Below are 138,147 nucleotides of genomic sequence, written 5' to 3' on the forward strand. Positions count from 1 at the left end.
TATAATACAGTACCTTTCATTATGTACCATGAAATTCTGATTAAGACAGATAGGACGTTAGAACTACACCTGCTACCTACCACTTCATGATCGTAAATGATGATTAAATTTGGATCTCTTTCCGTTTCTGACTTTCCCTTCTAATGCCGCCCTTGACACTGTCTCACTTTTGTTCGACCCATGTGAAGAAGGCTTTGGGTTCTGTATATGTATCTTAGATTGAAGCCTCAGTCTAAAAAATGTTTTTGTTTTTTGGTGTTTTTTTTTGCACTGAATCCTTACAATACTAATAAACAATGTTATGGTTCAAAAGTCATTACTTCAGTAAAGTATCATAGGGTATACAAGGCGCAGCCATGGTAGATAATATTCTTGTAATTTTTACGTACTATGGTTGTTATTTTTTTTTAATTGATTCGACATTAATCTAGAGATATAACATAAAACTCACAGTGTTCAACTAAATAAAATGCAAATCGGTGTATTGTGAGATTAAATTATGGTTTTGTGTTAATGCACTTGAACATGTTAAAAAGTATTTTATCCTAATGCTGCAATCTGAAGCTGTTTAGGTTAGGATGAAATTGTTAGGTCTTTTCATAAGGCAATAGGAGATTACCAAATAAATGGCGACGCCGTTTTTTACGGGTTATGAATAAAGGTGCTCCGACAAAGCATAAATGATATTCATCATTTGAACAATAATTGGTTCACTTTAATCGTGTATAAACATGTCTAATTAACACAAAAATATAATATAAAATAATTTGATAAAATAATTTGTTTTGCCTTTGGTGCATGTGCAATCAGTACTTCATTCAATGTAGGATATAGTGCCACGGATTTGTTTTGGGATGCAATTAAATATTTTTCATATTGTTAATTTGAAGTAGAATTAGAATATTAAATTTTTCAGTGGTGGTAATGGTGTAATTAACTAACTTTCGTAACTGCAAAAAAATACTAAATCGTCTGCTCCTGTTTCTCATAGTAAAAGTTACCATTTGTCAGCGGTGGAGCATCTTTAAAGGCGATTGAATTATTAGGTAAGAAAAATTACACTAAACTATAGGGAAATGAATCCTCTTGAATCATGGGAACAATCGCCAACACTTGTACTGGAAATGCTTGCATTCCTGAAATAACATCGCTGTTTACCTTATGTTTTAAAATGTAGAAAATAAAAATTATTAACATATTGTATCATATTTTTCTATGATCTGACTAACATACATCCAAGTTCTCTTCAACTGGCCATTTCTAAATAAAGTTTTTATTCTTAAAAATACCGAGAAGATGAGTGCCAACCTTATTGCACTCCCGACATTTATTACTTTCCATAAATAGTAACGTCACACTATTAGACAAGGAAAGCACTTTACATAATATATAAAACCATGTCGTAATCCACTTTCCATATGTGATTCTGAAAAAGAAATGCAATGCACGAAAGGTCATAAGGCGATCTATAATTGTTAATGATGAATATAAACATACACATTTATTTACATAAACCGTGTCCTCTAATAATGATACAATATACTATTATTATGTCACGGGCGACTATAAGGGGAGGAAATTGTACCATAGATATCAACCGAAACTTCCGTAATCAACGCGTGTCAATCCCCTTAGGGTTACGAAACATATCGTCACGAAAAGAAGTCGACAACCGAAGAATAAAGAATGAAAATGTGCTTATCTTTTTTTTGTGTTTAGTAAAATCAACTTTGATCCATTCTGCGCAACGATCAAATGGCGAAATCTTCTATACGAAAAGATCCAATGATTATAATATTTTTGCGATTTGCGCTTACGCAAATTGTATTCACTTTGGCTTCTCCTACGAAACTTTATCGCACAATCGCACATGAAAATATGGTGTGTTCTTGTTTCTCCCACTTTTTTATAATAACATAGGGGCAGTTATGTTGTGACAGCAGTTATAGTCTGCTTCACATATCCCTTACCTGAATTTTACCTTTGTTCTCCCACATTACATGTACCTGGATTTTACCTGTGTTTTCCCACATTACCTGGATTTTACACAATGTTTAAAGTTATCTATTTTCATCATTATTTAAACAATATTTACATATCATACACCATTTTCATCAGCTAAGTCTATAGAAGACAGTTATACTATATATAAGGAGATGTCTTATAGTTTTGAATTTCAAATCAGAGAATTTAAAGAGATGTTTTAATTAGTTTTGAATTAATACATATCAGAGAATTAAATTATAGGACATTATTTTTATTATGATGGCATTATATTTTATTTATCTATTTAATTGTGTGCATAATACAATAATGTACGATTGATTTAATTATTTGATTACTCTGACTTAATTTGGCTTGTTCTCACTGCTACTTATGTTAATTAACACCTGATGGTTTGGGTCCATCGACTGACTACTTAATTGATGAGTGAAGAATCAGTAATCAAATAATTAGCATACATGTAGGTCTTTGCTGACCTAAGCTGATTTTTTTAATTATCAAGGCATATAATGGATTTTTTTGATGGAAAGTGAATACATCTAAGATTTTGATAAATAATAAGATTAAAAGTGTTCTGATCAGCATCCAAGCTATATGTTATAAGTATATAAGGACATCAGAGAGGTTTGACTATCGCAGTTCTCTATCAACCACTAACATGGCAAACGCACAGATTCAGGTGAAATTTCTTAGAAATAAATTTGGAAGACAGAACATTGCTTATAATGGTTACATCTACTGTGTGAAGAACAACAGAGGAGAACGCACCTACTGGAGATGCACCATACTGAACTGAACCTCCAACTCAACCCGACAACTGTTTTCCTGGACTTCGAGACCGCTGCTCAGAATGCCATTCGCTCCGTATTCCCAGCAGCCACACTCAAGGGATGTTTTTTTTCCATTTCACGCAGTGTATTTGGAGGAAAACCCAGCAAACCGGACTTCAACAACTCTACGCCGACAAAGACGACATCAGACGACTGGTACGACGAGCCGCAGCCCTACCCCTAGTCCCTTTAAACCATAAAGAAGATGTCTGGTTCCACGCACTCAACGATCTTGAAGATGCTGATGTACCACACGACACCACCGCATTCACCGACTACGTACGTCATTACACAGTGGATAGAGCGCGACCAATTTCCATCCGCTCTGGAACCACTTTGAGACCGAGGGCCCTCGAATAACGAACCATGTAGAAGGATGGTAAAACAAACTCAAGAAGAAGGTTGAACACTCCCACCCAAATATCTACAGCATTATCCGTGTGTTTCAGGAAATCCAGGCCAACAACGAGATTACGCGAATCCAACACGCAGCCGGAGGACAAACCAGACCCAGAGCTAAACTAATTATCTCTTAACAATTAATGTTTTATTACATTTAACATTTTAAGATGGTGTGATAAAATATGAAAACATTTGAAATGGGAATAAAATGCCGAATAGGTATATTAACAGTTAAATAGAATTGTGACCATTTGTAAAATTACAGGTAAAAAATCTACCTGTAAGTCAGTACTTTATCAGAACAGACTATAATTGGTGTGCCATTGTTCTCCAGTGTTTGTGTAATTCCTTTCATCTCGATAAAGTGGGAGAAAGAGGAACAAACCGAAAATAAATAAATTCTACAGCAATATTAAGGCAAGCGTGAAACTGATAAATTTTGTCATGATAATTCAAAGTATTGGCAGACCATAGTCTTCTTAACTGCATTATAATAATATATGCTAGTGTTGAATTAAAAGCCAACCTTTTCTAAAATTGACCACACGTTGTAACTTATCGGCTATTATTGCTGCCGTATAGTTGGCTTACCTAATCTTAACATATAATTTATATTTTTCACTTGGATTCCTTCATATCATCCTTCCAACCCAAAACCACAGAGACCAGTTGCGGTTTTTTTTCTTTTCCTTTTAACATTTTAAAATTTTAAATTCATACCTATATGATTAGTGTGTGCTTTTTATAAATAGTATTCTTACCCCCGCCCTCTTCTGCATTGTATGGAGATCCTTCCACAATAGCATTTTTACCAACTGAACTTTAATTAGACGACATCGACTGGCAATTACACATATGAACTGCTTTTCCGGGTTTTTGCTATATATTTTTTCATAATAGTTATCAATTCATACTGGTGACATCGTCGTCCTTGTTTTTGAAGATAAATATACGGACCTTTAACATAAGATTGATTCTGAGGATTTGTGTAGTTGAAACGGTCTTAAAGAATTTTCTTGTGAAAACAGTCAAAAATAATTTATTGACATTTATGTAGAAAGTCAAGTAACAATTTCGACTGTTTTCATAAATACAAACACTCTGAAACTATTGAACTTTGCTAGGTAGTCACTCTTCGACAGTAACGCATCCTCCACATGGACGCGTTATGGATGTAATGTCATATATTTATATGAAAAGTCCTAATAGATGTGTCCTTCAACAGAACACAAGTTCAGCAGATGACACGTGCACAATCTTGATCTGGATGAAGTGAAAGTGCATGGTTAATATCCCCTAGATGCAATATGCTTTCCTATAAATGTTTTAAAGTTAAGGTAGTTTATGAAACTGGGGTGAGACACAATGTAAAACAAATGGTGACGTAACGTACTGAACCTATATTGCCATCCGCCGTTGGCATGTACGGAATGGAGTGAGCTGTGGGAGTGTGGTGATGGTGTAAATGTATTCAATGTTACTGGAACTGGCAAACAGAATTAAAAGTTCAGGCTAACGTGACGCTACCCAAACTAGAACGCTACCCAAAATGAAACACTTTTAAAACATATGATATAGAATTTTCAGTTTACAACCTAAACTTACAAAACTGTCCTGAACAAAAATGAAGGTGTTGAATAATAACTTTGTCAATTTTTAGATGTGATTTTCTTTCCATTTGCTTATTATCTGTATTTTAAAAAGAAAATAATGAAATTGTGTGAAAATCTCCGGGAAACGATGTCGTGCGACAACTCTTTAACATATATTTTAAAACAAGAATAACAATTGCTGAATGGAATCGTTTTGGCAGATATGTGACATGAATAAACTAAAAAAATTAACATTCTTTAAATGAATTCAAATACTTTTTATCATGTCTGGGCATTTGATAATCACACTACAGTTGGGAGCAAACTAAACTTGGTATCTAGTGCACTTTGTAGTGCACACGTAGTGAACAACGTAGTGCACTAGACTAAACATTGTAGTGCACTAGAGTGCACTACGATGTTAACTCCAGTTCACTACAGTGTTAACTCTAGTGCACTACAATGTTAACTCTAGTGCACTACAATGTTAACTCTAGTGCACTACAATGTTAACTCTAGTGCACTACGTAGCGCACTTCAGTTTTACAGTGCCTGTACGTGATACACACGTGTTCCAGTATAACCTTACAAATAAATGAATGAATTTTCCGGACACCATATGGATCCTTACAATTACTAACAATTGTAATATTGGGGATGAAAGTTATCCCAACAGTGTGCATGGACAATTAAAATTGTCAATTAGATAACTTGTATTTTTAGATACAGTGTTCATGAAGCTACATTTATTCCAGCTAGATTATAGGTTTTACCAGAAATTTATACAGTATATTATCTTAATATTTGATTTTACGTACGTTCATTCACGTAATCACATCTTTTTCTTGGACTAGTATGTATGATGGTCGTATGTATACCTGAGCCAGCATTTTAGTTAAATTTCAGGTAAAATAATTCATGTCAAGAGGGCAGAATAAGTGTCAGAGTGGTGAAATACACATACAATATAGCTAGGTAGGTTTGGGGTGGGGCTGGGGTATAAAGAAGCCCAAGGGGTATTGTCTCGAAGCATGTTTGGAATACACATGTATAGTGTATAGTTGTACATGTACAAGTCCATGTACAGATGTACTATACATTTAACTATACATAATTAATAAACCCCTCTTCATCTCCTCAAAAAATATAAATTAAATAAAACAAGATACAAAACACTGTGAATACATTATCTTCATTTTGAGGGGGGGAAATATTGTAACAATTATTGTCAATTGAAAGAATACGCGTATTTTGATAAAAAGTAGCTATAAGTTTATTATTATTATTATTATATGAAACAAAACCACATGGGGTCAAGTAGGCAGTTAGACTTTAGTAAACTAATCAGGTACAGAGGCTGTCACAGCATGCTATATATCTGTTGAATTGAATGCTATAATGGACCCCCTGGGGTTAAAGAAAATATGTATACCTTACCTGCGACGCCTGACTGATCATCTCGGGTAAGGGGTCACCTCAGGTGGTGGGATGCATGGGGAAATAGGGAGAATAGGGCCCTAGGCCTAGTAACCATAACGACAGACCTGTGTGCCTAGAGTTTACAGTATACAAGTCATTTATGCGGGTACAGTGTATACCTGTGTCCCCATGTACAATGTACAGTACATGTACATTTTGTATATCAGTGTATGTGACAGACTTTTGTACCAATTAAACATCAATTAAATATGATAACAATTAAATAATTAATATTTACACGAAAGTAGTTAAGTTAGAAATCCTTGATATATATATGATAAAAATATTGTAAACACTAAAACACAAAATGAATTATATGTGACACATACTCCACATTATTTTAATGTACATGCAGGTCGATGATGATCACTTTTAATAAATGTAAACAATTTTTGCTGCTTAATTTTAATATAGATTTCATATGTTTATACATAGATAATTATATAGAAATTAATCAAAATTTAATACATCAATCAAAATGTATTTCAAATATTATGATGTAATATTACATGTTTAGAAATATATGCTTAAACAGAAATAAGGATTTGATTTAAATAATTAGACTCATCAACGTGGTCCGTTTATAATATGGAATGATTTCGCGAATTTGATTGACTGATTGTCCCAATCGCACAGCTATTAAATAACCATATAAATTTCTTGCTAGAATTGATTAACAGAGTCAGAGACATATAAAATCTATATTTGTATGTCTCTGACAGAGTTATTTGGGTACAAAGGTACCTAATAATAAGAACGTTTTAATGAATTTCAACCTATTTTATTTCAGTTGAATTGTTGACTTTTGACAAAATACAAAGTTCTGTAACTTTTCAAAAATCAATACTCATAGGACACCTGTTCAAAGGATCGAATCACAATTTTTGTGTTAATTGAACTGGCTTCATAGGTAATTACAGGATTAGGGGAGGGGCAGTCATGCATAACAAGACAGGTGACCCCTAGCTTGGTTCTTGCCCTGGAGCCTGGCCAGTACAGGTAAAATTCACCAAGCGACTTATGAGGGTATAATAAAAGTGTAATAGCCAAAACTGCTAAATGTACAAAATCTGACATTCTAAATGTGAAATACAATTATATATAGCTGTTAATTTCTAGAATGGCAAAAACAAAGATATATGATTCAAATAAATAAATAATAAAATCAAATAAAAAATTAATTAAATACATGAAATAAATTAAAATAAATATAGCTATTTATATCTAGAATACCTAATATTTGATCTGAGTAATAAATGTAGCTATTAGTAAATGTATTATAACAAGTATAAAATATTTGATCCTAATAATAAATAAATTTATTTATTTTCTGAAAAAAAAATCTAAAGAAAAGATGCATGTGGTCAAGCCATATTGCAGCTTACGGTATATTCTTTACTTTAATACTAAAACTCATATTAGGCTAAATTACTCAGATGAAACCCATATATGTACACCAATAAAAGTAACCATTTTATTTAATAAATTAATTATTTACATACTAATTGACTTAGTTATGCTAATTTTTAAACACAGAGTACATTTGGTAATTCATCTGAAATAATTGAAAGATATTTAAAATCATTCAATGAAATATATACATGAACAGATTGTACATGTACAATTTGTGCAATAAGTAGGAGTATCAGGCTCATTTATCTTGTGCACTACGATGTGAACTCTAGTGCACTACGTTGTGAACTCTAGTGCACTACGATGTTAACTCTAGTGCACTACGATATTAACTCTAGTGCACTAGCTAGTGAACCGGAGTTACTTTCCTTGTGCACTCCAGTGCACTTCACTACCAAGTTTAGCTTGCTCCCAACTGTATATGTATGTTCCATTTTGGGTACTAAAACCATCTAAAAACATTCCACAAATAGATGCCTTCAGTTTAAATTTCATGATCTGTTTACTACCAACAATGCATATATACCCGGTCCGGCCCTTGTCAAGAGAAAGAGCTGGAGTCAAGCACACGCTAGATTTTTTTTTACAAATATCTTAAAAAAGTGTTCCAATTTGGGTAGCGTCACGTTACATAAAAAACCCACTGATGATATTAGAGTTTAGACTACGAGAACCACTTCCAACAGACATCGCCTATCTCATCGTCTAACAGACAGGCAAGCAATGGTACAACTACGTAACAGGAAGATCAACGTCCTTGAACCATTTTGGCACATCGGCGGTCATGTCGTTAATAGAAAGTGGCACTGCATGTGCGCCTTTATTTGTCAATACGATTCACGTGAACTTGTTTCACATACTACAGAACTCTTTCTAAATTGACCCCATCACTCCAAGGGTTAATCGAGGTCTCCTGATTTCTGTAATCGGCCCACGGAAATTTCAAGATTCATGAAAATCGTATTTCGGAACCATTATATGAGGTCTATCATATGTATTTTAATATAATGAGACGAATGAGTGAGCGCAATGAACACTGGAGGGATTTTGATTGATTATTTGATGGGGCTTAATGTCCTTGTTCCGGTTATAACCGGGCCTAGGACACGCCTTGGCCCCAGGATCATGAAACAGTCTAAGACTGAAGTTCATGCCAATCAATTTTTTTTGTAACGTCTTCTTTGATTGGCTAAGTCTAAACTGAACTCTATTTTAGACTTAGGATTGTTTCATGATCTTGCAGCCTGGAGAGATTGAAAATGACCCCGAAATTTTACTTTCTGTGGATCGTAACGTCATTTATTCCTGCCAAAACGTGACGTCACATTCACCAGAACGACGTCCATCGCACTTCCATTACATCTAAACCTGATTGTAAAGTTGACCCCATTCCTTTCATGCTTGCTGAAATATAAATACAAGTTTTGCAGCAGAGGAGAAGTGCAAAAATCTATTATGGAATGATTTAAGTTACCAGTAATCACCTTTTGAACAATCAGGACAGCTGGTGTATAGGTATTATCACAATTTATAAAAATTAGTGTCTTGTTTTATTTAATTACTGTATCTTATAACGTTGTTAAGCAATTTTAGGAATACTATATCTGTTTTGTGAATTTTGTCCCATCATTCCCATATGTCGGGGATTATCTGTATATTATGTCCCATATATGTGACCAGCTGACTCTAAACGGAAAATGAAATATTTATCTTAATCAGCATATCATGCATTGAGGTTATATAATACATGTACTTATATTTTATATGACAATATTTATATTGCACTCACAGTTTCAGCGATGCTAACAACATTAATTTCTGTTTTATCCTGTCCTTCATACTGTAGACATAATATGTTACCTGCTGCATGTACAGTGCATTTGAAACTATTATCATCCATACCGGTAGTCAAATCAGATGTGTCAACACTAAAACCCAGAGAAAAGAACTCGGATGATGTGATATCGGTACGGACACTAATCATGAAATGAGATGCATGCATACGCTTAAAATAATTGCGAACCTACAACAAAGTACATGTATAGAAAACTGCCCGAGTGATTTTCTAAGGCAGTGCTCCATTACAATATATAGGGACCATTTCGTAGACGTACCCGGCCGGGAACGTATATTCGTTCTACCTGTACAGATGCATACAATGAAGTACTATTATATACATGTAAGTACATATGACGTCGTCCTTTGGCATGTATGGGGGAGAGGGGTGTAGTTGGTCTTTGTTGCATTATAATTAACAGCAACATGTAGTATAAGGCCTAGAGTATGTATTAAAATTATAGCTAAACGCTGATTACACAAGTTTAGACGACGATATCTGCTTCCCATAGATGTCACTGATATATATATATATATATATATATATATAATGCCCATAAAAAAGTTTTTCATCGTCGAACAAAAAGACAAAGTTGGATTCAGTCTGCAGTACAGACAGCAACAATATTAACAGTACATAGTACTGTCATAGGAGTCGACAGGGACACACATGTGTATTATTATTGATCTTTATCAGTTCCGTAAGGAGCAACAATTTAAAAGGACTAACCATAGACTAGCCTAATAAGCGTACAATTAGTAATATTACGTGTCTAGCTAATACCATACATAATCAATGCACAGGAGTTTGAAGTTCTGTCAATAATATATAGTAAAATTATATAAGAAATACCCCTTTGTAGTATATAGTTGTATTTTTTTTTTCATATAATTTTACTATATATTATTGACAGAACGTCAAACTCCTGTGATCAATATGTGTGCCCTGTGTTTATAACGTTACACTACTGGCAGGCGACCAGTTCTCGCCATCGCATCTGTATCTCTATGAAGCCTTCTTCTGACAAAAGACACTTTCAAGCTGATTTCCATAAAATATTGTCCCAAAATTCGTTTGTGATTATATTAATTATGCGATGGCGAGAATTGGTACTTCAGCGAGAACTGGTCAACAGTAGGCAGGTAACGTTAGGCCCTACGTAAACTTTAGATCTGCTTTGATATTATACTGTGTCATGCCTTGAAAAAATCCCCCTCATCTCCTCTGATATTCACGATCCATCTACTTCTTCTTATTTCGTTTTTCGGAAAAAGATGAAACGATACCGGCTGACATTTCCTTGAATCGTTACTGCACAGTGGTACACAACAGTGCTTGGCGGCCATGTTTGCACTGGTAGGTGGCGCTGGTGGTGCGCCCACAGCCTCGTTTCCAGTTCGGTGGCCATGACGCGCGAGAAAGGAGTATGTTGTTATTATCTTACTAAACCCATTATTGTATATATCTATGTACTACCACTATAACAAAAACACATGAAGGCATATTTCTTTCCCTATATTTTTGGAAAATGATTTAAAATATTATATGTAAGTTTTTCGTGTGATTTAGAATAAAATTTCTCCACATTTCTATACACCCTTCTGTACAGGTCCTGGTGATGCATCCTGTGACACATTTCACAGTACACGGATTGTAACACACCACTTATAGTTTCAATAGAATAATGCTTCCTCCATTCAAAATACTTCAAATACTCATCAAAATTATTTGATATATATTTAAGGCGTTTTGCGAGTGACTCTACGCTTTTGAAGTCTTTTGTGTCTAAATAAGAATGTGGTGGATGATATAGTGATCGATTTGCACCATCCCTGATCAACGGCACGATCTGTCGACGTAACACTAAATGTAAAGACTTTTCTGTGACGTAATCGTCAAATAAAGAATTTTCTAAAGATAGATAAAATTTATACTTATGGTCTAAAACATCAAAGCAGTGATCTTCATGACCACCCGTCACATTCCAAACTCCCTTCCATTTGCTTTCAAACTGTCCTCCACATTTAAGATTGCCACATTTGCCGATGATATCGATGTCCACGCCGTATTTCCGAAGCATGCGAACAAAGTCGTCCCTTTTTGAGGGGGCTTTACAGTGACTTATGAAGCCGACAGCTGTTTTTGTTTTACCCCTTAATAACTGGTAGTTATCTCTCAATTTATAGCCAGTGTGATGTGGAACGAACTTTCCGTGAACCAATGAAAAGTCTGAATCCCGTCTGTAAGTAAATGTCCAATTCACAACATCATTCCGCCAACAGTTTTTGTTGCTATAACTTGCGTAATAATCTGGGGATTCGAATTCAAATAAAATCCAAACTTGCCCCTTTTTATGTCTCTTCCTTAATTTACATGTCGTTAGCCAATTGTATATCACTGCATCTGCCTTGTTGATCAAGGATTTGTCTTTGGTAAGGATACAATCTTTAGACGATGGACACGACTGAAATACATCAGATGTTCCCCATCGCTGCCCTACCCACTCTTTAATCCACCTGCTATGACTGAAGGAGAGGATAATCTTGCTCGGGGATGTCTCTTCGTTATTCCCTGATCGGAAGTCTTCGACGACTGGTGGTTTTATTGTTGTAGACTCAACAATAATGGATGTTTTGTAGAGTTGTGTATACAGGGTCCCGAGTGTTAACAAAGATAGAAAACATATGGTCCCGAATATGGAGCGTGACGTTAAATATTGTCCAAACGTCATTTTTGGTAATCTGAAAGTATAAAAATAACAGCAATGTAAACATTTAAGAGAATAAAACTGTAATAATATTATGACAAAATCAAATATCAGTGCAAATTCTAACAGTTTTTAAAACAGTTAAGGATTAACTTTTGATATATTTTCATGGGGATATGAGTGTACTCTAAGTAAACTGCGAAGCAGTTCCTGAGGAGAGCACACGTGTTATATTTCCATAACATAAAAAAATATATTCAAATTACATCTGTATATTAATCCTTATAATTCCATTTACTAAACATAATATATTCAAAATTCCGAATTCATTTTGGGACTCTTTTTCTATGAATTCATTACGCCGTTATATCAGCCAACCAGAAGCGACGTTACAAAAGGCGACGCCATTTTTTTCCTTTATGGATTGATAAGTAATTTTTAAGGCAATGAAAATACTTGTTACATCAAAATTGAATTATATACAAATAAGACGAATGCTTTGACGCATGCATAATTAAATGAGTGTTTTTTGTTATTCTCTGAACATAATATAATTTAAGGCAAAGCCTTTCTGAGAGCGCAGCAGTTAATCCATTCGTTTGTTTGTTGGTTTCTTAAAACTGTTACTAAATAGAAATATGCCAGGTAAAAATAAAGGATTTCTAACGGCGAAAGAGTTATCTCCACTGACCGATCAGTCTTATCGATATTGACATGTGTTTTGTTCTAATTGCAAATTGTGTGCGCTGAATAACTGTACTGATAGAAACCATTTATATAATTATCAATTATTAAAAATCATAGCTTTGCTGAAATACTGGCATTGAGTTTATAACAAGAAAAACAATATTGAACATAGAATACTTCTACTTTCACTTTCAGCAAAAATACTAATTAGATCTCAACGTCATTCTCCTTGCCAGGCGGAAAATTCCGAAGCAACTGCTCACGTAAAACGGCTTTTAAGTTAAGGACAAAATGCAATTGTTAGATTCAGGTAAGAATGAATTGGAAGGTTTATCTTTCACTAATGTTTTCATTTAAAATTTTTCCAAGCGTTACTTGTTTGTAATCTCGCGAGAGTGTGATATTGTAATCACTTTGGATACTGTCTTGCGCGATGCTGGATCTTGTGTTGACTTCCTATTTTTCCGGTTTTTGAGAAAGTTGATTTACATAGAATAACGTTACCGAGACACCTCTATCACTAAAGTTCGCTCTCTAATATTTTAGTATTCAAAGAGTAAAAAAGTAGTAAATAATATTTCAACTATTTAAGGACATGTAAATTCATTAAATTATCCAGCTTAAATGAAATAGAATACCTTTGCAGACGACACATCTCTTTATTTTTGTTCATTTTCATTCAGATATCTATATATCACGTTTCAGTGTTGTCATGACCTGAAGATAAAAACCAATATCCTTGTCTGATCATTGTGATCAGGGAATATTGCGTGTATGCTTACAAGTGACATCAAAATGACACACATGAGACACGCAATTGCTTTCGTAGGGAACAAAACATTTCATAAATATATATGTTCTCACAAAACGTAAGGTATATTCAGCAAATTATGGCTATCTTAGACACTGTCACAATAATATGTAATTACTGAAAACAGAACAGTCCGAAATATTGCATTTTAAAAGTTAATAAGGTAAGACTGTCCCACGTTATGTTACAATATTTAAAAGAACTACAATAAGTTACTTCTCCTCCTCCACATTACATTAAGTTTATTTGATAGTAGATTTGGAGGAGATTTATCTATCAGAAATTTGAATTGGATAAATAGAATCTTACAAGTGTCTGTCATATGGACAGTGAAATCTCAACCTGGGTGAACGATTTTGACGGTCAAAATGTCCTCGTAAATCAGCATAGATATCATATTATATTTACAGTTTGCACTGACATGGACTCAATAACCATGGTTTTCTAGTATTATCATTATCAGTGTAAACTGATAGTACAACACGTGCGGCGATTCTATTGTTACGGGAATAGTCGCTGGCGTAGCAACGTGGGGTCGTGACATATGAATGACTCGATTCCAATCAGCTGTTCAATCGAATTCGTTGACGATGACGGCAGAGAAAATATTTTGGGTACTTTAATAAAAAATATGCAACTGTCGCGAGACAAAATAATATTCAATTACGTGAAAAACTGTAAATATAAGGAATATATTTTTATTTTGTTGAGGTTATGAGGGTATAATGATAATGGAGCACGTGTAAATTATGGAACCCCGGCTTTACAGTGCTCCATTATCATTATACCCTAGCTCATAACCTCAACAAAATAACAATAATCTATTCCTTAAATATTGAAAGTTATGTGTGCCGTATTTTTTCATATTAACGAATCAAGATAAGCTTTTAATGTGTTATTCATCACCAAAAGTTAATAACATTTAAAAAATTAAAGTACTTTCAATGCATTGGTTTTAATTTTACAAATACAAATAAGAGCGGTCAGACCATGAAGCAAAATTGTTGTACAATGTCTACAATTTCATTTTTGAAGTGTTATTATAATTGTAAAGTGATTTCTGCAGGAAAGATTCCATCTTAACATACATCATACATAAAAACAATAATTTTACAGTACATAATTTGTATATTGTAACTAAACTTTATAAGTCATCTGAAGCAATTCTAATGATTTTCATCGCTTAATTGATCAAACCTTATGGTTTTCAATAGATTAATCAAGAATAACATGCCAAAATTTTCGCCCAGTTATTGCACACATACTTTTAAGTTGACCTCGTCCTAACCTCATTTGATAAACACAATTTACAATTCGTATTTTCTATTGGCACTTTCGGTCTGGTATACCGACCCATTTTGATCATATAAGCGATACCACCCACTATGTGTTGATCTGATGAGTGGGGTCGCATGGGTATGTTGTGCGGACGGACATATCGTGGTGTGCGTACATGCTGGATACACGTTTTGTTAAGACTAGTCAATACCGCATCGCTTTAGGTTTATTTTGTCAGAAAACAAGATGGCTGCCTGTCGGACATCATGGATTCGGATTGGTCCTAAAATCAAAGTTGCATAACTAGGCACCAAGGGGAGCATTCCTATGAATTTTGAGAAAGATGCTAAATTTGTCTTCAATACTTAGTTAGATAATTATGATTACAAAATTCAATAGTAAAACAATTTGGGCCATTTTGTTTTCAGATCAGTTCCAAAATGCATATCTAAACAGTAAGAAATACCTACATTGGAACTTTGAGACTGATCCCTTCAGTACTGTCTCAGATATTTAAATTCAAGATGGCCTCCTGTCGGCCATATTAGTTTTAGGTCACTCCCAAATTCCAATATTCATACATGTACGTAGATGTACATGTGCAGTATACATACATATATATGTATGTACCCAATGTCATTGGTACAGAAGTCTGTCACATACACTTATGTACGTGGGGATACAGATATACCCTCTACCCGCATACACGTAATTATAGGCACACAGGGCTACGGCTGTAGTTTCGGTCACTTGGCCTAGGACCCTTTTCTCTCTCTCTCCCCACCACCTAAAAATTGACACCTCACCTGAGATGATGATCAGTCAGGCGTCACAGGCAAGGTATACCTATTTTCTTTAACCCCTGGGGGTCCATCATATCATTCAATTCAATTGATAGCATGCTGTGACCACCTCTGTACCTGTATAACCTGATTAGTTTTGTAAAGTCTACTTGACCCCATGTGTGGTTTTATTTCAAATAATAATGATAACAAGAGGCCCATGGGCCTTAACGGTCATCTGACTATTAGTACAATACAACATAGTCGTTTAAAGATTTTAGCCTATTTGACCTCTGTGACCTTGATTGAAGGTCAAGGTAATTCATTTGAACAAACTTGGTAGCCCTTCATCCAAGCATGCTACATGCCCAATATCAGTAGCCTTGGCCTTCTAGTTCTTGAAAAGAAGTCATTTAAAGATTTTAGCCTATTTGACCCCTGTGACCTTAAATGAAGGTCAAGGTCATTTATTTGAACAAACTTGGTATCCCTTCATCCCAGCATGCTGCATGCCCAATATCAGTACCCTGGGCCTTCTGGTTCTTAAGAAGAAGTCATTTAAAGATTTTAGCCTATTTGACCCCTGTGACCTTGAATGAAGATCAAGGTCATTCATTTGAACAAACTTGGTAGCCCTTCATCCAAGCATGTCACAGGCCCAATATCAGTACCCTGGGCCTTCTGGTTCTTGAGAAGAAGTCATTTAAAGATTTTAGCCTATTTGACCCTCGTGACCTTGAATGAAGGTCAAGGTCATTTATTTGAACAAACTTGGTAGCCCTTCATCCCAGCATGCCACAGGCCTAATATCAGGTCTCTAGGCCTCTTAGTCATTCACAAGAAGTTGTTTAAAGGATTTTAGCCTATTTGACCCCTGTGACCTTGAATGAAGGTCAAGGTCATTTATTTGAACAAACTTGGTAACCCTTCATCCCAGCATCCTACAGGCCAAATATCAGTACCCTGGGCCTTCTGGTTCTTGAGAAGAAGTTGTTTAAAGATTTAAGCCTTTTTGACCCTCGTGACCTTGAATGAAGGTCAGGGTCATTTATTTGAACAAACTTGGTAGCCCTTCATCCCAGCATGCCACAGGCCTAATATCAGGTCTCTAGGCCTCTTAGTTATTCACAAAAAGTTGTTTAAAGGATTTTAGCCTATTTGACCCCTGTGACCTTGAATGAAGGTCAAGGTCATTTATTTGAACAAACTTGGTAGCCCTTCATACCAGCATCCTACAGGCCAAATATCAGTACCCTGGGCCTTCTGGTTTTTGAGAAGAAGTTGTTTAAAGATTTTAGCCTTGTTGACCCCTGTGACCTTGAATGAAGGTCAAGGTCATTCATTTGAACAAACTTGGTAGCCCTCCATCCCAGCAACCTACAGGCCAAATATGAGTACCCTGGGCCTTCCGGTTTATTGAGAAGAAGTTGTTTGAATAAAAAGTTTACGCACGGCGCACGGCGGACGGCGGACGGCGGACGGCGGACGGCGCACGACGACGGACGGTGCATGATGACAATAGGTCATCCTGACCCTTCGGGTCAGATGACCTAATAAAGTGATGGCTACTTTTTTCAAATTGCGCTTATTCTTTTAATTGAGAATAATTGGTATAATATTGGTTTTTTTTTTCTCAAAATGAATATAATTACACAGTTTTTTGTTACTTGTTTGTATCTTATTTGTATAATGAGATACAGAAAAAAACTCAGTCTGATAATAGATTCATCATATATATACATGTTATTATACCCAAGCTGTCAAGACCTTCTATGTGCAATCTCATATTTTATAATACCACGTAGCTCGAGAAACTGCATAGCAATCAGAAAACTCGTTGGTTTTAAACTAAATTGCATATTATTGATATGTGCTCGTATTGAACCTAGATGAACATCAGCATAAAATATATTTTATCTAAGTTTTGATAAAATATCCACAAGGAAACCAGATTGATTTGAATTTGTTCGAATAAGATAGATTAACACAACCAATTAAAGATACGAATAATGTAAATGTTTACAAAAATAAAAGAATTAATTGATTGATTGTATAAAATATTTCATAGCATCTACCTCATATCTCAACAATTGTGGAAGTATACGGTGGGTAACTTGAATCACTTGAAAGGATTCGCCATCCAATGAAACTACAGGTGTGACCAAACACTCACATTGAAGTACTACATTATTAATTGTGAATAGATCAATTGAACCCGATCGATATGTACATCACAAAATTGTATTCATATTTAAAATCATGAGACATTAAACTTATAACACAATGTCTCCTAATCTGGAGCTGTTGTTATCAGTACAAAGACGGGTCAAAACCTGCATTATTAGAATATTTGAACAAATTGAAATGTTGAAATGTCATGTTAAAGTCTGTGTATTTGATTGTATAGTAATACTATCTTCAAACATTTTGTATTTAAATCTGTATTGAAATGTTAATTTTATTAATATCCGTATCTTTATATGGTGGACAGATTCTTTTTTTATAAACGTAAGTATGCTTTAATTTTCTACGCTTTGTGTTAATGCGATTTTTATATAAACTGTAGATGTTCCGACGTTGTCCCAAATGATGGACCGTAGCCGAGCCACATAGCCGCTACAAATTAGTCCGTAGCGCACGGTTGATTGACCCGCTGTGTATACACAGCGCCATCGACCTGTATCGGCAGATAACGATAAGTGGCACTAAAGATGGGAAAATCTATAAACAATTAAAATCTTAATGACATGAACAGATGATTATGAATACTGATGTGTGGACAAATGGAGACTTACCTATGTGAATGAGCTCGGGTAAACAGTTAACACACTGGACAAGCGCTAGTCCCAACAATAAGTAGGTGGCGAGGCGCTTCCTGTGGCGAAAGCTCATTCTGTAGGTGGGGAAAATGGCCCTATCCAGTCCTTCCTAGGACACTTTTCCAGACAGTCCACGGACACATCAAGGATAGAGGTCAGATCACGGACATATTATATCCAACAAAAAACGGCTTATCCTATCGGAACAGTGAATTTATATATCTGACAGGCAATCTATACCTCCGGCAACGAGTAAATCCAGCGTTCCTCAACTATATCCCAATATGCACAAATTACAGGTATCGCTGTCTATTAAAATCACATTTTTCACAAGGTATTTGCAATTTGTATAAATAAAATGTATTTACTTACACATTTTATATTCGATTTTATAAGAATAATTCCAGTACGAATGTCAACTGTGATGTACGAATCATTGCTCACAAATTACGATAAAATCCACAAAAGGAATATCAACAGCTTCCAAGCAGTTAAATATAACAATTTTCACAGGGAAAACACAACATCTTATAAATATCTATATAACGAACGTTGATGATATAATTTATAACACAGACAATATGTTGACCGTAGTGATGGCTTTTTCTCCGTTTGTGGAAAACGAAGTGCAGCATACCAATTCATGTATAAATATAGAGATAAATCTCAACCTCAATATATAACAGAACATCGTAGTACTGTTCTACTTCTGACAATCAATCCCCATATCCCTAAGATGTATAGCAGAGTTTGCAACAGAGAGAGCACTGTGATGCCAGGCCGATCCATTCCCTTCCCAGAGAATACTGTAGAATCGCAGGTACTCGCTTTTCGCTACAATTCTCTCTTGGTGTTCGGCAAGTATTGGTTTTTCCTATACTGACAGTAGTACCGTTTTCTTCTCTCTTAGTAACACACCGCGCCATGCTTGTATAAAAGATGATCGCCGACACTCGAATCGACACATAAATAGTATGTGTCCCCAGGGATATGAACGCAAGATATGGTTTCGACTAACGAATGCGTTACGATGCAATAATCTACAATTAAATTAGCAAAAAATATGCAAACAAACTGTTGCCACTTTGGGATATCGGCTTATATATACGACGACATTTCAACTAGTGTTTAAAGAGTAAATTTCGACACTTCATATCGTAACGTGTGTGTGTGAACAGAATGCATTTGACATAATGATATCCGATATTTCTCCACAATTTTTATATTCCATCTGATCCAATGAAGCTATCCATGGTTGGTTAACTCTATCAACAAACCCGAAGGGGCATCTCGTCTCGTATTTGCTGGCTACGGTTCCAAAAGGTCAAGTCACGAGTGTATTGTGCAGTCTTCATAAACCAACAGCGAGAAAAGGACTGAGAGAGAAAGAAACATTAACTGGTATTATATCATTGGAAACGCTCCTCGTCCATTTGTGTGTTTTACGACGCGATTATTTTGTTTGATGGCGGACATGTAGTGTTGGAGTCCTTTTTGAAATGCAAATAGAACCCATAATGGTGTTTGTGTATACGAATTTCTCCATAACACACATGGTGTCAGTACACAGGTTTTGTATGATATATATTATTGTTGAGTAAAGTATAAATCAATCTGGTTTGTAGTTCTAACAGCTGTTGATTTATTTGATGATATACTATGTATTCATCAAATGGGTGTTAGCAAATTTAATGACATATGTTTTATTCATCAACATATAAAAAATTTGAATTAATAGATACATTCCCAGTTAAGAGTTTAAATAATTACCTCAATGTATAATATTTATTTGATAGCCAATACATTACCTATATATTTCTTAATTAAATTGTAGCTATAATAATGACTCTAAAAGTTCAAAAGGAAATCAATATGATGCAATTTTAGCAATCGGTATGAAATATTCTATTTGATTATTAGACTTTTCATTAATGTAAATAAAAGGAAAGCAAACGATTGTATGAAGCAAAATACCCACTGTATTTTTATCATTACTGTCATCATTTTACCAACCGATGCATTAAAAAATACTTATTTTATTACTGATGATATGCAATATTTAAATTTAATTAAATAGTTTAAAATGTTCATATATATATATATAATGGTATCTCAGTGCTTCCTAAAACATTTCCAAAGCGATGATGGCTTGGTGACGGTAGGACATTTATCTGTCTGGACTGTCCAGCGAGCACGATTTTAATCTCCCCGATTGGATCTCCCGTTTCATGTTGACCTTGTAAATATTTAAGATGTTAGACAGACGAGGATGTCAAATACAGATTTAACGACTCGTTGAGAACAATAATAGGGAAGAAGATTCGATAAAGGAGGCGACATTTTAAATTTCAATCTCTTCAGACAGTACAAGAGATCACAAACAAAACTCTCTAGGGGATTGATTAATATGTTTGTGTGTGATAAAGACATTTTACAGTAAATAAGAAAAATAAATTTTGACACACATAAGCGACAGTCTACTTTGAAAAGAATTAAGCATATCTGATTCAATAATTGATGTAGGTTAAGCACTGCTATGGCTGATAACAATTGTACAAACTGTCAGCATGCATAACATATTCGATAGATTTTATATTTTATTTTTTTGTTTACTACGACAAATATCTAATTTAGGAACACGTGGATTGGTTTTGGTCATTTCGAAGTACTAATGATAGTAAGTTGTATAATGATATTAAAATATTTAACGAATTGAACGGATTTGAAGTGTCTTGTGTAACAATTCAGGGAAAATATAAGTAATCAGAAACTTTCAATTACTGTTACGATTCAGATGATCAGCATGTACTATTTCAAATATGTTCAAGTACAGACCAAACATTTCCTTCCACGTTTTGATAGCTTAATACTGAATAAATCATCCGACAAAAATACTTAATGTAATAACTTGATGTAATAACACAATATTGAAATGTAACATCAGCATATTTATATCCTGAAACAATATAATAAAATGTAATAATACTAAGTACTTCATTTCTCATAACACAGCATCTGGCACAATGATTCAAACATACCAAGATCTTAGTATTGAATTTACCTCAGTTCCTTTACTAAGCTCAGCGCCAAGTGCATCTCTGTATCTCATCGTCATTTTGTATCCAAACTTTCAAACTAGTATGCTTCTCTGCATAATTATGTGACTTGCTGGTGTAGTACAAATACATCTATATGACATTGATGGGATGGCTCATTTTATCATTTAAGTGCGTAAAGGTCATATTTTGCCCGACCAAGTTAAATTTGTCTGACAACTGTGGTCCCGTATGCACTCACCTGTTGATGCAGACTCCAAATGGTTTAAGATCGTCGATAATACTTGGTTCAGATTATTTTTTTAAAGAAGGAAATGCATGCCTGTATGCATAGCTTTCATTGATTTTCAGTATAAGCCTACATTTTCACGATCGGCCCATATCCGTGTTAAGTAATCATTATTCAGTTTCGATACATATTATTATATTTTAATTTAAATTCCAAATAATTTGAATGATCATAGCATGCAGATGATTAATTGTATTAGGTACAAGTAGTTCAAGAATAGTTGTTGCGACGTAGCCATATTTTGTGTGCTACGTCACATTTTTATGTGCATATATTTCTGTTTATCGCATATTAAGGCAAAGTATGCGCAATTATTGACCAAGTGAAGACATGTATGGCATTATGTAAAGGAAAGTAAAATATTACTTTTGTTCAATTAACTTTTCCCAAAGCAATATCTATTTTGTTTGTAAATGGCATGGTTTCATTTAAATCAATTAGCATGCGACGCATAATGCCTTTATCAATTCAGATTTTGCCTTATATATGTAAGACAGTGAATAAATTGTATTTATATTAAGGCTAAAGGATGAATGATAAGCTGATTTTGAAATGATCAATGTGAACAGTAAAACAGACAGATGTCGGTTTTAGAAACAGGAGATGGTCAATAAGTATGAACTTTAATATTTCAGTAGTTGACGATTTTTGTACATATTTAATGAACACCCGGATTACAAAGAGACGAAGTAATTCTCTATATTTATATCATTATGGTCGCATTTTCAACATTGCAAAAATATACATGTATGTTTGCGTAATAAGTGTTGTGGTTTATTTTCCATTTTAGATTTGTCATTTATTGATATTAACATCCCCTGTTCTTTGATACTACACTTAGTTCTCTATATTATGTTACTGTAGCGATCTACCATAAACTATAGTATTATTTCATCAGCAAGACAGCCATGTGCAAATTTTCTAGCATGTTGAATTAAACCTCAATAAAAAGCTCCATTTCTCTAAATTTCCAGAGACTATCCTTTATTGAAAGATTAAATTATCTGGTAGCGATCAAAGACACATTGTAGGGATTTTGAATTCGTTGACTAGCGTGACTTAAAGTGTGACCTAATTTAAACCCGCTACCAGGAGGACGCAAATCTTGTATAAGAATGTCACGGGAGACACTGGGTCCTCTGACAAGCGCATTTTTTCTTCTTAAAAGTCACAGTGTCAACCTTTTAATGAATTTAGAATCATTACTAAGCGATAAAAGATCATTTTACTGACAAGGCGCAAATGTCACTCACTCTGTCTCTAGCTGCATTATAGTAAAGCTCAAAGCACACAGCAATATAATTTAATGTGCACTAACCTCTTTCACTTTGGCTTCTTCCCTGAGAGACGGTGTAACGTTGAAAATGGACCCCCGTTGAAAACTGACCTCGGGTCATTTTTCAACGTTGAAAAATGACCCCGAAAACCGTTGAAAACTGAACTTAAAACGCACTTTTTACACCGACCCGTTGAAAATAGACCCCGTTGAAAAGTGACCCCATAAGAACTCGTTTTTACACAACAACACAACACGACACCACAACACCATGAAACCACACAGCATCACACAGCACATCAACACACCAACAACACAACAACACTACACAACACAACACCACACAATAACACATCACACACCACACAACAAAACATAACAAAATAACACAACACAACACAACATCACGCAACAATGCATCACACAACAACACATCACACTAAACACAATATAACACTAAACACAACCACACAACACAAGACAACATTACACAACAACACGACACAACATCACAACTGAACATCACGCAACACAACAACACACAACACAACCACACTACACCACACAACCACGCAACAACAATGCAACAACATCCAACAACAACACTACACAACACAACATCACACAACACAACAGCACATCACACAACATAACACAACAACACATCACACAAACACGCAACAACAACACAACACCATCTAACAACAACACCACAACAACACAACACGCCTCACAACACAACACAACATAGCAACAAAACATCACACAACAACACATAACACAACACACCACACAACCACGCAACAACAAAACAACAACACCCAAAAACAACACAACACAATAATACACACGATAAAACACACGACAACATCGCCCAACACAAAATCACACAACAAAACATCACACAACAACACATCACACAACACAACCACACAACAATACAACACCACCTAACAACAACAACACAATACCTAACAACAACACAACATAACGCAACAACACATCACAAAAACAACACACAACAACACATTACACAAACACGGAACAACAACACAACACAACACTTAACACAGCCGCACAGCATACAACAACACACAATACAACAACACATCAATAACACAATAACATTAAACAACCACAAATTAAAACACAACACAAAACAACACAACAACACACAACATAACATCACACAACAACACCACACAACATACAACACACAACACAAAAACACAAAACAACACAACACAACACAATCATACGCAGAACACAACATAACTGATTCATACGCAGATCTATATATAATACATTTATTCTTGTATTGCAGGGAATAAATATATATTAATAATTATTGAATACCTGACAAACGTAAGATCGTCGAAAATATTATCATAAAAAATCATTAAGAAACAAATTAATAATATCCCATAATTATAGTTTTGTAACATTATCCGCTGGTACTAGGAAGTGAACACCACATAGTACAAACTTTGCATGCAGTTGATAACAACAATTCCTTTTTATTTACTACGTTACCTCAGTGTTATATAGCAATTCCTCAGTCTGAGAACAATTAGATTAACATTATCTACACGGACGGACAAAATGACTATAGAAAAAATGAAAGTTTTGTAGTGCCGTATTCTCCATAATAAACATACAAGCACCTAAAATATTTAAATGAGGTATTTGTTACGATGATAACAATACCAAATTTCAATACAAATCGCGGTAATTACGTAATCTAAATACCAGCACAGAAGGGTCCCTTATATTACGAATGGCGATAACAAAATTCGAGAATCATGTTTGTGCAACAGCTATATATGTGAATATACTAGGGCCAATTTTTAAAAAGGCCATGCGTTGATAGTTTGTCAAGGTCATTTTTCAACGGTCATTTTTCAACAGACCTGCCGTTGAGAATAGACCCTAGACACTGTCAATTTTCAACGGCATGTTCAATTTTCAACGGCATTCGGGGTCCGTTTTCAACGTTGAAAACTGACCCGAGGTCAATTTTCAACGGAGGTCCATTTTTCAACGTTACAACGGCACTGCCATCAACTGTGTTACCCAAAGTTAAAGCGATTTGGCCTGAACACCAGAGGAGGTAAACTCTGGTTTCAGATCTGTAGAGTATCAGAGCGTAATCGAAGATATGATTTTAATCAGATTGCAGATCTTGCAAATTTCATTTTCCGTATGTTATATATTGAAGAATATATCAATATGGTGGTTATTAATGAAAAATGTCATCTTTATAAGATGGCGTTTTCAATTCATACTTGGCTTCGAGTTTTAGGTAGAGCAAGTATAAGCAACATCATATCGTAATATGGATTTAGAACTTGGGTTTACGGCATAGTACATAACGGTATTTCAAGTTTTGGATTAATACTTTTTCATGTTTTACGGTACATTTAGCTTATATAGTATTGGTCATTTAATTGATAATCAAAATTAATAAATCATCGGATCATCGGACTGGTATGGGATGTTACCGATATAAGTATGACGATACCGATTCAGGAATGCCTATGTCTAGATTTTGTGTTCTAGAACTATTTTGGAATTATTAAACTATTATGTATTATACCAATAACCGAATTCGTAGACACAAAGAGATCGCTTTCATCAAGTAACCCATACATACTATGATTTCATAGTTTGTCTGATCAGATATATGAAATGAAACAACATGATGTACATGTGGTGTTTTATGGTTGTTGTGGAAATTGATGAGCTCATTACAGCATAACAACATTGAAATGTCAATCACTATCAGCAACTAAATATACTGTAGGCTTTACTACGAGTATGTTCGTACTTAACCTCCTTTTATGTATTAATGATAACATCATTATAAGAAACCATACCAAAATACCTCAAAGCAAATTTTGTAGTTCTATTCACCAGATCATGATCCGTGCACCAGGAAGTGGTACATATCTACATCTCATGTTGACAGGTAGATATAAGGATTCGCCATGGCTACAAAAGCGCATTTCATCAGTATACAGTTACAGAATTTGCGTGGGCACAATAACATGCCGTATTATGCTTATATCTCTATGTTATACTTTAAAATATATATTTCTCAATGATGTAGTCTAGGCCACTAACCATAAAATCGCATATTAGTGTATGCTGCAGCAGATATCGTGACGACGTTGTTGCTCCGTTGTCACTAGACCAGGTTTAGAGAATTCTTATCACCCCTCTGAAACATATGTTTTTCAGCGAACATCTACGTACAGGAATGGATGTCTTGTTGAAATATATTTCTTTGTTTGAGCGGTTTGAGTTGACATGATTTAAGTAATCGAAAAATTTTCATTCATCTCTGTGTAGTTTGTGTTTCGATAATATGGCTTATATTCTGAATGTTTTAGTCAAACATTGATCAATTTTTAGACGTACCCCTAGGTTATTATACCCTCAGGTTAACTTATATATCTACTGTTAACCACTTTATTTTGGCTATAAACAAAATTCCACGTCATCCCGTGACATAATTTGTATACAACGTAGAATTGAATGGACGGTTCGGTAAGAGTCCTTGACCGTGAAGTTATGTACTCATGAAAATGTCGAAAATAACAAAGATACGAAATATTGTGTCTGCTAAAATAAAATAGTTTACAGTAATCAATTTTAATTTATGAAAATGATTTGCTTTACAAAATGGCAAAAACCTTAGAGTTTAAATCGAACAATAAGACCATCAGTTGGTGAAATACCACAATCAGTTGGTGTAATAACACCATCAGTTGATGTAATAATACTATCAGTTGATTTAATAACACCAGAAGTTGGTGTAATAACACAATAAATTGACGTAATAACACCATCAGTTGGTGAAGTAACACAATCAGTTAATGTAATAACACCATAAATTGATGTAATAACACCATAAGTTGATGTAATAACACCATAAGTTGATGTAATAACATCATCAGTTAATGTAATAACACCATAAATTGATGTAATAACACAATAAATTGATGTAATAACACCATAAGTTGATGTAATAACACCATCAGTTGATGTAACAACACCATAAATTGATGTAATAACACCATAAATTGATGTAATAACACCATCAGTTGGTGAAGTAACACAATCAGTTAATGTAATAACACCATAAATTCATGTAATAACACCATCAATTGTTGTAATAACACCATCAGTTGGTGTAATATCACCATCAGTTGGTGTAATAACACCATCAGTTGGTGTAAGAACATTATCAGTTGATGTAATAACACCATAACTGGTGTAAAGAACATTATCAGTTGATGTAATAACACTTAGTTGATGTGATAACTCCATCAGTTGATGTAATAACACCATCAGTTGATGTAATAACACCATCAGTTGATGTAATAACACCATCAGTTGGTGTAATCATTCCATCAGTTGGTGTAATAACACTATCAGTTGATGAAATAACATCATCAGTTGATGTAATCATACCATCAGTTGATGTAATAACTCCATCAGTTGATGTAATAATACCATAAGTTGATGTAATAACACCATCAGTTGGTGTAATCATACCATCAGTTGGTGTAATAACACCATCAGTTGATGTACTAACACTATAAGTTGATGTAATTACACCATCAGTTGATGTAATAACACAATAAGCTGACGTAATAACACCATCAGTTGGTGTAAGAACACAATCAGTTGATGTAATAACACCTTCAGTCGATGAAATAACACTATCTGTTGATGTAATAACACCATCAGTTGATGTAATAACACAATAAGATGACGTAATAACACCATCAGTAGACATAATAATACTATCAGTTGATGTAATAACACCATCAGTTGGTGTAATAACACCATCAGTTGATGTAATAACACTATCAGTTGATGTAATAACACTATCAGTTGATGTAATAACACAATAAATTGACGTAATAACACCATCAGTTGGTGAAATAACACAATCAGTTGATGTAATAACACCATAAGTTGATGTAATAACACCATAAGTTGATGTAATAACACCATCAGTTGATGTAATAACACAATCAGTTGATGTAATAACACCATAAGTTGATGTAATAACACCATAAGTTGATGTAATAACACCATCAGTTGGTGTAATAACACCATAAGTTGGTGTAAGAACATTATCAGTTGATGTAATAACACTATTAGTTAATGTAATAACTCCATCAGTTGATGTAATAACACTATCAGTTGATGTAATAACTTCATCAGTTGGTGTAATCATACCATCAGTTGGTGTAACAACACCATAAATTGGTGTAATAACACCATAAGTTGATGTAATAACACCATCAGTTGATGTAATATCACCATCAGTTGGTGTAATAACACCATCAGTTGGTGTAAGAACATTATCAGTTGATGTAATAACACTATTAATTGATGTAATAACTCCATCAGTTGATGTAATAACACCATAAGTTGATGTAATAACACCATAAGTTGATGTAATACCTCCATCAGTTGATGTAATAACACCATCAATTGGTGAAGTAACACAATCAGTTAATGTAATAACACCATAAGTTGATGTAATATCACCATCTGTTGATGTAATAACACCATAAGTTGATGTAATAACACCATCAGTTGGTGTAATAACACCATCAGTTGGTGTAATAACACCATAAGTTGGTGTAAGAACATTATCAGTTGATGTAATAACACTATTAGTTGATGTGATAACTCCATCAGTTGATGTAATAACACCATCAGTTGGTGTAATAACACCATAAGTTGGTGTAAGAACATTATCAGTTGATGTAATAACACTATTAGTTGATGTGATAACTCCATCAGTTGATGTAATAACACCATCAGTTGATGTAATAACACCATCAGTTGGTGTAATCATTCCATCAGTTGGTGTAATAACACTATCAGTTGATGAAATAACACCATCAGTTGATGTAATAACTCCATCAGATGATGTAATAATACCATAAGTTGATGTAATAACAACATCAGTTGGTGTAATCATACTATCAGTTGGTGTAATAACACCATCAGTTGATGTACTAACACTATAAGTTGATGTAATAACACCATCAGTTGATGTAATAACACAATAAGCTGACGTAATAACACCATCAGTTGGTGTAAGAACACAATCAGTTGATGTAATAACACCTTCAGTCGATGAAATAACACTATCTGTTGATGTAATAACACCATCAGTTGATGTAATAACACAATAAGCTGACGTAATAACACCATCAGTTGGTGTAAGAACACAATCAGTTTATGTAATAACACCTTCAGTCTATGAAATAACACTATCTGTTGATGTAATAACACCATCAGTTGATGTAATAACACAATAAGATGATGTAATAACACCGTCAGTAGACATAATAATACTATCAGTTGATGTAATAACACCAGAAGTTGGTGTAATAACACAATAAATTGACGTAATAACACCATCAGTTGGTGTAATAACACCATCAGTTGATGTAATAACACCATCAGTTGATGTAATAACACAATCAGTTGATGTAATAACACCATAAGTTGATGTAATAACACCATCAGTTGGTGTTATAACACCATAAGTTGGTGTTATAACACCATAAGTTGGTGTAAAAACATTATCAGTTGATGTAATAACACTATTAGTTAATGTAATAACTCCATCAGTTGATGTAATAACACTATCAGTTGATGTAATAACACTATCAGTTGATGTAATAACACCATCAGTTGGTGTAATCATACCATCAGTTGATGTAATAACACCATAAGTTGATGTAATAACACCATCAGTTGGTGTTATAACACCATAAGTTGGTGTAAAAACATTATGAGTTGATGTAATAACACTATTAGTTAATGTAATAACTCCATCAGTTGATGTAATAACACTATCAGTTGATGTAATAACACTATCAGTTGATGTAATAACTTCATCAGTTGGTGTAATCATACCATCAGTTGGTGTAACAACACCATAAGTTGGTGTAATAACACCATCAGTTGATGTAATAACACCATAGGTTGATGTAATAATACTATCAGTTGGTGTAATATCACCATCAGTTGGTGTAATAACACCATAATTTGGTGTAAGAACATTATCAGTTGATGTAATAACACTATTAGTTGATGTAATAACTCCATCAGTTGGTGTAATAACACCATCAGTTGGTGTAATAACACCATCAGTTGGTGTAATAACACCACCAGTTGATGTTATTACACCATCAGTTGGTGTAATAACACCATCAGTTGATGTACAAACACTATCAGTTGATGTAATAACACCATCAGTCGATGTAATAACACTATCTGTTGATGAAATAACATCATCAGTTGATGTAATAACACAATAAGATGACTAATAACACCATCAGTTGATGTAATAACACCATCAGATAATGTAATAGCACCATCAGTTGATGTAATAACACCATCAGTTGATTTAATAACACCATCAGTTGATGTAATAACACTATCAGTTGATGTAATAACACCATCAGTTGACGTAATAACACCATCAGTTGGTGTAAGAACATTATCAGTTGATGTAATAACACCATCAGTTGATGTAATAACACCATCAGTTGATTTAATAACACCATCAGTTGATGTAATAACACTATCAGTTGATGTAATAACACCATCAGTTGACGTAATAACACCATCAGTTGGTGTAAGAACATTATCAGTTGATGTAATAACACTATCTGTTGATGTTATAACACCATCAGGTGATGTAATAACACTATCTGTTGATGTAATAACACCATCAGTTGATGTAATATCACAATAAGTTGACGTAATAATACCACCAGTTGGTGTAAGAAAACACTCAGTTGATGTAATAACACCATCAGTTGATGTAATAACACCATCAGTTGGTGTAAGAACACTATCTGTTGATGTTATAACAACATCAGTTGGCGTAATAACACTTACAGTTATTGTCACAACTTATCCTCATAACGCCACATCATGCATCTACATTGCTATTTGTAGTTTTGAAATATTTCCTTATCTTATGAGAAATATAAACATGATCAATTAGACAATAGTTGCCAAAACTAACGATTATGCTTCTTTATTTCAATACCGTATCATTAATACATATTTTACTTATTTTCATAAATTTTTAACTTTATGTTATCAATGTCCTAAGTCTGAATTGTCGTAATAGAATGCATAAATAAGCCAGAAAATATATTTTTTATCAGCAAAGGTCTTTTATTAATGCATTAGAATCATTAACATGTATATGAAAAACCTTTCTGCAGACAAATCAAAAAAATAAATATTCATTGATTTTCAGCATACCAATCATTTAATATAATGTTCATTGTTCGGTTTTTTTTTTCAGATGGAATATTACAGACGAATCGCTTGCCCTAAATTCAGATTTCTTTTTTTTTCAAAAAAATATGATATTTTATCCAGTAATATATGTTAATGACAATACATCTAGGACACTCATTCAATTTCCATATTTGTTATCTTTTAGATCAAATTTACCTCACTCTTCTCTCTTACCTAATTACAGATGTATTAAGAATTTGCGCTTATATACATTTCAATGATTGGTCGCATCACTCAAAAAATTATATACAATGAAGTTATTTAAATTAATTTCAACAACAGTTTATAAATATAACAAGGGAGACAACTATTACATAAAATAATCAGAAGGGAGACTCTCATTCCCTTTCATTCTAATATTCGAGAAGAAAACACATTTTCTCATAAGAAACACCATATTCACCTAACTTGCACCACTCTTTGCCTCTTTTATACAGATATATTCAATATTCACACATAATAAATACTTATTGTTACAGTAATACTGCATAGTAATTTGGATTGTTTGTGTAATTAAATAATAATAATGATGATAAATATAGAAGGACACATAAAATCATTATTTAAAGGATATTTTATAATAATAATGATAATAAATATAGGAGGACACATAAAATCATTCTTTGAAGGACATTTTGGAAAATATATATTCCAAATGTAAAAGACACACTGAGTATAGAAAGGGAAAAACCTTTCATAAATTAGAAATTATAATCCTATTTTGAAAAGAAAAAAAAATGTGCAAAATTCACAGTATGATATATTGAATAAGAATTTGGTGCATTGGCAACTATCCGAAGAAAAAAGAAGGCTTATCAAAAAAAAATCTGCCAGAAAATATTTTGATTTACTAACACATATCGATATTTCCAACTTCTTTCAGGGGCTTTGGCTTCTTTGCCCTTTATAAGATGGTGAATTAAATCGGTGTGCATATTTACCAAAATGACCCAAAGGTTCGATGTATTATTATGTAGTTAGGATTGCTAAGTCCACGAAATCATTTTGTGCGACGTGTAATCCCAAGGCGATGGGCATTCCATTCATTCTAGATCTAATTTGCGGACCAGACTGATACTGAATATAGACTTCTATGCCATTTTAAAATCGTGAGATATCCCTTTTACTTTAAATAATAGAAAAGGTAGCCGTACAAAATTAATCTTTTCACTCCTGGCAAGTGCGATGAATTCAAATAAGGTCACAGATCATTATGTATATAACAGGCTGTATACGAACATCTACAGACATCGCCATGTGCTACATCAAACTACGAGTCAAGATGTCATTCGCATCCCTTATTGTGAAGACGGTTAATGCAGGGATGCATCATGTGCGATGAAAATTGAATTCTGTTTTGAAGTTTATTTAATTGTCAATGTTTCCAACAGACATGTAAGACAAAGAAATGACATCGTTGGGATCACCTTCAGCAAATCAAATGAAGAGAAATGAAATTTCATAACAGAAATATAATTCTTGATGTTGGCGAACCAACGAACTTCACTTTTACCAGCATTCACTTAATACCTTTTGCGCATTGTAATCTATACCATATGTTTAACTTAAGATAAACAAGTCTTGATTAGTAGAGTTTGTGGAGCTGGTAATTTTGGCTTATTCTCTTTCTATATTAATGCAGCAGACCACGGCGAAATAGTTTCAATTTGAGCAGTATTAGATCCATATGATATGGGTTTTTGTTGTTGCTGAATATATGTTATGCTTACATTATATAATCGACAATCAGATGACGATCAACAAAATATATTAAGATCATACCACCCTCAAATCAACAAATCATGATCACAGATCTCATCATATTACAAGGTGGATTGAAAAAAAAACACTTTAAAGATGACAAAGAGGGCAATCAAGGCAGTATAACACCATATGGACTGAATCAAAGGTCGATTTTTCTAATTTGCATATATATTTATTACAAGAGGAACAACATTCGGGGAATGATGCTAATGAGCGGTTGTGACGTCACAAAAAAAATAGTGATTCGGCATTTCGCAAATAGAAACCTATGCCATGTATCGAACCGTACGTGACCATGTATTGGCCAATACGAATAATGAGACATAATAGCATATCAAATATCATCAAATAATCAAAACTGTTTCTATACGTGACAGTCAGTGATAGTCATGAACTCACAATATATCCAGGATATCGTTATTATTCACAATGGATACATACATATACATAATACATATGATAAAATAACTATGCATGCATCACTTTAATCATATGCATTTAACACACTAGTGTGAAATACAGATAAAGTGTATGAGAGGCGTACGTTGTAGAGTAGGAGTCCTCAATATGCATAACAATAATGTTTACCATGGAATATGTAATTGCTTACATACAAGAAGTGCCTGTCAGCATCATCCTAGACAAGCATTTGCTCCAATATTACGAGAGAGATTTCTATAATTTTTTAGAAAAGTTGGCAGAGACTTTCATGTGAAGAAGCTCCGAAATACTTATCAAGTTGACGAGTGAATTTTCAACAAATGCTTTGTAGCAGGACATTCAGTGTATTAGATGAGGTTATGGGCACTATTCGGCTGCTTTTTTACAACACATCTGTGTGCTGTGTATCTTTGACGTGATGGCCTCTGACACAGACACTTATACATATTGAGGCTATGATATAATTAAAAGTTATCTGCAGTTTAAGTGGAAAAAAGAATGCAAATAAATTGACGGCTTTCCTCTGCCAAGCTACTTAAGTAGCGACGTGAATACCCTAGAAACAGAACAACACTCTGATCTGACATGTAACTTTCAACATCCACTCCATCAGAAAACAAAACTGCAATATTGCCTGGAAACTTGATATATTCTTGTAAGAATTTCAATCCTAGTGTCTATAAATCCTACCAGCAGAACATTTATAAGTAATACTGGAATTGACAGACAATTCGTAAAAGTAACAGAACCGTTTTTATCTAATTACATAGCAAAACAGTGACTGTCTTGTGGGGAGTTTTTATTAATCTAAATTACATGTACACTTATCGCAGCCTCATCACTGTTTGTTTTAGTCAGAATACGATGACATAACATGGTACGAAATCAATTTATATATAAACTTATAAATCATTATGATGTAAGAAAATGTTATGGTTGACAATACCAGACTAGTAAATTTGGCTAAACCAACAACTTCCCGGAATTGTGACAGATAAATAAAAAAAAAATAACAGAGAACGATAGCTTGATGGCAGTAGATAAAATTCAAGGACACGTAGATATAGATGATATATAAGTGAATGTTGAGATTCCAAGGGTTCCTGGAGTTGTACACTGACCGATACCAGACATATGCCCTGCAGGCTCTGGCTTAGCGTGATAGCTAATTAAGATAAGGATACATTGGTCCCATACCGCTAATGGACGATCCAAGGTCTCCGTATAAACGTTCCTATAGCTAGCGTCTATACGGGTATGCGGGCTCGCTAACGATGCAACTAACCCAAATTACTGACCATATATAAAACAAACCCTTGTACATCGATGACCATCGACATCGTTCGTCCTTTTTTCATGTAATGACAGAATTGTGTATGTATATGACATACCGCTAATCATTAGAATAGGCTAACGCAAGAACTTATATATATATATGAATAATAGTGTCTTCAATAGGTATTCATATGATATGAAACTTTTATCTTTGGCACAAACTGAAACTTCGAGATTAGTTTTTGTAAATTAGAAATCCTATTTAAATAACACAAATGTTACAATTGTCTTGCCATCCATATTTGAAAAAAATACCGACCTTGACAATAACTAATGTTGCATGCCATCCAAAAAAGGAAGTTATTTTTTCATGTCATTTTCAAGCCCAAACGTCACGTGGTTGTTTCCTTACCAGGGGCGTAGGAAGCGAGGGGGGGGGGGGGGGCAGGGGGGGCATTTGCCCCCCCCCCCCCCCCGTTCCCCAAGGGGGGGGGGGGCAAACATGTCTCTTTGCCCCCCCCCCCATTTTCGCCCAGTGAAATGTTCTAAAAATGCACATTTGAATGAAAAAAGGGTCCTCCTGTTCATTTTTGTACTTCATTTTAGAAAATTTTCTGCTGCGCGGCGCGTTTCCTTAAACGTTCAAGCACGTAATATTCAAATCTTTGATAATGAAAAATTAATACACACGAACTAGACTAAAAATGTCCATCAAGGGATTATACTATTTCAAAAATTGCTTCTTAAAAGATGAATTTGTATACATGTCTTAGCAAGACAATCAATTCATTATTATTTTGAGTTACACAACAATTTGCCGATGGTGTGAATCCGGTATGTTCAGTTGCATAATGGTATGAGAACACTCACAATTATCATTTCTAAATGCAGGTAACTTTAAATAAAAAAAATACCATGTTAAGAACGCTTTAAAATCATCAAAATACATTATAAACTAATCTCGGCCATTCAAAATCGTAATATTTTTCTCAGGGGAGATCCACGGACCACCATACAACAAAAAATTGCGCCTTAAACGCTCGCAAATTCATCAAAATACATCGTAAAATTCTAAATCGTAATTTTTTTCCGGGGGAGACCCCCCCCCCCCCCCCCCCCCCCCCCCAAACACCAAAATCACGTGCCTGCGGCGCTCGCAAATTCAACAAAATGCATTGTAAAACTCATCTCTCCCATTCAAAATCGAACATTTTTTTCCCGGGGGTAGACCCCCGCATCCCTCCCCTCCAAACAGCAAAATCTCGCTCCTTCGGCGCTTGCAAAATCATCAAAATTCTAAATCGTAATATTTTTCCAGGGGATACCGCGGACCCCCCAAAATCCCATGCTAATTTGCGTATTCATTAATTTCCTGTTAGCGATGCCACTTTCTATATATAACTGATGTGTACAAGGATTATATGAAATGATATATGAAAAAATCAAGTATCTCCTGTGGCGCGCGGGGGGGGGGGGGGTATTACGAAATATTCGGAACCTTTGCCCCCCCGTTACGTTTCATCTTCCTACGCCACTGCTTACGTCAAGTCCTTGTTTGAATCGTCACGATGAAGTTTCTGCCCGACACAGTTGAGAAACTACAGTGTAATGACAAATGCATATAATATAACATGGGCGAAGTGATATTAAATATATTACAATGTATATCATTACAAATATAGCAATGTCATTATAAATGAGGTAGGAATGATTTGATGAAAGTCAATTAAAAAAAATACACTTTGAAAGATTTTTCTTCTTTTCTTGTGGTTCAAAGATATACTAACCCGAACAAGAGATAGCTTTATCCCATAACTATGCATGTTTCACAATAGAAAACCCATGTGATAAATTTCATAGTTGTAAGTTATAATTAATGTTTACACACTCCGGTGTGTAAACTACTATGGCGCCTGTGATTGGTCAACTCCAAGATCTCTTGATTCCGATTAGCTCTCATCTTCGAGCTACTTTTCATAGCGCATTTACTTTTAAATAACATTGTATTTACTGTGTAACGGGTAGTTGCATATAATATTCAAAGTATTAAAAAATATAATATTGGCTCTATATTTAGGTTCTACATTTTATGGCGGAAAGATATCACTACACATTGTATGGTGGTAAGTTTCCCTGAATGAAGACGAGAAAATGGTCACCACGGTATAAATATAGAGTTGAAGTTATGGGATAAATAAGTTCCCCAACGCGTGACTGTTGTTTATCATGTTTATTTAAACTCTCGTTAGTTAATTTTAATTTTTTGAAAAGACACTCGCTAAAGCTCGTGTCCTTTCAAAATTTGAAAATTAACTAAGTCGAGTTTGATAAACATGATAAACAACAGTCACGCGTTGGGGAACCTCTGTTTCAACGACTTTTGCTCCTTTGAAATGGTCATAGGACAAATTTCCGACTGATTCGAAATAAGTTTGAAAAATAAATGTACTTTCATCAGCTCATTAAAATGGTTCCTTTGAGTATTTTTTTTTTCTTCCTTAAACACGTATATTGACATCACAGCTATATCTTCCATTAATAACTAAATGAGATATTGCATTTGCAACTTCACTCTATCATTAACAATAAAAAAATTACTTGTCAAGCATAATTTTGATTGCAAATTATATGATAACAAGGGGGGAATTGACCGTATTGCTATATATAATCATGATCATATGACTGTATCTACTAAGTGTTTCCGCCAACGAACTTCCAGATGAACATGACCCTGTGTTACAGAAGACCCTGCGTCTTTTGTAACTATATAACCATAAGCACGCTGATCGTGTGAAATACTTGTCAGTAGATTGGCATGCTGATGCTGCAAATTCTGCATTATTGTACATAGTCAATAAAAACAACCAGCTTCGGATGGGAAGAATCATATTGCAGTCTTTGCGGTGGATAATTGTCCCTGTAAAATTGATGTTAAGCATCAATCATTCGTTTACATGATTTAAGCGACTGTGGTGAGGAAACATCAATTGCGTTCTGCAGCTTTATGAAATATTGGGTAAGGGTACAGTGACAGATATCAAGGAAACACTAGCAATGCTATGGGAAATTCTGAATAATTTATTTCATCGCTTGATCACACGAAAAGCAAAATCATCTACAGCATGAGATAATGCACGACAGACATGGCGTTCACGGATATATCAAGCCGTGTCCAGGCTAAAATAGGCTAACCTCATATTATCATTCCTGATTATACAGTCAAAGAATATATTTCAAATCAATTGGTAGTGGCACTATAACATAAATGAAAAAAACAATCACCTTAGTATATTGTATGCTGAAATCTGATGATCTTCCATTTTACACCTTGTATTGAGAAAGTATGATATCCTATATTAATAAAACGCCAGTGTTTTCCTACTATACAATATAGTCAGTTATAGGGTACATAAAGGTATGACCTCACCATAGCTAATATCGCGGGCAGTCGTTGTATTGATAGTCTAATGTAGAAGGCGGTAACAGTTTGAACACATAAGATTTTTCAACATTATATTATCTTTATAATAACGCCCCATACAGTTTGCTGGTCACTTTCAGTTCACGTTAATCTTGTTGTAGTTAGCATTATACCCCATGGAAGGTCAGAATCATTTAAGTACAAGTCAAGGTTTAGGAGTGAGGAACGAACTCCGGTAGTATCATTAGAAAAACACGCGACCTACGCCCAATAACTAAATATCGCCATGTTCGTTCCGGAATAGCGACTCAGAGATTTATGGTTCGGCTGTGACAGATCAAGTGGATCATTAGTTTAGAGAAACACCCTCTCCTCTATTCATGAGATTTTTTATTATTTTGATAAAATGGTGGACAACCTTATCGATTATGCCACTACGATCTCTTCGTCATTAGGTAATATAAATATATAGATATTAACTGCGAGATTATTGTGGTGTCACTACATGTACAAACGTTATTGAACAAGCGGCATAGCGTTAGATAATCTTTAACTTTAAAAACGTGAACTGTTTTCTATTTGTAACATCACATAATTATGGTGGCTGATTACGGCCATCTCGTGTTGTTGTGTTGTCGCCTTGTCGTGTTGTCGCCTTGTCGAGTTGTCGCGGTCTCAAACTGCGACAACCCGAGATTTAACAGTTAAAATGTCGACTTGTCGCGTTTTTGAACCGCGACAAGTCGACAACACGACAAGTCGACATTTCAAACACGCTAATTAGCGCGTACAGAATATCGTGTTGTCGCGGTAAAATGTCGACTTGTCGTGTTGTCGAGTTGTCGTGTTGTCGCCTTGTCGTGTTGTCGACTTGTCGTGTTGTCGAGTTGTCGACTTCCTGTTACACATGCGCAAACAATGGATAATACTCGCCATATTGGATTACTAAGTAAAATAATTGTGTGCATGTGTTTGTAGCTATGAAGATATTTGATTGCAATTTCTTTAAAGAGAGTTGTCAAAGTATTTTTCTCTGAACTATGAAGTTCAATAATTTGTCATATTTATATAGTTGTTTTACTTCATGTTAATTGATAGTTTGACATGTTTTCAAGAAATTGTAAAAAGTTATATAACTGCAAACTTCAATGGACGGCAAGTTGTGATTTCTTCAATGAGCATTGCATGATAAAAATACATCAAAATTATAAATAAAAAAAAATCATAAAAAGAAAGAAAATATCTTACATTTTATAAGATGTCACATATCATAAATGCACATTTTATGAATTATCTTACAAACATATGCCTAATGTAAAGCTTATGTCCCCTGTAATTTGATTGCATAAGGGATAACATGGCCGCATGAATGGATGATATATATCACCAATTCTAACCTGCATACATGTATGAAATATGTATTTCACGACTTATTTTTGTGTTTCCTTCTTCCTTTTAATTGTTTATTCTCCCCTTTTTCAATTTTCTTGGAAACTAATAACCAGGATTGCAGTGTACATATACACTATTTCATATCGGATACGTTTACGTACATGTATTGCAAGATTGTACTTTTTTCACAATTTTTAAAATTAGTCACATTTCGCATTTTTGTCGGTGACCCTACGCTACATTTGTGATAAATGTAACGTAGTGTAGTGCAATCATCCGTGGGTCACTGAAGATGGTGTCAATTAATCTAGAGTTACACATATCTTAGTAAGTTTACTACTGAGTCTTGTAATTAAAGTCTTATAATCTTAGAAGATCTTCTCACAGAAATTTCTAAAATAAGAATCTCTGCACACAGTCTTAATGTAGAAAAGGGTCGATACCAGAATATACCACAACATTTAAGAATATGTACTGTGTGTAATTTAAATGATGTTAAAGATGAATTTCATTTTGTTTTGAAATGTCCATGTTACTCTGATATCCGTCAAAAATTCATGAAAAACTATTATTTTAAAAAACCAAGTATGTATAAACTAATACAACTTTTTAATGTAACAGATGTGAAAGATTTACAGAAAATAGCAAAATACCTTAAAGCTGCAAACGCAAAACGATCTTTATTAATAATTAGTTATACTCTTCCGAATGTAGTATTGTCTACCTGTATCTTTGTACAATATGTATAATGAGATCCATTTGAATGCCATGTATTAATGCTGTATATATATACAACTGATGAGTCAGCGAACTCAAAGTAAATAAAACTTGAAACTGGAAAAAATAAAAAAATAAAGATAAAAATATCGATTATCGGACTATCAGACTTTCGGACTAATGGGTCTTAGGACTAATAATGGTCGTTCGGACTAACGGACGTTCAGATTAACGGGCCTTCGGATTATTAAGCCTTAAGGACAAGGTGGTCACCCAGGCAGGTGACCTATCGATATCACTTTTATTTTGTTTTATTAAGTACCCGATTTTATGTATTGATTGGTTAAGTTATATGTGCCGTAACTGGGCATGCAATTTTTTCTTCGGGAAACTATTGAAAACCATCAGGTTGTTTTAAGGTGTGATAATCATTTGTTTGTTTGTTTCTTTGCTATGGTCATGTAAGGACGGCCTCCCATGTATGTGGTGTGTTGCGTGTATGTTGTACGAGGTACGTGTTTCGGGAGACTGCGGTATATTCATGTTGTGTCTTCTTGTATAGTGGAACTTTTGCCCTTTTTATAGTGCTATATCACTGAAGCATGCCGCCGAAGACACCAAGCAACACACCCCACCCGGTCACATTATACTGACAACGGGCGAACCAGTCGTCCCACTCCCTTTTTGCTGAGCGCTAAGCAGGAGCAGAAACTACCACTTTTACAGACTTTGGTGTGTCTCGGCCAGGGGACAGAACCCAGAGCCTTCCTCACATGGGCGAACGCTCAACTCAAGGCCAAAAGTGAGGCGGTGCCAAGGGAGGCATTAGGAAGAATAAAGTCAGTTAGGAAGAATAGAAAAGATAATATCCTAAATTTAGTCGCCTTTTACGATCATGCAATAGGGGCAGCAGGTACAATTCTAACGCCCTACCTGCAGGGCCATGTGATAATCATTCAAATGGCCAGAAAACCATGTACGATGCCTTGTAAACATTATTTACAAGTCAGAATTTATGCCTTGTGTATGTTAAGATAAATGCATACCTGCAGTAATCACTTTATAATTTCTTATTACTTTATAAAAATGTTAAATGAAATTGCAGAGCACATCTTGGCTTCATAGCCTGACTGTATATGTACTGTCAAAATCATTTTCAGTTCATATTCATACTTGTAAATGTAATTTTTCAAAAGGTTGATGGTGAATAAAAATATCCAAAAGCTCTTGATTCGTGAGTATGAAAATTACGGCACATTTATAAAGCTTTAAAGACCAATGTATCTTTCCGAAACGAAGAATTCAATTAGCGTTTGCTTCTTAATTGTTTTTCATTTTCACAATATGAATTAACAAAATAGAAGCACATCTAAAATTAAAAACAAAATCAATTTTTTTTCTTTTATTGGTGATCCAATGTAGACACAGGATTAATTGTCTACATGTAGATGGCGATCCAATAATTTGGACCCACCAGAGTGTCATGCTATAGACCATTTTAGTTTAAATACCAAAATCAGTAAAATCGTAATCTACATGGTGATATATATTGAGGAGGATGGATAGATCCCGAGACAACAAAAATTAGTCCACCTACATGAAGTTTTAGCGGTTAAAAAATATATTTATAGTAAGCCTTCACAAAAACGGTTACTACCGTTGAAAAGAGCAATAATTTTCTTTTCAAAATCCTACACAACTATATATACAAAGTGCTGTCACTAAGACGAAAGCAGCCGAAAAATTATGCAATATATTATAAGCCGGCTTTGATCTTCATTATATAAATGTTTGCACATTATATAAAGAAGGTTGCACATCATATAAAGAAGTGTGTACAGAATTTAAAGAAATTTGTACCGAATATAAAGTTTAATTTAAGCTACATGATATAAAGGAAAAAGCATCGAATATCTCGATATAACGACGGAGAATAATGGTAAATGTATCTAAAATAACACAGGAATTACCGAATATAAAGATAAAAGCACTGCAGATATACATGCAAAAGGATGTATATACATTTATGTTGTTGTCCCGCCCTGGTAGAATAAATAATAACCCAGACCGTAGCCCGAGGTCATTATTTTAAATTATACCAGGGCGGTATAACACCATATGAACCGAAACTGAGGTCCTTATTTTTTATACTAGATATTTTGTATTATTTTCTTTGGCAAGTATCAAACCATTCTCTAATGTGCATGTTACTTACAAGAAAAAGCATTCGACCATAGGACACCACACTGAAGAACTCAATGTTTGAGTAATGTAACTTGAGTTGCTTTTATTGACTTTGCACTCGGATAATATTAACACAGGTCAATTACACTTGGATGTATCATAATTAGCCAAGCCTCTCTTAACCACAAATTGATCGCTTTGAGAAAGATTATTATATAATTATGATATTCATTTCGTAAAATGAACACATGTTTTATGTATTAGGAATTTCTAGACCCAGAAATACTAATTGTGTACTTTTCTTTTGCAAGAGTTCCATTATATTAAATGTCTACTGGAAGTATCTATGCTACAGCATTTGATTACTATTGTATGACTTACTGTAGTCAAAGTACACAATCAAACTTTCGAGGGTTAAATCTTGCTGTATTACAATAAACAAATTTTATAAATAAGAATATTAACATTATATACGTTGTGATGCATGCAGATGATCAAAATAGATGAACTAATTACCAGAAAGATGGGACACAACACCTTATCTGTTCTATAACGCTTTGGACTAAATGAAAGTTTTAATGATTTTTTCTTATCGTTTTAAATCAAATTCTTTATTAGATCTTAAATTAAGGTTATTGTTTGATGTACTGCACACAGAACCTATTACAGTAATTAGTAATAATAGATAATATTTCGTCTTATCATCCGTGTTCTCTTCAATTCTTCAAATTGAATAATAAGTTTTAACCGAGTAATAACACAATATTTTGTAAAGGAGATTTTACAATATTAAGTTAATATACATGTACATTTGTCCTCTCTGTTACTGTTCATTGTACAAACATTTTTGTTCTGTGTTCTGACAATATCCTTTGTTTTGTTAATATTCAATTAATTTAATATTATGATTTCCGTTAAGTATAATACATTTCAAAAGAGTTAACAATGGGGAAAAATATAATTTTTTAACAATTTTGAACATCGAATATCTTACAAACACACCAAATATCCACAAGCACTGACTTCAGTTTTCTATATTCAAAGATAGTGGTTATTTCATATGATTTGCGCATGTGTAACAGGAAGGCGACAAGTCGACAACTCGACAACACGACAAGTCGACAACACGACAAGGCGACAACACGACAAGTCGACAACTCGACAACACGACAAGTCGACATTTTACCGCGACAACACGAGATTCTGTACGCGCTAATTAGCGTGTTTGAAATGTCGACTTGTCGTGTTGTCGACTTGTCGTCTTGTCGTGTTGTCGACTTGTCGCGGTTCGAAAACGCGACAAGTCGACATTTTAACTGTTAAATCTCGGGTTGTCGCAGTTTGAGACCGCGACAACTCGACAAGGCGACAACACGACAAGGCGACAACACAACAACACGAGATGGCCGTAATCAGCCACCATACAAATGAGTGCTTATTCAATCCTTCAAAACGTCAGCTTGCCAGGTCGAATCACCCGGGCTCATATACAGGACTAAAAAGTGACGTCATTGGAATGTTCGGGATCAAATCGTCAAATTTAGAAATGGTAATCAGAATAAAGAAATTAATCACTTATTTACTCACATCGCAATGTTTTCATATCGCAACTGTTACAGGAAATTCTTTTTACCTGGTATCGAGTTCTATGCCTGATTAATCTCGATATTTAGTGCTGAAAATATCTGGTTTATTGATATTATTCCGCTACTTTTGTTGAGTTTGAATTCGCAAATTCGAAGGGCGTCAGAACGCTTGTTTTCAACCTGAATCAACACCGTAGTGATAAAGACCTTCCAAGTGAATTTTTGCATCGACATAAAAAGTTGATTTTCTCAAAAAGTAAGAAAAATAAAATACATTAATTTTGCTGGAACACTAAAAAAATCATTCTGATTTCGGAACAGTTGGAATCATGAAGATACCTCTAACAGTATTTTTATTATTATTAGTATATATTATGTAAGTAATTATTTCTTACCAGGTTTGGTTCCATGTTGTGTTAACCGCAAAGGGAGATAATCGGGATAAATGTTGTAATAAATTCCGACAAACCAGTGATGGATAGTCATGGATGATTTTTTTTTACATAAATCATCTTCTTCTAATTACTAAATTATGTATTAAGTTTTAAAAAGAAAATTTAAAATGTGATTTTTTTGTCAAAAATAACTCCGATTTTACCATTGGTTGACCTTGACATCTTCAGCAGTGATTATCTCCCTTAGTTTGACCTAAACCAAAAATTGAGTGGCTAGAATTCACAAGCGTAATCTATTGTTTTAAAACATCAATAACAAATTATATTAAAATGACATAATTAGAGTGTGACTGCCTTAACAGCGTGCTAAACAGTAAACACCTGTAATTTACGTAAAGGATAATATGACTGAAGGAAAGGCCTTAAAGGGTGCAGCTAATTAGGTTAATTATGCAATGTTAAAAAGTTCAATTTATGGAAATAACGGAGCCGAATTTTCTGGTTATTTTTTATTCATACATTCTCACTCTATCCTTGTCCCAAAACCCCCATTTGAGAAAGAAAATCCACATAAGAGAAAGGAGAAATTTTTATTTCCGTAACAGATACATGTATTTCGTTTTGGGTCAGTTAATTATATTGGAGGTGGTCTATCACTTGAACGCTTACAAATAAAGAGCAATTGCACTGATCATGAGCTTCTGCCGGATGAAGAATACGTTCGTCGGATCATAAAAGCGTTTAAACCGCTTGATTATATATTGATCATGAGCTGACTTCAAAGCATCGCATTCACGCTGATTGGATTTTTTACAGTGGGTTATTTTTCTTATATTTTCATGTATGCTTTACCTTAGAAGTGCTTCGCACTTCGTGCCCTCGGGCACGAAGAGCTGCGCCCTTATAAACCGAAGAGGATGCATGCAGCGGTATATCAATCTGGGCACGTGCAGGTTGTGAATCCTGAGCTGCGAAGCTAGGTTGGTATACCGATGCATACCGACTATCTGACTTACCGCAGAGTCGATGCGACGAAATATTGGAAGAACCAGAACGGCAGATCGAGTTCGAATCCTTGAATAATGATTTTTCTTTTTAGTAAAAATGTAAATTCCCAACATGGAATTTGATTGGTTAACTCAATCGGAACCCTTCCCGCGATACACATTGTGTATATATACATGTATGATACGACTAGCGACTGCAGGAGACCACTTCCAGTCAACATTTAAATAAGATATTTCATTTTGTAGAAAAACTGAACAACGAATAATACAGACTACGAATATGGAGTTCGATGTCTATATGGTCGAACGCAATATTTTAATACAAAATTACCGTCGCTTTTTGACTTGTGACATCGAAAGCAACGCCCAGGGTTTAAACACAGCTGTAGTGGGTGAGGAACGAACGACTGTTTTCACACTGGATATGGGGCTTTATCAACCTGCAATGAAGCTTATCCTAACCCATGCTGACAGTGTTGGCTATGTGTCGCGTTATTGGTATTTACATCGAAAGTAGTGGCATTGACGCTGCGTCGATTGAGAGTGGCATGTACGGACTTATAACATGCAAGCATGTATTAGATGCAAACCACATCCGAAGGTCATTGAATGCGCATATAACCACCCTGCTGGTTTTATTTGACCTGTACTTTTCACAGTTTGTGGACAGAAATGGATCCGAGCTTGAAATGCCCCAAGACATTCAAAAGCTATCAGTGAATTGCGAGAATCGCGAGGAGGTTCAACAAGCCCATGAAGCGTTCAAACTTTCAATAGAACAACAGAATGTAAGCGGGAAACTGAAAGACTTCGATCGCGAAATGTGTGCAGAAAGATCGATGTTCAAGATTACAAAACACTATTCGGAAATGGTGCTTCTCCTGCTACAATTTATCCGTGCATACCACACAGGTAATTGGCAGCTTCACCTATCATCACTTGACGCATTCACGATGGACAAACTGGTTTATGCTAGACATATTCCCTTGTATCTTGCGGAATGAAAAATAGTGAAGGAACACGAAAATAATACATGGAGGGAATTTGAAATTGGGAACTGGGTTATGAACAAGAACCAAGGTAGCAAACCAGAGAAGAACAGCCTGGCCACGGTCTATATATTTATTAAGTGGGGAGCCCCTGTTTTGAGCCATGCATAAAAATCAAATATATTCTGAAATTGGTACATCCAATATGGAGGGTTTGATATAAGTTTCATTTTTTTCAAAAATAAACATAACAAAAATGGGTTAGAGATTACAATTCTGGGCTCCTCCGGAAGTGCGTCTTGACCGGAAATGCTAGCTTTACTTGAAGGAAAATCCATGGCGCGGGTTTAGGCAAAAATATTGAAAAATCCACCTAATCGACCTATGAAATAAATTAGCTTATTTTGCCATTGTGAGAGAAGTGCTCAATTTAAGGTAGGTCTTAAGAAAAAAATTGAGTACAATTTTCTGCAATTTTGGGCTAAAAATCATGATATTTTGCAATTTTTCAGGTATTTTTTTGTTGTTACCATGGCATTCGCATGCATGAATAAGCGCAGAATATGGCCAAATCTGTATCAAAATATCAAATTGTAATTGCAAAAGTTGTGCTGATTAATTATATATATACTTTTGTACAGGTATTTTTTACAGTTAAATGACTATATCTATATTTCTAAGGCATGCGCCTTAATTTCATAGATTGTCCAAATCTACTGTTTTTTGCTACCCAAGTACCGTTCTATGGAATAGGACCGGATCATGCTCTGGAGCATATCAATAAAATCATGAAAGTGTCATGCGGTCTCATCGGCATAACCAGAACCTGCCTAGAATGCAAAGACAGGAAAGAGATGTGCAGGCACTGAAAGAACTTATTCAGCCACACAGTGATCCGTTCATAACAGAGGAGAAGGCAGCTGTGAACATCATGATCAGGGCTGTCATGCCCAGTGATGTCACCAATGATCTTGCCAATGTCAACGATATCGGCCAAAAGGCATATTTGGAATTTGTGGAGGGAAGGATTAACACCGAGAATGGCATCAATATATGGAATCCTATTAAAAAGCAACTTGGAAGCAAAGTGCAAAGAAAGCTTCGATCGTAAGCGACGAGAGAGTGGTGGAACTGCGCGAGAACAGAAACGTGTGTGCAAGGATGCTAATTGTAGCAAATTCCCGCCCGGAAATATCACTGCAAGAAACACTTGGCACCTGCGAACTTCAGTTGTACCACGCACATTATCTTTGATCGATATGCTATAGACTCATCTCTTAAACAAGCTACTCGACTCCGACGACTTGGTAAGGGCCCCGAGATATCATACCACATATCGGACAATACACAGATAGGAAATATTACGATAACAACTGCTTTTGGCGAATGACACTAATTAATGAACGGCGTTTAATTCGTCCATTTTACATTGATCTCAGGTGCCGACTAAGTAAACAATGTTATTACATCAAACCACTGTAAACATTTGCGGTTTGTAACCATCTTGGCGATCTACTGTTTTGAACTTATTTGCGGGGCTTTATTTTTTCGAATTATCTGAGTAGTCATTGAAAACATAAACTAAAATTTATTATATGTATGTAAAATCATGTTTGATAAATTTCGCGAGGTATTAAATTAGTGCATATTAAAAAGCAATACATGTTCATTCATTTCATGTGTATTTATTTTACTTCAGTTTTCGTAGTGACATATAAGGTTTTATGGTGAACTCTTTTCTCTCGCTTTTGACCAATGTGTATTAGCCTTCCTTTTGACCAATATGTATTGGACTTCCTTTTGACCAATGTGTATTAGCCTTCCTTTTGACCAATGTGTATTAGCCTTCCTTTTGACCAATATGTATTGGACTTCCTTTCAAAGTTAGAGTCGCGCATCAAGTCCAGTGACAGCTGCTAACGTAACCGGATAGTTTCACTGTAGAATTAACGAATGAGTGTAGTGATGCCTATATATGTGATTGCTTTAAGTCAATTAGAGCTATCGCCAATGTATATGTATAACGCTGTTTTGGAACAGTATTGAGTTAGTTAATCAAAGACGAGGATTGAATTCGGCTGAGTTTGAGCTGAATCCGGTCAGATACAGAGTGTGATTTTCTAAACTTTTGTATTATGTTTACATATACGTTTGTCGTTTTTGTCGTGTGATTTAGTTAAAAAGTCGTGTGTATTTCTATAGAGACGTTTATAACGGTCCTGGTGATGCATCCTGTGACACATTTCACAGTACACGGATTGTAACACATCACTTATAGTTTTAATAGAATAATTTTTCCTCCATTCAAAATACTTCAAGTACTCATCAAAATTATTTGATAGATATTTAAGGCGTTTTGCAAGTGACTCTACGCTTTTGAAGTCTTTTGTGTCTAAATACGAATGTGGTGGATGATATAGTGATCGATTTGCACCATCCCTGATCAACGGCACGATCTGTCGGCGTAATACGAGATGTAGTGACTTTTCTGTGACGTAATCGTCACATAATGCGTTTTCCAAAGATAGATAAAATTTATACTTATGGTCTAAAACATCAAAGCAGTGATCTTCATGACCACCCGTCACATTCCAAACTCCCTTCCATTTCGTTTTCGGGTTACCACATGTGAGATTGCCACATTTGCCGATGATATCGATGTCCACGTCGTATTTCCGAAGTTTGCGAACAAAGTCGTCCCTTTCTGAAGGTGCTTTACAATGACTTATAACGCCTACAGCTGGTTTTGTTTTCCCCCGCAATAATTGGTAATAATCACTCACGTTATAGCCAGTATGACCCGGAACAAACTTGCCATGAACTAATGTAAAGTCTGCATCTCTTCTGTATGTAAACGTCCAATTCACAACGTCATTTCGCCAACAGGATTTTCTTGAATACCTTCCAAAGTAATCTGGCGATTCGAAGTCAAATAAAATCCAAACTCGACCTTGTTTTTCGCTCAAGTCTGCATTACATATGTCTGTCCAATAATATATCACAGCATCTGACTGATTGACCAAGGATTTGTCATTGGCAAGGATACAATCTTTAGACGATGGACACGACTGAAACACATTGGATGTTCCCCATCTTTGCCCTACCCACTCTTGAATCCACCTGCTGTGGCCGAACGAAAGTATAATCTTGGACATGGAGGCGTTTACAGATTCGAAATTTCTTGTCACTGACACCATAGAGATCAAACGTTGTACAGCTTTAACCTTGAATTTCCTGGAGTTAATGTCAGGTTTTGAATATAGTGTTATCACCATCAATATACAGAGAGAACAAACGATCGCGAGTATAAACCATGATCTTAACTTCATTCCTGGCATTCTGAAAAGATATGAAGGTATGATTTTAGAGAAAAGTAGTTTCCTAAATCGGGCATAAAAGGTAAACTCTATATTTGATACAACGCTCATTAAATGTATTGGTGGCTAAAATAAACATTTTCGCAATTATAATCTACAATGATGGTACTTACATCAGAAACATGTGTACATATAAATCTACTTATGCTTATATATTATTTCAACTTATTTGTACTAACCTAAAATTTGTCTTACTATTCACACCATTTCATATTTCTACACTAATACACATAATCATATCAGTATTCACACATTTCTATAAGGATGTCCTGATTGTGGTATAAACACTAATAGACAAATACTTAAAGATATTCATATATTCATAGGAAAGTCTGAACCTTTTAATCTTTAGAAGCTATAATAAGACTTTATATTGACCTTTGGACTTATTCATAGACTTTTGTAAAATCCTTGAAATAGTTGGAAACTAGTTGGGCAGTATTGCTGTGTTTCTGGGTTAATACACTGATTTACATTTATTTAGTTTGTGATTCCTTCCAACAGTTAATAAGTTATCATATTATTATATTTCTAAATTAAGATAATTAATTATGTGTAATTCAAACAATAACAGTTTGGATGGTTATGACCTGTGCAATAATGCACATGGACTTTTGGTCAATCCACCTAACTGTATATTATCCCATAAAAATGTTATATCTCATATATACATATTTAATATGATATATATATTGATATTATGATAACTATATCCTCATGTTTAGATTATAATTGTGTGTAAGGTGTGCGTTATGGTGTGTCTGTCTGTGTTAAACCTGAGTTACCTCCCCTTGAATTTTGTTGTAATTATTTGGAGGTTAGGCCTCTATTTTTCGTATTTTTACTGGACTATATAGAATTTTAAAATCCACGTACAATTTAATTGCATTAGAAAGTAACAATTCTGTGAAATTATGTTCAAATATATAATAACAGATATTCAGTAAAAATAAAGATCTAGCTAGAATGTCAACACCTATTACAGTGTACATATTTTTCTTAATACTTTAACATTTTAGATTAATCTTAGAGCCTATAGCTTGTTTGTTTTTAATTTTAAAGCACATGCCTTTTGTCATCAAACTCCTCTGGCGTCGTTTATCGTATTTTGGAGCGCAGAATCAAACCAAAAGCATTTCCCTGAATTTCCGTTTTGGGCAGGATTTCCTTTGTTTTGAACCTGTTGGATGGATGGTTTTTAGGTTGTATCAGTTCCACTATTGTAATGCGTGAGTTGGGAAATACAGGATGATATAAAGAAATTTTATATATCTTTCAAGTCTGTTTTTCAGAGGGAGATAATCAATAGTGCAAATCTACTAAATCGTTTAGTATACGTTTAGTGGATATTTTCGATGTTATCCCCAACCTAAAAGTTTAGCAAAATGATTGTCCTTCAAAGAAATATTCACTATTGTGTGAGGAAAAACCTTATTAAAATTAGTGATAGAACACCAGGCTTGAAAACTTCATTTAACCGAACAGTGGGAAAATTAACATTGATGTCTATGGGGAATTAATTTGGTTCTGCGGTCTCTACATTGGCCACAACACCCTAAACATTTATCACATAATCCGCCTGATATCCAGTGATTTCGCCCGTGTTATACTTTTGCGTATGTCACTAGAATACTATGACCTGGAGCGATTTTCATTGGCTAGAAAATTCATTGTGACGCCAAGGCTCGCAAAAATAAAAACTTCTTAGACTCGTTTCATGAAACCTTATATGAAATCAACACTCATATAAGATCGTATATATAAGAAGGCATGTCAATTATCTCAAAAATGTCTATTATATACTTTTATGAACACTGAATATGAAACGAAGGTTATTTTTAAGAAAAAATATTTAACTACTGTACTTGGGGCAAAATGCATTTAAACTTTTAAATTAAAGATTTTTCTTTAAAGGTAAAGATTAATAAGATTCAATAAGAATGTTACATACATGTTATATTTGTATGCTATTATCTACAACCGCTATTTTCCTGACACGGTCAAAAAGGACTCCATGTTCATGGGTTTGTAAAGTCGAATCCGGTCAAACCAGTGCTCCTACTACATGCTGTAAACACTAGTAAACATAATGGCATGGTTATTTGATGAAAGAAATATATACTGCACCCTGTGGACTTACAGAAATGAAATGTACAATTATTTGCATATTTTGCCAAAATTTACAAATACAAGGCATAAAAACCTACGAGTCAACAGCATTGTCTTAGGTTAGGACAGATGCATAGACACTTTACATCAACTAAGTTATGTTCAAGTACAAATAAGAAGTGATATATAGCACAGGGACCTGGCACGAAAAAAAATAACCAATAGTATACATATCACAGCATATCACAGGTGTCTGGGGTTAGGAATTAATTATTATGCAATAGTATTATATAATGGGCCGAATTACACACAGAGGTGTCTGGGGTTAGGAATTAATTATTATGCAATAGTATTATATAATGGGCCGAAATACACACAGATATCAGTATATCTAATTTCTAACCCCAGACACCTGTGATACATATATGTATTATAGTATCAAGGGTATGAACTCGGCGGTCGAGAAAAACGGACCTATTTTCTTGAAACCGTGATTATTTTAACAAATGGGTTCTATACAACATTGACAGATATCTTACCTTAAAGAGAAATAATTTATCTTTCCATGGAGTGCTTGATGAACAAAATTGGCCAAGTATTGACGAAGTTATGACTTGATGGTATAGAACCCATTTATTAAAATAATCACGGTTTCAAGAAAATAGGTCCGTTTTTCTCGACCGCCGAGTTCATACCCTTGATACTATAATACATATATGTAATACTATTGGTTAATTTTTTTCGTGCCAGGTCCCTGTGATATATAGGCATACAAAAACCCCTGTTTTAAACGGGGTATTAAATCCTAAACCGTGGTCACAAAATCTTATCGCAGTATTGTAACCAGGGCTCGAATTTCAGGTTGTTTTAATTGGTTTTTTTTGCAAGTAGATATACCAGAGTAGCGAGTGAACAAAAATATGCACTTGCTTATTTATGCAAGTGGTTTTTATCAGGGACAACTGTAAAAATGGCATAATGATTGTGAAAAATTCTTGTAATGGAAAATATGGGGACCCAGTTCTTACAGTAATGTTGTTGATATTTATTATGTTCTTATACACCTCACATCATCATGCAAAAATAAAGGATTTTATATATAACATAACTGTAATTTGAATACGGATATTAATTATAAGTAAAAAATATATTTTAGCAAGTAAAAATTTATGGCACTTGCTATTTTTGGCAAGTGGCAAAAAATGTAAAATTCGAGCCCTGGTGACGTGACTTTGATCAGGATGATGTGATGGATAAATCAGAATTGTCTCTATATCTATAGACCAGCAATAAAGAGCTATTACAAACTGTGTAACTTATCCCATTTCATCCTTCGGTCCCGACATCCGATCATCGACCAAACACACAATACGGTCCCTGCGAGATGGTATTAATGACATCATGAATATTCATGAATAGTTCATGAACTTTAAAGAATATATCAGCAGACTGTGGTTCATGAAAGAAGTTCATGAATATTCATCAAGTGACTCTCATGAACTCTTCATGAAGTTTTATGAATCCATGAAACATTCATGATTGTTCATGATCAATTTGTCAAGAATTATCCATGAAGTTTTAAATTATGTATGTAATATTCATTAAAATTCTTCAAAATGAATGAAAATGTTTCATTCATTCTTAAAGATGCTCCAACGCAGACAGAGCATAAATGATATTCATCATTCGAACAAAAATTTGTGTTTAATCGTGTATATATATGCCTAATTAACACAAAAAATAATGTAAAATAATTTTTTCGCCTTTGGTGCATGTTCAATCGGTACTTCATTTCATATAGGATATAGTGGTACGGATTTTTTTCGGGATGCAATCAATTATTTTTCATATTTTTAACTTGAAGTAAAATTATAAGCTCAAACTTTTCAATGGTGGTAATGGTGTAGAGCAAGTAACTTTTGTAACAGAAGAAAAATACTAAATCGTCTGCTCCTGTTTTTGATAGTGAAAAAATACCATTTGTCAGCGGTGGAGCATCTTTAAGAATTTTAATGAATATCAGTTATGCATAAAACTTCATAAATGATTCTTGACATGCTATTTCATTCATTTTGATGTATTTTAGTGAATATTCATTGAAGTCACATGACTTGTCATATGACAACATGAGTTACATGACTTATATATATGTTTCCCGCCAAAGCAGTCACAATCCAAAATGGCTGCTTTATCTGCTGGCACGTGGAAGGAGAAATATTCATCTTTAAATGGAATTTTTGGCACATTAGTGAACGGATTATTCCATTCTTGGATTTCTTTAAGCACAGATGAATACTTTCAGTAAGTTTTGATTTATCTGCAGTTATTTTTCAACATGAAATTGTTGCACACTGATTATGCATAAATATTGGTTTGTGAAATTTTATCAAATGCTATTGGATTAAATTGCCCATATAAACTATTATGCTTTACAACTATAGGTTTATTTTGGACATATACTAATTTACTTGGAATGTATAATGAAATTGATTGCTACGTATCACTGAAACAGATTTTGTTAGCACTTATCTGTGGCAGTATGAAAATATAACGAACACAGTAAACTGTTGGTGATTTCATGTTAGACCCTTCTGATGTTATATATTAATATATGGAAATTCAGATGCCGCTGATCCCAATTCTCATTCAATAAACTTCATGAACATGACTCAAGTTAAGGAATATTCATGAATTGTTCCAGTTCATGAATATTCATGAATTGTTTTGAATACTGCTGCGAGTTGTAGCTCATGAATAACTCATTAATTATCACGTATAAACATTCATGAATATTCTTGATGGTTTTAAGTTCATGAATATTCTTGAAATATTCAATGGATTGATTGTTCATAAATGTTCATGATTTCACGAATAAAAGCGATTCATGAACGTTCAATTTATGAATGAAAGGATTCATGAATGTTCATGAATTTCCCCCTAAAATATTCATGAAGTTTTAAGTTCATGAATCGCATGAAATTATTCATGAATAATTGAAGAATATTCATGAATTTTATTATTCATAAATAATTCATGAATGTTCATCAACGTCTCGCAGGTGGTTTGGGGGGGGGGGGGGGGGGGGGGGGGTTCGAGATCCCAAAACGACGTGGGTAAACTACAATAGCATTTCTCAATGATATAAGCGGCAAATTTGTAATGACGTAAGGAACACCTGACAAAATCGCGTGCCTGACAGCTGTTGTCAAAATGGCGAAGCACTGTCGTTTGGACAACTTACGAAGCGACAATCGCTTGAAGAATTTGGATTTTATGTAAAGCGTGATATTACATATTTTCCTTAGTGTAAAATATATGAAGATTGATGCAGATTATGCATGGATATTCTTATACGGGCGAAAAAAACTAGTGTTGGCAATGTAAACAATCGCACGTTCAACAGGTCAATGTACAGCTGATACGTCTGCAGCATGCATGTTGTCTGATGGTTCATCGAATAACTACACTAAGCCTTTGTCAGCAACATGTTCAGCTTTTAGGACTTGAAAGGAATTGAGTAAGACCACATCCGAAGAATGCTATACAGAACCAGTGACGAAGAAACGTAATATAATGTACATGTAAGTTACTGTACTGTATACATTTACATGTATTTAGTGCTAACATGGCGGAGGCGTCAAGCATAGACGTTTATAACCAGATATAGGAAAAAGTTTGCTGTTTCACAAATGACTTGAAATATGATAAATGAAGTAAATTATGCATGTAGGCAAGCCTATACTGTCAAATTTGTATTTATTAAATCATTAACTATTTCTTAGAAATCATCTGATTATCATTTAGGTTCAAACAATTATCATGTAATTGTGACAGAAATATTTTATATTGTTACAGATGAAACATAAAAGCACCTGCAAGAGTATAAGACAAGTTAAAGCTTTTAAAGTTTAATATTTTGTGTAGATTGTCAAGTCCAGTTTTTTATCAATAACAATATTATATTTACATGTATACTACAGAACTAAAGATCATTTGTATTAAATGACAAATGATCTTCTGTCAATAAATGACATATTACCTTAGTCAAAGTGTAACAATTAATCACATGCTTATTTTTAATTACAGGGAGCTAATCATGGAAAACTTTGATGTGATAGCAGTTCTTAAATCAAAAGGACATACATGCATATGAGGAAAGGACTGGATTAAAAGAATGGACATCATAACTTATGGAAAGAGAGAAATTTTATACAAATGCATTGTAGATACACTACAAATGTAATCCAGTATTTTTATTAAAATGTGTTTAAAGTGAAAAATACAAGTTATGACAGCACTTTGTTGTTTTATTTGTATTCCAAACTTTATGAGCTACATGTAGCCTGTATTCCCTTCATTTGAGTCAGTCGAAATGTCCCGGATTCCAGCTCCTTGTCCCTTTCCTACCCAAGAAATGGAAACAGTGTCCATTGACACTGATAGTGATAGTGATAATTGTCTTTATGTAGTTCCCTTGCATCAGATGTGTATACAGTAATAACTGAACAGTCTTTAAACAGAAATGCAATGTTCAGGGTTTCTTTCAAAAGAATAATATGGACAGTCTATACAAATGTATATGAATCTTTTAAAGGTATTATTGAAAGTTACACTCTGCCACCCTCGATACTCCAGGGTTTAAGACACGGACATCCTATCCACCCCTGAACTATCCCATTATAAACAGGAGGCAGTTCATGAGAATAAAACTGGCCAATCACAGGTCTGCAGAGAAATCCTTTTAGATTTCAGAGAGTGAGCGATGTCCAACTTCAAAGCCACAGTCAACCACAGTGTACCATTATTAGATTATTTTGATGTACAAGATCATCAAAGGATCAAATTACCTGTGTCTTCTGTTGCCTTCATTTTTGCTATGCCATAGCCTAAGGGTTGATATAATGTCAGTAGGTAGTAACCCCTGAGTATTGAGGATACACCTCTGCAGGATCATTTAATTTTGTAAACTTAGATTAAAATATGGTGTTACAAAATATGTTTCATATTAAGATAATTTAAGATAACTAATAACAGATTTCTATGAAGTGGCACACATGCTTTCGAGAACAATATTGAACATGCAACCATTGATAGTGGGGTTTTTATTCAGTTTTTATAATGGTAAAATTACTGCCATTACCTTTATTCTCTTCTTGAGAATTAATTATCAATAAATAGATTTAACACACATAAGAAATTCTAATAATTTTATTTGCTCAAAGTTTTCAATTTTGCACAGTGCAGCACTGCAGTACAAAAAGCACTCACAGTCTGACCTGCAAACACAAGAGTTTCTTCAATATTCTCTAGATGCAAAAATATAATTTGAGATTAATGAAATATCATTTAAATTTCTTTTCATAATTTTCCATTCAGCTTTAAGTGTTCAACAGTTTCTAGTGGATATAATGACAGTGAAAATAACCTCTGGAGTATCAAGGATGCAGTCTCCCATGTTATGAATATGGCATTGTTCTGTAGTAGAAGGGGAAATATACATGGCTAGTAAGAGGCTGAACTTAATACATCTACCACCTCAGTTAAGGTTCACTGATCTGGACCTGGACCATCCAAAAACATACAATCATTTTATTACAATAAAAAGAATAGTGATGATGCATTTGTGTTTCTTCGGATGGGAACAGGTAACAAGACATTCAAACCTTATACAGGTGAAGATCTGATTTAATGTAAAGTATATACATGTAACATGTGTATATACAAAAAAAGTCTGGAGTTATTCTTGTTTTATTGCACTGTTTAAATATTAGAGTTAAATTCTATCTTTTTTACCTCATTTAATAAATACAGTATGCTATTCACAAATAAATTTTGTTATATGTTGACTGCTTTGCAATCTTAAGATTTAGTGGTAACTATTTTATCAAACAGCTGCAATGATATCAAAAGTCAAGTTCTGACATCTTATTGTTAATCTCTGTTAAATCTGAAAATCTTTGAAAAGAGAGTATGAAATTGCACAAAATATTAAATAAATGAAAAGCCTGAATGTCACTAGAATGACTGTTTGTTTCAATGTTAGCATATTAAAGCTTTGATCATACTCTATTGCTTTCTTATCAAAATCCAAAAAGGAAGGGATTGATCATTACATGTATTTTGCCTAATGTTTGTTTACAGATTTACATGGAGAAAACTGAATATACAGTATATTATTTGGTTTGTTAATGAAATTGAATATTTAGTCTCAAATAAATCCATCAGTATTTCAAATTCAATAAATATTATTGACTCATAGATATTAGACATTGGCCTATGGCTGTCAAGAAAAAGCTTTATCCTCTCCAATTTGTATAATTGTGGTTTTCTTTTTCATTGCTGCTCACAAGAAACATTTGAATGGATCATCAAATAGACAACCAGAAGACTGATTTCACTTCTTAAAAACATTTGAAGTGTCATCATAATTGTCCCAAGTAAACCAAATAAGATTCATGTATATTTACATGTACATACATTCTATATACAGGGTACATGTATAAATATTTACCGGTAATGTTTCATAAAATGAAAGGAAGAAAAGTAGATTTCTTTAAATATCTGCTTAAGTAATACTCCCTCTCATTCTACAGAGTATTCCCTTAATGTGAAACTCATGTGTAACTCACCAGAGCAAACTTAGTACACTTTACTTATACTGACTAAAGTAGACCTAGTGCATTAGCAATCCGTTTCTATTTGCAAAGAAATGTTCATCATACAATGTATTTAAATTGACTGTGTTGTCAAAACATGTACTTAATGTTTCTGGTATTAAATAGGTATTAAATATACCGGACATGTATATTATGTATAATTTTAATGTGCATATGTATACATGTACATTGCCTCCCGTAATGTAGGGGGGCCTACAAGTGTACGTGTTGTACATGTACTTTTGACCAATGGATTTATTATTTTTATTTCAATGGCGGTAACTACAGACGCAGAGATTGGTCCACAATTATTTCTCAATAATCTTTCATATATAAACTGTCAGTATAATCAGGTTTCATAATTCATATGGAAAATTGAGGATTTTTAACATTTTTCAATCTGGGTTCCGTACAAACAGCTGACAAATGGATGATCAGAGTGTGTAAATATAACATTGCATTGAAGCGACGAGTTACCCTTATATTTCATCTGTGACTGTTTCAGAAATAAAAAAATAGTATAAAAATACCTTATTCAAGCACTTATTAGGCCTATCTTATCATGAGTTGTCACGCCGATATTTACACCAAAAACAACGCGTTTCGTCGTGTTGACATCGGTAACAAATGTGTCAGGAAGTGCCGTTTTTGTCAGGTGTTCCTTACGTCATTACAAAATATGCCGCTTACATCACTGAGAAATGCAAATGGTCTAAACTGATGATTATGACGTCATCAAACTCACCCCAAATGATGACGTCATAATCACCGGATGGTGGGATTAATCGACGGTAAATTGTACTTTACTCAAGTCGTTTGGAATCTTGAAACCCTCGTATTATAGTATTATAACCACGTACATTTTTGCTTGTATTTAGACATAACTATAAATGTACACTGTTCAATATTTATTGTTTAATTTATAAACTGTTAAAGTGAATAGTCGGGCAAAGGAAACCAGTCTAAATGCGTTCTTTGGCCTTCCAAAAGTCATTGTATACCATAATGATGGTCAAGTTCTGCTTACGGTGTCCAGTTTTGACCATTGAAATTTTGGGGAAGCCCCGTGTAAATTTAGCACAGTTCTAAATATAAATTCGCCAAACTCTTTGAAAACGAGGCTGCGTGGAAATGTCAACATGGACATGAGTTTCTCAGTCGTGTCGGTTTCGTTTCGTGTGATAAACCACTAATGCGGTATGCAAATTGTTGTTTTGAGATGATACATTTGATGCAAATGAAGTATTCTTACATTAATGACAATGCTTTGTAATCATTTTTCGATAAAAGCATCTTGTACATGGAAATCGACACAAATATTCGGCCGATGCAGAGATGGGGCCCCGGCAAGGGGCAATTATTGCAGCATCGCATTCGTCGTATTTTACATGAACCGAATCATGAAGGTTAAATACAAATAATCGTAACATAATTTCCCATTTAAAACCACACGAAAAACGTTCCATAGAACGTCCATGCATGTAGCTGTCAAAGATGTGAAAATAAATTAGCTCATACATAGATATTTTACAAGTACAATATATGTGTTCAATTATTCGTGTAGTTTTTTGCAGAGATTTAATTAAATTATCTATGTCTCTGGTTGTTTTTTTTTTTTTTTTTTGTAAACAATATTTGAGTTCTGGAGAGAGATGACATGAATGTCCAGCTGGAAGGAAAGAAACTTTTATGATGTATATGTATCGTACAATGTATATATGTAAACGTACATTCCATGTAGCTGCTATAGAATTACAACTAGGAAATTCTCTCAAACATTGATAATATTTAATTCTTCACATTCATGTAGGCCTATGCTGTGAGAATTAACACATCATATATATTTCCAGAAAACATATAGGCCTACATGTATGTTACTTTCCTTTTCTGTTGTTTCCTGTTCTTTTTTGTGCTCTGGAGAAAAAGATGATTGAGTTGAAGAAAAGTAATTAATTAAGAGAAATGTGTACCACAGTACTTTGCCTGTAGCCGAGGGGTTCTATACTGTTTTAATAGTCCAGTAATTAATAATTAAATTGAAAATTTCAAAATTAAGATGAAATTGTAAATTCCATTTTTGAATGAAGTGGTTCCCCTCCTTTGAGAGTACACAGTGTGTATACCCTTTTTGGTTTTTAGGAATAATACCTGAATAGGAACCTGAAATAACATGACAATCAATCAGGTATGTGTGTGTTGGGGGGTGGGGGTGGGGGGGGGCTAAAAGACAGAAGAATCATGAGGATGGGAAGTTGTAACTTGAGTGGGGGGTTGAAATATAGAAGAAATAGCTACAGATAACTGGAAGTGGAAGGGTGCTTTATCATTGATCTGGTCATTGCATATTTGGGGTTTACACGGCTTTTTTTGGTTATTTTAGTCTCATTGATTTTGGAGCAACTTTGAATCCATATGGTACTGTAGATCTTTCTTTTTTCCATGTGTAGCTATTTCTTCTGTATTTCACCCTCCGCCCAAGTCACAACTTCCCAATAGGTACCACTTTTTTTGTTTAGAACTCAAATCAAAGACAGATGTACATAGTACTACATACTACATTTTAGTCTATGTGTTTGTAATCACTGTTACTACAGTATTAATACATAAATGGTCTATGTACAAGTTACACATAGACAATAAATGTGAAATTTGGTTCAGACAAAAAGATTTTTAACATTTCAGATAACTTGCTAGTTTTATGGTTTTATTTATATGTTGAGTCTACTCTCTTGTAAAGTAGAATTTAGAAATCCTAAGACAATGGTATCTATATTGCTATATGTAAAAAAAAATCCTTATATTTTAAAAGTAATTGAAAAGCTATCTCACAAGCCCTGACAAACAAATGGGCCGGCATATGGATGCAAGAATTATAATCACTGGATCTAGAGGACTAATATAAACAAATATTTCTACAAAGTTAAACAATGAAAAAGTATTGCATCATAATTTTATTTAATGATTACAGTTGAAAGGAACATTTAATAAATGAATACTGTTTAAATGTTCTGTTCATGATCTTCTAGGTCCATATTGGAAAAGTTTACTTTCAGTCTTCATATGATGCTAATTGTATGTATATGTATAATTATATATACATACACTTGTATACAGGTCCAAGGGATGAACTTTCTATATTCATGTCACTATGCATGCATGGTGCCTGGAAAAAAGAACCAACAATTTTTTATATCTGTTGAATATGACAAAAATTGAAATGATCAATTTCAAATATATATAAATGAATAAATGTAGATTCATTCTACAGTTTTTTTTTTATTTTAGAGAAAACATTTTATAAGTTGTGAATGTGTCACTGATGCATTTGATAGAATCAAATATTGTTTCAAAAAAGATACAAAATTCATTATCTATAGTTCCAACAAAAATTCAGAATAATTATAAATGATACATGGCTGCAGTACATTTCAACTCTGTAAAGTTTGTCATATACACATGAACCAGGTACAGTTGTAATAAATATACAAACACTATTTATTATTATGACCAGAAATAATACTGTATGTGTCCTCCAAATATATCTAAAGAACAAGCTAAAACCTACATGTACATATGTATATGTGTATATCAGAACATATACAATACAATTTTACCAATTAACCTACAATGTAAATCCTATATACAATGTATGTGTATAACACTACCAGAACATGTACAGAACAAAAATTTACAAATTAAAAATCTATAAATATATACATCAGAACTGTATGAATTGACCGGTAGCATAATATTATAGATTAATTGAAACAAATCTTAGCTTGATAATGCACTAGCGGTTACATTCTAACTGTACATGCATTACAACGGTACATTTTATAAATATACAGGGCATTCATTACCCCTAAAGAGGCCCCACGAAAGAACCGCTATTTACCCCAGGGTTACGTTTTACGCGATTGGGGAACAGGTATGAAACATGTGACCATATGTGACCACTCATTTATGAAAAAAATACTGCTAGGGACTATTTACATAATGATCAAAATACGAAGACTCACTCACTATCAGCTGAGCAGGGAGTATCGGGTAGTAGGCCTAGGTACGTACATGTACAGTAGCGGTCCGGAGCCGCGTGCTCGTTTGAACTGTTCTCTTCACTATAACAAGTTGTATTAACACTCTCCATGCGTCGTAATGTTTCCCGAGTCATTTGCTGGGATTGTCGCTGCTCCGTTGCCTTGCCTTTCGCATTTTAGGTGAGTCAGTTGGTTGTTTTGGCGGAAACCTTTTGGTTCAAAACTACGGTAGCCATGTTTTGTTTACTACGGAGAGTGGTGGATGTTGCGCATGCGTTAAGGTTGAACTGCACTCATAGCCGGTCGGGAGGACTTTTAGGATTCCCATAGATATTATTATTTTCTTCGCATGTACAGCGATTTTGACGGAAAGTTTTATTTTTCTAACTCATAAGAAATTATACCGGATATATTAATACCATTTTTACCGATTTTACAGTCACTTGCCCGACTATTCGCTTTAATTTATGTTCACCAGAGAAGAATTTTTGCAGTAATCATCTTACATAGTTATGCTATTCCGTTCCATTTGATATTTTAGTCGTTGAACATCTATTACTATGTATGCTACATGATTTGTCAAAACATAATAAAACAAATGAAGCATTTTTGTTTCGGTTAATATATGATTATATTGACCTAAGAAAATTTATCGACGAACTTCTTCCTCGGTCAATTTTTTCCCTTAATCAATCTCATAAAATTCTTTATTATATGCATTGGTATCTCAAAATTGATTAATATCGATGTATATAAATAACAAATTTCAACTGGACTTGGTATGGTACAGTATTCAAGAAGAAAAATAATGATAAATGGTTTTAATAAACGAGTTTGATCAGTTTATACGAATACATATATACACATATACATATACAAGTGTATTGAATTTTCAGATGAGACTTACCTGTAATCAGTACTTACATGCCTCTTCGAGAGATTCCTAAGTGTGAAATCCGCGTCGGTTTCCGTCCTTCTTATCGGGTGAAATGTAAAATGGCTAATAACGCAAATTACACGTGACCAATAGAGATATATTCGATCGTCGGTCTTTTGTGTTTCTATGTACGTAAGAGAAACGTATTGGATTGTCCCGATTATAGTTGATATAGCCAAACGACCGCATTCCAGCGAGCTCGATTGGACAGGTCTGACGCTCACATACCCACGTTGCCTCATTTGTTTGCCTTACACTACAGATAATTAACCACACGCGTTTTTTTAAACCCAATTTTCTATTCACTACCCATACAATACAAAAATATTAAACCTTAGTCGTGACGGATTACCTTTCACGTCGAATATTCAGCTCGCAAAGTAATTAGCTTTATCCAAGGATAAAATGAAAATTGTTGCATAATGAAAATATATTCAGTAATATTTGCAGTAACAATAGGACAAAATTGGATCTCAAATTCGCTCAGTAATTTTACTTTGAAAGGAAAATTTACTTTGAAAAAATCTTTAAAAACACGGAATCAAATAGAAGACCAGGGAAGGAAAGCTTTATTTTCATTATTCTTATTTTTAAGAAATCATTGATTGAATAGAAAAACGTTTTTCTTTGTAGTTGATTCCCATGTTAACAGTATACTTAGTTATGCGTCTGAAATGTAGAAAGTGTCCGTAAGGTAAAGAAAACTACACGTTATTATTTGATATACTCTGAGTTAGGACCCTCTGATTTGATGTAGAAAATTCAAAGTTTTCAGAAATTGGCTGAAATTAAGGCAGACGGACATTTGAATCTTCATTATCTTTTCACGTTGCGTATAAGATATTAGAACAGAGAATTATTCATACTTCAATCTAAGACATATTATCAAAAGTTACTGAGTCCCCTTTTTATACCAACACCCGATAGAAAGTCATTGACCAATGTGTGCAATTTTATTTGTGTAAACCGATTGAAAATGAAAAGAAACAAATGTAACTAGTTTATTAAGTTAATTTGTTTTATTGATTAAATAAAGGAATAAGGAGATATCACCCTGTCATCAGAAGAGAGATAAAATTGTAAACATGAGAGATATAGTAGATGAGTTTCCTTTTATTTTGTTTCGTCCATTTTACATTGATCTCGGGTGCCGATTAAGTAAACAATGTTATTACATCAAACCGCTGTTATATATACATTTGCGGATGTAACATTTTGGCTATCTACTGTTTTGAACTTATTTGCGGGGCTTTCATGTGTATTAGCCTTCCTTTTGACCAATGTGTATTAGCCTTCCTTTTGACCAATGTGTATTAGCCTTCCTTTTGACCAATGTGTATTAGCCTTCCTTTTGACCAATGTGTATTAGCCTTCCTTTTGACCAATGTGTATTAGCCTTCCTTTTGACCAATGTGCATTAGCCTTCCTTTTGACCAATGTGTACGAGCCTTCCTTTTGACCAATGTGTATTAGCCTTCCTTTTGACCAATGTGTATTAATTAGCCTTCCTTTTGACCAATGTGTATTAGCCTTCCTTTTGAACAATGTGTATTAGCCTTCCTTTTGACCCTTCCTTTTGACCAATGTGCATTAGCCTTCCTTTTGACCAATGTGTATTAGCCTTCCTTTTGACCAATGTGTATTAGCCTTCCTTTTGACCAATGTGTATTAGCCTTCCTTTTGACCAATGTGTATTAGCCTTCCTTTTGACCAATGTGTATTAGCCTTCCTTTTGACCAATGTGTATTAGCCTTCCTTTTGACCAATGTGTACGAGCCTTCCTTTTGACCAATGTGCATTAGCCTTCCTTTTGACCAATGTGTATTAGCCTTCCTTTTGACCAATGTGTATTAGCCTTCCTTTTGACCAATGTGTATTAGCCTTCCTTTTGACCAATGTGTATTAGCCTTCCTTTTAAAGTTAGAGTCGCGCATCAAGTCCAGTGACAGCTGCTAACGTAACCGGATAGTTACACTGTGGAATAAACGAAAGTGATGTGTATGTGCTTGCTGTAAGTCAATTAGAGTTATCGCCCATGTATATGTATAACCGTATTGAGTTAGTTAATCAAAGACGAGGATTGAATTCGGTTGAGTTTGAGCTGAATCCGCTCAGTACTTATGTCCCAGGGGCGTAGGAAGCGGGGGGGGGTCTTTTGCCCCCCCCCCCATTCTCGGTTCTAAAATTGTATATTTGAAAGAAATCCTCAAAAAGGGTCCTCAATCATGCACATTTTTCGAACTTCATTCTAAAAAAATTTCCGCTGCGCGGCGCATTTCCTAAAACGTTCAAGCACATAATGTTCAAACCTTTAATAGTAGAAATTCAATACACATGAACTACACTAAAAATGTCCATTAAGCGATTCTACGTACTACATTTGTATTTAAAAAAAAATCTCTTAAAAGATTACTTTGTTTATATGTCTTTAAGACAATTAATTCATTATTATTTTGAGTTACAATACAATGTGCCGATGGTGTGAAGCCGGTATGTTTAGATCGAGCAAGGTTGCACAATGATATGACGATACAATTATCACAATTATCATTTCTAAATGCAGGTTACTTTTAATCGAAAAATTACCGTGGTAAGAACGCTTTAAAATCATTAAAATACATCTCAGCCATTCTAAATCGTATTTTTTCCGGGGAGATCCTCCGGACCCCCCCCCCAAACACCAAAATCTCGCGCCTTCGGGCGCTTGCAAATTCATCAAAAAGCATCGTAAAACTCATCTTAGCCATTCTAAATCGTAATATTTTTTCCCGGGGGAGACCCCCGAACCCCCCAAACACCAAAATCTTGTGCTTTCGGCCGCTCGCAATATCTTCAAAATACATTGTAAAACTCATCTCAGCGTTCTGCTTTAAAATCATTAAAATACATCTCAGCCATTCTAAATCGTATTTTTTCCGGGGAGACCCCCGGACCCCCCAAACACCAAAATCTCGCGCCTTCGGGCGCTTGCAAATTCATCAAAAAGCATCGTAAAACTCATCTTAGCCATTCTAAATCGTAATATTTTTTCCCGGGGGAGACCCCCGAACCCCCCAAACACCAAAATCTTGTGCTTTCGGCCGCTCGCAATATCTTCAAAATACATTGTAAAACTCATCTCAGCCATTCTAAATCGTAATATTTTCCCGGGGTCGACCCCCAGACCCCAAAATATCGCGCCTTCTGAGATCACACCCTAATTTGGCCAATGTGCGTATTCGTTAATTTCTTTTTAGCGATCCCAGTGTCTATAAATGTGTACAAGGATTATATTTAATGATATATGAAAAAGTATATAAAGTATATATTGTTGTGTGTTGAATTAATCTCCTCCTGTAGGTGCGGCGGGGGGAGGTTTACAAACTTTTTAGGACCTTTGCCCCCTCCCCCCCCCCCCATTACGTTTCATCTTCCTACGCCACTGTGTCCGATACAGCAGTGTGATTTTCTAAACTTTTGTTTTTGTCGTGTTTTCTATAGAGACGTTTATAACGGTCCTGGTGATGCATCCTGTGACACATTTCACAGTACACGGATTGTAACACATCACTTATAGTTTCAATTGAATAATTTTTCCTCCATTCAAAATAATTCAAGTACTCATCAAAATTATTTGATAGATATTTAAGTCGTTTTGCGAGTGACTCTACGCTTTTGAAGTCTTTTGTGTCTAAATAAGAATATGGTGGATGATATAGTGATCGACTTGCACCATCCCTGATCAACCACAGGGATCTGAGAATTAGTAACATATTATATAATCATGGACCCACTAGAGTGCCCTAAGAGAATTTTTAGACGTTTTAGATATATAGATAAAATAACGATAAAAAACATACTCTACATGGTACTATATACGAGAAGGGTGGCAAGACTTAGGCTCGAAATGTCTAACCCGCCTACCTTTAACGGCTATAAAAACATATTTCTAGTATATCGTCATAAAAACGGTTACTACCGTTGGACTATGAGTATGAGATAGTCCAGGAGTTTAGAGATTATATGTGATTGGAACCCATTGAGTGTCGAGGATAATTTGAACCCTGTGACCTCGAATGAATGTCAAGGTCATTCATTGGACAAAATTAGTAGCCCAAAACAGAAACAAACATGTTAGCGGCTGTAGAAAATGTGTGTAGGCCTACGTGTATACACAGAGACCTGGCACAAATTTCTAACCGACAGTATAAAATACTTGGATTAAATTTCTCTACCGTAGAGTTCATACCCTTGACACTATAATACATGTTAGAATTTAAAAAAAAAAAAAAAAAAACAAAAAAACAAGAGGCCCACGGGCCTTAACGGTCATCTGACTATTGGCATAATACAAAATCTCAAAGAATTCAGTAGTGGCAAACAATTAAGGCAATACAAGAGGACTCTTGTATTAGAAGAATTTCAGGTTCTGATATATTTGATGAATTAGACCAAGAATGAAGGTCCCTTGACCCCAACCATTCTATACAAATCCAATATCCAGTCTCTAGGCCTCTTACTTATTTACAAGAAGTTGTTTAAAGATTTTAGCCTATTTCATCCCAGTGATCTTGAATGAAGGTCAAGGTCATTCATTTGAACAAACTTGGAAGCCCTTCAACCCAGCATGCTACAGGCCCAATATCAGGTTTCTAGACCTCTTAAGTATTCACAAAAAGTTATTTAAAGATTTTAGCCTATTTGACCCCTGTGACATTGACTGAAGGACAAGGTCATTCATTTGAACAAACTTGGTAGCCCTTCATCCCAGCATGCTACAGCTAGGCCAAATATCAGTGTTTTTGTGTTATACAAAAATTTAATAATTCATTCATTTGGATTATTTTTTAAACTTAAATGTTATCTGAAAGATGTTACACCGCCGACAAATGATAATTTTTATTTATTAAAAAATAAATAAGTAATTTTCTTCCGTAACAATAGCTACTTACTTTACACTATAATCATCATTTGAAAGTTTGAACTTCTTATTTCACTTGAATATAAAAATATTTAAAATAATTCATTGCATCTCAAAATAAATCCATAACAGTATGCCCTATATGGAATGAGTAACTGACTGAAGACAACAAAAGCAAAATATATTATTTTGCATGTATTTGTGTGTGTTTTAAAATCAGACATTTCACATACCAACTTCGCTAGCCAAGGGTATTAGTCCGATTCTCTTGTAATAGAAAGAGAATCGGACTAATACCCTTGGCTAGCGAAGTTGTTCACATACATGCATATACAAAAATGTTTACATGATTAAATATTAATTATTGTTCAAATGATAAATATTATTTAGCTCTGTCAGCAGTAGAACATCTTTAAATATTTCATGGATTGTTTCATAAGTTCTTATAGCCATGGTTTGTTCAAATGAGCTCATATTTTTTCAATTCAAATATTTTACATGAAAGCATCCGTTGCGTTCGATATGTAAAACCTTGCTTTTTGAAAAAAATTGTGAGATACAAAACCCTATAGCCAATATTAACAATTATTTACAGTATTAGATGAGGAAATGAGAATTATACAGTCCTACTTCATGGTTTTGTCATTTAGATATGAGAAATCATGAAAAAAAAATTAATTGAATATCTTTATTCTGCTCCAGTGACTATTAGTAATGACATTCTTGTTAGTTCAGTGGATATCATTGTCTTCTTGATAGTTCAGTGGATATCATTGTCTTCTTGATAGTTCAGTGGATATCATTGTCTTCTTGATAGTTCAGTGGATATCAGTCTTCTTGATAGTTCAGTGGATATCATTGTCTTCTTGATAGTTCAGTGGATATCATTGTCTTCTTGATAGTTCAGTGGATATCATTGTCTTCTTGATAGTTCAGTGAATATCGTCTTCATTTCTATAAGCCCATGTATTGCATATCTTACTATAAACTACTGTAAATCTACTTTCTTTCGCATGCGATTTACTTTCACAATTTTCACTATGAAATTAAATTCACAAAAAGTTTATCACAGCGAATTAGTATTTTCTTTGATAATAAGGTACAATATTTCAATTTAGTTTTTTAATCTGTGAAATTCAATCTTGGTGAACTTGAATTGAAACTGAACTCGTGAAAGTAAGTGGCCATGGGGGAAAGCCAGTTACAGTTTGTAATACATTAGAACTTATAATTACTGGGATATCACTATCTCAATAAGGCAGCTAGTGTACAGGTGTAGATGTACTACTTCTCACTTGGCTCCATAAAAATTAATCTCTTTCTTTTCTTCAACTCAACTAGTGATGGATGATGAAGATTTTTCAGTATGTCTCTAGTATAAACTGTAAAACAGGCATTTCCAACTTCACCAGCTTTTAACTGTGCTTCGTAAATACTTAATTTTGCTTCTGCCTGATAAAAAAAATCTGCCTTCATTGTTTTCATCTCTTCCATGACACCATCACACAGGTACTTATAATTGACAACCAGCCATGACACTAAAACTGCAACCAAGTTAATATTGTTATTTGGAGAGGCAATCATACCATGTAGCGGTATAATTGTACTTTCAAGGAGAACATCATAGATGGAATCATACAAATACACAACAATATCTTTACTTGTAACTCCTATACATGGACAGAGAAAGTTATCATTTTCTGGATGCCTGTGTTTTTGTAGAAAAGAAAATACAATGTTTTGGGCGATGATTTGAGGATTTCCTATCAAAGAGCTGCTCTTGAGTTTAATATTGACAGGAGATTTCTCGGTGGAACTGCTTTTGGCTTCGACATCCGGAGAAGCTACAACAACTTCATTGTTCACCATGACATCAACGTTACCATGCCAAACCTTCCAGTTTCCTGTAAAACACCAATTTTTATCTTTATCAACTTATTTTCTCTATAACAGTAAATACCAAGTTATTACAACAGGTGATATATAAGTTTTAGTACATGCATGGTTTGAAACAATTTTTTTTTCAAAATCATTTGATATACGTACTATTGATATAAGAATTACTATTTATTTCATTGAAGTTTACTTAAGTTGTTCTCTTCACATTATCAAACAGCGTAAATATCGTTACAAATCACAAGCTATGTTGTTCAAATATGGAGTCTGATCAACCTGGCTGAACTGTGCTCAAGTTTTCATAATACTAAACGGTTGCCAGATTGATGATCAGATGATACAATCTACTATCAACGCCCCACCCCCACCTATTTCCTTAGGCCACACCAATTTGAAACCTAGTTCTTCGGGATTTCCCGCTTCTAAAATGGAAAAGTTAGAAAAAAAAAAAAAAAAAAAAAAAATACCACCCGTATTTCAGATGCTCGGAAATCCGAAGAACGAAAGTCCAATTTTTTCCTTTCCCGTTTCTGGTTTGTGCTTTAGACACGCTGAAATCCTTATCATTTGAGCGCTTAAACCGGTAAGAAAACAAATGTAAAAAGGGGACCAGATTAAGAAAAAATGAATGAAAAAATGGCGGGTGTTTATGTTGCAACTGTGAGAACTTTTGGCAGAGATGTTGTTGTTCTCTGTACCGTAAGACGTTTAAACATTTGTTCGATTCTATAAACGCTTATGACGAAAATGTGATCGATGTGGTAGACATAAAATTACATGCTTCATAGATAACCCTTAATGCTTAAAATTACGAACCTATAATATTTTTTTCTGAATATTGGCATCAAATTCATTTTTTTTTTTTTTTTTTTTTAACTTTTACTTCATATCATGCCAACAACAGCAAAACTTCATATCATGACAACAACAGCAAAACATGGAATAAATCTCCTTCCAACTTTAGAATGTTTTTGTATTGGTTTGTTATCAAAGATGAAAGCAGGTTCACAGAAACTAATATACTGGGTAAGAATTAATGCAAAATTGAAATTTATATGTCAGGTGATATTGAATGCTATAGTTTTGCATGACTAGTCAAGATTATATCTATACTGTGATTTTAAATATCTAATATATTTACATTTGACTTTGTGTGACTCTAAAACAATCCAATTATTACATTTACATACTTGAAAATTCTTTTTTTAAATGTAAATTTACATGAAAAAAAAAGCATTTTCATATATGCAAATGCTAACCTTTTGTTCTATTATGTGTTGCCAAATTTTATAGGTTCTTTATGTTGTAGATCAACAATATTTATGATTCTCCTATAGTGTTTTTAGTAAAGTTCCACCTGGACGAGAAATAAAAACACTGTTGATTTATAGTATAAAATTATTTGAATTTGATAATTAATGAAAAAAAATTCAATGCCAAAGCATAGCAGTCAGGTATTATTGTTGTTAATAAATGTTGAATTTATCATTATATTGGTTTTTACCTTATTCTCTTTAAATCTTTGCACATGAACATTGTTCAGACAATAATTAGTCTTTCAGACAAGTCAATAACACAGAGGCCAAAGATGTTATTTATATCTTTTCTTTTGACTCTCAAAACATAAAATGCTACAACCTGCATGTAAATAAAACACAAATATAATGGATTTAGCCTTGTGCTAATATGTGTGTACATCTTATTCTCATTTTTTAATACCGCTCGCCCCATTTTTTGGGGAAAAAGAAAATTAAAAAAAAAAAAAAAAAAAAAACACCCTCTTGCTCCACTTCCCCCCCCCCCAAATCCCGAAGAACTATTTTTCAAATTGGTGTGGCCTTAGGTTATTCAAAGATTTTTTATTTTATCTGTTGCAAACTAAGTATCTCACTCGCACAGATTGCTATCCCCAGTTATGTACCTGATTTACCTGATCTTTTGTCTATAGATAAGCCATTGATTTCCAGACCATGTTTATTTTAGACTTCTATCGCACATAGATTGCAAAGCTAGTATGTTATACATGTACATGAGTATTGTTAGGGCTTTTCATGTCTGGGTGCCTGTCGTACATATCGTTGACAGATTGGTCCCAAAATGTAATATGTAGCACTTAAGCCCATGGGGATCCTTCAAAAACATATGAAACTTGAGATAAGCAAATCCCTTCAGTACTTTTTGAAAAATAGCAGTAACAAACTTTAACTATCAAAAATCCAAGATGGCTGCCTGTCAGCCATCTTGTTGTTCAATCAGTCCCAAAATGTAATTTATATAACAAGGGTCACTCATAGGGGAACATATGTCTTAAATTTGAGACAAATCCTTTCAGTGCTTTTTGAGAAATAGCAGTTATAAGAATTGTTAACAGAGGAATGAACCAGGGACAAGATTGTGATTGGAACAGCTAGCCTATCATCTGATGATAGTAGGTTTTCCCTTTTATAACCCTATCCCTATGTGATTGTCCCTTGGAATTGGATACGCCTCATTCAAATGCCTGTCCTCCCCCATTAATAATTTCACACCATTTACAGGATTTTATGCCAATTGAAAAAAAAAATCATTTCTAACAATAAATAATAGCAATTAATAATTCACCTCCTCTTCTTGATGTCAGAACCTGAGAGACCATGAAAATAAAATTCACGATATTTGTAAAAGTCCTTAATACTGCATGTCCTTCTATCTGAGAATAAAAATAGGAAAAAAGAAAGATCATGATTTTTGTTTTGATATTTTGACCTTGCCCAATTTCAGGTCCCTTGTCTAATAAGGGGGACTGGCCATGTAATTCACAATTTGATTGACCTTTGGCCATGGAATTTCCGCACAATTTCAATAAAATTTTGTTCTTTTGGAGAAAAAGTTCAAAAAGTAAACTGGTTATGTACTGACAATGGATGAAGCACAACAACAAACAAAATTGTAAAGTGTCAGTAGGATGGTCAAAACATATACCTATACTTGTATCTCCAAAATCTCCAGACAATTCACAATCAGTTTTTTCACAAGGGCAGACAGGTTTGTTGGTCTTTATGTTTCTTTCTCCTCTGCTATTTCCTTTGCAATGCTTATCAATGGTAAACAATGTTGATGTAGACAACTTGCCAAACAGATGATTTGTAATCACTGCGGTCAGTTCTGTTTCCATGTATGTTTCCATGTTTTTCATGGCTTCAGCATCTGAAAATGATGAAAAAAAATGAATGAATATTACCTTGAAATGTTTCATAAAATTATGAAAAATAAGAACGAATATAACCGAGAAATGTTTCATACTAGGTAAAATGCTTTGATAAACCTCAATTACAATGAATTACTTCAATAAATGTTAAATTGATTTGACAGCAGCTCTTTGAAATTAATTATCATAATTTAATACAAAAAAACCCTCATCGTCAGATTTTAGGGATCACATGTGAGGTAGCTGTCTGCACTTCATTGCTTGTAGAGTTGTGGGTTTAAATCCAAGTTTCCAACTACAGTTTTAATAATTTTACACCAACTTTTGTCCTAGCTGTTACACATTAACATTGCTATTCTTACAATATACCAAAATCTGAAACAGTAATTTTGATAAAGATACCATTATGTAGCAGAATCAAAAGTATGTGTGTATGAGTCCTGGCCAAGATAGATGTGTAATCCCAAAGTAAATGTATATTTCAAGGGTAGACAGTGTGCCCAATATAACGAAAATAGCACAGGTATACCTCACCCCATAAGTCAGTCTTTTTTGTCTGGGCAAGTGATTGGCTTTTAGGAACACTGTATTGCACGTGTACATGTAGGCTATAAAAAGATTGTTCATACTTACGCACGTGGCAAATCAAAGCGACAAGTTTTGAGTGCGGTGTTTGTTATTACATTACAGGGTCTGTTGGGTGACTGAGTGAACAGTCAATAATTGCAAAGGTGTCTTTAATAAATGACTAATAGAATCTTACATGGGTCTGTGAAATGGACAGGGATATCTCAACCCGAGTGAAAGATTTTGGCTGGTCAACCCGAGGCTTGCCAAGGGTTGACGGCCAAAATCTTTCACGAGGGTCCACTTCACAGACCCATGTTCGATTCTTTTTCTCCCATACTCAGTAGGAAAAATGATGAAATTTCACTTGGTTTCCAGCTTTTTTTATCGCGCCATTATCGCAGGAATGTTGTTATGCGTCAAAATTGATGACGTCATCTACAATGCGCGGCACAGTTACGCCGCATGTATAATGACGTCACGTTGTTGTCTAGCGCATGTAAGCTGTGTTACACCCCTCTGTGTAAGATAGAGTTATCTTTTCCCTAGCAACCACGGGATATCCCTGTGAAGTATGGGAGAAATATCAGTCTGTCAATATGTGTCGTTATTCTAGCTTAATTATGAATACAGAGAGACAGAACCTTAGGGACAGGCAGAGTCTGGGTTACACAATGTCAACATTTACATATAGTATTAAACCACATATCGAACGGATATCATTCCTACTATAATTATATAATTAGGTGACCTTCTGCCTTTCGGTTCTGGAGAAGAAGTTGTTTGAATGAAACTTTAACACATTGCATGGCAGACGTACTATGGAACGAGCATATAATGCCTATACATTTTTTCAGATGACCTAAAAAGAAGGCATAAACCAAAGAAAACAAGAGGCCCAGACCTGTATAAACCAAAGGAAAATAAAAAGCAAAAAATTTATACAAGTGAACGTAGCCATCCATGCAGAACTCACGGTATATTTACCAATTTAAAAACCCAAGTTCTACAGAATGCCAAATTTGGGTTAAAAAGAATCTAAGACAATGGTAGGTACCTCTATTTCCCCATGGATTTCCCCGGGGGGTCACACACCAGGACAAAGTTAACCAACCATGAACTCTAGGACAAGGCTATAGGATTTACCTAATTCTTATCCTAACTAGGTCCGGGGGGTCACGAGCAAAAGATAAACAAGGATCCCCTTTCAAGGAGATAGGACCAAGTGAGCGAATTAAAGGATTTACCTAAATTACCCTTAAAGCGGCCCCGCCCCTCCTGTCCCCGGGGGGTCCAGAGGCCTACAAAGTTCTGTTCCCCTTCCCACCAAGGATGTTTCTTGGCCAAAAAAACTGGGGGGTTCAGAGCCTAATTTATACAATGTTCGTATTCCCCTACCCTCCAACGGCCAAATATAGTTTCAACAGAAAACGATTTATATATCCATGTAGTAGCTGATTTATAGGTATATACCTACAATTTCCCCTCGTGTTTCAATACTCCCCTATCATCCCCCCCCCTAATAGCAATTCTGAGAAATGCAAGAACCCTCTAGGACAAGTAGCGTATTGTTCCATGCAGAACACTAGGACAAAGGTAGCGATTTATAGGATGTACCTCTATTATTCCCTAATGGGGTGCCCCGCCCCTGCCTGTCCCCGGCGGGGGTCACTATTTCCCCTATGGGCCACCTCCCCAACTTTCCCCAGGGGGTCCCGAGCCAATTTTTTTATACAAGTTCTGTTCCCCTCCCCCCAGGGGGTGGGATGTTTCAGGCCAAATTTAGCACTCTTAGGAAAACGTACAAGTAGCTATATAAGAATCAGAGCAAAAATTTATACAAGTTCTGTTCCCCTCCCCCAAGGATGTTTCTGGCCAAATTTAGTTTCAATCCATGCAGAACTCTAGGACAAGTAGCGATTTATAGGATTTACCTCAATTTCCCCTATTGGGCCCCGCCCCCTCCTGTCCCCGGGGGGTCAGAGCAAAAATTTATACAAGTTCTGTTCCCCTCCCCCCAAGGATGTTTCTGGCCAAATTTGGTTAAAATCCATGCAGAACTCTATGACTAGTAGCGATTTAAAGGAAAATGTTGACGGACAGACGGACGACGGACGGACGGACGGACGACGGACGACGGACGACGGACGCACAATAGCCGCGCCATGACATAAGCTCACCGGCCCTTCGGGCCAGGTGAGCTAATAAAAAGATTTTTATAATGTTTGTATGTATGGAAGTTATAACCCGCTAATTCTGAACTTACTGGTCTGTTGATCTACCTACTAATATAAAGGGAAATTCTCCTTAGTGCGAAGCTAGAAGGTGAACATACACGGTGTACAATTAAAACCATACAGAATGAAAAAAATTATACATGTGTACCATGGATGTACACACCAGACAAAGCATGATGCTATAGGTAATTCTTATCCTCTGGCTCAGATGACTTAAAAACACACAACGATATAATTGTATCGTGATACTTTCTGTCGCAAAAGATAATGAAGGTACCTGTATCCATTTGCCGATAAGAAACGAGAAATCTCTCCTGCTTGTTTTCCGGTGTTGTCCGATGAAGTATGAACTCGATCAACATTGACAACCCTTTTCTGAAAATGGATCCAAACGAATACTGAGTAGTATACCTTTCTGTACAACAGTAAGCTTTAGAAAATGGAAAACCTTCATGGCCATCGGCAGCGTTTGAATTGATAATCTTTAAGGGAACTAACGCTATATAACCCATCCAGTTTTTCTCGTCCATAAGACTGTCTAACGCGATGTTGAGTGCGTTGACAAGTGAATTTGGAAACTCCAAAAAGATTCTATCATTATCGTTGTCACAACTGGCAACTCTGGTTTTGACATTTGAAGGTCCATCCATACGTGTTTTCTTGTAAACATTGATATTGTTGGAGTCCTCACACCTTCGTTTGGATGACATGATCTACGCGCCCTTACCCCTAGCTATTGCACTGTAAATAAGAAACACGTTATAAGAACCTTGATTTTATTGGTGGAAATCACGTACAACTTTTGCTTCGCTTACGCTCATTGGTCAGATAAAAATAGAAATCGAAACTACAATATATTATTGTGAAAGTTGTGATATTTGTATGTTGACTGTGTCCATGGTGGAGATAAATGTATCTTTATGCTAGTGATATTATGTTAAATACTTTGAATGCATATGAATGCTTATTTACATGTATTGTGTGGATATTCACCGGAAAGAACATCTAACGTTATCTATGTTTATTCTACTTTCACTTTCAAGTTATATCCTGTGTTTCTATTGGCTGTTTCTAAACTGTACTGTCGTTGGGCGGGAAATTATAAAGAAGCCTTTCTGCATGTAGCCTTGTAGATGCCAGATGGATTTTGCTGTGATGCGCTTCATTACACCATTTGTACATACAGTGTATGGTTATATAATAACGGACAGCTAAAAACGTTATACGGGTGTACAAATGCAGGTATCATTTTTCGCGCAATTAGAAAAATAGTCGGTATTTTTAATGCAAAAAAAGGAGAGTCAAACTAATCACTATACACATATTATCCAGTGAACTCTCCTTATCCTACAGTCATACCTAGCTGACAACGAAAACGATACTTCAAAGATACAATGCATATACATGTACATGCTTTTCTTTCATACCTACGTGTGCAGGGGCGGATTCAGGTTTTGAGGTTAGAGGGGGCGTGTGACCAAGCAAATCAGGCGTGTGACCAAGCAAATCAGGCGAGGGGTCTGGGGGCCGCCTAGGCCCCCAGAAGCTCTAGAATAAATGGTGCAAAATCCTGCATTCTGAGGATTTCATGAACACATTTTCCAGAAAATAATTGAAGCCATTTAATGATGTTTATTTATGGTTTTCGTGTCAAGTGTCATATTTTTTATTTGAAGTTTTGATTTAATTTTTTACTTACAGAATTGCAATATCAAAATCTTAATATTTATATGGACATAAAGCGAAGAAGGGTGGGGGTCTGGGGGCCGCCTAGGCCCCCAGAAGCCCTCGAATAAATGCTAATAAATCCTGCTTTCTGAGGACTTCATGTACACTTTTTCCAAAAAATAATTGAAGCCATGTAAAAATGTTCGTTTATTATTTTTGACGTCTAATGTCATATTTTGAATATAAAGTTACAGAATTGCACTGCCTAAAATCTAAATATTTATAGAGGCACGAAGCAAAGAAAAGGATGGGGGTCTGGGGGCCGCCTAGAACGAATATACGTACCCGGCCTACTATGCATTTACATATTATTTTTGTCCAAAACAAACATAAATACCATGCTTACTATCTAACGTACCGCTCACAAAACGTCAAAATCACATTTTGTGAACTTGCCGTATAAATTCCCTTCTGAAAGACCTTCATATGTATAATGTAAACAAATAATGCCTCGATGAGAATTTGATATTTTATGTGGTTCGTTTTTATTGCCTAGTAGGTAAGCTATATCAAACAAGTACGATAAAATGTAAAACAAACGTTTTATAATGGTTTACATAATCATCACTTTGCTCCATTTGCAGTAATAAGGAACAATTGTAGCTCTAAAGAAGACACCATTTTCAGTCTAAAATACTTTTGAGCTACAATATTGCAGCTAGGGGTCGCCTATTGAAGGTTTATATAGGACAAATAAAAATGTATGTGAACTTTTTTAACACGATATAAGCTTTTACTTTTATACATTATCTGTCAGATTAGATAATTTATTTTCACTAACATACACAATCTTCATAATTCGTGTATTGGACAATGACAGAAAAGAAGGCTAGCTGTCTGTCTATGGCCAGACGCTGCCTGGAATTATTACTATCATCCTGTTTTCTAATAGCCTAATAGGGAGCCTTTTGTCATATGCATTAATTTTTTAACATCGTTTGTCCCATCTTATAACATTATCGGTAAGATATGTTTTTGTTGAAACAAAAAAGGAAGGCATCTGGCCATGGTGTGCACCCAGACCCCTAGAAGCTCTCATTTTCTGTCGCATTTGGTTCTCCATTTGGTTTGATTTTCCACTTTTTTCTTTACACACATTTTCTTAGGACAAATAAAAAGCTTCTAGAAGCATTCGACGTCAGTAGTAATCTTGTAACTGGCGTTTTGAAAGTACGCACACATTTGTGAATTGATAGTCGGATTTAATACAGGACTTTAATGCTGAATCAAAAATGTGTAATATGTCATTTACAACCTGGAGAACGAAGGGCATGGCATATAGTCAACCAGCGAAGACTCATGGCCAGCTACAATTCCTTATACCCACCCCCTCCCCCTTTTCTTTTATTTGCTAAGGATATCGAGATATAACCTGTCAATATTGAATATTAATGACAATAAATTATCTAATATATTGGGATTTTATCGTTTTTTTTAGGAAAAAGTAAATACTTGAAGGGATTTACATTGTACCTTTTAAGCGATGGAGATAAAATCTTATGTTCATGCATGTATGTACCACAAAGTCGAATACATTTAGATTTTAAAATGATAACATCAAACGGTAAAGGTAGGAAATGGAGCTTTCTGTCTAATTCTCACTCTTTATCTAATTCCTTATTTTTTCCCCTTTTCCTTTCTCCCTCTATTTTTTCTTTCTTCCTTCTTTTCCTTCCCTCCCCTCTTTCTTTTTCCCTTCTTTTTCCCTTTTCTCTTTTTTTCTCTCTCCTATTTTAGGGGGGCGTACGCCGGGTCCGCCCCCCTTGGATCCGCGCCTGGTGTGTGATGCTGGCTGGTCTAGGACATTACATTGTACACTGTACACTCATGCCGCCTGAGGCTGTATTACATGGCTACCCATGCAATAAAGCCTTGTGACATCACGGCGTCAACAAAATTTCTAAAATTTTTGTAGAAAATATCAGGCAATTTTTTATGTATGAAAAATTGACTTTCAGCCGTGGATTTCTCGAATTTATTTCAAAATGGCGGGATATTACAGTCGTAAAATTGCAATAAAACGTCGAGGTATGAAAGAAAAACGCTCTTTCATAAGTGGGTATGAAGGATAGGGATATTCAACCCTCGGGATCACAAAATGTTGCAAAACCTTCGGCAAGCCTCGGGTTTTACTACATTTTGTGACCCTCGGGCAGAATATCCCTATCCTTCATATCCACATATGGAAGAGTCTTATAATATAGACATACCTTATGGCATACCTTATGGTTGCCGACGACATCATTTTAGCGCACCTCACACAACATGACACAACATTTCTACGGTAATTTACATAAAGATATTATTTTATTCATTCGGTATTATTTATAGAAATAGATTACTTCTGATCCAAATAAGATAGGGAAAATAGCCGGTGATACGAGACTTGTATTAATAACAAATTTTTATTTTATCGTTTTTCGACAATTTTTAATAAAATGACAAACAGCTTAAAAAATAGTATGATATGTTTTTATTTTGAATGCCACATGATATCTATACTAATCTTGTAGAAAGTGTTGGCTGAATGGTTGCCGCAGTAACAGAATGCTAACAATTAAAATAAAGAGTAATAAAGTTGCAGGCGTATCAAGCCTTGCATGTCTGAAAATAAGACAAATTGACCAAGATGCGTAGTAAAGTTATATGTGCCATTTTAAAAAACTGCCATTTTTCTCCATTTATGTATTGAAAAGTTTTGATGAACTATTTTGTGAAAATCATTCAAAAGCACAGACAAAAATACATGATGCCTTTCTCCTTTCATTTATTTAGTTGACAGACGATGCCATTCATTGAATATGACATAATTTATTACCATTTCCCAGCGCATATGGGCCTAGGATGTAATCATTTAAATCACGTAATATTAAGATCCGAATGCTGTGCTTAACATCAATCTCAATCTTTCAAATTATTGTAAAACGAAAGTTCTCTGCAAAATTAATTTTAATTTCAACAAATTTTATTGCAAAAAAGGCAAAATGATTTGTTATCAGGCAAAAGCTAATTTAGCCTTCTCCAAACGGCATGGTTCAATTTTTCAACAAATAAGATTAACAGTTAAGCTTAACGTTTTATTATATACATGATATTAGATACTGTCCGATTTACCACTATTCGCATTGACGAATACATTGTCACGCGACGTTCAATATATAGCATATCGACTCGCATACTCGGTGCTCCAGAGGTTACTATATCCGACGTTATATCCACCCCCTGGACTTTGTCATAGTAAAACTGGAGACAACAGAATAGAACATGTACATTGCAATTTATAATTTGTCGAATATTGCTCTCTCTGTTTCAAAAGAAGTCTCAGCAGTCCTGTGATTGGTCGTTTTCTCTCTCCTGAACTTCCTTTAGTTTTACTACGACATAGTCCAAGAGGGGATATAACGCCAGTGATGGTAACCCTGGAGCATCGAGGATGATCGACTCGGTGTTTCCATTTTAAGAAATGCCAAGTCAATATTACTTTGTGAATTTCATTACGTAAACGTTGAGTTCTTCAGTGTACCGTCTTATGACCAACGCTTTTCTTGTTACTAATTTCCGCAATATAGAATGGTTTTGACATTTGCCAAAGAAAATACATATCCAATATAAATATTAAAGACTTTGCCTGGTTATTATTTCAAATTCTACATGTACCAAGGTGGTATAACACCATATGAACTGAAAAAGATCCATGATTAATATATAAGTGTATCTCCCAACCCATAAACATATTCTTAGTAGAGACAATTTTAACAAATCTATTTAAATGTGATAACTAATATGATATACATGTACATTTTGATAAACATAAATTTGTTTCTTCATCACAATCCTGACAATAATGTATCCAGGTATTAAGTTCTTTATAATGTGTATTATGGGAGGTACATCTGTGCAATCCCGTTGTAACCAAATTGGCTTCTCAGTGAACCAAGGATTTATAAGTGAGACTTATAAATCCTTAAAATGAACAGGCTTTAGCAGATGTTTAGATTGCTCAGAGCAGCTATCCAATAAAACATCTGCAGATTCTAAATCAGTTAATTATGTTTTATATATGTTTCAAAGAGTTTTAAGTAAAATATTAAGATATTAATGGCTTTAGAATATTTATTCTTTTAAAGACTTTCTGGTATACGTCATTAACATGTATAATCAAAATAAGAATGTCCCTAGGGGACCCCAGCATTAAACAGATTTATAAGTAGAGGAAATGCCTTCAGTTAAAACATCTTGCTTTCTGTCCGAATGACAAATTTTAAAACCATCCTAATAATTTACTTTTAATGTCATAGGATTCTAATTTATATAATAATCCATCGTGCCACACTCTATCAAAGACTTTACTATGTCACAGAAAACTGACCGATTTTACCCCACTATCAAAGGATTCATGAACATTATTGTATATGTAACTCTCTAGAAAACTCCAAAGTTCTTTGCAGTGCTTTCCAGGCTGAACAAAGTATGGAGCATCACCAAAGACATTAATACCTTGAAAACTTCACCTGTGCCATCTATGGTCACGTGAAAGTCCACAATGTTGATGAATTGCGATACATACAAATGTACGAATGAAGGAGCTATGCGCCTTGGAGAACCAACTCCACCAATCGAAAAATGTGAATCTGGGGTCTCTTCCACCATGACACAGAAGTCTGGAACATCCTTCAACCCTTGAAACCGATGTTCCTGACGTGAAATCTGGCCATGGATGAGTGTTGAAAGATGACAAGTTTGAACCACTGTAATGCACAGGGGATGTACTGCCACAGCAGCCCTGGCTTCCGACGAACTGGATTATGATGATTCTGATTCGGACTACCTGTACCAGTATTCCACTAAACCTGCCTATATTTTTACCTAAAATATGTTATGAAAAGAATCTAATAATGAAGGCAGGTTTCGCGGACTAATAAAATATGTACCTGTACCAGCTAGTAAATATGTCGGACATTGAGAACCAGTGAAAGAAATATGTGTCACTGTTGTAGCTATATACAGAAATGAACAATGGATGTTCTCATTCTCAAAGATATAAAACGTTTTGGACACTGCCAATGATATAAACGGAAAGACATACTTAGTTAAGCTTTTATTTGTTACGCTCTCAGTAGGTATTGTGCTGTAATAATTATTTTTGAGACGCCACTATTTAACAGAATGTAGAACATGGAAACATGTTATGATAGGAGACTTAGAAATCCCGCCTAGATACAAGGTATTTAGCCAACTTTGCATTCAAGTTATCTACTTATGAATCTTCAATAGCCAATGTTATATTTAGGAAATTCCAATACAGCAGTTAACTGCATAGAATTCGACAAACAACAAATATATACACAGTATACGCAACCAGTATTTTTTGTAAACCTGATGATGGTATAACGATGATTCCCTTTTGTATATAGATTTGATTGATTTTTATTGTTGAGACAATTTTAACAAATCTATTTAAATGTGATAACTAATAACGAAAAACAGGTTGCGGTTGAAAAACATTTTTGTTGTGTCAGGTCAAATAAATAAAAATACGAAGAAAAAAATGCTAAAAAAACCTACCACGTCGCCGCTCAAAATCCAATTTTTCCATTTACTGCATACAAATCTCTTCATATATTGGATAATTTGTCCGTGTTATGACTGTTCTTTATTTTCTAGTAAAAATCGAGATGGCGGCCATCTTGATGACGTCATAACCGGAATTTACTCCCAACTTACACTATGCAATATTATTGCAATTTGAGGTTGGGATGGGGATAATAGCTATAAAAAATCATTGATTTCGGTATGGATTTTTTAGGCTACATGTATCTTTCAGGTGAAATTGTGCATTTCAATTTTAAGTTGAAGCCACCAGAAATATAACAGAAATAAACGCTAGCTACATTTTGTAGCAATGTTAAGCTCTCAAATTAAGTTTGTCTGATGAATGTAACAGTGTACACTTATCACACTAGCCATCGAAACGTCACATATCTCTTCTTATATTATTGTTGGTTTCGCAACAATCTCATTAGATTAATTAAGCCACGTTTATTCGTTGCATATTTATGTTTTAAAGCGTATGCGCAGCGGGAAATGGTTCGAAAAATCTCTAGCTATTAAAATTTAAGTTCTTGTATTAAAAAAAAGAATAAATCAAAATTCATGATTCATTTTTGTTTTCGGAATTTATTCCTTATCGTAGCTCTAGCTGTCAGAGAAAACTTTAAAAATATCCAGGATTTATGCAAACAAATGTTTGCTAATTCTTGCTATTTTGATAGTTTTGTTTATTTTAGAAATAATCAAGCATAAATGTAAGCATTGTAATGTGCATAGGTTTTAATTTTACAAGTACAAATAAGAGCTGAAAAGGTAGTACTGCCAAAAATCACTAGATTGATATCTACAGCGAAGCGATCAAACCATGAAGCAAAGTTTATGTCTACAATTTCATTTGACAATTTTACAGTGTTATTAGTACATGCATTTGTTAAGTGATTTCTGCTTGTGTGTTTCCACATTAACAAACATAAGACATATGATGCGTTGTAACCAATGTTCACAAGGCATCCTAAATGTTTGTCTGTGTATTTGAATGATTTTCACAGCTTAATTCACCAAACCTGGTGTTTTTTAATAGATTACTGAAGTGAAAATAGCATGTCAAAATATTCGTACAGTTACGGCACATATCAACTTAATGCATAAGTACTAAACCTGCAGTCAAACAAGCCATATTTATGCTACGTGTATAATAGTAATACGTGTTGTCGCGTTACATAAATGTACTTAATGGGTAATTGAGCTGCCCATTATAGAATAATTGCTGATTTAAATGTATCCGCTATATATAGTGTCATTAATGTGATAATTTCTCGAGGCAACATTCTTCATTGGTCAGAAAGGTTAGTTACATGACCAATTAGTACTTTACCGCTATACATATCTAAAGCATTACAGTACGACGAGGCACTGTATTTGAAATATACCTGGAGATGTGTTAAAACCTATGGTATTGATAGAATGCATTATACATATACGTTAGACGTATATTGAAATATTCGACTATACGTATTGTGATATTTTGTTTGGATAGTTCAAATTCATCAATATGATGGAACACGGTATATTTGGCTTTTTCACAGCGATGTTTTTTGTGATTTTTATCATATTGTCACCGCCAAGTAGTAGTTTTGACATAATAGATATAGGTGGTCAGAATTTATCGCATACTGCAGAGGCGTCTTTGATTGCAAACTACTTCCTTACTCACGAGGACGAAGCACATTACGTGTATGAGTCAATTAGAGCGTCTGAGGATTTAGCCAAAAACATTTCGTCTGGAAATCCAGTAGTGACTCAAGAGCTACTCAATGCATTTTCTTGGTACGCGCTGACATCTTTACCAGATTTTCTTCGTGACGAGATTGTACGAGGCATAGCTGGAGTGATCGTCGATGAGACAGGAGTGGCTATGGTGCGTGCCAATGTTAATTTGAACTCATCCAAACCTCTCTCGGATGAAGACATCCAGAAGATCAGATCAGAATTCAACTATGTCAAGACCGTGACAAGAAGTATAACAATCGCTAAGCCTCTGATTCAAAATTATCGACAAGAGAATGACTCTACCATTTTTATCATTCTTTTGAATAAGGCAATAGAGATGTCCGCGTACGTAGCTTCCACGCCTACTTTTCAAACTGTTATGGATATTGTCGTTGATGAACTGAGCCAAGGTTTTCTAAAATCAGGACTGCCAGAGCGTATCGTTACAGAAGGAGACGCTTTTCTAAATGACCAAAATAATACATTATCAATAGTGAAGTTGGTAATCGAAAGCTCAAATATAGAGAGACTCATCTCTAGATCGTATAACGCTAGCAAACATGTTCTCGATGATCTTTATAATGGCGACACATTGTTTCTCTTCGCAACAGTCATAAACGGTTTTAGAGGACAACAAAATCCATTGATCCAGTCGGCGTTTAAATTCATCGAAGCAGACTTTATAATCAACTACATGAAAGAGATTGGTGGGAATATTTCATCAATTTACAGTGATTCTTCGAATACGTACGTAGATGTTATTGGAGATGTTGACTTTCTTGCCATGATTCAGTCAATGCTAGCTTCAACTGAAGCTCGCGAGTTTTTACCATACAACAGTTCATCTGAGGAGGACGCTATCGATGGTGATTGCTATCAAGATGTTTTAGACATGCTGGATGCGGCAAAAGCAGGCAGAATATGGGCATTAAGGAGTAAGTGTATTTCAGTGAACCCTCGATAATCTACCCAGCCTAAATCGGGACGATTTTAATCGATATGTAAAGTTACGGTAATCCGGCTCCTGATATTTCCGTCCGGGTTGTGTGAGTTTTCCGGACTATCGGTGTCCGGACTATCGGTTTCCACTACTATATAAATGCCTTAATATTTGGTTTTGATAATTTAGTTGGTAGAAAAGAAATTTTATCTTGCCTATAACAACGACAATGATCAAATAAACAAACAGGATATATGTATGTTAACAGCATCCACACTGTATTAGTACATTATGTGTAACTCATCTACAAAACGATATACCTAGTTTACTAGTTATAATACTGAACTAAATTAAATCTGTATTTTATAATGTATATATTTTTATGTGAAATAAGTTAATTGTTAAATACCTTGAAATTGAAAAGAGTGTAAAAAAAAAAAAAATAATACTATCCAGAAAAAATTGATAATACTATCCAGATATCAATTTAATACACGTGTTTCTTTGTTTGAAATTATTTATAATCACATGACATCACATGATAGTGTATCGTGCAATGTTTTAATATTTACTTTTATCTGGCGTAAAATGAATTTTGAAGATACATTCCGTACATTGATCATTATGGCCATAACATGTAATGCTATAAAACAACCGAGTTAATCAAACACTATAACCAACTGTTTGACGTATACCAACTTTGCTTTCAATATTTCAGTGATTGATTCCATCGGGAAAATTCCCCATGGCGTTTTACGGGGAAACCTTAATTTCCTTGGAGATATGGACATGTGTGTTAATGTAAGATCCGACATTAACGGTTATGAGGTCCTTGGAAACGTCACCAGATCCTCGCCGAGGGATCCGAGATTCGTGAGGTCGAAATACTGCCGGGCGGTTTTATCGAGTGAGGATATGGACCTTGATGTAGCTGTAGGTTTTAAATCAACATAATGCTATAAAAAATTATGACACTAGTGTTTAATGTGAACGGTATGTTTCAAATCAACATTATTCTATATATGTATATGACACTAGTGTAATGTGAACGGTAGGTTTCAAATCAACATTATTCTATATATGTTTATGACACTAGTGTAATGTGAACGGTAGGTTTCAAATCAACATTATTCTATATATGTTTATGACACTAGTGTAATGTGAACGGTAGGTTTCAAATCAACATTATTCTATATATGTTTATGAACACTAGTGTAATGTGAACGGTAGGTTTCAAATCAACATTATTCTATATATGTTTATGGCACTAGTGTAATGTGAAAGATAGGTTTCAAATCAACATTATTCTATATATGTTTATGACACTAGTGTAATGTGAACGATAGGTTTCAAATCAACATTATTCTATATATGTTTATGACACTAGTGTAATGTGAACGATAGGTTTCAAATCAACATTATTCTATATATGTTTATGACACTAGTGTAATGTGAACGGTAGGTTTCAAATCAACATTATTCTATATATGTTTATGACACTAGTGTAATGTGAACGGTAGGTTTCAAATCAACATTATTCTATATATGTTTATGACACTAGTGTAATGTGAACGGTAGGTTTCAAATCAACATTATTCTATATATGTTTATGACACTAGTGTAATGTGAACGGTAGGTTTCAAATCAACATTATTCTATATATGTTTATGACACTAGTGTAATGTGAACGGTAGGTTTCAAATCAACATTATTCTATATGTGTATATGACACTAGTGTAATGTGAACTGGAGCTCTTTTCATTGTCTGTGCCGGACAGGAAAAGGCAAAGGAAAAAACTAAACATGGATGAGTTATTTTTTTAAAAACGTTAAAGTTGTATGGTATATGACTTTTTCTCATTTTGTTAAGAGAAAAAATAACAAACATTGAAAGTGTTCTATATATTTTTCTTCGCCTTTCTAAGTTTTCAACCCTCCTATTTTTAACGAGTTTTGTAAATTAAACGGGTATTGTGGATGTTGGTCACGTGATGCAACTCGGTTTTCCGATATTACCCGAAAGTTTGAAACATGGTGTTGACTGTGGCGGTTCTTTCAAAACGTGTGATATTTCATGTGACATTTACTACTATGTCAATAGTATATTGGTGATTTTACCATATTCACACGTTGTATATTTTATGACATTTTGTGATGGTGTAAATTGCATAAAATACAACTTTAAGGTTACAAACACCGTCACAATACTATACAATTATCGACCTATTTTCAGGTGGATACGGTGAGTTATCAACCCGAGTAAGTGATAAATCCCGAGGCCGGAGGCCGAGGGTTATATCATTTTCGAGGGTTGATAACTCACCGTATCCACCTGAAAATAGGTCGATAACTGTTTTATTATATGACATTAACAGGATACTAACCCGGCTATTCAAAAAGACTACAATAAACAGGATGATATTTGCAAATGTTCTTTTAAAAAAAAAGTTTAGTGTATCCATTACATGTAGTATATGGTAAACATCCAAATGCTTCTTGCTAATGTTTTAGACTGGTAGAACCGGAGTATTTCATCGCTGCATCAACTGCCCGTCTGGGATTCTTGAACGTTTTCCTTAGAAGTTCGTAGTTGATCACCGTTGATCGCAGTAAACTTGCTGCCTTCCGCCATATAAACGTTGTATGTTGCCGACTATAATAATGACGTCACAATAGATTATCCCGACGTCATTGAAATTAGGAGACTTCCGTTACGCTATATTTGGGTACGGCTCGACGTCAAAAGTGATTTTGACGTCACATCAAAAGGGCATTTCCCTCGATCTATTTTTGACACAGGTTACTGGTCCAGTAACCTCGCGTGCTTTTCGCCGCCGATTTCGGGGTTGATATCGCAGTTGATGAATACTTCGGAGAAACGTACTGGCCAATCAAAATACAGTAAAAACAACAGTCATATAATAAATTGTAATATTACTTTATTGAGGGCCAACGTCATAAAACCACAATACAATTAAAAATCCATGGCTTAAAAATTAACACAATATTTCCAGCCTTATCCGGCTTACGAGACACTGAAAATAGGAATGAAACTTTTTCACGATATTTCTTAAACTATCACAAAATACTAGTGTTTATATCATAATTTGTAAATATAGATAATGACCACCTATGGTTCATCGGGTATATTACTGTATAGTGAAATCGTTAACATATACTAAAGCCATTACATTATAGAGGAGAATTTATCTCTTTAGGTAAGAGGAAATAGTCACATCCGCACATAACATACACATTTATAAACAAAAGAATGATTTTAAAACCTAACCAATAAACAGTAAAAACAAAACACTTACCATGTAAACTTCAAATCAATGAAAACACTGTAAACATCTAGATATAACGCCATATCAGCACATCTTTATTGTTCGGCTTGACTTTGAATGTTTTTTATGTTAATGCATTTGAATGGAAAAAATTACATTCAATTATATTTTTTTTCGAATATAGAAAGTTGGTGTAAAGCCAAGAATCACTTGGGGAGTATGTGTTCCTAAGACATGTAAAGAAGATGACGTATATGGACTACTTAAATTAGGTAAGTTTGGTGTGTACGTACTTGCCAGGTGTCAGAGAAGGGTGAATGTCAGAGTACTCGGATAAAAATCATCGTCCTACGGTTAGTACACGTACCTGGCCCACGTGGTTATTTGTCGAGACACCGCCGTCTTAAAGTAAATTGCTTAAGAATATGTACTTTGTGAAAAGGAGATTAGATTAGATATATTTTTGCGTTGAATGCTGTATGTTTGGATAAAACATTTAATCGTGTATTACTTTAGACTATTCTTTATCTGTCACGTTAATAAAAAGTTCTAAATTTGAAATATACCGTTTAAGACCCCAATAATAACGGACGCACGTGGTTTTTACCTGATATTCCAAAATATTTCATAATCCAACGCATAATGAGACTCCTTACATTCAACGTATTCCGCAGGGGTAAAAAGGCCTGGTATATATTTGCTCTTTCGGGTAGGTATTGATTTTAATTTCATTTTGTTTGTTATTGGAACGTCAATTTTTTCAAAGCAAAGGACGATATTTCCATTCACAAAATGATGACGTCACAATTAATACCTTCTCGCATGGGAGATACTTCTGAGGGAAAAGAAAATAATACAGAAAAGAAATGTAGATATAAAGCTATTTTTTCATGCTCGCGATTTCGCTGAAAATTGATAACCATATTATATGTACCGATCAAGGCAGATCGCCAATTTTAGTTTGTTAAAATTAGATTTCTTGCATAAATCTTAATTGTAACCCACAGAGTGTAGCTACTCTAAAATGTGTGATTTTGTCATTTACAGATGTATTTCAAAACACCACCGCGAATTTGCAGAAAGTAGAATGTCTCCAGGAGACGAACATTACACAAGACACAGCAGCGATCATAACCATGTAGGTTTGAACGTTTTTTATATAAACTTATATATTTACATATCCATGGGCGATAAAAGTATATATAAACGTGAAATACTTTGGCATACGCTAAAGTAGAAACATTTCACGTTTTGTCGATATTAGACAAAACTATGGAATATAAAAATATTCACTTCAGTAAGTGATCCCTGAAAATTTCTTCTAAAACCAATTTCAAATTTCGAGATTCTTTTCACTGTAAACATGGAACCATACATAGTTATCCATATCTCCTCATTATGCTGGTGTTTTTGTTTGTATACAGTAGTAGAAATAGTATGTTCCCCGTTCTATGTACAATTTATATATATAAAAAAAAAAAATAAAAAAAAAAAAAAAATCAACAAAAACACAAACATTGATGAGGTTTCATTGCAAAAGAAATCACCAAAATACTTGTATTGAATGTCATTTTTCTAGATCTATTCTGTGCTTTTTCGGATTCCTTGTTCTATGTGCGACTGCTTATGTTGCTATGGAAACACGTGAAATTGTCGGAGGAAAAACGGTAACGGATGGCTATGTTTCCGGGGAGACAACCCATCAAAAAGGAAATGTTGAAGAACAAAGGAACGATTTAAAAGACGTTCACATAGATGAACAAAATAACAAACACACAAATATAAATGTTGTTCTTAATAAGTATGTCCTGCAATCAGAGTCTGATGACCAAGCAGCAAACATTGCATCTCAGAACAATGACATCCATTCAAACGGTGCATCAAATGACGCTGGTGTAACGAAACAGACAGTACCAACCCATAAGCCTGTTACGATAGACACGTCGATAGATAGGGAAGAAAGTAAGTTTATTCATGATATATACAATATTAAATATTCTCATCTTGTATACTTTAAAAAAAAATATTCAACAGACATATAAGTAACATTATGTTCCTTTCACAGAAGGACTTGCACACAAATTTCCATGTTTAAATAGATTATTCTAATCATGAACACAAACTTTCACCGCTTTCACATTATTTACAGATATATTCATCATTTATTCATCATTACCTCTCAATCATTCATATCCATTCAAAATAAATTGATATTTGTAATTGCAAATAATTAAATTACATTGTGTATATATACCAGGTAGTTAATATTGCCATAAAATATGTCAGGTTAGGGGAGACAACTAATATAAAAATAGGTAAAAGGGAGACTACTCCGTATCACCTATTCAGACATTCTATTACAAATTGATATAACTGCTTTCTTACTTTTGATAATTTCAGTGGTACACATATTATGTAATGTTATTTGTTAATATGTACTTTTTTTTCAATCAATCCATAAGTATTTTTAAGGATTCAATAGGTCAGTATCCAGTATGAAAAATCTTGTATACTTCATTACTTTTCTTTAGGATGTTCACCTTTGAGAAAACTTTCTTGTATTTAACTTGTTTCTCATAAAGATTTGTGGAAATAGAAGTTCATACCACCGAAGAAAATGAGGAAAAAAAAAAAATAAAAAAAAAAATAGCAACAACAAAAAAAACCCAACAAAACAAGAAAAAAAAAAAAAAAAAATGTGCGTGTGCTCGTTTTTGAGCTATTGCCACTCAAAGATACCAATTCAACAGAAACAAATTGGCTGTTTTGATCGTATATAGGGTAGATTAAAGCCACAAATTCCTAATGAGTTGTTAGATATGTATGTTTGCAGAATTGATATTGTACATATTGTACAGTGGTCCTCTTTAAATAATATAGCAATTATGTTTAATTAGAACTCTTATTTTTTCTCAGAATAGTAACATTCGCTAGCTACCCCTTTGAGTTCACATTTTTTGGCCAATTTTTCATTTTTTCCAGATTCAACCTTTTAAAGAAAAAGTTCTGGTATTAAATCTTTGTAAAATAGTTTGGATATCAATAGGGGAAATGTTGCTTTTTCGAAATCAGACAAAAATAGAATCACTCATTTATTAATAAATATGATCACCACTAAACACCACTGGTGTTCGGTTAGAATAAAGAAAGAGAAAATTAAAAAAGAAAGTGTTCCACATGTATATCATACTGAAAATATATTTTCCTAGCAACTTCATATATAAAGAAAGGGATATCTCAACCAATGTGAATGATGTAGGTCAGCATAAAGTTCATGCTTGCAAACTGGCGCAAGTTGAGAATCATTGAAAAACAGATTCGCGTAAGATTAATTTAAAAAAAGCTTGTAAGCTAACTACATATTTGTTATAAAGAGTATTGAGCTTGTAATAGTAGTCGTGAAAAAAAGTTCAGATCGACATCGTACTGTGTAACAATAGTTATACTGTAGCCTATGTAAGACCGACAATATTGTCCAATAGATAAAATATAATGTAATAACTATACAAACTATCTCCATGAAATACATTTATTTCTTTCATAAACACAGGTTTAGGAATCAAGATAATTAAGGCATTTTCCTTACAAGCCAACATCCCCAGGATACTGAAAGCAGAGGCGTCACCCGGTTCCATACATTGCCTACACGGAATTCGATTTCTAAGCATTTCATGGGTAATTCTGGCTCACAGTGTCTCACTGGGTTTCTTCAAAGACTCCGATCAAGTATGGCCTTTAGGTAAGAACGGGAACTACATACTTACCATTAAAATGGTACCTACTGATACTGAAGATATCATTACATGTCAAGCTCGTGTGTAATGTTTCTGCTACGGTTGCTAATATCCACAGTGTGCGAACTCATTTGTAAGGTTACTGGATGTTGCGATGGCAGAAGCGATACAAATATTCTAAGTTGAGAATGAGGTAAGTTTTAAAGCCCAGCAAATGCAGCTATGTTTAGTATCGTGCCTATTCTTACGTTAAAATAAATCTTGAATATGCATTTAATTTCAGGGAGAGTCATGAGTAATATGTATAAAGCGATAGTGTTATTTTTCTTGAAAAATATACCTGAAATCAACAGTCGATCTTGCTACCATGTTGAAATTTGCAGTTTTATAGAGCAATTCTTGTTGGAATCTTAAGCTAGTCTGATCAGTGAAGCAAATCGGTGTCTCTGTAATAGAACTAGACCATTGCCATAATCATAGCCTACTTAGTTTGTAAATAATCCATAGACAAAGTTGACAACGACTGTTGTTGAGTAGGCCAACTTTTAATTGTATACGGGTACTAGAGATGTGGAATATTGAAGTTCTGTAGGTTTTGTTGTATGTTCTGTTGTAGTGTGGATATGTAGGACTCAAAACACAGGTTGGTAGCTTCTGGTGTTTATTCGTGGATTCCGTAAGAGTGATCCCGTTTACTTTCGAAATCTTAGTTTATATAGAAATACATGGACGTACAGTATCAATCATTTTATAATAACTGTCAGGGAACACATCCTATTTAGTGATTTGACCACTTATTGTCACGAACATACTTCTACTTAAGTAATATTGTTATGCTAAGTTACATGAAAATCTCACTAGTACATGAATCCTATATAACTACAAGTCATATATACAATTCTGTATCTGTTCTGTTGAATAACCGTCTATAACTTTTTTTTGTTCTTTTTTTTTGAGTTTTACTGCCCATCGACAACTATGGTCATTCAGGGCCAAACTACATGGCAGGCATTAGAATTAGGATATAAACAAGGACTGCATCCAAAAGATAATAGAAGGAGTTGCATAGGATAAAATAGTTTTGGCTAAAATACATGAGAAAACTCATACACAATGTTGATGAAACAACGAGTGTTGCGTTGATATGAATATAAGATACGATGAGAAAACGTTCAAATTTTGTTAAAAATGCCGATCTCGTTGAAAATACGATGATGTCTTACGGCATGAAACAAAGTGTACATGTCAGAGACATTATAATACTTATCTCCTATGTGTTTAAAATCAATACAATGCAATAAAACATGCTCCACTGTGAGAGGAGAATCACATACATGGCATGTAGGAGGAACCTCCCCTCGTAATAGATTGGAATGTGTAAAATATGTGTGTCTAATTCGGAGCCGAGAGAGAACAACTTCCTCTCTGCGGTCTCTCCGACTGGACAGATTAGGATTAAGTGTAGGTTGTATTTTAAACAGTTTATTGTTTGTTTCGGTAGACCACCTTTGTTGCCGATGGTGTTTAATGCCTGACTGAATGTAAGGTTTGATGTCGGTGTAAGGTAGTTTCAAATCTGTTTGTGCTAGGCGAAAAGCAGTCTTAGCTGCTTTATCGGCCTTTTCATTCCCATTTGTACCCATATGACTTGGAATCCAGAGATAAGTAATTTGAGTTTTAGAAGACAATCGAAATGTTCGGATCAAGAGATTTTGGATTAATGTGTTTCTAGGGTTTCTTGATTTCAAAGCCTGCAGGACCGAAAGAGAGTCGGAACTGATGATTGCCTTTTCAATACGGTGTTCTACGATATGGTCAAGCGCCAGACCAATAGCACATGCTTCCGCAGAGAAAATGGAGGCAACATCCGGGAGTTGGATAGAGGAGCAGTGATTAGATTTACAGCATGCTGCCGCAACATTATCATCATCTTTTGAGCCGTCAGTGTAGATCTGAAAATGATCAGGGAAAGCCCTTATGCACTCCCGAAAGGAGGATTTGTGTTCTTCGGGTAATGCACTGGATTTTGCCCTCTCATGTAGAGATTAATTAATATTAGGTGTTTCAATGAGCCACGGCGGTACATCCGATACGGTGTACTTGTCAATGGTGTCGAAATTTATATTTAGTTCCAGAAAACCAGCATGCTGTAAGGATAATGGCTCATTAGCTTCCACATGGAGACTCTTCACAGGTATTATTCGAAACGCTCCAAGTGCGAGACGCAGTCCCTGATTCTGTATGGGGTCAAGAATCTGCAGATAGGAGCTGAGAGCCGATCCATAGACAATCGAACCGAAGTCAAGTTTTGATCTAATAAGTGCCCGATAGATACGTAGAAGCATTTCATGGTCTGCAACCCAATCAGAATGGAAATGTTCAGCGGCTTCGAGCACTTATCCTTCAGATGTTTGATATGTGGAACAAATGACAGTTTCGAACCAAATATTTGTCCAAGAAATTTAGTTTGTTCAACTACTGGAATAAAAGAAATTGAACCCAGTCCGCCTTATGTAGATTCAAACGAGGAATAGGCTCCTCAAGTTTTGGTGACCCTATGTTTTTTAGTATAATTGGAAAGTGATCGCTCCCACAAAGATCATCGTTGACCCTCCAATCATAATCCAGAAGAATTGATGGATGGCACAACGATAGATCAATGTGGATAAGCGAGCCAGAGGCAGGGTGTAAATATGTTGGGATATTGGTGTTATAAAGACATAAGCTGTTTTTAATAATAAACTCTTCGATTACGTCTACCTCTATCGTCAGTGCCTGGGGAGCCCCAGTGGCTATTATGACCGTTAAAGTCACCCATGATAATATATGGCACTGGTAGTTGTGATACGATGTTACTCAATTCATCACAAGTAAATAGAGTATTTGGAGGTAAATATATAGAACAGACTGTTGTTTTTCGGTGAAGATTTGCATTTATAGCGCAACTGTTTGCAAGGTGGTATTTAGCTGAATGTGTCTGTGTGGGACGTTTTTATGCACCGCCACCGCCACACCATCTGATGCGCGGCTATCTGTTGTTGGAGTTTTTGTGTATAGTGTAAATTGTCTGAGATTGATGGTGTCTTTCAGCATTATTTCTTAAAGGCAGATTCTGGATGGGTTCTTTGTTTGTGTAAGATGTTTTAGTTCTTCTATGTTCGCTTTAAATCCGCGTATGTTCTATCGTATGATAGTGTTTGTCACTATAATGCTCCCTGAGGATAGTTTGTCGGATTGACAGGACTAGTAGGTTAAAGTAGGTTGTTTGGTGGAGTTAAATGTGCTGTCACCAAACTCGCTGTCGTCCGAAAGAGCATCATAGATGTGGATATCAAGGATAGGGTCATCTGATCCCTTACTGGGTTTGTTGTTTAGTCAGGGAGCCTCACTAGCTTTACCTTGGTGGTTTTGATATGCCGTTGCTCCTGCGGTGGTGTATTGGCTGGTCGCTTGGCGTTATTAGGGAGGATAAAGCAAGTCTATGACGAGCGGCGGTAACTTTTTTTTCTTATGCTTGGTGTTACAGAATTTTGCTAGTTTAGATATAAGTTTGTATCAGGCATGTAAATTGCTTGTGTGTGCAGAATAATTTCTCCTAAAGTAAAAAATAAAGTTGCAATAGGAGTCACCGGAACTCCATATAATAATATAACAATGTTAAGAATGTTTAAAATTAAAAACTCAAATTAAGAAAAGTACAAGGATTATATTAATATATAAATAATAATATTGAGAGCTGCTGAAAGAGAGGGAAGCTATATAGAAATATGGAAATGTGAACGAGAGGCCTTCTGTTGAAGGGACACTGTATTATATTATGTAATATTGAATAAAAAAAATGAAAAAAGACTGTTTGTTAGAAATCTATTGAAAGCTACACATCATGATGAAATAATGTGACAAACATGTATAACACCTTTAAAACTTTAGTATTAATGAAGATGATACTGAAGTTTTATACATGTGTATCCAGATTAAACATGTCAAAGGGGTCACTTTACAATGACTGATTAATAAGTGTGAACATGTGAAATGAGATTTAAACCACTATTTAGCTTCTCGGTTTGACTAAATATGTACTCTCTGTTTTTGCACAATCCCTATTTTTGGCAATAATGCTAATTTACAAATTTAAATATATTTATTTCATATTGTGTATATCATATGGTGTTGTATAACTTATTGATTACTTTCCCGATTTCTGTGTGTGAAAATTATGGCACATACAACTTTAGGACTCGATTAAAACATCTAACACAACAGGTCTTTCATTTAAAACAAATCGCGTATAACACAACAACCTGTACTTGTTCGAGATATAATTTCGCAATAACCTGACAGTGTTTTCATAACAACTCGTTCACTTTCTGTGTTCGACCGCATATATAGTTTCGGTCCGTAAATACAATTTGCATGACATTTGACAGCCAGGAAACTCGAAACTTGCCAGTAGTGGTTTCAATCTTCAGTTTTGCAACATAATATTTGCGCTATTGCAGATAATGGAATGACAGATGGAAAATGACTGATCATTTTGCTTCGACATCGGAAGAATCGCAGGTGATTATTGATATTTTTGATAGATTTGCGACGAATCAAACATAGGAAAACAATCATAGAATGATATGGGTATTATCTCTTGTAGCAAAGTGTATTTAAGATGTCAACATCCGTCTTATTTAGACTAAATTCGGCATTTTATACTCGTCCTGACTATGCATGACAATTTTGTATCGCCTCGGCCATCGCAACATCCGGTAACCGTACAAAATAGTTCGCACACTGTCATATCGAGTATACTTTCTTGATCATGCTTGATGATGAAGAAATGTATATTGTGATTCTATTTTGTTTAGTTTCATTATACAAGTTTTTGTTTAGATTTTGCAATCAAAAGTACATAAAATAAACGTTTATGGACAATTTGTGTTCGCATCTCGTTTGTGTACAATCCAATGCGAGATAACTCCGTTTGAAAGAGAGGATGATTGTTTTCCCGTGGTGGAACTACGATGTATTTCTTTGTTATTGTCGTATTTAGCTTATTAACATGAGGTATAATATATCATACGATATTGAGTGTACAATAGTCTTTATTAGTAAAGTAAGATGCTCCAACGCTGACAAATGATATTAGTATTTTTCTTCAGCTACGAAAGTTACATACTTTACACCATTACCATCATTGAAAAATTTAGCTCCTAATTTTACCTCACGATAAAAATATTTTTTTTTAAATCAATTGCTTCACGAAAAAATCCATGAAGCTATGTCCTATAGGAAATGAAGTACTGAGTACGCATGCACCAAAAGTAAAATGAATAATAATAAATTATTTTTTTGCATTAATTAGACCCATTTATACATGATTTGTTCCAATGATGAGTAATGTTCAAATGATGAGTACCATTTATGCTCTGTCGGCGGTGGGACACCTTTACATACATTTTCGAGTTTTGTTTTTGTTTTCTTCTTTTTTTTTGACATGTATGTTATATATGTTTCAGTTAATCCAGATGATGTGATGACAATGATGCAAAGATTTACGGCTCAAATACTTATCAGCGCAGGAACTCCTGTTGACACCTTTTTAATGATGAGGTATGATCGTAAAATTATCCTCTCATAAGTATTGCTACTTTAATGAATATTAATCTACAAACTATTATTTGAAATGTTATGTTTAATGTGTACTTGTACAACATTCTTTCTGATCAAATTAATACAATCATAAGTACGACGTATGTTGACAAATAGGAAAACGTATTTGTTAATTCTGTAAATATTCATATATCCGTGGTCATCTTATTTTCCATTCCTGTTGTAATATATCTGCTAAATGATGATAGAGCTTCATTTAAGCAACTCTGAAAATATAACGCACTTGAAAAAACACTTGAAATTATGCGTTACACAATTATGTGGTAACCTAAGCACACTTCAAACTGCGTTGGTTAGTCCTAGATTTAAAGCACTTTGGATTGTTTCAAATTGCATTGTTTTAAGTTCTAAAAATATTACTTATGTCTTTATCTCTAAATATATTGGTAAAATACAAAGTGGGAGATCTAATATATTCGTGCCATTGATAAAGAAATGTATAGATTGATCGTAATAATTCACAGAAGCAGTCGCACATTTAAAGAAGATAAGAGTTGTATGCGTCTGAATTGATTTAGTAGGAGGTTTTGTATACGCATATATTTTTAATTGTTGGACAGGTCCAAAAGACATTTGCCCATAATGAAGAATTACCATCGTTGCTTTGTTTGCAATACTGTTACTTATGTATTTTTTCTATGAACTCGATTATACAACAAATAATGATTTTTAAGGCATGAACCCATAAATTTGTAGCAGAAAAGCATTGCGTACCACTAACGTTTACATATTTTTTCACAATGGTTTGAACTTGTATAATTTAACGTTCATACAGCAGGTTATTGTTTTTGTTTATTCTTAATGATCGGTACTATTAGTAGAGAAAATTACAGAAAAGATAAATAGGAAACATCCTTAGGAAAAGAATAAAAAGAAATTTTCCTCTTGAAATTTAATTGAAATTATCTAGATATATATATATATTTTACATTCTTGAATTATTTTCAGATGGTGTTCAAAGACAATTGTCTTATCCAATTCAAAGCTTCTGCTGTCAGCAGATTCTACATGATATTCAAATAATATTATGAAACACGTGTATATATCAACTTGAGGCATTAAGCATTATGAATGCTTTCTGCATTTCATTTGATATAGATGAAAGTTTATCAAAACTCATTCTTTTTCAAGATAACAACTGTAACATAATTTGACCCTGATTAGTACAAATCTATAATGCTTTATGTTTCCCTTTTGTTGTATCATTGTTGACTTTATATCATTATGTCCGTATGTTTATATATTATTACAAACAATTTCTGTGTTACAAAGTGGGACTTTGCTAACATATACACAACTGGAGCACATAGAGAAGATAAAAATGTCTGGATCCAAAGTTGTCAGATACGTTTCCTTTTATTTCGTCACCAGGATATTTAGGTGAGTTGTTACTGTATATTTTGAGGGTTTGGCTTATTTTGATTTCTTTAAATATTCTATGAATATACCCATGTACGACCAGATTAAAAAGTATAAATAATATATTTTACATTATAAATGCGCACCGCAAACTGTTTCAAAACTGCCTAGATCTGCATAGAGAAAGGCCCCCTCCCCCAAACTTGTCAAATTTTCAAAACTGTATTTTAGTATTTAAATCGTTGGATTTGACATATCTAGTTCATCCTTAATTTAATTGTAATGAGAGTTTCTAATTTTGCAGCTCCAGTTAAGGTTATCATTCAAAATATGCATAAATTATGAAAATGTAGAAATTTTGACAATTTTGGCATTTTCTTTGTTTTATCTAAAAACATAGAGTGCATCTTTGAACCACCTTGAATCAGGGATGTACTAATATATTTTGGGGTCAAAAAGGGCCCAATGGTTCTTTCCAAATATTTTCAAAAATATTTGAAAAAATGACTATTTTTCACATGTTTATTATCAGAAATGGTAAGAATCTAAGTAAAATACACCTATATATTGATATATTGTTGTAAGATAGTATAGTCCTGTACTCATATCGGTAAACATTACCATCGTCTTCGCTGACAATATACCATATCATGATAAGTGTGGATAGCATAATTCATCTAACTATTTATCGACAAAAAACGGACACAATGCGGAAGTAAAGAATATATGTAATTATTTCGAAATTTGAATGTAGAGTTATCCTGCCTCATACAACTACAAAATAGTATTAGGTAACAGCATTGGAATACTGAAATGCATTTTTTCAGATTGATGCCTGTTTACATATTAGTGTTACTAGTCTATACAACCCTATTTACACACATGGTGTATGGCCCCCTGATGCCCGTTAACCTGGAATATGTGACACACTGTAACGACAACTGGTGGACTAACCTATTGTTCATCAACAACCTGGTAAAAACAAATGAACAGGTAAGCATTTACATCCTCACGAAATACCATTCCGGTCTACCCATCAAAGTTACTCTCCCCTCATTTCACTGAGTGGTATAGCAATAGTCATGAGATGGATGGCAGAGTTCTACGTACAGAACCTAAACAGGTTAGATTTCCAATGTATAAGCCAAACTTTTTTGCCAACTTTTTAAAATATAGCTTCCAACCCTGAACCAAGTTCCAAGTACTAGCCTCTTTTAGCGGTATTCTCTATGAAAAGTTCGCACACTAATCCAACTTTGTAGTAAAACATATAACACATTAAATACAGATTATGGTATTTGTTTAAAACCTACATGCTTATTTGATTCCCAGATCAGGAGTATCAATGACACTATAAGTTTATAATATCTTGTTTTTAAAAACGATATTCTGCTAACTTTACAAATGCTTTAAGCAGCTATTATTCTCAAATATTTCCACTCCTAGTTTTGTCGTTTCAGTGTATGGAATGGTCTTTTTACCTTTCTCTGGATATGCAGTTTTATATCGTATCACTGGTTCTCCTTTTCCTGATGGTGTTGTAAGTTTAAATATTTTGACGTATATTATTACTTTAAAGGTGTTTGCTGTATAGCAAGTGAAATATCCTCATTCGATCTATGAAATACAGAAGCGATAAAAGATTGCACACAACCTAAATATCCAAGAATACCCAGATCTTTCGATGGCTACTGTCAATCTTGGTCAATCTAATAGTTGACTCTAGGTGGTTTGGTTACGTCACATGTAGAAGTGAATACTGCAGTAGTCTACCGTAGATTGGAGACTGTTGGTATCTCCCAGTCCCGCTATCTTTTTTTTAAATTATAGATTTTAAGCCTGAGTCATTCAATTGTCTCGTCCAATAAACATTTCAATAAATATTAAGACTTACAAAAATAATCAATTTTATAAAACTATCGAATAGTTGAAAATGTTTATGTTATATATATTGTAAATCGATTTGATTAGTCAATGACAACGAACCCTTATGTCTTGTCTTGATTGATTGACAGAAAATTAGGAATGGGTATCGCCACCACTGTCACTTTAGTGGTCGGTAGCATGATTATCACCGCTTGGCAGCAGTACCAATACACCGGAGACCTGCTGATGTAAGTCTTCTATATCTACTATTTCTTACATGTCGCATTGTGAAAGAAATTAAGTGTTTTGATGGTGTTGTTGTTTCTGGTATACCGTTAACACTGTTAGTAGTTGTCACACGCGTTTTTATTGAGGATGGTAAAATTCTCTTCTTTTTGTCTCCCCTGTTGCTGTTGTCTCCCCTTTTGCTTTTGTTTCCTCTGTTGCTTTTGTTTCCTCTGTTGTTTTTGTTTCCTCTGTTGCTTTTGTCTCCCCAGGTACTGTTGTTGTCTCCCCTGTTTCTTTTATTTCCCTTGTTGCTTTTGTTTCCCCTGTTGCTTTTGTTTCCCTTTTGCTTTTGATGTCTCCCATAATGCTAGGTTGTTGTCTCTTCTGTTGTTGTCTCCCTTATTGCTGTTGCTGTCCATTCTGTTGCTGATGTTATCTCCTCGGTTGTTTTCTCGGTTGTTGTCTCCGTTGCTTTCGTTTCTGTATCTAGTTGTCGCTGTTTGCTTAAATCACTTACTATTTAACTTGTTTCTCTCGTTACTGCTCTTTATGTACAATGCAGTTTTTTTCACAGTTCTTATTTGCTTTGATACTACACTTATTGTAATTTGAAAAGTGGATGGTTTACAGACGTTCGGGGTGGAAAAACCTATCCCGTAATTGATTAATTTTTGATTATACAGAGTTACTTGTTTAATGAGTAGGGGTTTCAACCACCATTGTTTTTTTAGCTCTTTTAGAACAATTTTATATGAAAAAATCAAAATAAAGTAGTGTATACAATTAGTTTGATGCTTACACAGGTGGCTTCAAGATGACAATGGGTATTTGAAAAATGTCTACATTGCCCCCTGGTGTCGAATTGGTGCATTTTTGGTCGGACTTATATTTGGGGTCTACCTGAAGAAACGGCCAAGGAAGCCATTAAGTAAGGTAGTGGTGAACATTTTTGTTTATTTTGTAGTTAGACTTTTTCACAAAAATCTGTTTTATTCAAAATGTAATGGTATTTTGCTGTAATTTCATTTGTGTATTCCAGTGATACTCCGAAACTAACTTATGACTAAAGAATATGATATTCTCATTAAATTTTCTGCTAGCATCTGACACAAAACTCGCGTTGGTTTTTGTTGATATATTAAAGATATTATATGAATTATTGTTTTTTATAACAAATACGTAAAAGAAATTTATGAATTGAGCAGGTGGTTATAACCATCATTGCACCTCAGAAATTGACTGAAATATTTGGATTTTAACAAATTTAAATTGCTGTATCAAAAATATTTGATTGATTATAATTACGAATGACATTCATATGCTATAAAACGTGATTTCTCGTTTAAGGTGATTGGGTTTGCTGGATGGACAATCGCTACCTTAGTGGCTCTCACACTTAAGTACTGTAAGTACTCGGTGTACATGGAAGGTGGAGATCCCTGGACCAGACTACAAAATGCCATTTACGAGTCCTTTGACAGACCTGTATGGGCTATGTGTGTTGCTTGGGTCGTATTTGCATGCCACAACAAAATGGGAGGTTAGTATGAGGCTAAGGTTGACCGTGAGACGGTCTCTTCCGGAGCTGAGGCAGGGTATTATTTTTGATTTTTCTTAAATCTGGCTTAGTAGTTCATTATTTTCTATATGCTTTGAGTTTCATTTTTGTTCACTGTTGTGATAACGAAAACTAAATCTTTAAAATCCATCAAAATGATATATTGAGATATTAAGTACATAGTAGTATTGATTTAGTTTATGTAAGCGATTAAATTATATAGTTTTTCATATTAATTTGCTATTCCTACCTAGGTATTGTGAATTCTTTACTTTCGTGGGGAGGATTTATCCCATTGTCTCGGTTGGGCTACTGTATATACCTGGTCCATCCCATTGTGATCCTCGTTCATGGATTCTCAAGACGTTCTCTTTTCTATGTAGATGACTTTGGATTGGTAAGTCTGATTAACTCTAGAATTATGAAATGTTTTAAAAGATATTTTTAGTCCAAAATGATTTATTTTTAAATACAAGTTTAATTGCTGAAATTAAAATAGATATTAGATCATTAGTTAAACCGTGTTGAGTATTAAACCCAACATTCAATTCAAAATGCTAAAAATTGGTATTATCCATTGATATTATGTAATCAATGTTACATCTTTATTAAGGAGATGGAGGGGACAGATATACAGGTACTTTAAATGCCTTATATGCTTCAAGGTATTTATGTCAAAATTCCCATTAGAAAATTGTGAAAGAAATCGATATGGATTCTTCATCATAAACCCATAATGTTACTAGAACCTACTGGTAACTAAATTCTTATTCAAATTTTTATCATTAATATATATATTTATATATTTTCAGGTGTATCTTATAGTTGGCCATACTACCATATCACTGATGTGTGCCTTTGTTCTAGCTACAGCTATAGAATTCCCTTTCATGGGCATTATGAAATCAATGACAGGACGGATGTAATTGTCCAAGAACGGTTTACTCTCATTGACGCTCATAGACTATTAACACTGTGGGTACCCATACACCGGATATTGGTATCAACGAGGCGGTGGCCTGTCACAAAAAAGAGTATTTTTGCAATATTTTCACAGATTTTATGTAATTAATGTATCTGTAACTATTATCTAGTTCAAGCATATAATATATCGCGTCCGTATGTTATCTGTTAACCCCCATCGTCAAATATTGAGGAATAGAAAGGAATCCAGGGTCACCTGTAGGGGGGTACCGCAATGAAAACGACTGTGAACTATTGTTCGTGATATTGATCATGAATTACTAGATTGTTCCAGGTTACCATTTTTGGGCTGTATAACGTGACGCTACCCAAATTGGAACGTTTTTTGAAGATAATTGTAAAAAAATTCTTACTTGTGGTTTAATCCAGATTTTTTTTCCTTAAAATTCCACAAATAGATGCTTTTATTATTCTTTTCATGATTTATTTACTTGTCAGCAGTGCATATATTTATAAATACAGAGCTTGTAACAATGCCCGGTGCAGCCCCGTGTTTCAGCAGGTTTGAGTACCCAAAATGGAACACGTCCTAAATAAAGTTTGATCAATAAATGGCCAGGCATGATAAAATATGTTTGAATTCATTAAAAGAATGTTCAAACATTTTTAGTTTATTTAAGTCACATGTCTTTCAAAAATGTTCCATTAAGCATTTATTTTCCTTATTTTCAAATATATGGTGTTTTTAGGGTTGTCGCACGACGTCGTTTCCCGGAGTTTTTCAAAATTTCATTATTTTCATTTTTAAATACAGATAATTAGCAACTGGAAAGAAAATGACATATTAAAATTGTCACAGTTATTAGTCAGCACCTTAATTTTTGTTCAGGACTGTTATTGTTGGTTTAGATTGTAAACTGAAAATTCTGTATCACATATTTTAAAAGTGTTTCATTTTGGGTAGCGTTCCAAATTGGGTAGCGTCACGTTAGACGGGTTATTATAGGGAAGTTCATGTTAAGGCCAATTTCATTCTGTCGTGGCCTGATTCAGCCTTTTTGACTTTCAGAAAATAGGTTCCCGGTATCTGTAATTCCATATTTCCCCCCCCAAAAATAAATTTCAGCCTTTTTCAAAATTTTCCATTTTCGTCTCTGAAAACAGATAGCGTCTAGTCGTCCAAAAGACAGACGTAAAGTTTTCTTCCGACGTCTATGTGTTCGTAGATCTCACGTAAAGATGTCAATGGAATAGTAGACCTACCAGACGAATATGATGAATGTTGGTTAGTCTGTAGATTTTGTATACAAGATCAGTTTGTTTGTTTGCTGGCAATTTTGTTAAATTCTTTATCGGAGTGTATCAATTTGAGGGAGGAATGTATTAAAGTATTAAAACATTATCTTTAGATATCTTTTTTGAATCGACTATTGTTCGTTACAACATTACTCCTGAAAATGTGGATTTTTTCGACCTTATCAATAACAGTTATTGTTCTGCCCTTCTCTCTACAGAGCTCGAGTGTGATGTTAAAGTTTTGCACACGCTCCTTATTATTTTCCCGACGACGTAGCTTTAATGTCAAGAAAGATATCTAAAGAGAATCTTTTAATACGTTGATACTTTTAGTTGTCCAGACTTAAATGAATTGAAAGGAACATTTTTTTCCTGAATTGATCAAAATCAAAATGATTAACCATTCTACATTGCGTATCGTTTCAATCAGTAATTTGATAATCATATAGAACGCTATATATTGCTACTTAGAAAGGAATATTTGGCTTAAAAAGCTGCGCTTTTCAACTCACCAACCCTTTCGCTGTACAATTGTCAACCAAGCTGACGTACACTTGATTTTTAACAACAAGCAAGCCCCCGTATACAACGTGATTTCACTGTTATTTTGCAATCTTTATTTCCTCAAAATTTGTCATTGGGGCGTGAGATTCTTTCGTATGCCGCGAATTAGCCATAGAAAAGGAATTCCGTTATCAGGAAAGCATTAAATATCCAAAGTAGTGATTTATTTTAAACCGTCTTTTTCACTGCGGTACCCCCCTGCACGTGACCCTGGATCCCTGTCTATTCCTTAATAACTATATGACGCTGGGGTTGACAAATTGCATACGGACGCAATATATAGTAAGCTTGAACTGGACAATAGTTACAGATACATTAATTACATTAAAACTGTGAAAATATTGCAAAACTTAACCTGGTTATTACAGGCCTCGCCTCGTCGATACCAATATCCGGTGTACGGATACCCACAGTGATGATACTCCGACTATTAGAACCAGCATCTCACGATATTTATACTTGGAAAATAGATATTGATTATTGAACGTTTGAAATAAGTTTGCCTTTGTGTGATTTGTGCATTCTATTGTTATAGTACACCTTTGATTGGTTAGCAAACCATCTCCGTCGACAGGCAAGCCTGAAATCATATGATAATATATTATCTTAATATGTCTTCACTTGACTCGAATCTCCATTTTGACGGATTACTACGCACAGTCCAGTATGGTTGTCAATTATTACCTTTAAGCCAATGCGGCAACCTTGAATGCAGTGAATAAATAGGATTTGTTTACAGACAAATGTAAGATTCTAGGTATTTATTTAAAGCAACAATAGGGATTATGGCAGAAAGGAGAAATGCATGTACCGAACTCGATCTACCACTCGAGCTTCCACCACTATTTGTGTATTATTGTTTACAAAACTAAAACATAACACAAACATCATTTTTTAAATTTCATATGCGTAGCTCCATACAAATGAACATAAAGTTGAAAATGACCAATCATATGTGAACAAACACAAAACATAAACAAATGTTTCTAAGGTTGACACACAAACGGTGGAATCATATTAGTATACTTATCTTGTGATGTATGTATCACGTGGGATGAGATAACTCTTTGAATGGAAGAATGACACAGTGACTTAACTTCTAGCCTTTTCTGTGATATCATACCTCAATAATTAAAGATGCTCCCCCGCTGAAAAATGGTATTTTTTCTCAATAAAAACAAGACCAGACGAATTAGTATTTTTCTTCTTCAGTTACAAAAGTTACTTACTTAACCGCCAGCTTTTTTTAGTTTGAAATTCTTAGTTTAAGATAAAAATATGAAAAATAAATAATTGCATCCCGAAAAAAAAATCATTGGCAATGTGTTCTTTATGGAATGATGTATTAATTAGGCATGCATCGAAAACAAAATATTGCTTTTTAAATTATTTCTTTTTTTGTTTTAATCAAAGATATATATACATGATTTAGCACCAATTATTGTTCAGATGATGAATATTATTTATGCTGTATCAGCGTTGGAGCATCTTTAATCAAACCCCATAGTCGACGCCTATTCAGGGTATTTTAACAAGTAAACAACGATTACTCTCAATATACAATATAGCAGTTTTCGTTTATTTTACATTTTAACCATAGCTAACATACATAGAAGTTAGTATAAATATAAAAAATATCCACATCGATTCTCTACGTAGCATCGATAATTGATAATATTGATGATCTTTGTAGCATCAATAATTTATAATATCAATAATTTTCTTTTGGTATTTTTTCACGAAAACTATCAGTTATAACAAAGAAAGTATTACTGGCCAGTAAGATGTAAACTTCACGGTGGGAAACTGACATTCAAATTCCAGGACATTTTCATCAGTGATATTAATTGGACGCATTGTTTTTCTACCAAAATATTACATATCATTGATTTGGTTATTTATATGAGCGTTGAATGATATGTTATGGTACTTTGCAGTTAAGTCCTCACAACCAAGGGGGGAAACTCTTGTAAACTTACAATTTATCCAGAAACGCACTTTACCTGGTGCTTCTTTTGTTATTTCCGAAAAAGGGGAAGAACTCTTGACATCTTCAAATAAATTCAGGTTTATAGGCTCATGTAACATAAAATATGTTTATCTAATCATCAAGTTCATGCAGACATTTATCAAAATGCAAATATTGATACTGTAGTAAGAGAATGTAAACATGATGAATTGATACGGAAATAGGAACTAACGCACATTACATTTGTATAACGATCTGATTAATTGAAATTAAAACACTGTCTTCAATAGCCATGGATCTTGTTATTTATACATTATCACAATTTCATTTCACATTTCTACAGTGTTATTAGTAATCATAAAGTGATTTCTGGAGGAAAATTTCCCACTAAACATACAAAAGGCATAAAAAGCGACAATTTTACAGAACATAGTTTATGTGTTATAACTGACGTTTATAAGGCATATGAAGACATTTGACTGATTTTCACTGGTTAATTCACAATACCAATAGGTATTCAATAGATTTATGAAGAAAAATGCCACGTAAAAAAATCGCCCAGTTACGGCACCTATAAATTTAAACAGATTGATCCTTTTACAGTTAAATAGCTCTGGATACCTGATTTTTTAAATTAATATGATCATTTGAATTATTAAACTGTCGAATTAAAAAACTGTCTAATAAAAACACGTCGATCGGGAGTGTAGTTGAGCGGTTAAGGAGATGATAAGAGACATAAATAATTTGCGGTGAATTACCTGTCGACCTTTGAAAAGATATGTGCATGTAGGGGCAAACAAACATGTGTGAACTGATACACCTCCCACACCACAAGATATTCGTGTACGAAAGGCATATGTTGGATTATGGAAAGGGATATTATTTATACGTGCCTGCCCCCAGCACCACAATCTCCATTTCACAAAAAGAAGAAATCATGTTTTCCGAAATTGTCTTCTATTCCACGTAAAAACAGACCCAAGTCAAATTCCAGTTTCCCCCGATTAAACACTCAAAAAGACTATGCTGTGGATTCCCTCCCCCCAATATAACCAGCATCACTAACCATTAACTGTGCCTGCTCAATGAAGATTATGTAATTATGTCATTATGAATAATTGTCGTCAGCTTTCCCAAAGTTTCCTGCTTCAAATTGCACCTCTAAATTTGACCCCACCTAAAAAAAACGTTGTTACGGAAATTGATATTCCGATCGAACGTCCTCCAAATTAATTGATTAAAATACTTACATTTACATTATAAATTGCCTACATAAAAATAGCCTAAGCATGTACATACAATTTATTATCCGTTATTCGCTACGACGAAACATGGTCTAGATTTTCTGCCAAAGTACTATTCTCATACAAGGAATACAAACAGATGTTTAGACAGGTGATATTAACTTGAACCTATCCAATAAAAATATGAACTAATATTCATTTTTACCTTCAGTTGAAAACATATCGCTGTCTGAACTTTGTCATGGAACCTCCAGAGGAGGTTTTTGTTAATTATAGCCTTAACTATTATACATTCAGAAGGTTCTGGAGAGGTCATGGATGGGCGGAAATTACGACGTTTTATTTTTCTTTCATATTTTCAAACAATCTCATAATGACCCCGTAAACTAGTGGAAGATTCCACCTCAGCTGTCTGGGATACTTTAAATCGTCCATCAAGTTTTAATATAGACCAAATTGAAGTCTCGTACATAGATTAGTTTGCGATAACTATAAAAAAAACTTTACGGTAAAATGATATCAGAAGAGGTGTCAAAATGGACATGCAAACGAGTGGACAGAACACGATCAGATTATATATATGTATATGTTTATAATGTATGTGATATCTACCTGACCAAATTGAAGTCTCGTACATAGATTAGTTTGCGATAACTATAAAAAAAACTTTACGGTAAAATGATATCAGAAGAGGTGTCAAAATGGACATGCAAACGAGTGGACAGAACACGATCAGATTATATATATGTATATGTTTATAATGTATGTGATATCTACCTGATCAAGTCTGTTTAGTTTAGTTTGATTAGTTTAACGTCCTGTAAGCAACCAGTGTCAATTAATTTAGAAGGTGTATGAAGCTAGAGTACCCGTGAAAACCCACGAAAAATAGAAAATGATGAAATATAGAGATTTCACGTTAAAATTGTTGATTAAAAATAAAATTAGTACAAAATCTAAAATATTTGAAACAACGTAAAAAGTATTTTGAATCTTTATGGCTATAAAATAACCGTGAAATATTATCGCAAGCAGATAACTTATACATTCGTTATTGACAACTACTCACCACAAATTATATACAGGTGAGGTTAAAATCTTATCACTTAACATGAACTCTTTACAAATTTTTTTCCCGCAATTATTTTTCATACATGCAGTGCATTGAATTTAAAATCCTAATATAAGGCGTATCATATTTTATCGCCTTTTGAACAAAGACAAAATAAACTATTTACACAAGAACAGGTGACATTGCCCTTTTGTAATCTCTTGATATCTGATCCTGGGTTTTTTCGGTTTATAAACGGTTTCTTATTTAGTCAACGCCTCCCACAAAGTTAGATGTATGTGAAGGTTTGTACGAGCGTGAAACATGCCAGGTATTTGTTCTGTGGTGTGATATATATATTTTTTGTTGTTGTACATGCATATACACCTCCCGCTAAGCTAGACGTCTTGTGATGGATATAAAGTCCACTAAACCTGCATACATTATTAAGCTTTTTTTACGTAATATATATTAAGCAAAAAAAAAAAAAAAAAAAAAATCATAATGGACTTTTAATATAGATAGGTTTAGGGGACTAATTATATAATGGTTATGATATCTCGAAGATCATTCAGAGTACGTAATGACACTGTATAATGGCCTATTTTTTCAAAGTTATGTGACGCATCCAAATATTACCCATATGCCGATCTGACATTTCAGTGTTTTCATAAAAAAATAGTATACTTTTCTTAGCTTATTAGCTAGTTTGATAATGTCAATTGGAAAAACGTTGTTCCCTCACATGGCCACCATGACTGGGTTTTTGACGCCTATTGATTTGAGCGTTTACAAAATTACCTTTAATGAATGAACATCACTTAAATTACTGTTGACACATCCATATTCATTGTATTTACTTTAAATCAAAAGAAACACAAACAAACTACTCGCTTGAAATATAACTATGTTTAGAGCAATTATTTTATGAAATCCTTTCAATAAAACCTATTAGAATGCGATAAAGTCCATGTTACCTTACGCCATTCATGTATTGTAAATCATTTTATTTCCGTTCACATCACTCGAAAATCTATTCAAACAATTTTACATAGGTATTCGATTTACCTGTACCAGATATGAACACCTGCCTTAGTTACATGGAAATTACTTACTGCAGTCCTGTGACAGGTGGATACACTGCCGAGACTACCGTGAACCGTGATGTACCCCTATAAAATGGATTTTGTTCATAATACATGTTTGTGCATGATTTTGAACTTTTGATATACATGGTAACTATTTTGAAAAAAATAACGATATAGATATACTATTATGTACCACTTATGCCCTCTAAAGTGGTCGTTCGCCAATGCTCATAAAATGAGCCTAAATTATAGAGTATCATTTTCTCATTTCCCCTCTTTCTAATTGATCCCCCGACACTGCCTGGATTTTATAATTTGTGTTACATATTATTCAGCCACAAAAAGTACCTTGAAATTCTTCACACCTTTGTAGGGGAGGCACGGCGCGTGCCACTCTATAACTTTATGAATATACATAAATGATGACCAAACTATTTCGAAATAAACGGATTTTAGTGTCGACAGATTACAGCGCGTTTGTATTTACGTAACGAAATTGAGGCAATTTGATTTCACAGAATATAAGTCCCTTTAACTCTACAATACGGACAGATACCGGCCGACAGAAACTATGAGCTGTTTATCTTAAGTTGCTTCGCCCGCGCTAACATACAACAATAATTATTTAGTGATGTTGTAGAGGCCTTCTAAAGAGAGTGTAAAAAAATGTAATGTAGACTACAGACGATCATACTTATACCCAAACGTATTATTCACATCGTTTTATCACACCTAACCTCCTCCCCCCTTTTTTTGCAAATCTCCGTTTTTTATTTCATTACATACATATCCCTATGCATCTGATCCGCAAGAGTTAAATTTATCTCTTATGATCATGAATAATTTAAAATCAAAATGGTGCAAAAATATTACTACAGATCAATGTTAACACATGAGACTCCCAATTAGTAAGTTAATGACTTGTAAGTACTCACTTTGATAATTCCACTCTATACTTACTTCGATAAATATAAACATATTGGCGCAAACCTGTTCAGGGTATAGGGGATACATTAAAAGATACTAGTATTAATGATATTTGGTCACTCCAAATAGCTTGTACAGTTAATAGAAACTATCTTAAACAATTATTAAACAAAGACTACAAGATCAAGTGATTAAAAAATGGTATCATGAAATTGACAGTTCCTCGCGAGGACAAGTGTATTATTTATCTAAGTCTCACTTCAATTTAGAGCCATAATTTTTGAAAGTGAATCATCACGAACGTATATATCAGTGTAAATTTAGAACTTCTAATTTAAAATTCCCTATATAGATAGTCAGATGGAATAACGTCCCTCGCGAGGAAAGGTTATGTCCTCTATGTAAAAACTGTGTTGGAGATGAGTACCCTTATCTATATGCATGTTATAATGCATCTGTTGTAGCATTACGAGAAATTTATATACTAAGATACTACTTTACTAATCATAATTTACACAAAATGGAAGGAATTTTCACAATTTAAAATACAGCTTTATTAAGTAAACTTTTTCGATTTATTCATAGAGTAATTAAGCTTCTAATCATATAAGGAAAATATAATTGTTATATGTTTCAATGTATCTCGATTTGTCTATTGATGGCTGTGTCCATCTATTATTTCCTTCTTTATTTATCATAATTATTTTTGTGACCTCTTGTTACATTAGTACATATATCAGGATTGAATAATAAAAATCTTTAGTTACCCAACACCTGCCAATCACGTGACCTTATGCGCAAGGCATGGCGCGTGCCAGCATAATAAGTAAAATGAATAGTTATTACTGTTTGTACCGCAAACGGTTGGAAAGATGTTTAAAGTAACAGAACACAACACTAATATGTATATTCAATGTCTAATGTGGCAGAACATACTGTTTAAATACAAATTAAACCATGCATAGAATCGTCAGTCAGATTTGTGGGAAGATAATTTCAAATTTGTGTTTTATTGGACAGCGTAACCTGCAGATGGCGGTGATAAGCATGGAAATAAACACACAAACAGCTGTTGCCATTGCCCAATACACGTCTATTGTCAGTGAATATACAATCATGGCTTGGTTGTTCATAGGATGGGTAGCTTTATCACTTGATAAGTAAAATTTTCATTTCCCGTTTGCTACAAAACCTCTTATATTTTCACTTCGTATGTAGGTAAAGAGTAGAGTTTGTAAGAATCTTGTAAAATTTTATTAAGTTATTATGAGAAATGGTTTTAGCTTGATTTGAAAATTGTCGTTAATTTGTGGTAAAGCTAATCAGCCTTTGAACAACATGAACAAGGTGTTCTGTAAACAAGTGTGATCTTTCTCTGTAATTCAATCTGTGAATTCTGAAATTATCTTAATAAAATTGGAAATGTCTCACAAATTAAAAGTAAGATATTTTAAATACACATTGAAAAGGAAGTGGTGCTGCTAATAAGGTAATCTTTATCATAAAAAATGAATTGTAATTGATCTTCAAACGTATCATACTTTTTAATTACATTCCATACTAGTTTCTGTTTTCAAATTATGTTGAAGTGTCCTTATCTAGAAGGCTTAATATAAACATTTGTGAAAATTGAGTCACAACGAAATCTCCGCTTTTCAGTGCCGATTTGTACCTTTCGTTTGTGTCACTACAAGTCATCGCTGATGCTATTTATGCTGATTTTATGCCTGACCTAAAATCATTGCGTGTTCAATAAACAAGATAATCCTTGAGTAATACTGTACTATATTTTGCATTTTCTCTGAGCAATGGAAAAGAAATCTAAGGTCATACTACATCTTATTAAAAGGTTCCTATTAAACATTGTCTGCTTATCTCTGTCTCTAGTATTCTTTGTCACCGTTTAATTTGTGAAATGGCTGTTAGATATTACCTAACAGGCTAACTAGCACGACAATATTACATTTGTTCTATAACAAGCTGGCCACCAGTCTCTAAAAAATGAAACACACCATTCAAAATTCGCTTCATGATTTTTGTCTCCCACACGTGTAAGTCCTTAGTTTCAAGCAAAGGGCCAGATAATCTAGCAGCAGAATTCTATCAATAACTAAGGTCCAGTCTAATAACAAAGCGTTCCCGCTCTATTTGACTGATTTTGTTCTTGTCAGCGTTAGATTTTTGATGACGTCAGTGTATCTAGTGGTGATTATAATTTCCATTCCCGTCTGTCCGCCTGTTTGTCCGTCTGTCTGAATATAACTTGTAAGCGCTCTTATTGCTTCATTTGTTTACGGATTATCACTATGCTAGCTTCACATGTAATGTATCTAATTTATCCTTTGTCACTGTGCTGAGTGTTCTGCCCGTTTTGCTCTAGGCAGATTAAAGGTATATATAATTATACAAGCGATACTGCAATCCCCATAATTCCCAAAGCACATATGACGTTTTGACGTTCGCAGTATTATATTTTCATTTCAATACCATGAACATCTTTTCAACACAGGTAATACACCTGTTGCCATGTTTAAATGTCATGAATGGTAATTTAATAGTGATTCAACGGGTGTATATTACTTATAATCCCGTTGAAAAAAGTACCTTCATTCACACCTGTTTACACCTAGTGGGCAAGTCAAATCTACCCAACACCCGGCCATCACGTGACCTCGTAGGGGCGGCACGGCGCGTGCCGCTCTGTGACAATATGAATATACATAAATTATGACCAAACTAGGGGCAATTAGATTTCACACTATCATACACAGAATATAAAGTCCCTTTAATACTCCAATACACAGATATCGGCCTACAGAAACTTAAAACTCTGCAACCATGAGCAGTTTATCTTAAGTTACTTCCCCCTCGCTAACCCACAGCCACAAGTACTAAAGAGTGTGTAAACTCAAATCGTTTGTCACCCTTATCGCGTAAGTGACATCGCGGCACAACCAAAGAAAGCGATATAACCTCAAAATAAACGTACTGTAGACTTGATAGACAGATTATCTAGGATCATATACCCCAACGTATTACTCACATCGATTTATCGCGCTAAAATAAAATAAAATAAATCAGACTGCATAATAATTGAACAGGGCTATCTGTTACCTTATGATATATATGATACTTCAAATCCAATTACAATTTACAGTGCTTTTAAATTATTGAAGAATTGCCTTGATCAGACAATGGCTTCTTATAAAATCACTCCAATATCAACAAAAGGTAAAATGTACGGAGTAACTTTTAGACTTTTAAGACCTCGCATCGCTTCCACTCTATACTTACTTTAAATACAAACTTATTGACGCAGGTATGAACAGAACTATTTACATGTAGTTACCCAACACCTGCTCATCACATGACCTCATGCGCGACGCATGGCGCGTGCCTCCATAATAATTACAATGAATATTCATTGCTGTTTGTACCGGAAACGTTTGGACCTATTTTTAAAGTAACAGAACACTATGACAAGTTTGTGTATTTATTGTCTAATGTGGCAGAACATACTGTTTAAATACAAATTAAATCATACATAGAATCGTCAGTCAGATTTGGTAGCAGATAATTTCAAATTTGTTTTATTGGACAGCGTATTTACTTGAAGATGCCGGTGATAAGCATGGAAATGAACACCCAAACAGCTGTTAAAATCAGGACGTGGTTGTCCATAGGATGCTTAATCACTTAGGAGGAGTAAAATTTTCATTTCTTGTTTGCTACAAAATCTATACAACTGGAGATAGAGCCAGGTGTTCTATAGACAAGGATGATCTTTCTTTGTAATCAAATGTTAATGCTCAACGTTATCTAATTCAAATTGAAAATTTCTCACAAATATGAAAGATGCTCCACCGCTGACAAATGGTATTTTTTCATTATCAAAAACAGGATCAGAATATCTGGTATTTTCCTTTAGTTACAAAAGTTACCTACTTTACACCATTACCACCATTGGAAAGTTTGAGCAAGATAAAAATATTAGAAATAATTAATTGCATCCCGAAAAAATTCCGTTGCACTGTGTTCTATATAGAATGAAGTTCTGACTGCGCATGCACCAAAAGCAAAACAAATTATTCTATATCATTTTTTGTGTTAATTAGACATATATATATACGATTAAACACCAATTGTTGTTCAAATGATGAATACGATTTCTGGTCTGTCGGCGGCGGAGCATCTTTAAAAAGTAGATTTATGATGACGTCCATGTATCTAATGGTGATCACAATTTCCATCCCGTTGATTAAAATGCTTTATTGTGTCATCTAAAACGTCATGGAACCGACAGGGGACATGCAATGCTTCAGCAATACAATAATCTGTATGCTTGTATAAAATAGTTCTAAATATAATCTCCCGAAGCCACAGATGACCAGACGTATAATCGTCACGACACTTTAAATGTGAAGTAGTTCTACATACGCCTATTGATGTCCAAATAATTACAACAATTGTAACATATTTGCTCCTTCAAACAATTACAGACGTTGAGAGGTGTGTGGCGTTTTTAGTGTATAAAGGTTGAGTATAATTGTAGTTTCAAGTAGTTTTAATTGTTTGTCTCTATGATAGGTAGATTAGATCACTAGGATCATTAATTTGGTGTAACAATTAGCATGTCCAATTAGTTTGTAGTTATTGGGTCAGCAGACCAGCAGGGGTTAAATAGAGATGGCGGTTATGGTCAACGCCAGCTGTAAACCGAGCCATTTGTAGACTAGAAAGGGCTGTGGCCAGTCTGAGAGCGCTAATGATGTAGTAATGGTGGTGAGAACATTAGGGCACTGTAGTGGAGATGATATGTAAATATAGGGGTCAGTGATTGTGTATCTATAGAGCCTAACTAATGAGCTGTCTGTAGCAAGAGTCGGTCATTGAGCTAAGAAATGATAGGGGATTTCCTTGTCTTAGTTTTGGAGTTATTTATATACTTCTGCTCTCTGGTGATTCCGACCGCCTATCTTTAGCAGCAGATAGAGATGTGGTGCATGGGACAGTCTTTAATTTGCATATCCAGTATTGTTCTACCTTTAGTTATGGTATCTATGTGCTGGGTCTAATTTTGGCCAGGGTCACAAAGAGTTCAGGGACCATTCTATTTTAGGTATGCATATGTATTCATAGCCATCCTATAAATATATATCCTTAGTTTAGATTGTTTAGTTAAGAATAGCATTTTATAAATAAGTATCCTTAGAATAGAGTATCTAGCTAATAATAGTAATCTTAGAATAGAGATGTAAATTAGAGTCGGTAAAAGGGAAGGGGACACTTGGAGTTGGGCAGTTAGGTTGGAGTTAGCCGAGAGGTATAGCTGTAGTTCTTTGGAGTTCTTTGGAGGTTTGCCGAGCAGTTAGTTGGGAGTTAGCCGAGAGGTATAGCTGTAGTTCTTTGGAGTTCTTTGGAGTTTTGCCGAGCAGCTAGTTGGCAGTTAGTTGAGAGTCAGCCAAGAGATACAGCTGGAGTCATTGGACAGTCAGATGAAAGTAGTTAGTGATTAGTTTGTAGTGCGTTTAGATAAATCGGACTGTTGGTTTAAAAGGATTAGTTTACGTATGTAGATGTTGCTGTTGAGTGAAAACCCTGAACTTTAGCTTGATTTGATACAACTTGAATAAATGGAAACATATCTCATAAAAGGACTTTGTTTAATATTTTTCGGCGGTGCCTGACAACCTGAACTTGAACTTTATTTATATTTTGGTTACACTAAGAGCGAAACGTAACAGGTGTATTCTATGATGTCACTGTAATCCTCAACAAAAGTACAATAAATGAAGACACTTGTCAACGGACATCATTCATAGTTAACGACAAGCAAGTGACCCGAAGAAAATTATCACTGATGCAGAATTCGACAGGCAGTACCGCCGAGTGGGACACGTATTAGATGCCCTACAAAAACAGACGGATGGATGTAGAGGATAAAATATAACAACTCTGACTTTGCCTCGAGGCTTTCTATCATTAGAGGATTATCCAATCTTTTAACTATTTAATTGATTTGTAAACAGAGAAGAAGAAGAAGAAGAAGAAGAAGAAGAAGAAGAAGAAGACGAAGAAGAAGAAGAAGAAAAAGTAAAAGAAGAAGATGAAGAAGAAATATTGTTTGTAAAAAGTCATGAATAACTAAGCTTAGATATCGATTAACCTGACAAATTCTCGGAAACCACAGTATCTAATCCCAACTACTCTCCAAACCGCAACGTAGTGCAGGCTCATTACGTGGGTAACTGTCGATGGACCTTACAATGAAACTACAGGATATATATCAGACTGCAACAAACTGGCAAGAGGAAAGAAATGTTCAATGCATGTATATACACAAACAGAAAACGAAACAATAAAAATGGCGAATGTGCAAATAATGAAGAATGTTTTAATTTCAATTAGAGTTGGTCAAAAGTTGACCATAGTTCAGATACAACTAACTGTCTGTCCACCGATGTCATTTTCTCTTATCCATACATTCGTGTTTTATTTTTATTTATATCTTATCATATCGGATAGAAAAATAAGTGAAAGAGAAACCGAAACCAACTATAACAATATTTTCTAAATCACGAGTACTGCATTGAATACACTTCCCTTCAATTAAAGTTGTATGGTCTATCACTTTCGCTCTTTTTGTCATAGTAAAAACTGTATAAGTGCTATACACATTTTTCTCCGTCTGTCCGAGGTTAAAACTTTCTAATTTTACCACTTTTTATCAAGTTGCAGCACTGGAAGTATTTTAATTATAAAAGTGAAAAAAAAAATCTTTTTAACGTGTACACGTAAAAAATAGACTCGAAAAATGCCGAACTCTTCCGAACATCGTCGCGACAATCTCGAAGTAACACGAGAGTTGTGAAACCAAGAGAAGTGTCAACAACTTATCGTAAACAAAACACGTGGTCGACCATAGCAGACTGGATCTACAAAGAAAGATCTACAATGTTTTATACACACAATATTGAATTACGGCAATGTGTGAATTAGATGTTTCAAATACTCGCACTGTGGACATAAACCAGCACGATTTGCTCATATTAGCCAGAAGGAAAACGTAAACAAACACATGTGCGCTTACGCTAGTTACCTGGTTCACCACGTGCAGGACGTGTGGACATCAGTCACGTGATACGATTCGGAATTCCGACAAAACCCGAAGGTACTGAATTCACAACCAGGAATATATGATCCCTAGATTTCGGCTCTTTTTTAGACTGACATGGTTTTGGGGAGCTAAATCATCAATGTCCATATTCAAATATCAAGTGTTAAAACGACATATCGTTACAGCGAAAATTACAAGAAATACAATTTTAACGCATGTACTATGATGTTATACTTGTCAACTTCCCAACCTCATGATTCTTCTGTCTTTTAGCCCCCCCCCCCCCCCCACCCCCACCCCCACCCCCCAACACACACATACCTGATTGATTGTCATGTTATTTCAGGTTCCTATTCAGGTATTATTCCTAAAAACCAAAAAGGGTATACACACTGTGTTCTCTCAAAGGAGGGGAACCACTTCATTCAAAAATGGAATTTACAATTTCATCTTAATTTTGAAATTTTCATTAATTATTAATTACTGGACTATTAAAACAGTATAGAACCCCTCGGCTACAGACAAAGTACTGTGGTACACATTTCTCTTAATTAATTACTTTTCTTCAACTCAATCATCTTTTTCTCCAGAGCACAAAAAAGAACAGGAAACAACAGAAAAGGAAAGTAACATACATGTAGGCCTATATGTTTTCCGGAAATATATATGATGTGTTAATTCTCACAGCATAGGCCTACATGAATGTGAAGAATGAAATATTATCAATGCTAATTGTATTTTGTGATAGAGTAACGACTCCATTTTTCTTCATCAACTTTTTATTATGTCATTTCTAATAAACAAAACATATAAATTCCGGAATTCCGGTCAATTCTTATAAACTAAAACAAGATACGGAATGCGGTGAAAGGAATGGTTGTTATCTCCCTTTGACTGTATGCACTTTGTATCCCAGTATTAATTATTACATATACACCACATCCGGGCCACAACTTCAAAATTTGGAAGATATAACATCGACAAATTTTACCACTGGGTACAAAGTGAAGAGGCAATACTAAGATGAAAACATATGATACTAAATTTAAGGCATTATGACTGATGTATGCAATTACAAATTCACATTGAAATACATCATCAAATATGGCATAGTGGAAAAAGACAATGTAGACAACTGCTACCCAAGTCTTAGCCAGGGAGAAGTGCAAATCTCATAAAAAAAATACCATACATGATAAAAATTATGGAAGCATTGAAATCACATACATTCTCACATGTTTACAATTAAAGTAGGCTAGCCGAAATATTAATTCTACACATTTTCTCTACAGATTCATACATATTCAAAATATTCCATAATATTAACCATATAACACTATGACTGGCTCCACATGTACAATATATAGCACCATAATGTGTAGTGAACATAGTATGTAATGCAGTCAACAAAGACTTGTAAACATTAATTATATGCCTTATAGTAATATGTCACTTATTGCATACCATTCAACTGGATAAAGTACAGTCACAGATATATGGCTTGGTAAACATTAAGGGTATTCTGTGCCTTTCTTTACACTTGTATCAGAAATGGGAAATATTAAATCACAAAGTGTTAAATTGAATAAAGTCACCACCAATTCAATCAATCATAGACCTTTTTTTTTTTTTGTAAAAAAAAAAAAAACAAACTTTTTAAGTCTGTGGTAACATGAAAATTTTAGAAACAGAGAACAATTCAAGGAAACTGATAATTCAACAACTTTGAACAGTATGAAACAACTTCGAACAATCATATTCCATTAAACTCATGATCAGTAACAAAAATCTGAACATGAACTCATATACATGGTACAAAAATGTCTTCAATATGGTATTCAAAATAGCCATTATTCAAAATAACTACATTTGTAGGTTGAAACTAGACTGAGTAACCAAGTTGATGCAAAAGTCATTACATCTAATGAAGCATTGGGGGTTGAGACTTAAGAAGGGCATTTCTGGCTTTAGTGTTCAAGTCACTGAATGGGATCCACATGGCATTCTGAGCAGGTTCCCCGGCAAATTGTACAAGATACTCAACAGAGTCACCATTCTTGCGTTGTCCGATAATTTTCTTGACTTTGTAATAAACGTCCTCAGATAAAGAACTTTCCTCAGAAGAGATAGAAATGTCTACAGTGTCACGATACCTAATCGGTTTTTGACGTTTCCTGACCGGACGATTGAGATTCGGAAGTGGTGGTGGAGGTGGCGCTTTGGGAACCACAACTGGAGTCTGTAGGATGGGTTCAGGTTGAAGATTTGAGGTTTGAGTTGATGAGTCTACAGACTGAGGTATGTCCTGGTGAGTGGTTATCGAGCCGAGTAAGAAAGGCTGTGGATTGGGTTCACGAACGTAGGCCATTTTCACTTGATCCACATGAACAGGAGTAGTAAGAACCTCCTTGGAAGTAGGATGACGAAGTAGCAAAGTATGTTGGGATGCAAGTTTGTACACAACATATGGTCCACTGTACATGTCATGCAGTTTTTTTCCTGGCCCAACATGATCGCGTAAACGGTATACATAGTCCCCTTCATGAACATCCAACGGAGATCCTTCTTTGCGACTGTTGGCTTTTGCAACCATTTTGCTCTTTGACTTAGCGACATTATCCTCAACTTCTGTCCGGATATTTGCTAGCTGGTCAAGCATTTGTGTCATGTAAGTATCAACATTTTCTGGAAGTGGGTTCACTGACACTGGTATCTCAGTCAGGGGGAACTGTGGGCGACACCCAAATACCACTTCATAAGGGGAATAACCCGTACTTGCGTTTATGGCAGAGTTCAAACTAAAAACACATCCTGAAAGATCATCATCCCATGTACGTGTATCCTTGCGAACTCGAGCTGAAATGCGTTCTGCTAAAGTAGAATGAGTGCGTTCACAGGCGCCGAGGCAATGATGAGCGTATGGAGGTGTAAACTGTTGTTGGATTCCAAGTTGCTTACAGACCAAATCGGTGACATGAGCTGTAAATTCTGTGCCGCGATCGGTGATAAGAGTATTGCAAACGCCATACAGGGTGAAGATCTCGTAGAGACATGTAGCAATAGACATGGCATCCTTTCCGGCAAGTGGTTTAGCCACAAGGAATTTACTGTACAAATCCACAGCTGTCAATACGTATGTATTGCCTTTGTAGGATGTAGGCAGTGGACCAAACAAATCTGCCTCCCAAACTTGAAATGGGGCTGATGGGGTAGGGAATGCAGTGATGCCATTTTTAGTATGACGCTGGGTGATCTTCCGGCGTTGACACTGGGGACAGGAACGCACATAATCAGGTATGATGGTAGCCATACGTTTGAAAAAGTACTTCTCTTTCACTTTGTCAACTGTATCCTGAATTCCGCCGTGACCAGCCATAGGAGAGTCATGATGAAGTTCAAGAATTGTCTTGTACAACGCCTCCGGGACAACCAGTTGGTAAGGGTTCATATGACGCGACCGTTTAGACTTTGGCACACGCGAATGAAACAAAACTCCATCAACCATAATGTAGTCATTGGCCTCGAGAATAATCTGTCTAGACAGTTTTTGTGAGGTAGGAAGCACACCGTGTTCGAGATAGGCAACGAGTGGTTTGAGACCTAAATCGTTGTGTTGAAGCACGGAGAGATCCTCTCGTGTAAACTTTGCTTTGGAAAGCAATTCTGATGTATCATGAAAATCAGTATCCCTGGCATCAGAAGACCTATCATCAATATTAGTATCAGAAGTGTCAATAGTGTCCGCAGTATTGTCAGGGTTTCCCTCCGGAACGGTATCAGTACATGTAGTCACATTGTATTCTCCTTGTTCAGAATCAACCTCTGTGGTTATGTCAAACTGGGGTCTTTGAACATCGGAACAGTCAATTTCAGTACTAGTATTGAACACATTGGGAGTAGTGATATCACAGTCAATATCTGTAGTTTTACTATAGTTAGCTGTGTTACTGTCACTTTGAGTAGGAATACAGATGTCCGTTGTTTCTTTTGCAATACAATCTCTATCTGTAAGTTCAGTGTCACAATCACAATCCGTACCTGTTTGTGTATTGGCATGAGCAGAGGAAACATCATCAGCTGGTGTATTGTATTGTTTGCATGAAGGTTCATCCTGAAGCGATGTTTCCATATCAGGCTGCCTCAATGTTTTCACACGACGCTTGAGACGGTGACATAGACTAGGCTGATCATGTTCCTCCTCTGTGTCTGCATCATATTCAAAAGCTGGGTCTAAATCAACAGGTTTGTAAGAAACAACCACATTGTTAGTTTCAGCAGCCCTGGAATTGTGCAATAAATCTTGTAAGAGATCACCTGAAGGTAGTCGTATGGTCGGTAGAGTTTCTTCAACAGATGGGAAATATGGATCCTCCTCATCTGGACTAGCCTCTAAGACTGGAAGATTGGGAGACGGGTGACAACGAGATAGGGCATCTGGTACAACCATCTGCGACGCTGGTTTGTACTGGATCTCAACATCAAATTGCTGAATGATTGCAAGCCATCTCTCGTAAATAGCACCGCGAAGCTTGTTTTGTTGTAGAGGTCTAAGAGCTTGATGATCACATTCAATAATACAATGACTGCCTCGAATATATGATGCACAGTCTGTCACAGCAGTAACTACCCCTAAAAGTTCCAACTTTGTAGGTCCATAAGATTGCTGCCAACGATTTAGACCTTTAGATCCAAACCGTATGATATGTGGGGTCTTGTCATCTTCGTAAAGCTGGTAAAGCATGTAGCCAAGTCCTTTACTTGAAGTGTCCACAGAAATGTGAAAAGGAACGTCAAATCGTGGGAATGCGAGGACACTAGAATTCATCAACAACCCCTTGAGTTTTTGAAATGCTTCAGAATGTTCCTTACGCCAGATAAATTTTGCAGATTTTTTCAACAAAGCATGTAATGGCGATGATAAAGCACTGTAATGGGGAATGAACTTCCGGAACCAATTTAGTAATCCAAGCGCACGCCTCAACTCCTTTACATTTGTGGGGATGGGATAATGTTTGATGGCCTCAACACGGTCTGCGGGTGGTCGAATACCATACTTAGAGATCTCATGACCTAGGAAGATTGCTTTGTTACATGCAAATTTACATTTTCGAGGTCCGAGTCGAAGTCCAGCACTGCGAAACCTATCAAGTACCTCATTGATGTCTTTCAAATGTTGTTCAAAAGTCTCAGAGACTATAATGGCATCGTCTAAGTAACATAGCACAGATTTGAACACTAGGCCCTTCAGAACTTTGTCCATTAGAAGCTGGAAGCTATTTGGCGCAGTTTTCAATCCCATGGGTAGTCTCAAAAATTTGTATGTCCCAAAACATGTATTAAATGCAGTTAAATTAGAGGACAAGCCAGAAATACCCATTTGAAAAAAACCTGAGCTCATATCAATGGAACTAATATAATTCGGTGTGACATGGCTAAATGACTCTGTCAACTCTTGAACATCAGGTATATGATAAACAAAATCTTGTGTTTGGCTATTCAGGTATCGAAAATCACAACAAAATCTGTATGAACTGAGGTGACTCTCTTTTGAACCTGGTTTCACATGAGATCCATTTGTACTTTTTCTCTTTGCCACTAACACTATAGGGCTTGTGATGGGGACATTATCACTTTCATGGACAGGGGCAATAACTCCTTGAGAGAGGAGTTCATCAAGTTGAGATCTCAAAACCTCTCGCTTATCAGGTGGGAGCCGATAGGGGCGCTGGTATTTGGAAACAAAATTGGGTTTGAGATGGATTTCATGTTCCACTAAGGTTGAAAAACCTAAAGAAGGACTAGACTTTGTAACAAATACATCTTTGTTGTTATACAAGCATTGTTTCAATTGACTTGATTGTACCTCAGACAAAGAATTAGATGTATTAAAATCAAAGTTTGTACAAAATTCATCAAAATCCGACACATTTTCTTGAATACCTTTGTTAGCATCTTCTACCCTGGCATTGTTACACATTTTGACAGGTATTACACAGAAAGATTCATCCAACACAGCAAAGTCCGCCAACACCATACCTTTAGCGAGGTGAATAATGTCATTACCAGGGTTAAGAATTTTGATAGGAATTGTACGATTGGCTGGTATGGTGGTGACTGACCTAGCCAGGAGGAGACCTTTGTCTAAAAGGCTTTTATGAGCTTTAACAATACCCTGGACACCCATGAGAGATTTCTTTGGCAATTTACCCTGTATAATCACTTCAGTATTTGGTTCGACCTTGACAGGTTGCATACATTTGACCTTGACCTTATTCTTCATACTAGTTCTCAGCATATGGTTACCTGAGGTAAAATCTAACACTAACCCTTTGCTAGACATGTAGTCAGTCCCTATAATAAAGGGATGTGATGTGTTTTCAAAGATATGAACCTTAAATGAATGGTTGCCATGAGGTGTTTGACCTTTGACCTTTCCAACACCAATCACCTTAACTTGTTGAGCATCAGCAACCTGTACAGATATATCACATTGCTGTAAAGGACCTTTACAAATCTGTGGTATCATATTATAAAATTTGGCACTCATGACTGATATACTAGAGCCTGAATCTAGGAGAGCAGCTACTTTCATACCTTTGAAATGTACAGGCATATGCAAAAAATTATTTTCACAACATTTTGACTCCGAAAAATCAGAATCTGAGGTATTTGTGCTAGATTCTGTATCACTGTCAGTATTACAATCAGAATGATCAGTTTGTTTATTAGATTGTAAGTAAATTGTCTCTCGCCATGGTACAGGGGACATGCTTCTGTGACGTCGCGCGGTATTTATTTGCTTCCCGAGGGGACGCGCTGTTGCTCTGGCCTCGGGAAATGCCGGTTTCCCTGGTTCTGATTAAATCGACAGTATGCTGCGCGATGTCCGTACTGCGAACAGAATGGACAGTTCATATGAGGGTCCGGGACCCCATTACCTGACCAAGCACATGCACGCTGAATGTGTCCATGTCCTCCACATGCATAACAAGTGCGGGAGTTCATGTTGGTGTTCTGTGGATACTGGCTTTGCTCCCTTTGAGGTGGCTCATGGTGTTGTACATACATAATGGGTTGCTCCCTTAGGGGCACTGGCTCATGGCGTGGTCCATACAAGTGTTGTTCCCTTGGGCTTGGCTCATAATGTTGTATGTGTGATTGTTCCCTTAGAACTGGTTGATATTGTGGTATGTGTCCCTGGTCCTGACAAACACAACAACTCTGGGAAATCATGTTAGTGCTTCTGGGAGTTTGCTCCCTGGGGGGCATCGAATATTGCTGTCCATCTGATCTTACCACTGTCCGAAAACCATATGCCTCCCCTGCTTTGGCAACAGTGAGCACATCTGCAAATGTTTCACAGCGTCCAACTCGAACATGAAAAGCTAAAGCTGGGGGTAGCCCATTGATGAATTTGTTTATCAAGTCTCTCTCTGGTTTATGGAGTTTTCTCCCCTTTTCTAAGATGAGACTGTAAAAATCTTCTAACGGTTGGGAGGGTGACAGGGTAATGGCGTCAAATGCTGCTGATTCCATTATGAGATGTGGGTCGAGGTGCGATTTGTTGATATAGGTCTCTTTAAAGTCCGCCTGAATGGAAGTCCAGGACGTCCGAGTTGCCTCAGACAATTGGCCGAACCACACTAATGCTGGGCCTTGTAAATGTAAATGAAAAGCAGCAATGCATCGATCAAGGTCATCGTCGATTGCATGGAAAACAGTGTAGGAACGAAATTCATTCAAAAATTTCTCAGCATTCTCGTTGGAGTAGCCGTGGAATTTGGCAAGAGTCAAATGATCACTGTGAATCGGAACACGTGGTGCAGGCATAACGTTAACGTTTGATCCCGTTGGCAAGACTGGTAAAACTGGGATATGGTCTGCTAAATTATAATTGCTGGACAAATTTTGGGGCGTCAATATTGGCGGTCCCTGATTATGATGTGGGGTTATGAATGGAGTGGAAAATGTAGTAATATCTGAAAATCCGGATGCCGCCTCCATTAGAATATTCCTCCGCGGCAGACCACGCTGGGTCATCTTGTGATGATGTACAGTATCGATTTTACAATTATAATGATATAAAAAGTTCCAAAAAGTTTGTCAAAAGATATCCAAACAAGTTCATTTACAGAGTTGTACCATCATTTTCTGCAGAAAGTCCTCTAAAACGGCCAAAAAGTTTGGATTCTCCACCATGTGATAGAGTAACGACTCCATTTTTCTTCATCAACTTTTTATTATGTAATTTCTAATAAACAAAACATATAAATTCCGGAATTCCGGTCAATTCTTATAAACTAAAACAAGATACGGAATGCGGTGAAAGGAATGGTTGTTATCTCCCTTTGACTGTATGCACTTTGTATCCCAGTATTAATTATTACATATACACCACACTATAAATTTTACACTTGGATACAATTGTAAGTGTAACAAGAAGTGAAATTATTGAACCTGGAATATTAAGCATGACATGATGGATGATTAAAAATACCTTTACCATACATATTGTTGTTGAACACCAAAATGTGCTATTCTAACAATTTAAACTAGATCATTTAAATAAGTAGAGATAATCACTCACCGTAGTCCACACCAGAATTACAAATCGAAACAAAATTTTTACAAAATTGCATCAGCAAATCAAAGTGTGAATTTTTTTCTATACAGAGACATCATCTTGTAAATCCTTGAGACATAAATAATTTAATTACTATTTAATGTATATTTTTTATAATATGATCATGTCCTAGCTATTATGTACGGTGTATTACTACTTACCAGAATACATCGTCTAACCGATATAAAATTATTTCAAGGATGTATATACATAGAACTCATCATCACAATCTTTAATTGTGAACGAAAAGTTGTATCTAAATTGAAATCATAAATGTTTATCTGTACATTCGTACATCTGAGTTTAATGTAGCAGTGGAGCTCCGATAATCTGGATAATACCACATGTACAATAACCGTACTAAAGTTTGATCTTCTATCGAAAACCAATGTACCATAACTGACTGCACACGCTACATTTTGAAAAAAGTCTACAGGTAAACGCCTGTGGCTATGATCTGGGGCAGCCGTCGCTATGACAACACATACGTGTCAAGCTGCAGTGGTTATATTTGGACATTTTTTCGGCACGTGGCGACATACGTCCTTGCTTCCGATGACCAGTTAGCCGGCCGGACACAGGTAAATCTGTCTATCACAGCGGGAGGCTGAAGAGTGTAGTCTGCGGATGAGGGTTTGCACACATTTATCTTAAAAATAAAGGTCATCTTCATTACACAATGAGTATTGAGAAACCGATTAAGTTCTTGTTGTTCACATATAGCACCATAATTAGAGTATTCAGCGAAAGGAGTTACCTAAATTACTAAAACAACATGTCCCAACCTCTGACACTGGCACGTCATTAACGCACCGATTACATAAAAGGAATTTGTGGTAATTGAAACTTATTAATGGGCCAGTGTCAAGCTATCTTTTTTATCGCTATTATGAATAAACACTTAGATGTCAATTGATTTCGTGAGAATTTAGGATGGGTAATTATTGGTCACAAATCTAAATGATAATTTATTTTATTTCGTAATTTACAAAATTAATCTAAAAGGTTTTCATATAGTTACAATAGAATTGTAAAGCATTACTACCCTTGTTTATGATACACTAGATCTACAAGATTACATGATACTTTAGACTTAGTAATTACGTGTTTCTCATATCGAGTTTAGTAAGATCCCAAAAGAATATCTTCTCACGATGGCAAATGGAGGGTGGTGAATTTTCATTCCCTGCTATTTGTTAATAAGAAGTTATCGCTTGTTGAATGCAGTGTTGTTAATTTTCACTTATGGTCCGTAAGGGTCCACGGAATATATTGAATTAAATAGGAGAATATGAAAAAGGTGGAAGCTTAGTGCTTATTATTGGTTCGTTGTGACGAGGTGTTACGATATTGTCGGTAACATTACGGCAATATAAATTTAAGAAACAATGCAAATATTTTGTATGCAGATTCGTTCTTTTACACCGAGACATTTCGATAGCAATATTTAGTGCACTCAATCCAGTGACAAAGCGGGGAAACCCATATCGATCGTAAACAATCGTTAAGCAAGATGAATAACGGCTTATAATCTTTTGACATTCTGTAATGTGCACAACTTTTTATGACATACATGTTAATACAGAAACAAGACCCGAGTGTGCTTGTATTACAATGGAACACATTTTTGTCAACATCGCTTATAAATGTACAGCTAATATTTGAAATTAAGAAATACAATTCACTTATAGTTATTAATAATATGCATATTCAGTACATGTATTTAGAACCATGCATACCGGTAAATATTTTGTTCAATCTACTATACATTTTGTGGATTTAACTCGGTATATTTCATTTGTTCACAGCACGTTTCTATGTCATCATCTGTAAATATTTTACGATGATTGGATAAGACGTCATAAGTTGTAATATCTTGTGCCTAATCCCTTTGTATTTATCATCAGGTAATACAAAATATGTAATTCCTCTGTACACCAGAGCGAAATTCACAAATAATTACAAATGTATTCATCTTTCAGTTTCTTATAATTAAAGTATCATTTTGTTGGCTGCTACTGTATAGGATGCCGAATTTACGGCAGTGTCTAACTGAAAATCGAAAATCAAATAATAGATTTAAAAAACAATATACCGTATTTCTGTATTATCTGTTACCTAGTAAATGGACAAAAACGAACGATCAGTAAGAAAAATGTCAGTACAGATTCAGCTCAGGGAGGTTGACACGTGCAGTAAAAACTTATTTCTGCCATTATAACACACATACACACACATATTTATATACATTAATAATTTATTTAGGTCAGTCAACAAACATTTTTGACAGAAATCATAACAAACAGTAACTCAAATGAAGCAATACCTTGCCCAAAACAAAAAAGAACTCAATTTTACAAGTCAGCGAACATATATAACGGACCGCTGCCAGACAACACTAAACATTTATCAGGAGTAATTAAGCCATTCGTCCATGATCGCCTGCTGACACTCGGTGACCGATCGCGAGCTTACAGATCGTCGGGGGTGTCGGCGGAGGAGACATCGCAAACGACGATGGTCACGAGGATAATCGGAGACGGGAACCACTTTGAGTACTAACGTCGGACCATCAGCGGGGGTATCTATCGCAAACCCTCTATTGATGGTGACGGAACACGCGTCGTGCAGCCAGATCACCCATGTGATTGGCTGATGATAATCAATGTTTTTTAATCGGACCGATCTGTAAGGACGGCGAGTTGCATGTATGTTTGTGCGAGCGGATGCGTGTTTTGGAGACTGCGGTATATATCATCTGTCCTTCTTGTAAAGTGGAACTGTTGCTACATAAATACAAATATTTCATCAATTTTTTTGAAGAACGTATTGTCGTGATTAACTAAAATCCATAGACCATTTACTTAATCAGATTATCTGGACAGTACAAGTATTTAGTTAGGTTTAAAGGCAATCCAGTGACCGAGTAGCTAATGGCTTATTTCATGTAATAAGATTGCTAATGATTTTGGATTCACACAGTGTACTAGGACAAGAATCTTTGAGAACTCAGACACATGTGAACCCCCCCCCATTATACACAATCTTATGCACAGTATTGTGAAACATTCAGTAGAGGCATTATATGGAATCCACCTTCTTCACAGATCCTTACCCTTCTCTAACAGAACAAAATTTTGGTAATAATATATATTAGTTGAAATATGTTTGTTTTCATTAATAACACTTTTCCTTTTTCTAACCTGTAACAAGATGGACATATGCTTTCTGATTGGAAAAAGGGTTTATAGCATGATTTGTTTTGTACTTCGCATATTAAACGCCCGATCCAGCCAACAGGCCATGTAAAGGGCTTATCCTATGTATAAATTCTTGCAGTTTCCTATTGATGCACGATGTTGAGTGTTTTGGAAGACTGGCAAGTATGTTAAGTACATGAAGAAAGTACCACTTTTATTATACAAATCATGTTACGGCCAGGGAACAGAACCCCTGAATCACGGCCAAGCGGAAAGTGATAGCCGTTGCTGATTGATATAATACTAAACATATCAGGTTAGTAAGCCGTGATATAGCTGTCAGAATTTTGTTTAAGGCCATATTTAGAATATGGCATGTTTCAATCATGTTATTGGATGAATTTTTATCTGGGAACTAAAAATGTCCACTTGCACATATTTTGACAATTTGAACATTGGTCCCTTATACCCCATAAGGACCAATTTGTCCTTTGGTAAAAAAATTATTATGAAATATTCAACAACGTATTTTCGACAAAAAGAAACAAAGTCAAAAACTTTAGCTCTCGGGGAATTGGGACCCCCGCGGAGAATGCCATACCTATACTAGACTATGAGGAAAGGTTTTCGATTATGGGCTTTCCTAAATTTTTGATTATCAATAGTCATTAAGTTGAGACTTAATGTATATAATGGGAATAAAAACGCTGTGAAATCATCAAAATGGCATCTTGCCGGTGATCCCCCTTGAGAACATCTAACGTTACATCACGATCAAAAACATATATTTTGGTCGAATTTGCACTTTATCAGCCAGTTGAATATAACTTTTCAATCTTGTTGAATCAATTTAATTAAATTGAACAAAAAATCTCAATGTAATAGTTGTTATATTTAGAAATACAATTGCATACTTCCATAAGTCTCATGGATAACTTCTATGTTGATGCAGGGATCAAAACAAGTTGAAGAGCTAACGTGACAAAGGACTTATTCAACAAAATACCTTTGACGCCAAGTTAGGGAATAAGCTACATCAATACGCGTTGCCAACCACAAATCTCTGACCTGAATTTTTGTATTTGACACGTAAACGGGAACATCCTTATAAGATCACAGTCACCATGAAATATCAGCTGTAAAGATGACTACCAAAGCATTTCATCTAAGGCTATCAAATAGATTATTCTACTTATGATCTAATTGTAGTCCCACAAGTTTAGAATTGCTGAAATTATGCACATTATGTACATATAATAGAAAATTGACCTTGTCTTGTACCATCAATCTATGTAAATGGTTAGGCTATTTAGGTAAAAAAAAGTCGCGATCTTCACCTTAAGGCATAATAACCCATGTCATCTAGTTTTGTTTAAAACGTGAGCTAAGTTTTCGCATTGCAACAGCTAATTTTGGATTTCATTTACGGCCAAAACTACTTAGAAAGAATCTGATGAACTGTGTCTTTATTATCCCCACGCCCAACGAAGTTGGGGGAATACGCAGTGCAGGGTAGATCATTCCAATTGTTGCTGAGATTCCTATTCAATACCTCGTAATAGGCGACTGAAATTTTGGATCTGCTCATTTCTGGAATTGACCCAGCAAAATTGATTTTTGTTTTTAGAGAATTAATGATCCCCTATTGTCACCGAAACCTGAACGTCGACGTGGCCTACAGTTGATCGTTCGTCCCTGTGAGCTCTAGCCCCTGGAAAATTCTTCCCACGACGACACAACAAAGGATGGGATTGTAAAAGGCTCAGTAATTTAACTCTTAGATTAATGCACATAACGGACCAAACCACAGACAGAACGGAGCGACTTTCAGTATCATTTGTCATAAATGTGCAACTCAACATTTATGAATGTGTTTTGGTGTTTGCGCAACATACTTCAGTGACCCCATATTAGCACTACACAAAAAGGCCTGTTTCAATATGAAGTTTTTTCGAGGTACAATACTTTCTAAATACACAATTTTTGATAATTTACGCAGTAGGAGTCTCAAAACACGCTACTGTATTCGAACAAATCCATTCACCGTATAATTACAGCCATTTCATGTCCATATATCGGAGGATTTTACATTTTTGCTGTTAATAACGGACCTTGGTTAATAAATGAACCAAACAAACAAACAAACCATTTACTTGGGATCAATAATGACAATATAACGGTCACTTAATTTTAATCTGATTCTTTTAGGTCTAAATCCCTACCTAATATAATATTACATGGTTAATTTTGGAGGAACAGTACTAATAATGTACTGAATAAAGTTAGATGCCCCCTGATTTATAGCTTTCAGCAATTTATGACCCAAATATTTTAGACTCCTTGAGAAAGAATTACCAAACATATTTTAACAGATTTCGGCCTAAAAAATACAGCTGTATTTGTGTCAAATTGATGTGGTATAGGGCTAACATTTCAAAATGACCAAATATTCTCTCGATTCATAAGCTCACAAATTCGAGATTAAAATTTCCGTATATTCTAATTAAACTTCTGCTATAGGTCAGTACAATAACAAATTAATTCTCGAAATTTCAAAAGTGTCTAATACGAGGGGAGGAACTCGAAATAATACCAAAATTGAAGTTGTCAACGCTATTGCATGATATCACAAAGTCAGCTAAATTGTAACTTCTTAGTTATGCTCAACTCAAGCTGACATTAAGTATATATTGGATACAGGAGGGTACTTAACATTACACCAACAGCTATTTGTATTACTCGCTTATTACCTCCTGTCAAAATGCAGCCTTCCACACATTGACATTACACTGTCATACCCAGCATACAGCTGTAATTTTGTTGGCCTGAGCTAAGCGTAACCTAACATTTGGACATCCATAATACACTTTTCATCCTGTCGCAAGTAAAAAATGTACGACAACAGTTTGTCACCAAGACTAGATAGGCATCGCATGATTTGCAATTTAAGTATGGATGGGATGTTGTTCTTCGACATACCCCTCTTTAAATACAATACCTGCTCATGCAGAAAACATAAATATGTGTGGTAATTAATAACTAGTGCCAGTCCTCTTAAAGTGTGCTTTGCATGATACAGTTTATCTGTATCTGCAATGATTCAAAGTTGGGGGGATTCAGTTTCATCATAGTTGACAATTGCAGTTGCGTCAGTCCTTGTACGGACAAAGTTGCACGTTTAAAACCATCCAAACTAAGTTATGAAATTATGTTGAATACATCTTCGCGTGAAGCGATTTGTCTAATGACAGTATGAACATGTCGAAAAGGCCCTTCATTGAAGTGTACATTTGGGCATTGAACAAAATGTGTATACGACACTGACCATTATATATTCAGGGGTTGATCAGAAAAAAAATCCACTAGCCCGACGCCCGGGGTTTACCAAATTTTCAGAATGGGCTAGTGGAAATTTTAGCCATACTAGCCCGGGGCTAGTCTGTACTCTTTTTTTCCCAAAGATAAACTCAAAACGAAAAAACATCAATTTTAGTACATAATTAACACTTTAAAAAACATTGCAATTAAATGTAATATTTGTATCTAACTTATAAATATTAATTGTTCAATGAGCTGTCCAGAGGCCAATCTTACGATCAGTGTAAATCAAGTTAACATTTGAAATATTAGATTTATTTCTTATTCATAATATTGTGATCTATAAATGGCATCAAATTTTACCAAAAGAAGCACTGACATCTTGCATAAGTACGATCAATTCAATGGTCACTTCTGAACAAATAGGGTACATTTATGAGTTTCAAAATTAAAGACTTTAATGACTTTTGACTTAAATTTGGATAAAAGGTCCTGGTATTGTACATTTATAGAAGAGCTTTTATGTAGCATTTCGCCAGCCCATGTCTTTGCAAATACCTGACTTTTAAAAATCATATCCTTAAATGATGGGAAGTCATTTTAATAAAATCCCAGAACGAAGACAAAAGGCAACTCAATTGGATTATCCTTAAATGAACAAAACCAGATGGAAACTGTTCATATTTTACATTTCATCACAGTCAAGGATTTTGCACATAATGAAAATGGTATGTTTTTTGCTTTCAGACTAACAATGGTACTGGTTAAGAATCTGCAATTTGTACTTTCAGGTCCTGAATTAAAATCAATATTAAATCCTAATTTTTGTGTTCCAGATGGTGTATTTTTTACTCTGTTCATTTGTTAAGATTTTTCTTGATCCCAGTTTTCGTTTTTTTAAGAAACTACCATGACTTTTCTATCAGGAACTTCTGCCGGAATAAAAACTCCACTGCCATGATGGTTTCTATTTTCATGGAGTTTCAAAACAAAGAACAACTTTTAATAGTTTACAAGGGTTCAATGAACTTGATCTCAGAAATCCAGTTACTATTTGACCTTTGTCTTTCATTTAATTAGATGAAACATATTCGGATTAAAACAATACAGTTACTAAAGATAAAATTCAATAAATAAGAATTGGGCTAAGTTTTATCGGTGCAGTTTAGCATTTAGGCATATGTTTGGATTTCTTGTAGATATGAATATTCAAGAATCTGTGCTATCCGTGATCCCCACATGCTCTATCATTTTGGAAATAAATATGAGATGTATTTGGTCAATATAGCAAAACCTCATCTCTATGTCCTGAGTCTCCAAACATTTGTTTCAAGGGGAGGTTCCTGTATTTCATTTCACAATTGTCCTAGGGATTGTTAGATAATATTGATTCTTTGAAATTTTGTAATCTGCCTCCATGCTTTCAAAAAGCTTTATATCAACATTGAAATCAATTTTATCATCCAAAATTGTATATATTTTTGACATTACTGAATAATACATCTATGTTGTCGCATCAATGACAGTGTAAAGATTTTGAACCCAAGGAAAATTTACATAATTACACTTGCATGCAATGTCCATACTTACTTTTCGATCATATACATAATGTTTTGTTTTTTTCAATACTTAATTGACCTACCTAGAGTGCTAAAAAAATATCAAGCTTCAGCAGTTAGATCCCCGTATTGCTACAACTTCTATGTCTAAGATAGAAAAATCATCACTTGACTACGCTTATTTGCAAAAATGTGTATTTTAAAGCTTACGGTTTTCCCAATGAAATAAAAGAACTACGCAAATTGTATTTATCCTGTACATAGTATCATAATCTGTCAGATCATTTTCAGAACGGGGTCAGCCCGAACAATATGGTCTGGTCGAATGATTGCCTAACTTTGACCAGGAAAATACTCCCTTGAAAAATTCTTAAATCAACTTTACATAAGGAAATACGTATTTTAAGTGATTTTCTTTAATACGAGGCCGCGGTACTCTTTAGACTTGATTCTTCGTGCATGACAAAACTCAGATAGATTTTTTTGACAGATTCTTTGGCATTTTAGTTAATTTTGAAACAATAAATGCTATATTCATAGGACTTTTTATACAATCCGAAACTATGGAAACACTTCTGTTACTTCAACGCTAACAAAAATGAAAGGTCTAATCCCACTATGTAACATACGTATTATTTTGCAACATAGCAGGTTTATATAAAAATTAGAGAAATCTAATTGTAATAGTAAGATTAGTTACTCTATTATATTCTGTATTATACTATTGTTGTGTTGATTGTGTTCCGTCATATCAAAATGTAATACACTGATTTGACCTCTTGTTTCACACGTAAGTGTGTCCGAGTGTAATAAAGAAATCTAATAAAGAAATTTGAATCATACCACTCAAACAGCTATAAAATCACTTATATTTCCGTACTATTCTTAG

At 34.7% G+C, this 138,147-nt stretch overlaps 4 protein-coding genes, 1 long non-coding RNA gene and 1 pseudogene across 5 annotated transcripts; 3 read left to right on the forward strand and 3 right to left on the reverse strand.

Annotated features, from left to right (window-relative positions):
* Nucleotides 1-1,550: 1,550 nt before the first annotated feature.
* On the forward strand, nt 1,551-3,370 carry LOC138316555 (uncharacterized; annotated as a pseudogene).
* Nucleotides 3,371-10,852: 7,482 nt separating this feature from the next.
* LOC138316942 (alpha-(1,3)-fucosyltransferase C-like) lies at nt 10,853-12,292 on the reverse strand. Its single transcript, XM_069258581.1, has one exon. It carries the CDS (start codon nt 12,286-12,288, stop codon nt 11,071-11,073), a length of 1,218 nt encoding a protein of 405 aa, XP_069114682.1. The 5' UTR covers nt 12,289-12,292; the 3' UTR covers nt 10,853-11,070.
* A 36,130-nt stretch (nt 12,293-48,422) lies between these two features.
* On the reverse strand, nt 48,423-64,025 carry LOC138316943 (alpha-(1,3)-fucosyltransferase C-like). Its single transcript, XM_069258582.1, has 2 exons — nt 63,878-64,025; nt 48,423-50,130 (listed from the first exon to the last, which is right to left on the reverse strand). The coding sequence occupies exon 2, from the start codon at nt 50,127-50,129 to the stop codon at nt 48,912-48,914; it is 1,218 nt and encodes a 405-aa protein (XP_069114683.1). The 5' UTR covers nt 50,130; nt 63,878-64,025; the 3' UTR covers nt 48,423-48,911.
* On the forward strand, nt 55,414-56,574 carry LOC138314987 (uncharacterized). Its single transcript, XR_011207445.1, has 2 exons — nt 55,414-55,858; nt 56,364-56,574. It is a non-coding gene; the product is annotated as an uncharacterized lncRNA (long non-coding RNA).
* A 5,456-nt stretch (nt 64,026-69,481) lies between the features above and the next one.
* Nucleotides 69,482-77,454, reverse strand: LOC138316556 (uncharacterized). Its single transcript, XM_069258237.1, has 3 exons — nt 76,972-77,454; nt 73,665-73,889; nt 69,482-70,711 (listed from the first exon to the last, which is right to left on the reverse strand). The coding sequence occupies exons 1-3, from the start codon at nt 77,402-77,404 to the stop codon at nt 70,092-70,094; spliced, it is 1,278 nt and encodes a 425-aa protein (XP_069114338.1). The 5' UTR covers nt 77,405-77,454; the 3' UTR covers nt 69,482-70,091.
* A 7,937-nt stretch (nt 77,455-85,391) lies between these two features.
* On the forward strand, nt 85,392-105,914 carry LOC138314988 (O-acyltransferase like protein-like). Its single transcript, XM_069255676.1, has 15 exons — nt 85,392-86,677; nt 87,401-87,615; nt 90,154-90,241; nt 91,017-91,107; nt 91,549-91,931; nt 93,520-93,708; nt 99,211-99,304; nt 100,637-100,744; nt 101,551-101,716; nt 102,184-102,263; nt 102,739-102,837; nt 103,621-103,750; nt 104,165-104,357; nt 104,630-104,772; nt 105,188-105,914. Exons 1-15 carry the CDS (start codon nt 85,525-85,527, stop codon nt 105,299-105,301), a joined length of 3,246 nt encoding a protein of 1,081 aa, XP_069111777.1. The 5' UTR covers nt 85,392-85,524; the 3' UTR covers nt 105,302-105,914.
* Nucleotides 105,915-138,147: the final 32,233 nt, after the last annotated feature.

This window comes from Argopecten irradians, chromosome 2 (genome assembly GCF_041381155.1).
Source record: "Argopecten irradians isolate NY chromosome 2, Ai_NY, whole genome shotgun sequence".
NCBI classification, from domain to species: Eukaryota; Metazoa; Mollusca; class Bivalvia; order Pectinida; family Pectinidae; genus Argopecten; species Argopecten irradians.

Coding starts and splice junctions, on each gene's coding strand:
- LOC138316943 (XM_069258582.1), bottom strand. CDS start 50,129: ATGCCAGGAATGAAGTTAAGATCATGGTTTATACTCGCGATCGTTTGT.
- LOC138316556 (XM_069258237.1), bottom strand. CDS start 77,404: ATGTCATCCAAACGAAGGTGTGAGGACTCCAACAATATCAATGTTTAC. Junction 73,890..76,971: donor TTATCGGCAAATGGATACAG/GTACCTTCATTA, acceptor CATCATTTTCAG/ATGCTGAAGCCATGAAAAAC. Junction 70,712..73,664: donor TTTTGGAGATACAAGTATAG/GTATATGTTTTG, acceptor GGTGTTTTACAG/GAAACTGGAAGGTTTGGCAT.
- LOC138316942 (XM_069258581.1), bottom strand. CDS start 12,288: ATGACGTTTGGACAATATTTAACGTCACGCTCCATATTCGGGACCATA.
- LOC138314988 (XM_069255676.1), top strand. CDS start 85,525: ATGATGGAACACGGTATATTTGGCTTTTTCACAGCGATGTTTTTTGTG. Junction 91,932..93,519: donor GTCGATAGATAGGGAAGAAA/GTAAGTTTATTC, acceptor TCATAAACACAG/GTTTAGGAATCAAGATAATT. Junction 104,773..105,187: donor ATGTAGATGACTTTGGATTG/GTAAGTCTGATT, acceptor ATATATTTTCAG/GTGTATCTTATAGTTGGCCA.